The sequence below is a fragment of the Oncorhynchus mykiss genome, chromosome 22 (genome assembly GCF_057628025.1).
Source record: "Oncorhynchus mykiss isolate SJ-2025 chromosome 22, ASM5762802v1, whole genome shotgun sequence".
NCBI lineage: Eukaryota > Metazoa > Chordata > Actinopteri > Salmoniformes > Salmonidae > Oncorhynchus > Oncorhynchus mykiss.
Window position 1 is genome coordinate 18,331,882 of NC_143043.1, and position 144,179 is coordinate 18,476,060.

At 41.8% G+C, this 144,179-nt stretch overlaps 2 protein-coding genes and 1 long non-coding RNA gene across 11 annotated transcripts in view; all 3 read left to right on the forward strand.

Annotated features, from left to right (window-relative positions):
• The window catches only part of LOC149972818 (uncharacterized), a 4,110-nt gene extending 4,087 nt beyond the window's left edge, over window positions 1-23 (forward strand). The window contains exon 3 of the long non-coding RNA XR_016490549.1: window positions 1-23. This exon is cut by the window's left edge and continues 1,768 nt beyond it. This is a non-coding gene — a long non-coding RNA (uncharacterized LOC149972818).
• A 4,380-nt stretch (window positions 24-4,403) lies between these two features.
• Window positions 4,404-41,377, forward strand: cobll1b (cordon-bleu WH2 repeat protein like 1b). Of its 4 annotated transcripts, none has more exons than XM_036958865.2 (13): window positions 4,404-4,587; window positions 5,442-5,525; window positions 28,722-28,919; window positions 31,004-31,211; window positions 31,364-31,589; window positions 31,803-31,862; window positions 32,054-32,148; window positions 32,326-32,568; window positions 32,766-32,883; window positions 37,484-37,745; window positions 37,843-37,928; window positions 38,068-39,422; window positions 40,842-41,377. In XM_036958865.2, the coding sequence occupies exons 2-13, from the start codon at window positions 5,464-5,466 to the stop codon at window positions 40,896-40,898; spliced, it is 2,970 nt and encodes a 989-aa protein (XP_036814760.2). In that variant the 5' UTR covers window positions 4,404-4,587; window positions 5,442-5,463; the 3' UTR covers window positions 40,899-41,377. The 4 variants fall into 4 exon arrangements, with proteins under 4 accessions (XP_036814760.2, XP_036814759.2, XP_090071751.1 ...); XM_036958864.2 differs by having other exon boundaries at window positions 4,476-5,210; XM_090215625.1 differs by lacking the exons at window positions 4,404-4,587; window positions 5,442-5,525 and adding an exon at window positions 23,220-23,920.
• Window positions 41,378-41,636: 259 nt separating this feature from the next.
• On the forward strand, window positions 41,637-105,408 carry LOC110501496 (growth factor receptor-bound protein 14). 6 transcript variants are annotated; one of them, XM_021579095.3, is made up of 15 exons: window positions 41,637-41,745; window positions 53,095-53,309; window positions 54,821-54,953; window positions 84,978-85,134; window positions 96,782-96,903; window positions 97,063-97,137; window positions 97,372-97,509; window positions 100,581-100,691; window positions 100,855-100,950; window positions 101,042-101,101; window positions 102,206-102,322; window positions 102,457-102,526; window positions 103,118-103,205; window positions 103,414-103,507; window positions 103,588-105,408. In XM_021579095.3, the coding sequence occupies exons 2-15, from the start codon at window positions 53,131-53,133 to the stop codon at window positions 103,732-103,734; spliced, it is 1,587 nt and encodes a 528-aa protein (XP_021434770.1). In that variant the 5' UTR covers window positions 41,637-41,745; window positions 53,095-53,130; the 3' UTR covers window positions 103,735-105,408. The 6 variants fall into 6 exon arrangements, with proteins under 6 accessions (XP_021434770.1, XP_021434772.1, XP_021434771.1 ...); XM_021579097.3 differs by lacking the exon at window positions 53,095-53,309 and having other exon boundaries at window positions 41,638-41,745; XM_021579096.3 differs by lacking the exon at window positions 41,637-41,745 and having other exon boundaries at window positions 52,538-53,309.
• Window positions 105,409-144,179: the final 38,771 nt, after the last annotated feature.

Genomic DNA, 144,179 nt, shown 5'->3' on the forward strand with positions numbered 1-144,179 from the left:
ATCTATATTATGCGAGTCCCCAAATTAGCTAGCTAGTTACAAGTATCTTTGTTTATATCAACATACTAATGTTAGCTGTCTACTAGCTAGTCAATATTGCTATTGTGGTGTACAGCAAACTCTCACACCTGGTGTAGCTAGCAGTCTAGCATGGTAGATAGGGAACTTAGATACCGAGCATTCTGAAAATATTCAGAACCCTTGACTCTTTCCCCTCATCAATCTACACACAGTACTCCATCATTTGCAAAGTGAAAACCGTTTTTTAAAAATTTGTGCAAAAAATATATATGCACTGCTCAAAAAAATAAAGGGAACACTAAAATAACACATCCTAGATCTGAATGAATGAAATATTCTTATTAAATACTTTTTTCTTTACATAGTTGAATGTGCTGACAACAAAATCACACTAAAATTATCAATGGAAATCAAATTTATCAACCCATGGAGGTCTGGATTTGGAGTCACACTCAAAATTAAAGTGGAAAACCACACTACAGGCTGATCCAACTTTGATGTAATGTCCTTAAAACAAGTCAAAATGAGGCTCAGTAGTGTGTGTGGCCTCCACGTGCCTGTATGACCTCGCTACAACGCCTGGGCATGCTCCTGATGAGGTGGCGGATGGTCTCGTGAGGCATCTCCTCCCAGACCTGGATTAAAGCATCCGCCAACTCCTGGACAGTCTGTGGTGCAACGTGGCGTTGGTGGATGGAGCGAGACATGATGTCCCAGATGTGCTCAATTGGATTCAGGTCTGGGGAACGGGCGGGCCAGTCCATAGCATCAATGCCTTCCACTTGTAGGAACTGCTGACACACTCCAGCCACATGAGGTATAGCATTGTCTTGCATTAGGAGGAACCCAGGGCCAACCGCACCAGCATATGGTCTCACAAGGGGCCTGAGGATCTCATCTCGGTATCTAATGGCAGTCAGGCTACCTCTGGCGAGCACATGGAGGGCTGTGCGGACCCCCAAAGAAATTCCACCCCACACCATGACTGACCCACCGCCAAACCGGTCATGCTGGAGGATGTTGCAGGCAGCAGAACGTTCTCCACGGCGTCTCCAGACTGTCACGTCTGTCACATGTGCTCAGTGTGAACCTGTTTTCATCTGTGAAGAGCACAGGGCGCCAGTGGCGAATTTGCCAATCTTGGTGTTCTCTGGCAAATGCCAAACGTCCTGCATGGTGTTGGGCTGTTAGCCCACCTGTGGACGTCGGGCCCTCATACCACCCTCATGGAGTCCGTTTCTGACCGTTTGAGCAGACACATGCACATTTGTGGCCTGCTGGAGGTCATTTTGCAGGGCTCTGGCAGTGCTACTCCTGCTCCTTCTTGCACAAAGGCGGAGGTAGCGGTCCTGCTGCTGGGTTGTTGCTCTCCTACGGCCTCCTCCACGTCTCCACATGTACTGGCCTGTCTCCTGGTAGCACCTCCATGCTCTGGACACTACGCTGACAGACACAGCAAAACTTCTTGCCACAGCTCGCATTGATGTGCTATCCTGGATGAGCTTCACTACCTGAGCCACTTGTGTGGGTTGTAGACTCCGTCTCATGCTACCACTAGAGTGAAAGCACCGCCAGCATTCAAAAGTGACCAAAACATCAGCCAGGAAGCATAGGAACTGAGAAGTGGTCTGTGGTTATCACCTGCAGAACCACTCCTTTATTGGGGGTGTCTTGCTAATTGCCTATAATTTCCACCTGTTGTCCAAACCATTTGCACAACAGCATGTGAAATGTATTGTCAATCAGTGTTGCTTCCTAAGTGGACAGTTTGATTTCACAGATATGTGATTGACTTGGAGTTACATTGTGTTGTTTAAGTGTTCCCTTTATTTTTTTGAGCAGTGTATATAACAAAAGAATACCTTATTTACATAAGTATTCAGACCCATAAGTATTCAGACCCTTTGCAATGAGCCTTGAAACTGAGCTCAGGTGCATCCTGTTTCCATTGATCATCTTTGAGATGTTTCTACAGCTTGATTGGAGTCCAACCTGTGATAAATGCAATTGATTGGACATGATTTGGAAAGGCCCACACCTGTCTAAATATGGTCCCACAGTTGACTGTGCATGTCAGAACAAAAACCAAGCCATGAGGTTGAAGGAATTGTCCGTAGAGCTCTGAGACAGGATTGTGTTGGTGCATAGATCTGGGGAAGGGTACCAAAACATTTCTGCAGCATTGAAGGTCCACAAGAACACAGTGGACTCCCTCATTCTTAAATGGAAGAAGTTTGGAACCACCAAGATTCTTCTTAGAGCTGGCCACCCGCCCAAACTGAGCAATCGGGGGAGAAGAGCCTTGGTCATGGAGGTGACCAAGAACCCGATGGTCACTCTGACAGAGCTTCAGAGTTCCTCTGTGGAGATGGGAGAACCTTCCAGAAGGACAACCATCTCTGCAGAACTCCACCAATCAGGCCTTTATGGTAGAGAGGCCAGACAGAAGCCACTCCTCAGTGAAAGGCACATGACAGCCTGCTTGGAGTTTGCCAAAAGGCTCCTAAAGACCACTCAGACCATGAGAACCAAGATTGAACTCTTTGGCCTGAATGCCAGGAAACCTGGCACCATCGCTTCGGTGACGCATGGTGGTGGCACCATCATGCCGTGGGGATGTTTTTCAGTGGTAGGGACTGGGAGACTAGTCAGGATCGAGGGAAAGATGAACAGAGCAAAGTCAGATATCCTTGATGAAAACCTGTTCCAGAGCGCTCAGGACCTCAGACTGGGGCGAAGGTTCACCTTCCATCAGGACAACGACCCTAAGCACACAGCCAAAGCAACACGGGAATGGCTTGAGGCCCAGCCAGAGCCCGGATTTGAACCAAATCTAACATCTCTGGAGAGACCTAAAAGTAGCTGTGCAGGGATGCTCCACATCCAACCTGACAGAGCTTGAGAGGATCTGCAGAGAAGAATGGAAGAAAGTCCACAAATATAGGTCTGCCAAGCTTGTAGCATCATACCGAAGAACACTCAAGGCTGTAATCGCTGCCAAAGGTTCTTCAACAAAGTACTGAGTAAATGGTCTGAATACTTATGTAAATGTTATATTTCAATGTTATTTTTTTCATATACATTTACACAAAAAAACAACAGTTTTTGCTTTGTCATTATGGGGTTATGTGTGTAAATTGATGAGAAAATCCATTTTTAGAAAAAGGCTGTAACGTAACAAAATGTGGAAAAAGTCTAGGGGTCTGAATACTTTGCGAATGCACTGTATGATTTTTCTGATAAAATGGCACTTCATAACTTCAGGCTCAGTGTTCATTCATTTGAATGCAAATCACGTACGAACAACAGTTCCCTATTCTCTGTTATGTCTGTCGGTAATATCCAATGTTTTTTATAATGGGTCTCTCAACAACCATGCCCATGTGGCTGTCACCTTGCTTATAGTTGCAGCGTTTACATTGCTATCCTTGGCCTACGACTGTCTGGGTATTGTTCTGGTGTTAAATGTAAGTCAGATGTCCTTAGAATTGTTGTGACTTATTTCCCTACTCTGGTACAACATGTAAGACTGCAGAAAAATGTATTATGAACTCTGCAATGAATGTGTGTGTCACAATTTACTATTTGACTATGATGTATGTGTGATAATACGCAATGCATTTATTAATTTGTATATCAAATTGTGAAACAGTGAAGTTCCACCTTGAATTTTGCATTTATTTACCTACCACATGGTGTCGCTATAAAATGAATAAAACAATCATAAAAAGGCTCCATTTGAAAACTAGGCTACCTACAGTATTGTCCTCTTGCCTTAATGTCATTATTCACCCTTCAATGATTAATATATATCCAGAGCTGTAGGTGTTTGTCCATTGGTAGTGTCCCCCTAAGAACAATGTCCAATTTCTGACACAATAAAGCTAAGTTTGGTAAAAAAATGTGGTATGTGGATGATGGTCATGCTTAGGCAAGAACTATAAATGGAAATAAGTAGCTACAGTTTACATTTTTTTGTTGTTATTTCATGAAATGTGTTTTTTAGAAAAGGGGTGTTTTTCCCAAGTACTGGGGTAACATGGGAAAAACATGTATCTAAAAAATAACTAACTAATTGAGGTACCACTGACTTGCATTGGATCACCTTTAATGTTACTGCTTTATTAAAAACTGATTACAATTTGTATATCTAAACAAGTGGTTATTTATCTTTAGGCTCTCCTAATGGTATATATAACTTTTTCTAAATGACAAAATATTAGATCAACTTAACTCAGAATTGTTTTGTTAGAGTGACAATTTTTTGTTTGTTGATGAGACAGATACCATTTTTAGTTGAGCAAGAGCATTGGCAGCCAGAGAAAGTGTTGGAAAAAAACGCGAATTGTTCACTTCAGATGTTGAAAATACCAATGAAAGTCATACGAATTGGCTCCTTCAATCAAGTTTCACATAGACTTAGTGAACAAAATATTGATGCACTTAAATATTTTGTCTTTCCCGTTCAGCCTCTGAATAGCACACATACACACTCGTTACCAAGGCTTAAACGTCCTTCTTTAACCTGTCCCCTCCACTTTATCTACACTGATTGAAGTGACATCAGTAAGTATCATAGCTTTTACATGGTCAGTCTTTCTTGGAAAGAGCAGGTTATCCGGTGTTCTTAAAGTTTTTTTTAGCACTCAGTGTACATATTTCCAATGCTGCTTTAAATGAATAAAAAAGCGAAACGTTTGTAGCCTTTTCCTTCTGGGATGGAGAGATGAAATCAATCACCGCTGGGAGGAAAACTAGGGCAGTAAGGTATTCGACGCCACACGAAAGCCTATTTGCACGCTGAGTCGTCGTCGTGCAAAGCATCTACAGTACCCATAGGCCTACGTTTGGACGCCGATTTATTTGTATTTTTTAGTTGTTGTGCATTCGACAGAGAACTTGGCATCCGTAGCATTGTGTCACAACTTTGATATGTTGACTGCTGGCTAAACGGGAAAGACTGGGTTGTGCTGGCGGCGTATTGGAACAGAGCAGTGACTGTTGTTTTGATCCAAGAGTTGGAGGTAAAAGTGGGAGTTCCAGAATTCACAAGAACGCAGAGTAGCCTAATGTATCACTGAACGAATGAAAAGTCTACGGTATATTTTGTACGGTATAAGTAATTTTTTGAATCCCTAATAAAGACTGATGAAAGTTGACAGCTGCTCGGAGGGGCAGGGCCATTCATGGTAAGAGATTACAGAAGTTACAGAATGATCTTAATGAAATTGTACTTTAATGTCTGTAACACTTTGTAAGTCTGGCAAAAGTTATCCGGCGAAACTATGACTTCATTGTTAATAGGGGCTCGCCCATCCGCAGCAGGCACTCGGTCGTTTGGGACAGCTCTAGATGTAAACCTGTGCATTTTTTTTGTTATGAAATATGAATAATTGTGTGTTTTTCTTGCCTTTCATTAGTCCGAGGGATTTAGTTAAACCTATGCAGCTAGACATGGAAGAAAATGGGTCCCAAGGAACTCGACGACGACTCTCTGGCTCTAGGTACAGTATGTGGATTCATTATGGGTACTAGGTCAGAGGGTTCCTGTGTGAGAACTGTCAGCTGTCAGTTTTTCTTAGCTGTAGTCTACTACATTATTGTTCACTTCAGGATAGAATTGTAACCATTACTTGGAGGTGTTCTAAAATGCTTAGATTGATGATGACACTTGATGACAAAAACGTGTATATTAGATCATTTATGGTGGAATTCAGGAGATGACATCAGCTGGAAAATATGGGACTTTTGTAGCACATGGTGTCTTATGTCATTCCAAACCCTTATTCAGTTCAAACCTTTTACAAAGCTTCACTGGGATTCCATCCCTTCAATGCCATTATCTACCCCCCCCCCCCCCCCCCCCACGCACACAAAGACAATGTTGCAATACATTTTCTAGACACATGTTGCAAGCAAATTGCAATTGAATGACATGATTGCATGTCTAAGACAAAAGGTTTGACTCATTTAATAGTCCACAACCAGAGGGGATATATCGGCTAGATTGAGTAAATGTAGTCAGTAACTGAAGTAACAGTTGTTGCAGACATTTCAGTAACCTTTGAACTCCACTCATTTCCTGCCTTCTGAGTTGTTCTGAGAAATTGCCTTGACCACATGTTGGGGTCATGGGAAGCATTTTGGAGGAAAACCAGTGTGCATCTCATGTGCATTATAATCAACATCTGGTTATTTATTGATATTCTGAAGTCTTAATTGTATGGATGGGATGATCTCATAGATATATCCTCATATTTCAGTCTCAATATGGAAAACTCCACATCTGTGGAGAAATGGAAACTTCACATGAATTGCTATTAAACCCTTAAATTCTGCATCTCAGTCCTAATTAAAATCACAATAAATCTGCAGGCCTGCGTTGCATGCCAAGGGAGTGAGCAGTGACTTTCTAAAAAACTTGCAAAGAACTTTGGAAAACTCACTCCCAAGTTTTTTTAAGAGCAAACGCCTCCGACCAACTGGAATACGGTCAGCTGACATCATCTTCAAGCAACCGGTCTTGAACCAAATAAATGGGAAATCCCACACGGTCGCAGACATAACACTTTTAAAGAGCTCCTCGTTGATTCTTGTTTATTTGATATTCAATATTAGGCAAAAGACACGTTTAGACCTCTCCTCATGGATCATTTTGTTTTACCACCAGTGGTAATTTTTTGGGATAGGTGCTTATCATGAACTCCACATAACCACACAGTAATCTATTGGATCAAGTGCTGTAGTTTCAGACCCTTTTGATATGTCATTGGAGAATTGTGTAATTTGGTAGCAGAGCCCATCTCTGGCTTTCTAGAGTAGCAGACTACCCAATTCAGTCTGTGGTTTGTCTGTTATTTGGAAATGAAAGCCACTCCATGAGCTGTTGTGTTGGGGGAGGGGGGGGGGGGGGGGGGGGGATACATGTGTGCCGGTTTTATTTGTGGCTTCTCATACTTTGAGCCACAACTGCTTCTGAAAATCCACCCCTCTTTTCAAGTGCAATGACTTGTGGAGACATCATGTGGCCCTTCACGCCATGCTACATTTTGTTATCTTGCTACAGACCCTTCCAAAACACAGGCCCTTGTCCAAGGGTGGCAGTTTGTAGTGCACACAAACATGCATAGCTCTATGAACACAGTGAAATTCACTTGAGGATTTTCCAAATTTAGATTCAACTAAATAATTGTATGTCTAGTTCTGCTTTGGCTGTTGGAAAAGTGACTTAATGTCTTCTAAAAGACTGCATCATTTTGCCACAGCAGCATCTGTTTGCAATGACATCTGGTCTCTCATTTTGAAATCCTTCGCTTGGCAACCTTGCGTTTCTGAGTAGAGCGGCACATGCAGTGCCTTCAGGAAGTAGTCATACCCCTTTTTCCACGTGGTGTTGTGTTACAGCCCAAATTCAATTCAATGAATTGATTCATTTGAGATGTTGCGTCACCGATAGCCCAAAATGTCAGCGGAATGATGTTTTTAGAAATGGATTAAAAATGAAAATCTGAAATGTCTTGAGTCAATAAGTATTCAACCCTTATGTTATGACGAGCCTAAATGTGTTCAGGAGTAAAAATGTGCTTAGCAAATCACGTAGGTTTCATGGACTCACTCTATTTGCAATAATAGTGTTTATTGCACATAGAGAGTGGGGTACATAGATGACTACTATCTCTGTACCCCACACATACAATTATCTGTGAGGTCCCTCAGTCGAGCAGTGAATTTCAAGCAGAGATTCAACCACAAAGACCATGGAGGTTTTCCTATGGTTTGTTGTTATGAAGGGCACTTATTGGCAGATGGGTAAAAGAAAGCAGGCACTTAATATCCCCTTTGAGCATGATGCGGTTATTATTGTTACACTTTGGATGGTGTATCAATACATCCAGTCACTACGAAGATACAGGCGCCCTTCCTAACTCCGTTGCCGTAGCGGAAGGAAAACGCTCAGGGATTTCACCATGAGGCCAATGTTGATTTTAAAACAGAGTTGAGTGGTTGTGATAGGAGAGAACTGAGGATGGATCAACAACATTGTAGTTAATCCACAATACTAACTTAGATGACAGAGCGAAAATAATTAAGGCTGTACAAAATACAAATATTCCAGAACATGCATCCTGTTGGCAATAAGGCACCAAGTGAATACTTCAAAAAATGTGGCAAAGAAGTTTAACTTTTTGTCCTGAATACAAAAGCATTATGTTTGGGGCAAATCCAACACAACACCTCACTGAGTACCACTTCATATTTTCAAGAACAGTGTTGGCTGCATAATGTTATATGTATGCCTGTCATCAACAAGGACTGGGGAGTTTTTTTTAGGATAAAGATAAATGGAATAGAGCTAAGCACAGGCAATATCCGAGAGGAAAACCTGGTTCAGTCTGCTTTCCTCCAGACACTGCAAGACAAATTCACCTTTCAGCAGGACAATAACCTAAAACACAAGGCCAAATGTGCACTAGAGTATGCACAAAATTGAAGGTTCCTGAGGAGCCGAGTTACAGTTTTGACTTAAATCTGTATAAAAATCTATGGCAAGACTTAATGACTGTCAAGCAATGATCAACAACCAATGTGACAGAGCATGACAATAAATATATATATATATATATATTGTATTGTACAAATACTGTACAATCCAGGTGTGCAAAGCTCTTAGACTTACCCAGAAAGACACAGCTGTAATTGCTGCCAAAGGTGATCCTAACATGTATTGACCCAGGGGGTTGAATACTTATCTAATCAAGATATATTAGTGTTTTATTTTTCTCCATTAATTACAATAATAAATAAAACGTTTCTTCCACTTTGACATGAAATAGTATTTTGTGCAGATTGTTGACAAAAAAAGCGACCAAATCCATTTTAATCCCACTTTGTAACACATCAAAATGTGGAGAAAGTCTAGGGGTTTGAATACTACCTGAAGGCTGTACAGGCCTATCCAAATGTAGGATCTTGATTTTTATCACCCTGTTGCAGGAGAACTTTCCTGAAATGCAGGAAATGTCAAACTTGTAGTGTAAAAAGGCTTCTGACGTTTTAATTTCCATTCGGACATTTCAAAGTTGAGTTTTCCTTTTCAAAAAATATATCCGCCCCTACAAAAATGTCCATTAGTTATAATGCACATAGTAATTCGCACTTCCTGTTGCTGCAGAATTGTTTTCCTGTTGTAGCAAACTGCTGTAGCAAAGATCCTACATCTGTACAGGAAAGGAGTGCAGAAGGAGGATGGATGGTTTATACATTTTCCTCCATGACAGCTGAGTGTTTTTCTTGGTGACATTCCTCTCCCTATCCTCCCAGCTATGTGAAGCCCGTGCTGATAATGAGAGACACCATTTTTTTTTTTTTTTTTTACCATGATCTCACATTGCAGGCTTCCCTCGGAGTGGAGCCGAGCGTGGAATTGGTATAGGTATTGTGAATCCCCGCAGCTGTTTCCAGACACTTTAGCAGTCCAAGGGCACAGCTGCATTTTAATTCAGTAGCTTTATTCCCATTTAACTGCATCCACTGAAGATATCGTAAGTCTCGACCCTGGCAAATGAGAACACTGTCACACATTGTAGATGCTCAACTATTTGGACGTTTCTATTTTAGTTCTTCTGTTCTGAGTTGAAACTTTGCAGGAGTATAAAAGGATTGGGTCTCTGCAAATATTTGGACAATTAATTAAGCTCACAGTAGCACTAATCAAAGTGGTTGAAAGCTATGGTGAGAGGGATGGGCTGAATTCTACAACATGTCAATATTAGGAAAATATAGCTGCAAGCTGAAATCATTGGGGTCAAAGTTACTGCCCTATAACCATATTTTGTGTTATACCGCCAGAATTTAGCATACTGGCAGCAGTACGCCCTTATAACGAGCTACTGCACACCCATGTTTTCCATGGTAGAAGTTATAGGTCTTCGAGGCTAACGTGTTCGCTGTGAGGAGAGGAACTTGTGAAACTAATACTGCAATTTCAAATCGAAATTTGCCATTTCAAACCACTTTGATTAGTGCTACTGTGAGCTTAATTAATTGTCCAAATATTTGCAGAGACCCAATCCTTTTATACTCCTGCAAAGTTTCAACTCAGAACAGAAGAAGACCTAAAACAGGAACATCCAAATAGTTGAGCCTCTACAAACAGAAGTGTTATAAGTCTAGACCTTGGCAAATGAGATCTTCACTGGATGTGTTAAAGGGTAATATAGCTACTAATGCAAGGTTATGATAGCATAGACAAAAACCCTCAGAGTTCTAGCATTTGCAACATTTTCCCCTTAAAACTTTCCTGAGGGGTAAAAGCCTCTGTTCAGCCAGGAAAATAGTTTCCAATTGGGCCAGGAACTACTGTAGGTTACAAATTAAACACAAAACACGGTCACAAAACTCTGAAAGCCAATAGAGGACAGCAGGTGTCATTCCCTCACTAAATGCGATGAACTTACATGAAAATGAACACATTTCGAAATAACTTTTCAATACAGAATAGTATATACTGCGTTTGATACAGCATTTGTGCGATTATTATTAGGCCTATACATTTGTACAATGTTGTTCATCACATTACAATACTGTTTGACAGATTCAATAGAGTAGATACAGATATCACACAGGCCTTGTTGTTTGTAGTTTCAGTGAAGAGGTCAGTGGCATTCCAGAGGCCACCCACACCACTCATAGCAACAGCATTAAATGTAAAGGAGAGAAAAAATCACTGAATTTGGCCAGTGGGAAAATGAAAACTACTTCTAACAAAAAATGTAATTGAGACCTTAAGACAAGCTTGTGTTTGCTAAGCCCGTCAGGTCTTGGGAATACAGAGGCTTTTATGTCTTGTGGATGGGATGCTTTATGCCTCAGAGAGCTAAAACAGACAGTGGCCATCATCCAGAGAACAGGGAATAATGGGTTGTCTTTGTTGTGCAGTTGAAGCCAACGCACTGACCGTAAATACCAATGAGCACTTATTCCTGGAGTTGTACTGTGTTAGTATACAAAATCAGTCAACTATATGTTAAAATTTCGCCAAATGAATTGGTAGGCTTGGCTATTGCAGGAATTAACGTGCTCGGTTTTAATACCAGAGAGAGCACGTATTCAACACAGATTCCACGCAATAGCTCTGTGCAAATGGCGTCATAGTGCCTGGACAATACCAATGGTCAATAGTGTGTATGAAGTCTTGGCCCGTGCTTTGTTTCTGTTGTGTACTCTTCCACCTACCATCCACCTTCATAACAGAGCCTTTTGTGTTAAAAAGGTCAGAGAAAAATAGAAGGACAGGGTTGAATAAAAGTACGTGAAGCAAATCTCTAGATGGCGCTATTCTTGCGCACATTATCATTTACCAGTTGTTCATTCGGTATATTCAATATGTCACAGAAGCAGACATTTCGCAGCTGCTAACCTGATGGTTACATATGTGAGAAATATGTATCTTTCATAACGAATGCTAGTTTATGGCACTGTGGCCCATGTGTCATTTTATTTTTGGATTTCCTCTGCGTCTTTTACATGGAAAACTGTAATCACAAAGCAAGATCATAGTTAACGTTCCCTCTTGGGCCTTTGACATTTTGTAAAGCTCCAGTGCATGTGATGAGCATCAGGGGAGACCGCAGAGCAACAGGCTAATGCTTCTTTGATAAACACTCCTGTATAGACAATGCAGCATTGTCTCATAAAAGAATGAATGCAGTCTGATTTATATATATTATAATTATGACTCGAAGGGGAAAAGCGCTCTCTTCTCCTGCATTTTTATGTAAATGTTGACCTCACAGAAAGGACAAACTTGTTCCTCTTTTTCAGTAGCGTACACGTTTTACATACACTCTTAGAAAAAAGGGTTCCAAAAAGGGTTCCAAAAGAGTTCTTCGACTATCCCCATAGGAGCCCCCTTTTTGGGACCAGATAAAACCGTGTTTGGTTCCAGGAAGAACTCTTGGGTCCCATGTAGATCCCTTTATGAAAATGGTCCTAAATGGAACCCCAAAAGGTTATGCCATGAACCAAAAAGGGTTCTCCTATGGGGACAGGCGAAAAAAAAACCTTTTTAGGTTCTAGATGGCACTTTTTTTTCCTAGGAGTGTAGGCAGCTGAAGCGTTATGTGTATTTGATGGGTTTACAGTGCATTCAGAAAATATTCAGACCCCTTGACTTTTTACACATTGTTACATTACAGCCTTATTCTAAAAATGATTTTAAATTGTGTTTTCCCACCTTATCAATCTACGCACAATACCCCATAATGAAAAAACAAAAAAAGGTTTTAAGATTGTTTTGCAAGTGTATAATTTTTTTTTTTTAAACATCACATAACATAATTATTATATAATATAATCATAATTATTCAGAACCTTTACTCAGTACTTTGTTGAAGCACCTTTCGAGTCTTCTTGGATATGACCCTAAAAGCTTGGCACACCTGTATTTGGGCAGTTTCTCTCAAGCTCTGTCAGGTTGGATGGGGAGTGTTGCTGCACAGCTATTTTCAGTTCCACCACAGGTGGACTCCAATTAAGTTGTAGAAACATCTCAGGGATGATCAATGGAAACCAGGATGCACCTGAGCTCAATTTTGAGTTTCATAGCAAATCGTGCGCCGAATACAACAGGTCCAATACAACAGAATAGTTACAGTGAAATGCTTACTTACAGACTCTAGCCAATAGTGCAAAAAAGGCGTTAGGTGAACAATAGGTAAGTAAAGAAATAAAACAACAGTAAAAAGACAGGCTATATACAGTAGTGAGGCTATAAAAGTAGCGAGGCTACATACAGACACCGGTTAGTCAGGCTATTTGAGGTAGTATGTACATGTAGATATGGTTAAAGTGACTATGCATATATGATGAACAGAGAGTAGCAGTAGCGTAAAGGTGGTGGGTGGCGGGACACAATGCAGATAGCCCGGTTAGCCAATGTGCGGGAGCACTGGTTGGTCGGCCCAATTGAGGTAGTATGTACATGAATGTATAGTTAAAGTGACTATGCATATATGATAAACAGAGAGTAGCAGCAGTGTAAAAAGAGGGGTTGGGGGGGGGTCACACAATACAAATAGTCCAGGTAGCCATTTGCTTAGCTGTTCAGGAGTCTTATTGCTTGGGGGTAAAAACTGTTGAGAAGCCTTTTTGTCCTAGACTTGGCACTCCAGTACCACTTGCCATGCGGTAGTAGAGTGAACGGTCTGTAGCTGGGGTCTTTGACAATTTTTAGGGCCTTCCTCTGACACCGCCTGGTGTAGAGGTCCTGGATGGCAGGCAGCTCAGCCCCAGGGATGTACTGGGCCGTACGCACTACCCTCTGTAGTGCCTTGCGGTCAGAGGCCGAGCAATTGCCGTACCAGGCAGTGATGCAACCAGTGCTCTCGACGTTGCAGGTGTAGAACCTTTTGAGGATCTCAGGACCCATGCCAAATCTTTTTAGTTTCCTTAGGGGGAATAGGCTTTGTTGTGCCCTCTTCACGACTGTCTTGGTGTGTTTGGACCATTCTAGTTTGTTGTTGATATGGACATCGAGGAACTTGAAGCTCTAAACCTGCTCCACTACAGCCCCGTCGATGAGAATGGGGGCGTGCTCAGTGCTCCTTTTCCTGTAGTCCACAATCATCTCCTTAGTCTTGGTTACGTTGAGGGATAGGTTGTTATTCTGGCACCACCCGGCCAGGTCTCTGACCTCCTCCCTATAGGCTGTCTCGTCGTTGTCGGTGATCAGGCCTACCACTGTTGTGTCATCTGCAAACTTAATGATGGTGTTGGAGTTGTGCCTGACCATGCAGTCGTGGGTGAACAGGGAGTACAGGAGGGGACTGAGCACGCACCCCTGGGGAGCTCCAGTGTTGCGAATCAGCGTGGCAGATGTGTTGCTACCTACCCTCACCACCTGGGGGCGGCCCATCAGGAAGAGCAGGATCCAGTTGCAGAGGGAGGTGTTTAGTCCCAGGTTCCTTAGCTTAGTGATGAGCATTGAGGGTACTATGGTGTTGAATGCTGAGCTGTAGTCAATGAATAGTATTCTCACATAAGTGTTCCTTTTGTCCAGGTGGGAAAAGGCAGTGTGAAGTGCAAAAGAGATTGCATCATCTGTGGATCTGTTTGGGCGGTATGCAAATTGGAGTGGGTCTAGGGTTTCTGGGATAATAGTGTTGATGTGAGCCATTACCAACCTTTCAAAGCATGGCTACGGACGTGAGTGCTACGGGTCGGTAGTCATTTAGCCAGGTTGCCTTAGTGTTCTTGGGCACAGGGACAATGGTGGTCTGCTTGAAACATGTTGGTATTACAGACTCAATCAGGGACATGTTGAAAATGTCAGTGAAGACACCTGCCAGTTGGTCAGCACATGCCCGGAGCACACGTCCTAGTAATCCATCTGGCCCCGCAGCCTTGTGTATGTTGGCCTGTTTAAAGGTCTTACTCACGTCGGCTACGGACTGTGATCACACAGTCACTCTGAACTGCTGATGCTCTCATGCATGCCTCAGTGTTGCTTGTCTCGACGCGAGCATATACAGTGCCTTGCGAAAGTATTCGGCCCCCTTGAACTTTGCGACCTTTTGCCACATTTCAGGCTTCAAACATAAAGATATAAAACTGTATTTTTTTTGTGAAGAATCAACAACAAGTGGGACACAATCATGAAGTGGAACGACATTTATTGGATATTTCAAACATTTTTAACAAATCAAAAACTGAAAAATTGTGCGTGCAAAATTATTCAGCCCCTTTACTTTCAGTGCAGCAAACTCTCTCCAGAAGTTCAGTGAGGATCTCTGAATGATCCAATGTTGACCTAAATGACTAATGATGAGAAATACAATCCACCTGTGTGTAATCAGGTCTCCGTATAAATGCACCTGCACTGTGATAGTCTCAGAGGTCCGTTAAAAGCGCAGAGAGCATCATGAAGAACAAGGAACACACCAGGCAGGTCCGAGATACTGTTGTGAAGAAGTTTAAAGCCGGATTTGGATACAAAAAGATTTCCCCAAGCTTTAAACATCCCAAGGAGCACTGTGCAAGCGATAATAATGAAATTGAAGGAGTATCAGACCACTGCAAATCTACCAAGACCTGGCCGTACCTCTAAACTTTCAGCTCATACAAGGAGAAGACTGATCAGAGATGCAGCCAAGAGGCCCATGATCACTCTGGATGAACTGCAGAGATCTACAGCTGAGGTGGGAGACTCTGTCCATAGGACAACAATCAGTCGTATATTGCACAAATCTGGCCTTTATGGAAGAGTGGCAAGAAGAAAGCCATTTCTTAAAGATATCCATAAAAAGTGTTGTTTAAAGTTTGCCACAAGCCACCTGGGAGACACACCAAACATGTGGAAGAAGGTGCTCTGGTCAGATGAAACCAAAATTGAACTTTTTGGCAACAATGCAAAACGTTATGTTTGGCGTAAAAGCAACACAGCTCATCACCCTGAACACACCATCCCCACTGTCAAACATGGTGGTGGCAGCATCATGGTTTGGGCCTGCTTTTCTTCAGCAGGGACAGGGAAGATGGTTAAAATTGATGGGAAGATGGATGGAGCCAAATACAGGACCATTCTGGAAGAAAACCTGATGGAGTCTGCAAAAGACCTGAGACTGGGACGGAAATTTGTCTTCCAACAAGACAATGATCCAAAACATAAAGCAAAATCTACAATGGAATGGTTCAAAAATAAACATATCCAGGTGTTTAGAATGGCCAAGTCAAAGTCCAGACCTGAATCCAATCGAGAATCTGTGGAAAGAACTGAAAACTGCTGTTCACAAATGCTCTCCATCCAACCTCACTGAGCTCAAGCTGTTTTGCAAGGAGGAATGGGAAAAAATGTCAGTCTCTCGATGTGCAAAACTGATAGAGACCTACCCCAAGCGACTTACAGCTGTAATCGCAGCAAAAGGTGGCGCTACAAAGTATTAACTTAAGGGGGCTGAATAATTTTGCACGCCCAATTTTTCAGTTTTTGATTTGTTAAAAAAGTTTGAAATATCCAATAAATGTCGTTCCACTTCATGATTGTGTCCCACTTGTTGTTGATTCTTCACAAAAAAAATACAGTTTTATATCTTTATGTTTGAAGCCTGAAATGTGGCAAAAGGTCACAAAGTTCAAGGGGGCCGAATACTTTCGCAAGGCACTGTAAGTGATTTAGCTCTTCTGGTCACTGGGCAGCTCGTGTTCGCAAGGCACTGTAAGTGATTTAGCTCTTCATGTCACTGGGCAGCTCGTGTCTGTTCTTTCCTTTGTAGTCTGTAATAGTTTGCAAGCCCTGCCTCATAAGACGAGTGTCGGAGCCGGTGTAGTATGACTCAGTCTTAGCCCTGTATTGGCTCTTTTCCTGTTTGATGGTTCGACGGAGGGCATAGCAGGATTTCTTGTAAGCTTCCGGGTTAAAGTCCCATACCTTGAAAGCGGCAACTCTACCCTTTAGCTCAGTGCGAATGTTGCCTGTAATCCATGGCTTCTGGTTGGGGTATGTACGTATAGTCACTGTGGGCGGGGGGGGGGGGGGGGGGGGGCATCCACGATGCACTTATTGATAAAGCCAGTGACTGATGTAATGTACTCCTCAATGCCATTGTATTTGTTCCAGTCTGTGATAGCATCTGCTTCATCTTACCACTTTTTTTTATAGACCGAGTCACTGGTGCTTCCTGCTTTAATTTTTGCTTGGAATCAGGAGGATAGAGTTGTGGTCGGATTTACCAAATGGTTGGCAAGGGAGAGCTTTGTACGCATCTCTGTGTGTGGAGTACAGGTGATCTAGAATTTTTTTTCTCCCTCTGGTTGCACATTTAACATGTTGATATAAATTAGGTAGAACTGATTTAAGTTTCCCTGCATTAAAGTCTCTGGCCACTAGGAGCGCCACCTCTGGGTGAGTGGTTTCCTCTTTGCTTATTTCCTTATACAGCTGACTGAGTGTGGTCTTAGTGCCAACATCTGTCTGTGGTGGTAAATAAATAAATAAATAAATAAATAAATAAACAGCCACGAAAAGTATAGCTGAAAACTCTCTAGGCAAGTAGTGTGGCCTGCAATTTATCACAATATAATCTACTTCAGGCGAGCAAAATCTAGAGACTTCCTTAGATTTCGTGCACCAACTGTTGTTTACAAATATGCACAGACCACCCCCCCCCCCCCCCCCTCCCATTAGCTGAATATCCATGTCATCATTCAGCCATGATTCCGTGAAACAGGATATAACGTTTTTGATGTCACGTTGGTAGGATATTCGTGATCGTACCTCGTCTAATTTATTGTCTAGTGATTGCACGTTGGCGAGTAGTATTGACGGTAATGGCAGCTTTCCCTTCTCTGGGTCCTGATCAGTCATCTTTGTCCTCTGTACCTGCGTCGCTTCCTCTTGCAGATAACGGGGATGTCGGCCCTGTGGGGTGTTTGGAGAATGTCTTGTGCGTCGGTCGTCCTTGTTGTAGAAAAATCTCGAATCCGAGGTGAGTGATCTGTGTCCTGATATCCAGAAGGTATTTTTTGCCGTAAGATACGGTAGCAGAAACATTATGTACAAAATAAATTACAAATAATGCAAAACACCCACATAATAGCACAATTGGTTGGGCGCCCATAAAGCTGCTTCCTGCACCGTTTTACAGGGCCTGAATACTTATGTAAATAAGGTAATTCATTTTTTATTTATTTTTTACTTGCAAAGATTTCCAAACTTGTTTTCTCTTTGTCATTTTGGGGTGTTTTCTGTAGATGGATGAGGATTAAAATTTTAAAAATCCATTGTAGAATAAGGCTGTAACGTAACAAAATGTGGAAAAAGGGAAGGGGTCTGAAATACTTTCTGAATGCACTGTAAATAGTTCCAGGCGCTAACTGCTCCTAATTTCAGCTCTTATCACTCCAAAAGCAATGGATTTAAACATACACATGGACAGGAACATATTACTTGTCGTTTTCTTATCTTAATGCTTGGCAGATGTTCACCCTGTCTTTACTGGGCCAAGTTACTTGCCTATACTGAGAGAGGTTCTGATAGAAGCATATTTGACCTCTGAAATAAGGTGTGGGGAGAGAACAGGTCAGACAACGTTGATCTCTTCTGTAACTTGCGTTGTGTAGTGTCATGGACATGGAATTCAAGGATCACCCAGAATGATCTGGAATCTCTTTGATTGACAGACTGGCTAACTAACTTACTACCAGCTGGAGTCCCAGTGGTATTAAGAAGGATATAATGTACTATAGTCTCATAAGGAACGGCTGGGTGCCGTTTATAGTACACTACTTTTTGACCAGTAGTGCACTATATAGGGAAATAGGGTGCCATTTGGGATGTGCCCAATGTTACTGAAGTGAAATAAGGCGATTCATAACAGAAGGTTATAACATACTGTATATTAATGCTAAGCCACTCTGAAGTTAATATTGCCCCCTGGATACAGTTGTCTAAATAAGGGTGTGAAAAGCCTGCATACGGACATGTTATGGGAAAATTGTTTTGTTTTGCCTAAAATAATAAGGTATACACATAGGAAGTGGGGAGTTCTCATAGTTTCTTTTTTTCCTTTTATTTTTTTTAATCTCCTGCCATCCGTCCCACACAGCTCCTGGAGTAATGGCCTTTCCAGACCTTCTCTAAACAGCTTGTGTTTACTGTGAGCAACCTCTCACCAAATGACCAGCTGTGTCCCTGGTCCTGTGTTTTGTCTTTCCACAGGGATTTCCCTTCTCTGCAACCCAACCCCCAATCCCTGTCGCTCCGATTCCCACCCACTAATGCCTCCAACCACAAGTCGTCCCTTATCGTCTGATAGGGCTTTTCTGTTGAATGAAGGACAAACTCTAAAGGCAAAAGAATATGTACAGAGGAAGTATACTAAGATCATGTGTTTCAGTAGAGATTCCTCTGTTTGTTACACTTGGAGCATGAACTGTGTGACACTTGATCATTGTATCGTATCAAGCACCTAGTTCTCTTATTTTAAGTGAAAGAACCAGGGAAGGGGACATCTATAGTACATAGTAGGGCAGAGGGTGCAGGAGAAGACTTTGATGTAGTTGAACCTATGTTGATCTGGCACTCTCATTGTAAGATGTAGGACATTTAGTTGAGTCCATTGTACGCTTACTACCCAAGGTCAAACTGTAGCTTCCTGCTTGTTTTTGTTGCATATTCAATGGGCAGACCTCTTGCGTAGATTGTTCCATTTACAACCACTATGATTTAGCAAACAAAATACAGCACAGGACTGTTCAAACTACTTTAAGTACTGTGTAATAGACGGCAAAAGGCAGCATCTCTGAGCCCTGAGTTTCAGGTCATGTTTCAACCTGCATGTCATTCCTGACATTATCAAGTAGTATGGAACTGAAAAATGTTGTTATAGATAATGTTCCTCTGTGAAAAAAAAAAAAAGAATCTAACACCAACCTGCATATTGGTGCTGTAAATCTTGACCTATTCCTCTGAGTTTAGCTTGCCTATTATTACCTTTCCTCATATACCTGTTGAATAGTCCAACATCTTATGTGCTGAGTAGCTGTTCGAGTAAAGCATTGGAAAGCAGGAGGCTATTAAATCGGGCCTTGGTAAGCCGCTGGGGTTAGTAATACGTAGGGTGAGAGTGGGTGAAAACACGCTTTGTTGATGACGTTTCACTTATCTTATGAAATACATTTTTCCAGGACAATTATGATTATGTTCTGAATCGGTCGGTGGGGGTCTGTCTCACGTGTCATTAACAGTAGGTCCAAAAAGTTGCACTTTGTAACCTAATACATCCGACAATAAGCACCTAGCTGTGTTGACAAAGCGGTGCAGGTTTCTCATAACAACTTTTGAGGATTTTACATTTTGTGGTCGCCGTCTTCAAAGTTGTTTCCTCGGGTTGCAAAATTAACATAACACGAGCTGAATGAAATGTAAAAAGGCTTTGAAAATAAAGGGCGTTGTTATACGCTCAGTGATCTGTTAACATTTCACAGAGACTCTCGTTTTTTAACAGATTATGATAGAGACATGAAGGTTTAGACCATTTGTTTTCTTAGAGGATTATCTACACAATTGAACATTTTTACCCGTTGGTAAAAAGATTTTGATTGGACACCCTATAATAAGTTCTGACAGATTCCATAGTTAACACTCACTATTTCATCACCGGCCTGTACAGTAGACCTAATCGGGCAGAATGCTCAGCTACATACAGATGTCAGATCTTAATTTGATCACTGTTTTGTCGCTGAAAAGTTCAGCATCAGGAAATTCAAATGAGCCTGAAAACCCAGAGTTCTTTTTTCTTTCCATGCGGGGCAGTTGAGTCATTCGGACCAGTGCCAGCTCTCGCTCTCTCAAACGTTAAAAGCACCAGACAAAATATCAATAAATATCCCACTGCTACTGTAGGCCTATAGGTCCAATTACTGCAACGTTTAAATACATTAAAAAAATAATAATAATCTGAGATGCATCAATACACATCAACAATCGTTGTTTTATATAGCTTAACACAAGATGGATTTTGGTCTCCACGACAACATACAACACGTGTCAAGTGTATCCGAAATGCAGCCGTACAATAAGCTAAACCTTAGGCTACAGTAGGCTATAAAAACTAATTCCACACAGGCCTATAATATCACAAAGACGAGATGAAATTGAGAATAGTGAGGTAGCCTACGGAATGGAGCATAATGTCGCATAAAAGAGCAACTGATTTTTAAAGCCAAAAAACGCAGCCCATGATTTTTACAGTGTGTGTGTATATAGTGAATACAGTATTCAGACCCCTTGACTTTTTCCACATTTTGTTATGGTACAGCCTTCTAAAATGGGATGTTTTTTTTCTCCATTAATCTACACACAATATCCCATAATAACAAAGCAAAAACGTATTTTTAATACATTTGCAAAAAATCTAAAAATAAGTATAAGTATACTTTTCTCAGTACTTTGTTGAAGCAACTTTGGCAGCGATTACAGCCTCGAGTCTTGGGTATTATGCTACAAGCTTGGAACATCTGTATTTGGAGTTTCTCCCATTCTTCTCTGCAGATCCTCTCAAGCTCTGTCAGGTTAGATGGGGAGCGTCGCTGCACAGCTGTTGTCAGGTGTCTCCAGAGATGTTTGATCGGGTTCAAGTCCGGGCCACTCAAGGACATTCAGAGACTTGTCCCGAAGCCACTCCTGCTTTGTCTTGGCTGTGTGCTTAGAGTCGTTGTCCTGTTGGAAGGTGAACCTTCACCCCAGTATGAGGTTGTGAGCGCTCTGGAGCAGGTTTACATCAAGGATCTCGCTGTACATTGCGCCGTTCATCTTTCCCTCGATCCTGACTATTCTCCCAGTTCCTGGCGCTGAAAAACATCCCCACAACATTATGCTGCCACCACCATGCTTCACTGTAGGGATGGTGCCAAGTTTCCTCCAGACATGACGCTTGGCATTCAGGCCAAAGAGTTCAATCTTGGTTTCATAAGACCAGATAATCTTGTTTCTCATGATCTGAGAGTCCTTTAGGTGCCTTTTGGCAAACTCCAAATGGGCTGTCATGTGCCTTATTCTAAGGAGTGGCTTCCGTCTGGCCACTTTACAATAAAGCCCTGATTGGTGGAGTGCTGCAGAGATCTTTGTCCTTCTGGAAGGTTCCTCCATCTCCACATAGGAACTCTGGAGCTCTTGGTCACCTCCCTGAACAAGGCTCTTCTCCCCCGATTGCTCAGTTTGTCTGGGCGGCCAGCTCTAGGAAGAGTCTTGGTGGTTCCAAACTTCTTCCATTTAAGAATGATGGAGGCCACTGTGTTCTTGGGGACCTTCAATGCAGCAGAAATGTTTTGGTACTCTTCCAGATCTGTGCATTGACACAATCCTGTCCCGGAGCTCTATGCACAATTTATTTGAGCTCATGGCTTGGTTTTTGCTCTTGACATGCACGGTCAACTATGGGATAATTTTATATTGACAGGTTTGTGCCTTTCCAAATCATGTCAATTAAATTTACCACCGGTGGACTCCAATCATGTTGTAGAAACATCTCAAGGATGATCAATGCAAACGGGATGTACCTGAGCTCAATTTCGAGTCTCATAGCAAAGAGTCTGAATGGTTATGTAAAGGAATTTGTTTATTTTTTTATACATTTACAAAAATATGGCTGTTTCATAAAGTGGAAAAAGGGAAGGGGTCTGAATACTTTCCGAATGCACTGTTGTTATGGTCTTGGGAGTGGATGGCCCTTACATAGGTGAAATTTCCATTGCTTAGCTGTTATGCACTGACTACAGTAGCGTAGGCCTACTGTACTTTTCAGTTTGATGCCGGCATTTGAAGTCATCCTGTATTGTGTCGCTTTAATATTTAATTTCATAAAGCTATCAAGATGTTTTATGCATTTAAGCTTATTAAAATATTATTTAATTGAGCTTGAGATTGGAACCCATGCCGACTCTGGCATATTTGTGAGGACACATCATTTATTCAGTCTATTTCTTGCCTTGAACACAAAAAAGTTATTGATCTCAAATTTTGTTTTTTTTCTCTTAACAAAAATACATCTATCCCCTACAAATATGTACATTTATTATAATCCACATAAGAATACAGCACTTCTCTTGTGAAGCCTGCACGTAGACTACATACAGTAGGCTACTTGAACTGGCGCCCTAGTGGACCTGCAGTCTAAGATACAATGTAGGTAGCTAAGGTACTGCATTGTATACAAACACCGCTTCAAGGTGCCCCCTGGCTGGGATTTCTAAATATTTCTTTAGATATTCAAATCCTCCTGCTGTAGGGTTTATTTTCCTACTGCGTCGAAATGGGTCAAATTAAGATCTGACATCTGTAGTAACCACTACTGTAATGAACAACGTCACTTAGATCACATCATTTGACCTAGCTTGCCAGGCACCCTGCAACAACCTCCTCTTTTCTGTTTTACGATTGACTTCTCTAATGCTATTTTACTATTTCACAGTGAAACCGATTTGAACCAAAACCAGACATGCTGGATTCATTTAAAGAAATGTTAATCAGACGTTGTAAACAATAGTGTATTCCGAATGGAGACTTGTGGATTCATCAGATGTATAATACTAAGGTAATGCTGCTACTGTAGTTATGTTATCTTAGATTAGGCTGATTTAATCATGTCAATCTCAACAGCCCTATGCAAATCAATACAAATCAGAGGCTTGAGGCAAAGTCTGTTGTCGTCTATAAGGATATGTTTATCAGTAGTCATCAGAAAGCAATCATCCAGAAGTGATTTATAAGATTAGCTTACAGGGAATCTGTTCCAAACCCCCGTCTCAGCAACTAGAGCACCCTAGAAACATCTGAGCAGGCGTGTAATCTCATTCGTTGGCAGGCTTGTTCATGGGAGTAAGATACACACAGAGTTGCTGATGTGATTTCAGAGTGAATCACCTCGAAGAAGCAGGGAGTGGTGGTGGGCTGTGTTTGGGATAATGAATAGCAAACACATACAAAGTAACACCTGATTGAATGAAGTGTTGGAAAAGCGTCCCAGGCATGCTATTGTAGCCAGGCTCAAGGAGGCGGACAGATCGCTAGCGGACACAGTGTGGTTTGGACTGGAGGATATGAGAGGAAGTTGATAAACTCGCTGTGAATGTGATGGATGGCAGGGCTGTGTTGTTTCACCGCCCTGCCCACAGGTTCACGGCTCTAGCGCAGTGTGCAGGGAGGTAAAGTAAAGCTGATTTAGCCCTTTGCTTATTACTGAAGGTGGGGGAGTTCACTCACTCACTGAACTGAAGCTCCACCGATACACCGGGCTTAAGAGATTTCTGCGACCGACTGACTGAGGGGGCCCACTGTGTGAAGGGATTTGAAGTACAGGAGACTACAGGTTTTCTGATGTCACCGCCTGGGCGGGGCATTAAGGTAGGCCCGGTCTCCTCTGCTCCAACAGTCCTAGCATAGCGGATTCTGTCTTTGAACGCAGTGGAGATGGCAGGTCTTTAAGAGGGGAGAATTCAACACGGAGGCCAAGAGGTAAGAAGGCGTTACAGGTTAATGATTGGAGGAGAGGATCTGTTTTAGGACGAATGTGTAATGTTTAAACCTGTTGCCAGCATTTGAAAATAAAGCACAGGTGGACTTGAAGCACTCTAGTTTTGCTCTACTTCCTAGAGCACCCTGTCTAACTTTTGTTGCGTTGTTTCTTTCCTAAGACAGTGTTGAAGGGGAACATGGTGGGTGTACGTGCCTTCAGTTTTAGGATTATGTACACTTGTGTATTACTGCTACGATTCTTGAAAGTACATGCCTGGGTAATGACTTCAGACAAGACCAATGTGGGCCATGTTGCTTGCACTGTCATACAAGAATGTTGTAAGACCCGTTGGTTTGAGTAGCTAGTTTACTGGTTGTAGTTTGCTTGGATTCAATGGTTTTGTGGGAGTGTACAGTAGAGTTTCTGTTAACCCTGTATGTGTGAGGGCCGGTACAGTAGATTACTCAGGCAAGGCAATATTTTTTAAATTTTTTTAAAGTGGTGTGGACGTTGGTGGTGGTATGCATTGTTGCACTCTCGCTTCTTAAAATACACAGGGTGTTGTCCAGAGCAGAGCAGGAAGGCTTGTTTGCATAGCCACTTTGTTTGTCGCTTTGTTCATGAACCTACCTTTCCCCAAGGGACCTTTTTTTAGGCTACACAGCCGGTAAGAGACTTCAACAGCGGGGAAGGCTTCCTAATCTTTATGCATCAACTCTCAGTAAAATAATTCCATGTATTCACTGAACATAACTTCAGCTTGGCAACTCCAAGAACACTCTTGTCAGTCAGAAGCATAAACAATCTGTTCCCCCCCCCCCCCCCCCCTCAAGTATTTACTTTTCCCCTCAGGGTTTCCCATTGATTATGAAAGAATTTCATGGAAGAGGCTGAAAATGTCTTTCACGGGAACATGCCTATGATCCAGCTGCAAACATGTCCATTGGAATGTAAGGAATTTAGACAGCCCTTGTGGTGATGTTATTTGTGCCTCCCTTATTGGTTCAAAACAAATATAAGAATGGCATGTCAGGATATTACTGGTTTAAAAATGGTAACAATCAAAACAGAATGTATTTAATACAGGTCAGCGAGTAGGCTTGAGCAGGTTGCCTGCTTCCCCTTCGGCTTATTCATTCAGAGGAGCGAGTAGCAGCCTCCCTGATGCCGGCGATTTGATATTGCAATACTTGTTTTATAGGTTAGTTAATTATGTTTGCCCTAACAAAGACCCGGAAGTAGCCATCAAAGGTACGACACTATAACAACATCTGTGGATTGATTTGGAGACACCATAGTCATTACTGTTGAACTTCTATGGACTGTTGTCTCGGTCTGTCTGTCTCTCTCTCTCTCTCTCATATGCACACACACAAAGGCATCTCAGGTATATGAAAGTCGGTAGCAGTATGTGGATATTATGCCTTTGAGCTGTAGTCCTATTTGTGCATCGTCAGACAATAATGGAAGGAACAGGCCACATGCCTTTGATGCTAATCTAACAGTAGGATTATGAAAATGCAATATGGCTTCTTGTGTGCCGTCTGGATGTATTTGGTTATTGTCTGCTTTAGGTAGACTGAATGCGGACCTTCCTGCAGCTGCGTTGCACATTTGCGCAGTACCAGGTGTGAGCAAAAACATCAGAGGCTGATTTCACTCTACATCTGTTTTCATATTTCACACTACTGTAGTGATTCATCAATTGTTGGTGCCAGACTAACAGTAACTGATGGCTGGCAATGGTACCCCAGAGTTCACACAACTATTGTGTGTGTTCTGATACAGTCTGGCAACTGGCAAGTCCATAAGTATAGTAGGCCTCTTTCGACTTGTTTACCAAGGTTACACTCTTAGAAAAGAAAGTTGCTATCTAGAACCTAAAAGGTTTTGCCGGATGTCACCCTCTGAAGAACCCTTTTTGGTTCCAGGTAGAACTCTTTCCACAGAGGGTGGAAACCAAAAACGGGAACCAAAAACGGTTCTCCTATGGGGACAGCCAAATAACCCTTTTGTGTACTTAGTGGTAATGAATCAAGCTATAGGCTGTATCTAACACTCTATACATCAGTGGAGGCTGGTGGGAGGAGCTATAGAAGGACAGGCTCATTGTAATGGCTGGAATAAAATACTAGACAGTATCAAACAAATGGAAACCACGTTTGCCTCCGTTCAATATTCCGTTCCAGCCATTACAATGAGCCTGTCCTCCTATAGTTCCTCCCACCAGCCGCCGCTGGTATACATACACAGGATACACTCTGGTACACAGGATCAGCTGTATCAAGCCTGTGATCAATAAAAGACACGGAAAACAAAGGCACAAGACTTGTCATTTCCTCCTGTCTATTGACCAATCAGCATGTTCCCCGGTTGCGAATGGGTTTGTTTATGCACACCAGACCTCCTATATGCAGGGAAACACTTAGGGGTAAATGTAGGCTTAGACGGGTCAAGCTGCAACATGTCTCTGTCTATCATCATTCACCAGTCACCTCACTGTCTGGCAGAGGCTGCTGCAGAAACATGGGCTTGGATGAGGAAAACAGTCCTTTTTGTCTCTGCCTTCTCTGGATACGGCTCCTGAGAAAAGCTAGGCTGTTTTATAAACCCAACAATATTCTGTTTGTCTTTTGAGGACTTTTGACTAGTATTTGTATTATTCTATTGGTTATATTGGCACTTGCCTTTTGTTTCCAGAGTCTATTAAAGTGTCATTGTTGTAATTTAGACATGCCACTTATGTTGTTTCCTCTCTGTGGAAAGTAAGTAAATCTTGGCATAATTTCGACGAATGGTATAACATTTACATAGGGAGAGTGTAGCTCATTCCCATAATCGCATTGCCAAACAAACTTTTAGAGCCATGAAATCTGGACTTTGTACCCTAGCCTGGTGTGGACCACAGTAGTCTGTCTGTTTTAGCTGGGGGCGTCTGTTGACATATTTAGTCACAAGGCTATTCATGGACATTTCTGGTGGTTCTAGACTAGTTTTGTCTGTGTGTTAAATATAACTATAATTTAACACTTTGTCTTCCCTGCCTAATGTCTGTTTCTGATGCTCTAGGCTTCTGGACGCATAAGTCCCACGCTTTGTTAAAATCTAAAGCAGTTCAATGACTTTTAATTGCATCATTGTGCAACTATTGTGAATGAAGGTGGGGGCTTACTGGTGTTATTTACATGATTAGAACCATGGAATATTTGAGAATAGAACCCCCCTGAAGGAACAAATATTATTTTCAAGTCGGGGTTTAGTGGGCCTGGGCCCATCAAGTTAAGACATTTGCAAAAATGTCTCTTTTTTTTTCAGAGTAAGTGGTGACCTCTGAAGAAATCACACACTACAGGTCACGCAGCTTAGTCAATTGTGTTACTCCCCATTTGAATAACACCTTGAATAATTAATGACAACTTGAATTTATAGATTGTTTTAGTGACACATCATGTATACTGAATTTCACTGCCAGTTTCTCATACTGTAATGTGCAGTATCCCTCTGAAGGACAAAGTGTCTGACATCTTATCAGGAGATTTGTCCGTTTAAAACGCGTGCATGTTTGCTTTGGCTGATGGGTCAGCTGTCGCAGTCAGGTCTGTCTGTACAGTGAGTGAGAAACATTTTCAATCCGACCTAAAGAAAAAGAAAAATCGGCCATATTTTTATTTATTTGACCTAACTAGGCAAGTCAGTTAAGAACAAATTCTTATTTTCAATGACGGCAGTGTGGCAGTGTGGATTAACTGCCTGTTCAGGGGCAGAACGACAACGTTGTACCTTGTCAGCTCGGGGGTTTGAACTTGCAACCTTCCGGTTACTAGTCCAACTCTCTAACCACTAGGCTACCCTGCCGCCCCATGATTCCACTCTCCCCAGTTAGGCCCAGTCAGTTATAATGATGATGGTGTAATTAGTATAAAAGTAAGGATTGGCCACACACGTCTTCTGACAGACGGTCCGACTTTTTTCTATCCAGTTGTACACACCACACAGCAGATGCCACTTTACTCTGTATCGTTGGGAAAAGGCTAGTCAGTAATACCTGTTGTATGCCTGTTGTATTCGGCGCATGTGACGAATACAATTTGATTTGATGGTAATATTGCTGATTCGGTGATTAAAGGGGAGACTGATGGGTTTTAAAAGACACCTGTAGAGAGAGACATTTTAGAGAACAGTTCAGAGGAACAGAGACTTTGATCACTGTGCTCCACCTTTTTTTGTTTCTGTTTCACATGGGTTAACCTTTCACCTCACTGTCCTCAGGCCCAATGGACAAATCACTGCACTTGTGTCTTGTGACTTGTTTGCAAATGGAGCCCCAAACGCTTTCATCTAATAGCTGCTTACTTTAAGTTGGGAAGAAAGGATTCCTTTCATGCTATATAATGCAGTGTTATGTGTAACCAGATTTGTTTTATGCAATAACAGAATCTTGTCTCATGAAATGTCGTTTTTTAGATCTATTGCGAACGGTTAGGATTATTTTCGTGACAAAAATTACCCAGAGTCCTTCTCTTTTTCTACTTGTTCAATGCTTCTTATTTCTATGGATACCATCAGGGAAAGATGTGTATTCATACCAGTGAAATACTACCATATTGTTTTTAGACTGTAACAGGCTGATAATATTGTGTTTTTAATATTATTGTGTGAGGCTCATCTTGTCCCTTTTCCTACTGACAGAGTGTCAACCAAAAGCAAGGCACCCTCTCCCCCAGTATCAGTGAAGGGCCTGGAAGGTGCAGGCCTCTCCCAGAGACACTCTGTATCAGGATATCCTCTGATGACCATGGACCAGAAGGAGAACCTACTTGAACAGGACCTGACTCTGGTTGTGGTTCTGCCAGGCGGAGTGGAGAAGACGGCCACTGTCCATGGCAGGTGAGACTTGGGCTTAAGTCCCACATGCCACCTATTTAGTGCCTATAGACCCTGGTCAAAAGTAGTGCGCTAAAGAAATAAAGGAAGTGTCCCACTCTGACTAAACACCAACCAAGTGCTCCCAACTTTCCCTCCTTGAAAATGACCTCCAAGATATCCCCATGATTCCAAGATGAAGCGTGATCTAAATGTATTTTGAGCGTCAGAACAAAAATATAAACGCAAGGCAACCATGTTTCATGTGCTGAAATAAAAAATCCCGGAGATGTTCTATACGCACAGAAAGCTTATTACTCTCAAGTTTTGTGAACAAATTTGTTTACAACCCTGTTAGTGACCATTTCTCCTTTTTGCTAAGATATTCCATCCACCTGACAGGCATATCAAGAACAGCATGATCATTACACAGGTGTGCCTTGTGCTGGGGAGAATAAAAGGCCACTCTAAAATGTGCAGTTTTGTCAACACAATGCCACAGATGTCTCAAGTTGAGAGGGAGCATGCAATTGGCATGCTGACTGCAGGAATGTCCAACAGAGCTGTTGCCAGAGAGTTGCATGTTCCTGTCTCTACCATAAGCCACCTCCCAATGTTGTTTTAGAGAATTTAGCAATACATCCAACCGGCCTCTCAACTGCAGGCCAGGTGTTACCATGCCAGGACCACCCATGGCTCTGCCCCTTCCCAGTGATGCAAAATCCATAGATGGTATATGAGTACAGCACATCCTACCATTACATCATCTTTCCAAGGCTCTAATGTAATGTCCTATCTCTCTGAGTCAGATATTGTAGGTGGTGCTGTAAAAGCTGTGGTTTTGGTTAACAGTACTTGCACCATTAATTGCAACAAAAAAAAAGTTTTATGATGTGGCTGATTCCTTTCCACTTGCTAAGGTTTAATAATGTTATTTACGTTTTAGGCCCAGTAATCACATTTTATAGTTTAAATATGTGTAAAAAAAAGTATATATATATATATATATATATATATATATATATATATATATATATATATATTTCCTGAACTTATATGTCCTATATATAGGACACATTTAAACCGTAGTTAAAAAATAAATCATAAGGAATGTCTCTTTTACCATTTATGAAAGTGTTGTTCAATGTGTTTCTATGGGATTTGGTTCTATTGGTGAAATTCTATATATGCAAAAATTCTAAATATATTTTCATTGATACCTAAAGGGTTCCTAAAATGAATTATCAAATAGCTAAACGATCCATGGTATGACTGTCTTAAAACAAATTCATGTCAGTTTCTAAAAGCCCCCCCCCCCCCATCTTAGACTTTAGAGAATTAGCTAAGATTAATACATGTAGACTGTGTAATTTGCTACAGGCCCCCTGCACACACATTTCATGAAAGTTAGTCTTATGAAGTCTGGATGATGAAACTCTCATCCACACCAATTCAGCTGAGACCAAAACTAATCAGACAAACATGAGATTAATATCTCACAGTCAAAGGGCTTTGTTGTTTTTCAGAACAAGGACTTTGTGTCCTGGTATGAAACTACAGGCCCACACTCTTCACTCGCCATCACTGAAGTTTACTCAAGATATCATTCTTCTATTTTTGCAAGACTCAAATACTCCATTGGTATATTGTGCCCCTTGCCCTCTCTAGCTTTAATCAAGACCAACTTTTAATATAAAAGGATTAAGCATCAAATTCTTAACCCTCTTTTATTTTACAGAGCACAGTGAACTCATTATGATAAGGATTAAACTTTTGGTATTATATTTCCAGAGACTGGAATTTGGAAACTGCTGCATAGCTTTGTGTGGATGCTGTTGCTAAATGGTTTTCCACATCACCAACAGTTGTGTGTGAAGCACAAACTGACAGCTCCTTGTGCAAAGCTTTATCACTGTGAAAAACTAGTGTAATAATGCATTACTATTACGTAGAGTGTAAAAGTCTTCTGTGATAGCATCTACTTTCGTGAGAGTAGTTTCTCCTTTGCATTTGCAATTTCCACACAAAAGTTCAGTGTTTTCTCGATACACACAGCCTTTGATCCTTAGCTTGGGCGATTATTACTACTAACCTTTTGTGTTTTTCAGCAAGCCTATGATGGATTTGTTAGTCATGCTTTGTGCCAAGTACCACCTGAACCCATCAGGCCACACTATAGAGCTCGTCACCACCAACAGAAACCACATCAAGTTCAAACCCAACGCTTTGATCGGGGCCCTAGAGGCAGAGAAGGTTTTGCTCAAGCCCAAAGGAATGGAGGAAAAGAGTAAGAAGCCTGGCCCTCAGATGCCAGAGGTACAGTTGAGACATCTGTGTTAGAAATGCCCTAGTTAAAATAATTGCTTTATCTTGTAATGTCTATATGAAATGATAGATCTATGTTTTTCTGGCAGTTTTTAATGAGGATAGTCATGAGGTCTGATAATCTAATTGCTTTGACTCTTCAGGCAACTGTCCGTCTGGTAATAAACTATAAAAAGACCCAGAAGACTATACTAAGAGTCAGCCCTCGAGTCCCCCTTGAAGACTTCTTACCAGCTATTTGTGAGAAATGTGAATTTGACCGACAGAGCACACTTTTATTGAGAGATGCCCAATCTGAGGATCCTTTGGATTTGACCTGTTCTCTCAATGATTTTGCAATAAGGGAGGTTTATGCAAGGGACACAAAAGGTAAGGGCTTCTCTTTAAAGCCATCAGCCTTTGAAATCTGAATAATTGCCATACATTCTGAACTAATCTCGGCCCCCAGAGCCAAATCTTGTGTGTTAAGTCTGTCAACAAGAGACTTATTCTGAATAAACACTATTCACCATTCATTCATTCATTTTACAATTACACAGGTGCATTTACTACCGCATATCATTTCCACCTTCTCTTCCATAGCTATGTACTCAGCAGATGTACCTGCCTCACCTACTACACCAACTCACCAAGGTCATCTAGGTAATGTAACATGATTTTACATGGGTTTTAGTTTTGCGATTTGTATTTACCAGTGACATTATGCATTTGAAGTTCATCAATACTTTTGACAGAGATTTAAGAAACGTTGTCAGTAAGATCAAATCAAAGTGTATTTGTCACGTGCGCCGACTACAACAGTGAAATGGCCGGGATCTGTATATTCCTAACAGATACCATTCCACCCAGCAAAGATAAAATCCAGAAGGAGAAAGAAAACAAGGGATTGTTCAGTCTATTCAGGAGAAGTAAGAAGAAACCTGAGCAGGTGTGTACTATGTTAAATTACAGGTCAGTTTTGGCTGATTTATGAGTTAAATGCGTGTGTGTGGGTGGGGCATGGGGATATTGTCACAGCCATGTGATTGGATAGTTTTCTCTTTGCTTACTGCAGAAAACAGGCCTTTGATCAGGATCTGATTGGATGTTTGTTTGCTCTTTGCAGGGAATGACTGCCAGTGCCCCGGCGTCCCCAGTCTTCCCTAGCAGGCCTCGACCTCTCAGCATGAGCTCACTCAGTGCCCACTCCTCCACATTCAACTGCAGCACCATGCCTTCTGACATGTCAAAGAAGAGACGGGCCCCTCTGCCACCAATGCTGGTGTCCCAGAGCCCCCCCTCTAACCTCAGCCATCGCCAGAGGTCCATCTCCGCCTCGGAGCCCGAAACCCAAACGGATGGTGACCAGGTGAGTGGGACTCAACCCGACTGGACCTGTGTTCTGGCTTTACCAGGTCTATTTGTAAAGGTAGTTATTAGTATGTCCAGAGAAATGGCTCATGATGCATTTTTAAAATTGAAATCCTAGACAAGTAAATCAATCATTTCAGGTAGGTTACTTCTTTGCATACTTCAACTAACTCGTTTTCCTCTTCTGTTGTGGAGATGACGACTGGTCTGAGTCGCAGAACAGAGTCTTCACTGAAGAGGACAAAGCGCAAGGCTCCTCCACCCCCCGCATCTCCTGGAGTGGTTGTCCAAGATGAAACTTTGCTAGATAGAGGTAGGAGAGGTTTCACTGAATTCATATGTACTGTATTGAATCGTCTTGTGCTCAAGCCCCTGTCTAGATACTGTATTTCAGGTGTAGTTTCTTACATTAGGGGGTTACCTGAAAAGTTTTTTGGATGTTGGTGATTTAGTTGCTCTTTCTTCTGGTGTGAGACCTTGAGTACATATATTGTACTTTGGTCTCTAAAGTCAACAACTGAGAATAGTAAATAAGACCAATGATTGATCAGTGGGAGTTGCAGTCATTGTATTTGACTCCAATGCCTCCTAGTGGTCAATATGAAACAGTTACAGAATGAAATAGCTACACTTGTGGAGCCTTCAGTACTCGAGAGTTTGAATACAATTCAGAAAAGCAAAACATTTTGTGATCTCATGGGAGAGATATATATATTATTATGTTCCTCCATAAGGGTAAACACCACGTTCTATCAGTACTTCCTCCCTCCTAAACTTGCAGCCAGCGAGTCACCAGATGAGGGTGCCCGAGGGAGATTCTGCGCTGGCGCAAGCTTCCTGTTGTCTCTCCTACCCACTCTGCTCTGCTGCCTCTTTCACCTCCTCCTCAAGCATCTCCTCTTCCTACGCTGGCCTGTTGCTTCTCCTTCCCACACGTTCCGTCGATCGGATGAACGTGTCCTGTTGATTTTCTTGCTGCGTGTTTTCACCTCAATATGATCAAATTGGTCAAACAAAACACACTCTTGAACACAACAATACAGACGTAAATACATGCATTACTTAGTTGCGATACATTGAACGACCGTTTCCAGACTTTTGATCCAATGCATGGATTTCTATGGGTTTATGATTATAAAGTGATGGAAATCAGACACACTGTTATTCAAGGGAAACCGGTCGGAAAGGACTATCCGGAAATCCACTACCTGCTATTGATTGAAAACCGGCTTTTGGTTACACCTGTTACTGACTAGCTTAGATTGGGTTGCATGCTTTCTGTGAGAGAGGAATGATCTTTAGTGATCTTTTTAAAGGTTAAATATACATGAAGTACGTTCTAATCACTCCCAGCCGTTCAGCAATACAGACAGCCCCGGGAGACTTTGCGTTGGATCTAGCCATCATCCTCTTGTTTATTCTGAATTGTGTTTTTGCATTTTCAAATGGCTCTTTTGATCCTTGTTTCCGCTCTGTTCCAGTCTTTTGTAACATGTTTAAAGTCTCCAGTTATGCTTTCCACACGTCAACTCCTTGTGTTGTCAGACCTGCGTGTATTTCATAGAAACTTAATTTGTACGTTCAGTATTTTGAATACTACACTAGCCAATTATCCCAGATCGTATGAATAAAAGATGTGACTGCTCTCTGCTTGTATTGCTACATCTTCAATCTGCCCTCTCTCCCCCGCTGGCTTCACATCATCGACTTTGCAGAGAAAGATCAAGCCCCGATTCTGGATGTCTCTCCCTGACGTCCCACGGCTGTTCATTTCAGTTCGACATCAGACTGCACAGTGAGGAGTCTCAGCTTTTGTATAACCAGCCTGCTGAGTATTCCTTCTGCTCTCTATTTCCCTGTGATGGCCTTGAAGTGCCGAGGGAAGAACTAGAGGGGAATATGAGGTACTAGATGTCTTCATTAAGCCCAATTCACTTGTCTGAAGTATCCCGAACACAATAATATTATGTTCGCTGTTGTGTGATTGTGAAAGTGACACTAGTAATTAGTGACATTTTTGGCCAATACCAATATTTTCCTTGCCAAAAAAAATACGATTTAACCAATATTTAACATTTTAGCGGCCTTTTATGCATTCTAGTACATTTTAAATAATCTACACACACACATGGACGCAGCGGTCTAAGGCACTGCATCTCAGTGCACAAGGCGTCACTACAGTCCCTGGTTCGAATCCAGACTGTATCACATCCAGCTGTGTTTGGGAGTCCCATAGGGCGGTGCACAATTGGCCCAGCGTCGTCCGGGTTTGACCGGGGTAGGCCTTCATTGTAATTAAGATTTTGTTCTTAACTGACTTGCCTAGTTAAATAAAGGTTACACACACCACACTGTCCAAAAAGTCATTTTGGGGGGGAATTTACTTATGTCCCCATTACCAGTAAAACATAATCAAAACCTATTTCTTTCACTTACTTACTGGCTGTGCTCTGTTTTGTTGTTTATTTGTTCAATCGTTTCATTCTCAACCAGGATTTCATCAAACATGCCAAGCAGTGAAGTTTCAGCTCTGTCTGTCCGCAGACTCTCTTCCTCTGTGCGCACTGTCACTGTGCCCATTTCCATCTTCTCCAGCTGTGTATGTAACATTTCACGTAAACCCTGTTTCTTGTCTGCATCGAAGTAGCGGTCTTGGTACATAGCATCGAGCATGGTGGTCACACAGTAAAGAGAGAATGCCACTGAATTGTTCACAGCCTGTGTCGGCAGTTTTGTTGAGCAGGCGTTTCGAATGGAGCACACTGGTGTGTTCATGTTTCAAACATGTCCTCAAATGCTATTGAAATGTCAGCAGAGGTATGACAACCAGCACATTCATGAGCATGCAATATGACCTTCCTCAGTATAAAATCCTCAACGACCCACTGTGCTGTCAGACTCGGCATGCTCGTGGGGCTGATATTGCTGGTCCAAATGTCAGTTGTGAAGCTAATACCAGTGACGCCACTACTGTGTAACTACGGTAGGGCAACATCTGAAAAATAGCTCACTTTATTGTGTGTACCGGTGCTCGACTAGTCGGCGAAAGCCAACATCACCCACGACACGACAGTTGATTGTCAAGTGCAATGAATTTCATTATCTTGGCGTTTTAGTTGTCTTTCTGAAATGTTCTTACTCTTTCAAATGACTGCTCGACTTGTTGACTGCTCGATCCACACAGCAGACATTGTGGGCTAGGTTAGGAATGCTGTGTTGTGCTAAATTTTCCATGGCGTCATTACGTCATGTGCATACCTAATATAACGTAGGTACGTCAGCTTTGACATCGGTTTTGCACATCTGCGTTAAACTAGACATCGGGCCGATGTCTAAATTTGCCTGACATGAGACCCATCTCGTCCAAAAAGTTGACTCAAGTTTGTTAAAAAAATCACCTGGAGCCACCTGGATGATCATCAAGACTCTTGGAAGAATGTTCTATGGACAGATGAGTCAAAAGTTACAACTTTTTGAACGACACGGGTCCCATTATGCCTGGTGAAAACACTGCATTCTACACTAAGAACCTCATACCAACGGTCAAGCATTGTAGTGGTAGTGTGATGGTTTGGTGATGCTTTGCTGTCTCAGGACCTGGACGACGTGCCTTAATAGGAGGAACCATGCATTCTGCTCTGTATCAGAGAATTCTACAGGAGAATGTCAGGCCATCTGTCTGTGAGCTGAAGCTGAAACGCAGCTGGGTCATGCAGCAAGACAATGATCCAAAACACAGAAGTCTACATGAAAATGGCTAAAAAAGCAAAAACAAAAATAGTTTTGGAATGGCCTAGTTAAAGTCCAGCCCTAATCCCAATTGAGATGATGTGGCAGGACTTGAAACGAGCAGCTCGTGCTTGAAAACCCACAAATGTTGCCGAGTTAAAGCAGTTCTGCATGGAAGAGTAGGCCGAAATTCTTCCACAGCGACATGAGACTGATCAACAACTACAGGAAGCGTTTGGTTGGAGTCATTGCAGCTAAAGGTGGCACAACCTGTTATTGAGTGGAAGGGGTAATTACTTTTTCAGACAGGGGCATTGGGTGTTGCATGACTTTGTTTATGAAATAATAAACAAAATTAGTATGTAATGTAATTGTAGCGTTATTTGTTCACTCAGGTTCCCTTTGTCTAATATTATATATTTTGGTGAAGATCTGATAACATTCAGTATCAAACATTTGCAAAGGTAGAGCATTTTAAATGGGGCAAATACTTTTTCACGGTACTGTAAGTATTCATACACCTGAGTCAATACTTTATAGAAGCACCTTTGGCAGCAATTACAGCTCTGAGTCTTTCTGGGTAAGTCTCTAAGAGCTTTCCACACCTGGATTGTGCAACATTTGCCCATTTATTATTTTCAAAATTCTTCAATCTCTGTCAAATTGGTTGTTGATCATTTCGAGGCAACAATTTGCAGGTCCACAGAGTATTATGTAGATTTAAGTCAAAACTGTGTCTCAGCCACTCAGGAACATTCACTGTCTTCTTGGTAAGCACCTCCAGTGTAGATTTGGCCTTGTTTTTCATTATTGTCCTGTTGAAAGGGAAATTCATCTCCCAGTGTCTGGTGGAAAGCAGACAAACAGGTTTTTTGTCTAAGATTTTGCCTGTGCTTAGCTCCATTCTGTTTCTTTTTAATCCTGAAACTCCCCAGTCCTTAACGATTACAAGCATACCCATAACCACTATGCTTGAAAATATGGAGAGTAGTAATGTGTTGTATTGGATTTGCCCCAAACATAACTTTGCGTTCAGGACAAAGTTAATTGCTTTGCCATATTTTTTTTCAGTATTACTTTAGTTCCTTGTTGCAAAGTGGATGCATGTTTTGGTATATTTTTTTATTCTGTACAGGCTTCCTTTTCACTCTGTCCTTTGTCATCTCCATCCTGTTGTGCTGCAGGTGGCCAACCTACTACACTGGAAGAGATCGTGGAGCAGGAGGAGACCACTGCCTCTGTGATCCTAGACTCTATGAGTGATGTCCAGGAGGACGACAGCAGCCTTAACCTGTCAACAGCAGACATCTCCGTGGACTCTGAGAGAACCGAGGGTCTCTCTCCATCCCCGGACGCCCCACATGCTGAGATGGAGACCTCCCCACTGTCTGAGAGCGAGTGCCCAGCGGGGGAAGATCAGTCTTGTGATCTGTCCTCAGATGGCAAGTACGAACTCTAGCAGTTAGTCCTACATTATGAATGAAGTAGTGCGTCTTTGACTTCGGTTTTTTGCATTGCTTTTCTTAACTCCTGTTTTTGACAGACTAGTCCACAGCATGGTGAACAACGCTGAGTGCACGGTTCCCATGCTGAGTGTGGGGATGGACACATCTGAAACAGAAGGTGCTGGTAGGTTTACAAGTAGTGATGAATTGAAATACATAAAGTTCCTAATGCGTTAACTATGGATGTAATGCTATAGCTTTAGAAGCAATGTGGCAAAATCCATGTCTACTTTGTACTAAATCATGTTTTTTATGTTCTCCAGAAAGCCCTCCATGCCAAGCAGAGGAAATAAGTGACCAGACAGGTTTGCCATGTGAAGATTCCACAACACAAGATGGGGCCAAAGGTGAATGTAGTACTGAGAGCTCTCCTACTATCAGCCCACCAGCAGCCCGGCCAGTGACACAGAGCACAGGAACACAGGCCTCCGATCAACTGGACACTGACCCCTCCTGTGATGAACCACCAGCGGCCACCAGCACCCCCTGTGTCCCTGCCAAAGCCTCTACCTCTGGAGCGGTGGTCCAGAAGAGGGACATGTCCACATCCACAGAGAAGCTGCTGACCACTGCTGAACCCATCACACCTGCCTTATCTCCTTCCTCAGCAGCCTGTCGGGACCAAACATCCACTCAAAGTGCCCCGGCCCCACCGAAGCCATCCAATGAGCTGACAAGGGACTACATCCCCAAGGTGGGGATGACTACGTACACTATCGTGCCACAGAAGACTCTGGAGAAACTGAGATACTTTGAGGTGGAGCTAACGTTGGAGTCCCCTTATGAGGCTCTAGAGAAGGAAGTAGATATTGGTTCACTTGAACTCAAAGAGGCTGAGCAGCTACAGGTCAGAACACAACAGACAGAGCTGCCGTCTACTGTACCTCGGGAAGACTATCAGTCTCAGCAAGTCCACAGCACTACTACTAGTGAGAGCACTGTAAATGGCAACCTGATCGAGTCTATTCACTCCCCCTCAACACCGACGACAATAATTCTTGCAAGAGATGACAAGATTCCATCCCCTGCTAGTGGTGGAGACCAAGCAGGCTCCATAGCAGAGGTCAAGGAGATGAGAATTCCACCCGCAACTAAACCCAAGCCTGGCTCTTTCCGCTTGCCACAGCACAAAAGAACACCTGGGTTTTACGTTACCTCGGCTGCAGTGAAATGTTTGAGTGCCAGTCCTGACGCTGGCCAGAGGGAGGCTCCAGGCAGTCTAGTGGCAACAGCAGCAGGGCAGGCCCTGCAGCCAGTAGGGGGCAGCTTACCCCCTCCTCCTCCTCCGGTGCAGTGGGACGAGGAGACATCAGAGGGCGTTGAGGTGGAGCTGAGGCCAAAGGAGGAAGAGAGCAGAAGTGTGCCCCCTCCACGGCCCAGTCCCGTCAGGGCGCCCCCTTCCCCAGGACTGAGCCTGGAGAAATTGAGGAGTTTTACTGCTCCCAAACCCTACTCTCCTACTACCCCCTCCCGCTTTGCCCAAGCTGTATCTTCGGCAGTCAAAAGGTCCCAGTCCTTATCCACTGGGTCCACCTCACCATCTCCTTGCTCGCCACCATTCTACCCAATCACAAGCAGCTTTTTTGTTAAAGATCCTAAAGGAACAGCTGGGGATAAGGTGAGTAGTTGCAGATGTTTTGTGTCATGTTCTTTCTATTAGAAGCCATCCAATGAGCTGACCACAGACTATTTATTATATTCTCTATATTAGAACATAGTGGGAATCTGGATATTTATCTAATTCAATGAATTTCTGAACGAGGATAGTGTATCTTCGCAGCTCAATGAAAGTTGCTTTTCCCTTAAAATTCAGAGGCTCAAATGTTGATTGCTTTGATACTTGAAGTTCTTTGAAGAAGTATTGAAGTTCAAAGCAAAGTACCTTTAAAAATACTTTGCAGTAGAATTGAATCTCTTCACGAGATGATTTAAAAGTGATCCATGTTTCACTGTCTGTGCTATCTTTAAACATTTGACTACCCTCAGATGAACTCTTCAGTCTGCTGTTTTCCCATGTCCTCTAGGGTCAGCTTTGAGACTTTTGAATAACACAGGAAAGGGGAGGTGTACTCCTCTGAGAATGTATATACAATTTTCTCTCAATGGAATTAGCACACTACAATGAGCTTTTGTTTCTAGGTTGGGTGTGTGTTTTTCCCCCCCCAGTGTGGCCTGGTAAACAATCCTAGCTGCTTATCCCACCTCTTAGACACCTTGACCTATGACACGTCCCCTCCATCAGAGACTGGGCCGGTGTGCCTGCGTGTCAATGATGTGCCTGTCCTTGGGGAGCCACACTTTGTATCTCCTTGTGAATAGCCTGAGCGCACGTCTTTTACCATAGTTATTCCTGAAGGACTCTCTGTACCAGGCCTATACCGTGGTGTACTGGTGGTTGATGTATCTAAAGCAGGTACAGCAGTGTCTTCTTTCGAGTTTCTCTGTATTGACTGGCACACTCAGTTCTGAGTCATGATTGATTGTGTACATTGTGTCTTCTCCGCTGAGCACAGGGCAGTGACAATAGCGATTGGGTGAAGGACAAAGGCTTGGAGCTCCAGGGAGTGGGGGACCCGTGCAGTGTCCCAGCCAATGACATAACTGTTCAGATGGCAGGCCAGAGTGACCCTGGGTGGCGCCTCAGTACGTGTGGAGAGGAGCTGAGAAGCAAAGGGTCAACAGAGACATCAACAGTAAGGACTAGACTGTCACATAACATGGTGTTAAGTGGGGAGGGACTGCGACAGTGTCATAGACTGCCTACTGTAATATGACACTCCCTCACCACTTAACACCATGTTATGTGACAGTCTAGTGCTTACTGTAGATGTCTCTAATGATCCTTTGCTTCTCGGCTCCTTTCCACACGTACTGAGGCGTTGCTCAGCGTCACTCTGGCCTGCCATCTGAACAGCCATGTCACTGGCTGTCCCCTTCCCTGAAGCTCCAAGCCTTTGTCCTTCTCAGACTACATGAATGTATGTATAATTGCGTTAAGTTTCAAGTTCCCTCTTCTTTTTTTTATTTTTATTTTCAGGAGCCTGATGTCCTGCCCTCGAGTCTGTCAGTGCCTGAGCCCAGGAAAGAGGAATAAAACTTTGTTTGATAGTTTTAAGACCTTGGTTGCTAGTCTTAACAACAACCTACACACTGTAGAAGACTACTTTTTCTGTTTTGTTATGAGATACAGTAATTTATGTCCTCCGCATATAATTTTGATGTTATGAAATAATTGTATGTATTATTCCCAATTGTGTTTGAAATTTGATTCATATTGGACTTTTCAGCTGTCTTATTTTGCCAACAAATATGTATATTATTAGTTTTAATAATGAGTTGTAATTTTCATTGAGAAAATACAGTAGCCTATTTAGTACTGTCTACCATTTTGAAGAGGTCAATAATTGGACTGACCTGAAAGTGGTACTTATAAATTCCTCAGTCCATTTTTTTATTTTCTGTTACTCATTTGGTTTTGATAAAGCTGTGCCCGGACATACACTGGTATGTAAAGTATTTCTCTGTTATGAATTAAAGTTACATTCACAGCATATTAAACTATTGACAATCAAAGAGTGTATCTCACTGACTATTTTCTGAACGACTTAAACACTAATTTGCAACCAAATCATATACACTAGACAATTAATGTTATTAAAAGTACAAAAGGTCCCGTAACTGAAACGAAGCATGCTTCAACTACAATTAAACGGTACAAAACAACATCCCATAAAAAGTAAGATGATTCTTCTCTCTACGGATCTCAGCGCCAGACCCCTCTCAGGTAAAACGTGAGGGCTGTGCATGACGTAACGCATACGTAAATATAAACACCTGTCTAGGGAGAACGCGTGGACTAGATGAGCAAACACCTCAAAGGCAGGGATGAAGACGAGAGAGGAAGCGATATGCAGTAACAGTGCCATTTCAGCCAGCGGCAGGTATTATGTTACAATAAACCATGTTCTAGGGAGCGCTGGCATAAGCTAATTGTTTGAGTTATACCGATAAAGAGTATAGCTAGCCCCTACTGTGTAATTATGTTAATGTCGATGATTACATGGTGTCCTCGACCTATCCATTGTGTTTTTAGATGTCCTTCGAATATGTTGACTCGTAATCTTATTTTCTGACAGACGATGTGTGTGATGCATGTTATTGTGACCGTAAAGGTAAAACACGTGCAGCCTACCTGTCTATGTCATAAGAGGCTGAGGTGAAATAATGTAGCCTTTTAAAAGCTACAATGTCACTTTTTGGCAACCGGACCAAATTAACATAGAAATTGAGTTATAGATCTATCATTATAATTGATAACAAGTCTAAGAATCTACAGTGTGCAACTGCAGCCCACAATTCGGACGTTCCTGCGTGTGGGCATTCCTGCAGCCCTCCCACCGCCCAGTATACTATTGTTTCCTTCATGACCCACCCCCTCCTTTAAAGTTTTTAGTTTTGGCGTCATTTACTTTCGGTTTTGTAAACCAGCATCAAACAGCTGAAAATATATTTTACATAACCGCTGTGATATACAATATTTTGGGTTTAGATGGTACAAGGATTATCTACACAATGACTGCTTGTTTTGGCACATAAACTGAATTTAGGCGGACAAATCGAATTTTAGCAACCAGTAAATGGCGAAGCGATTTCTGCATATCGCATCTTAAATGGAAATTGAACGGTTATGGGAAAATACAACTAAAGGCTGTAACCCTTCATTATACATTCACGATTCAAAACGTAATTTCAACAATTTTCAGCAAAAACAAACCGATAAAAAACTACAACTTTGTCATGATGAATATTACAAATAAGACTATTCTAGCTCTTTATTTCACACATACTACCGTAATATGTCACTTCAATACCATACTACTGCCATCTGGCTGTTGTTTGTATGAACCTACCGAGTCATGGCTCGACATTGAAATCCATATGGCCTAGCCTACTTGTCATTATTAGAGCACAAGGCCATATAGGGTGCAGTCACCTAACCGTCACTAAAGTAATAACAATAGTATCCTATTATAGCACTTAACTGACCATGACTAAATGTGTAAAATATTTATGTACAAATGTTAAATTATTTATAATGTATGACTTAAATATCAAGCTGTTATTGGTCAAATATAATAATTATTAAATAATAATGTCTTTGCTTTTGGTCTTGACGATAGTAAGTTTGATAGAGGCATGATCAAGTTGGTGCATAGCCGTTAGGAATTAAATAATGAAATATATTTTTTTATATTTTTTAACCATTTTGCTTCCAAACCCTGAATAGGTTTGAAATTCATTGCAGGTTATTGCCTCATATAAAATTCTTCAAGAATGGGTGTGTATTTTTAGTAGTTTGATAAGGAGACCTCTAAAATATCCACTTAGGGCCTATCTCCTGCAAAACACTCAGAGGCTAAAAGCTCTTCAGCCTAGAGCTTTTGTACACTCAGGGAACAGGCTATGCTGTACAGATTTAGCAAATGTTATCTACACGTGTTCAAGTATTTTCTCCTAGAGTTGCAAAGAGTGTGTGCTCGACAGATGCATGTTAATCTTTCATTATAATGAGCAGCGATATCTCTGAATATACAGTATTGAGAGTGGTTGAGGACACCAGGCAGTCTGAGTGTTTACAAGTGTACTATTGTAGGCTGTAAATTACAGCCGGTAATTTATTATGCTCTTGGGTATTTTTCCTGTCTTTTTGTATGCCTGAGTTCATGCAGTGGAATAAGAGGGCATGATGTGATAGTCCCCTGAAGTGGATCCAGCTGAACATTTTTATTTACTGAGAACAGTTTTTTTTCCCCTTCTTTACAGATGCCAGTTTGCTCAACTGATGGATTTAGCTAATTAAAATAATAATAATTTAACGGACTGTATCGCTAAATATTTGGCTTGGACCGGATACCGGGGTATTTTGAAATACTGACAATGATTTTTCAATTAGTGTCGTTTTTATTACATTTTTTATTCACAATAATTAAATTGAGCCAGTCACATGGTATGCTTGTTTACAAAGAGCGCATGGAGCAACATTATGTTTCGTGTTGAGCAGCACAAGAGAGGTGATCAAGTTACACTTGGAATTCACTACTAATGTTTGCCAGCTAAATATCTTATAACTAACTACAAGTTGACTATCTAAGTGCCAAATAGATTTTCTCCAGCTCAGGGCTCCAGCTATGCATTTGTTTCGCTAACTTGCTAGCAGTGGGTGGCTAGCTTTCAAGAGCAAGTTACCTTGGTTACAGCAGAGACCATCAATCCCCTCCAGGATTAAGTGTGGGTAGCCTTTTGAGATAGTTGTTTAACTTTATGTGCTTGGTTATCTGTCCTTGCATTTAATTTGTGTTTGCTTGCGTTTGTTAGCATTTACCTAGCGTCTGCTATGGGAAATAGCAAGTACTTGATAGCATAAAAAAAAGAAATGAGCTCCTCTTGTGTGCGCTGCCGGTAATACCATATACCCTGGTATGGTACAGGAACAGTATGAAGGCATGGCAATCTGGATACCGCCCAACCCTGCTAAATATGCGGTTCTGTTTACATTGATGTGCATACCAGTCAAATTTGTATTGTATAGTTACAGTGTCACACCTGTAACAGACAGAATGTGTACTTTTTGAAAACACCATTGAAATACTAATATTAATAATAATAATAATAATATTCAAGTCTATTCCACATGGATTATCCTTTTAAGAGTAGAATTACAGTTTTAAAGAAGAACCGTCTACATTGGTAAAAAAAAATAATGTTTTGCCTCTTTTGGCAAATCTGTTATCCATGCATGTCAGTAAATCCGGGATCAGTGAATTTAGCTGTCTTTTCCCTGTTTTCAGAAGGGATTTGTAAAGCAATTTAAGTTGCTTTTATACATTATTAGGTGCTATACTTAAAAATGTATCATATCAGTTATTATTGAGTGTTCTTCACTTTTAAGTGTCACTCTTTTCTGGTAATAGTAATAATCTACTGAGAAAATACTTTCAGGCCAAAGTCTTATCTACTAATTGGGGAGTATTTTCAGAACTTTGTGTAAAACTATATCTGGAAAAAAGACCATACTGAGTTATTCAATAGTAACGGTCAACTTTGGCAAATCACAGGTGTGGAGTGGTCCTGTTATTTAGATTATACCCAAGAAGCATGACAATATTCATGACATCATTGGTACTGAATGTGTTGTGCCAGATTTCTTTCTTTACGTCTTCATCTGCCACGACTCTGGATAGAATTCACCAGAGATGGACAAAAAGAAGCGGACAATCCCTCAAAAGTATTGGTGGTATTTGATATGTAAATTGCAGACAGTAATGTGTAGAGAATCTGATTCTCTCTTTCCTGCTCTCTCTTCCTCTCTCTCTTTGTGCCCCCTCCCAGTAGTTACATTACTTTACAGTAGTAATTTTAGTGTTGCCTACATACTGTAGACATGACAAATTTGGAAGTCGGTAACATTAGAGTATATCACATAATATTATATTTCACATTAAATTACTGTAATCTGCCTGTTGGATCGAGAATTGTATTCTTCTGCTTTTAGCTTTGGCACTTCTTGAGTTGGAGCAAAACAGCCAAGTTTCCTAAAACTTTTTTTTTGTCACAGGGTTTTGTCTATTGCTAGCATCTAGCAGCATGAGGTGTTTTGGCTGCTCAGTCATACACATAATGGCTCATACAACATTTCTCTCTAATCATCAAACCGGGACTCCAAGAAATGATAGATTGGGGTATTATAGCTTTCCTCATTTCTGCGTCAACAGAGGATGAAGCATTAGAAAGGTATTTGAATTCTACGAGTTCCTCCGTTAGAGCAGCTGATGTAGTGTAGCCAGCTGGGACTGGGGAGCGGGTGGGGTCAGACTGCTTAGTAAGTTGTGCTGTAAAAGTCAAATGGGGGTGAGAGTCTGTGTGTTACGTGCTGTTTTTCTAATGCGTAATTATGTTTCTACGTAACAGCCTAAGAATAGCTGTTTCTGCACTTTCCATAAGCACAGTACCACTTGCATGTGTGGAGTATGCTGCTCCAGAGACAAATAATTCATGATGATTATGAGGATAATGTTTGCTTATTTACTTCATATCCTAACGAGAACATAGTCTAGGGGCTAGATCATATGTTGACGTCAGTCACACTGTATGAGCCCAGACCCGTTCCTGTTTCTTCAGCTACAACGTAAACCACACCACCTTGATGAAAGACACCTAGGCTGTTTGTCTTTGTGAGCTTATATTTTCCCTACGAAATCATCTGTGATTTCCAACCTACGAATTGCAGCTCACCTGCTCTCCCCATGTAACTCATGAATATTAGGTGAGGGGGATGGGACTAGGATATTCAGTAAGAACAATCGACTAGGAAATGAGCAGCACTACTTGTATAATGTTGTTCTAACAAGGCCAGGCTAATGCTGTGGACAGTCTTCGTGTTGGATCGAGTCCTGAGAGGGGATCACTTTGTGGGGCTGCTGAATGTATGAGAATGCAAAATGACCTCTGGGAGACAGCACTAATATGGCTTTGTTTCCGTGCATGTACTGTGTGTGCAATGACGACAACAATTTAGATCCTAGGTTAAGGGACAAAACGGGTGCCACTGCTACACTATGATTGGCCTGTGATCTTTACGTTAATTTACAAGTGCTCAACATCTTACTCAACCATTACTCCTCATACATAATCCACACAGGCTAGAATGTACTTAGGATTTCACCAGCTATTGTTGTCCCCCACAATGAAATTGGAGAGGGGACTGTGAATCTGTCTCCGTCCATACATTTGTTCGTACGTTCGTTAGTCACTCGCGATATCTGACAGCACTGTCCCGATTTTGACAACTTGGGTGAATGATGCTCCTTGCCATAGAGATTTGGCTTTTACAAAATTACAATGATTGGTCAGATGGTGGCGCTATAAATACAAACTTTGAAATGTCCCGCCCCTCACCTCATTTGACTTAGTCATGAAATTCTGGACAAGGAACACATTTGCCTCAGGGACTGATGAGGTCTGCCATTTAGAATTTTGTGAAAAATACTTAAAATGCTACTCTTCTGGGCCCGATCTGCACAAAACTTGATATGTGGCAGCTATGGAAAAAAGTTCCTCAATGCAATATTTTCCAGACTAGTACCTAAAACAACATGGCTGCTTTTGACCAATAAACACTTGGGCGTGGTCTGGCACATAAATGCATATAAACCAAGGCTCCCGAGTAGCGCAGCAGTCTAAGGCACTACATCTCAGTGCTAGAGGTGTCACTGCAGACCGTGGTTCGATCCCGGGCTCTATCACAGCTGGCCGTGATCGGGAGTCCCATAGGGCGGTGCACAATTGGCCCAACGATGTCTGGGTTAGGGGAGGCCGGGGTAGGCCGTCATTGTAAATAAGAATTTGTTCATAACTGACTTGCCTAGTTAAGTAAAAGGATATTTGTATTGTAACACAATTTGGTCCACGTTGCAAGTACTATCAAGACTCGACATATGTAAGAACATTTAATATTGACCACACGGTGGTGCAATAATGGGCACATTTATTGATCTGTTTGACTCTGAGTGGTGACATTTGGTACACATGCTCAGGGATATGAGTCTAGCTAACCCATGCGATATCTCAGAAACCACTGGCCCGATTTTGACCAAATTTGGGTGAATGATGCGTCTTGCCATAGAGATCCGTCATTTACAAAATGCCACTGGGGGACAATTGGAAAGCAGTTGCATTGACTGATAGCCAAAGAATATGTTTCAGGCCAGGGTTATTTTTGGACAGCTCATTCTGCTCTGCCCTGTCCTTGTCTCAGACTTTGCTTTTGTAGGACCCCAGTTGGATTGTTTGACTAGTCTGTCTCTTACTGTCTTTTTGTCTTACTTTTCTGTCTGTCGCGCTCTCTCTGACACACACACACACACACACACACACTACCTCGCTAATTCACTATTGTGCCGCTAATGCAATAGACTTGCGTCCTGTCCAGGGGGTTTACTTGTACATCAAGCTGCTACACACTACAGAATCGGGAGGCTCCTGCCATTCCGGCTCGCAGAAGGCTTTTGCAAGGCTACTTACGTACTGCTTATGCATTGGATGAATAAGCATGGGACTGTTTACATTCACCTTTACAGAGACTTCAGCAGTAGCATGTCATTTATTTTATTGTTTCCTGTTGTTTTTTTTTGTGTGTGTCGTGCTTTGTCAGTGGTGCTCTCCAAAGAGGGGGCCTTTCTTATGATGGTGTGTCTAAAGTGAAAAGGTAACCTAAGCCAGGTGGAGCTGTGTTATTGTGACAGTGCTGTTAGCTCAGGCTCCTTTACACTGGGAGTGCATTACTGGAGGCACACAGCTCCCTTTCATACAGATCTGTCTGATTTTCCATTGAATTGCTAGGGGGCTGCTTAAACAACTGAGGACCCTGAGGGCTGTGGTCAAAAGTAGCGCACTATATAGGGACTAGGTTTCCATTTGGGAAGCACACTGAGACACAGGAGCCTCTTCAGGGTGAGACTGAAGCCATGTTATGGGAAAAGATGCTCAGTGTCCTTCTCAAGAAAAGCCTTTCGTGCTTGTTTTGTTAACTGTGAAAAGACACAGTGATGGGCCATTTGATGACTCTCGCCTTGACTTTGGAATCCTAGAATCGAGTGATAAGAAAAAGCAGAACATGACTTATATTTAATCAAAACAAGTGATATTCAGGTAGTGGGACATGTAACCAATCCCCCCCCCCCCCCCAAAAAAAAAAATCAGACGTGGCACTATGCAAATTTTATGCCATTTGCAGACTTGGAGAGTTATAAAATACATGAAAAAAAAAAAAACTGTTACTTTATCAGCAAAAATATTGTAATACTTCTAGGATTACTTTTACATTCATAATGTATGTTTGCAATGATTATTTGACTCCTGTTTTTTCAAATCAGCATTGAAAAAAAGGCACAAATGTAAGTTTGTCCCACCTTAGCGAATCTGACCACAAGTCAGAGACCACTGTGATGACACACCGAATGCCTTTTGAAGGATTGCGTGAAAAGAGTAGGCTTTTGTAGGCTACAGTCCAAGCTATTGTCTTCCAATGGCCTTGACTGCATCCAATGATTATCCAACTTGAATAAACTCTTGGAGGTAAGGACAACAGCAGTGGTGTAGCCTACGTGCGCTACGGATAACACTTATTATTGAAATCTACATACAGTAGCGCAGTGATGTGAATCACAGTGCTGCTCTCTCATTTAGCCATTTGCACCTTAGATTGTGGTTGTTGTGGATGGCTGTTCACAAATGTACACTGAGTGTACAAAACATTAAGAACACTTTAATATTGTGTTGGCTGGATGTCCTTTGGGTGGTGGACCATTCTTCATACACACGGGAACCTGTTGAGCTTTAAAAACCCAGCAGTGTTGCAGTTCTTGACACAAACCGGTGCACCTGGCACCTACTACCATACCCTGTTCAAAGGCACATAAATCTTTTATCTTGCCCATTCATCCTCTGAATGGCACGCATATACAATCCATGTCTCAATGCTTAAAAATCCTTCTTTTAACTGGTCTCCCCTTCATCTACACTGATTTGAAGTGGATTTAACAAGTTACCTCAATAAGAGATCATAGCTTTCACCTGGTCAATTTGTCATAGGAAGAGCAGGTGTCCTCAATATTTTGTACACTCAGTTTATATGTGTATTTTAACCCAAATGTTTTTCGACCAGTGGACAGCCAGTGAGAATTGTGCTCTTGCAACCACCACATAGTGCGGATAAAAGTTTGAGGGATTTCCTCCCTTCCTCTGTGGTATTGTGCTCCACATACTGTCAAAAACAAGTTTTAATTTATGAAGACCACAAGTCGGGCTTTTATTGCTCAATCTAGTTCGTGCTGATAAAAAAAAATATATTAAAACAGGCCTAACAGACACATGCTCAAACTCGCACAGACTTAACATAGACTTAAACATCTGCAAATTGTTGAGATATCAAGGTGACACCAACAAAAAAAGTTAATAGTCCTATAGAAAATGCAGCATACAGCATTCATCTTTCACATGCAAATAGCACTTATCGGTAGTGCTCAAAGCATGCAATTCCATGAGAGCAGCATTTATTTTTCAACACGACGCAATGATACCAATCAGTCCTCCATGACAACAAAATCATTAACAGAGTAGGCTAATGAGCTTTTAGTTTGAGATATGCTCAGGTAATTTTGGGCTAAGCTATATTTCAAAATCCTTTTCTTGAGGATCAAGGGGTATTAAATCAACTGGAATGACTGGAAATTTGACCGACGTTGGTGAAGATATAGCCTAATTGTATTAGTATCTGTAGTAGAAAAGAGTGGGATAGAAGAAGCCTACATAACCAACCCATAAAGTAAAATGCAACATACATTCATGGCCAGCTATGTAAACTCTAACATGGATTTATCCTGCAATAGATGTTGTTCAATATACATTTTTGTCTCCTCAAGGGGAAAGTAATAAAATAAAAGTAGCTGAAAGTAATCCAATTACGTTACTGAGCTTGGGTAATCCAAAAGTTATGTTACTGATTACAATTTTGGACATGTAACAGCAAGTAGCCTAGTGGTTAGAGCGTTGGGCCAGTAACCGAAAGGTTGCTGGATCGAATCCCCGAGCTGACAAAGTAAAAATCTGTCATTCTGCCCCTGAACAAGTCAGTTAACCCACTGTTCCTAGGCAGTTATTGAAAATATGAATTTGTTCTTAACTGACTTGCGTAGTTAAATAAAACATGAGTTACTGTAACGGATTACATTTAGAAAGTAACCTACCCTAGCCATTAGTAACCCTAACATGTAATCCATAGATTTGTATTTTTTACAAAATATTGAAAAGCATGTTAAAAATAAAAAATAAACTGTTATATTCTCGGTCACAATTGTGATGTGCTTATAATACAATGAACATACATTGACCCCAATTCCTCAGCCCCAATATCTATATACCACAGCCCACTTACCCACACAGTTGTACTTTAGTCCCAATATTCTTACAGACCAGGTGTATACCTGCACGTGTAACCCCCATTTAATGTTTTAACAGGTCTACTGCTACATGTCAGGCCCAATTGTAAAAAAATCGGTGTACTTCTCCATTTCAGCCCCAATATTTATACACACAAGGGTACACCTGCAATTCAGCTCCAATTTACATACCTACAAAGTCTGCACCTGTGCTTGAACCCCAATAGTCAACTAAGCCAGGTCTAAATATGTGCCAAAGCCTGGATACTCATAAACTGTAAACCAGGTCTAGCCCTGCACCTCAGTTCCAGTACTCCCGCAAACCAGGTCTACACCTTTGACTGAGTCCCAATATTAATATAAACCAGATCTGCACCTTTATATCTCAGCCCAAATACCCATACAAACCAGGTTGACACCTGTGGCTATGTCCCAATGCTCTGATAGCCAGGTCTTCCCTTGTGCAAGAGATGCCAAACAAACCTTACTGACATTCAATATTTGTTACATTATTACACTAATTCAGTTTATGGGTCTATACATGGCTAATTCCCCCCCTGAAATGACAAAATATGACTTTCTACAGTCAATCACTGATTTAAACATACAGCATGTAGAGGCTAATGGATTAACGTCTTTAAGATCATCTTGATGAAGTATATCCACAACCCAACCTTCAATCTACTGAAAAAAAATGAAGACTGTTTTTTTTTTTGGTACCTTTATTTAACTAGGCAAGTCAGTTAAGAACAAATTCTTATTTTCAATGATGGCCTAGGAACAGTGGGTTAACTGCCTGTTCAGGGGCAGAACGACAGATTTGTACCTTGTCAGCTCGGGGATTAGAATTTACAACCTTCCGGTTACGAGTCCAACACTCTAACCACTAGGCTACACTGCCGCTATGATGAATGAGTTAGAGACACTGTATTTTCCCATTGGTCACACCGCTAAGATATGGTCATATACCTCCAGCGTCATTGATTCAATGGATTGAAAATGGAAGGCACATTTGTAAACTAGACCGTTTTTTTAAACCAATTTACATAGAAAATATTTTTAAATTCCAACAATGTATTTGTTTTTTTAAGCTGTTGAATACAGACTTCTGGTGCCAATATGTCTGTAAATTTACACCTTGGAGATTAATGCTTGTGGTCTTGAGACCATTAGAGAAATCATATTAAACTTCTCTGAATCATACTAGACACCTTTTTACTCATGCATAATATATGACTAATTTGTTGATCTTCTCTAGAGCCAAACATTACAAACATTTCTTTCCACTATTGTGACCGATGGGATTAAATGGGTTAATAGCATTTTCCATAATTTTTTTGTTATTGCAATTTTAAGTAGCTTTTTGAAAAGTTGCTCCTATACAGATAATGGCCACTTTTCAGTTTTGAAGCACATAACATTATCACCCTCAGCAGCCATCAACAAGCCTACTTACTAATAAAGGAGAAATTGGAGTTAGAAACATTTTGCAATGGTTTGTATAGAATGAAGTTCTGCCGTCTAGATTTCAGCAAGCTAAGTAAACTGGTACTGCGACCGGATGTTACCATGATGACTGCCTGTGTGTGATTATCTACAGTAGCCTCTCAGCCTCAGCCCAATCTCTGTTACACGTTACCTTTCAGATAGATGTTATCACGTCAACAATCACCCCCCCCCCCCCCACACACACACAATACTTGGCTGGCTGTCACAGAATGACATAACCTACACAGCCCACTACATCATGGCTGGGATACTCTCCGCTTCCACATTCATCCAGTCCAGCACAGGGCTCAGTTTGAAAGTGCAGTCAGGACCTCGGTGCGAAGTCTGTGACAAAAGAAGCAGTTGGTATTACAGTCTGGTAGCCGCCCAGGACTCACGACTTCGCTAAGTTACAGACTTACAACCCTTTGCGTAGGTGTGCTTTCTGTGCAAGTCTGCTTTCCAGGGAGTGGGAGAGGGGGAAAAAAAAAAAGAATTAACAACTACAACCAAACCAGGGGGAGAAAACAAATCCCAGAGTTGGTGCATGCATTTTAATACACCACTGTGTCAAAGCCAGGGCTCATTTGCGAGTCATTGAGTTAAAAATAACTTTATTGTGGTGGATCATGTTTTGCCACACTGGGCCAGTCGCACGGGCAGCAGATGAGCCTTGCGAAGGGGCTTGTTGTGTGCTGTGAGCAGACAGAGGATCCCTTCCAGCTCTTGCTCCCTCTCACTGTGCTCTACTCTGCTACTTCCCCGTACACTCCATTCCAACAGCTCGTCTCTTTTCCTCTGCTCCAGATGATGCCTTGGATATAGCCGGCCCCCACGAGTGATATGAATAACACACTGGAAGACGTACACACCTCTGGCAGCCTCGGAGAGAAAGCAGAGGTTTCTGGGAGAGGGAAGGGTAATGTGAGTTGCTTTTCCAGCCCATCCCTCATCCCTTTACATGGTCCTTTACAACCACCAAATGCCCAGCTTTCCAGGAATGCTGTCTGCCAGGGGAATAGGTATTATTCATTTCTCCTTTGGAATGGCTGGTGTGTGAATGAATGTGATTTAGTGTCACATTTAGTCTTTTTAGTCATAGTTATGTTTTCAATGAACAGTCTAAAACACACACCTTGTGTTTGGTAATGTATATCACCCAGATTTCCTCAAAGTCTCAGCGTATCTAACTTTATACTGTAACTCGCGACTTGAAGTTAATATTTAACATATGTGATTAGTGCGCTCGTACAATGTGCTGTCCTACAGAGGAATAGTGCACCCTTTGTATTCACAACAGTAGGGCACAGAGGTCCCAGTTGAACAATTGCCGTAGACTTTGTACCGGTAAATGCACGACTGTCGGCGAGAGAATACAATTTTGAGAGTACGCTGAAAGAACTGGACTGAACTCCAACACCTGTTACTTTGATGCTTGTAATTAGTAACTTAGTAACTGCTGTGTGTTTATATAGCAGTAAGGACATGTCAATGTGAGCCACTTTTTACCATTCAAGGCCCTCAAATGTATTTGTCAAATGTGCTGAATTTCAACAGGTGTAGACTTTACCGTGAAATGCCTTCACATATATAAACCATGTGAAATCTCAATTTCATATCTTCTCATGATACTAATGGCAAATGTGGTGATGCTTTTGTCAGGCCTGTCTTTCCCACACGGACAGGGTTGCTTTTTCTGCTCGTTTTTGTATGAAATGATTAAACGGACACGCTGGCTGAGTTTTTGTGAAGTCAACAGCGTAGCGGCCATCGTGGCCTCTCCCTCACACAGACACAATCAGAAATCCATGTCAGATTATCATAAGGATCATAGGCCTGTATTTCCGTTGTGGATTCACTATGCGTGAACGGGGGTGATTCCGCTCTGCAGTGTGTAGCCTATAACGTATAGAGGGTAGCCAAACTCTGTCTTGAATGATGTCAAGTTCGAATGTTCTTTATGCAGACTTGGAGCGAGCTAGGCTCCAAGTGCTCTTTCTAAGCTGCGCACTGCTGCGGTGGAGGGTGCATTGTATTCTATCGTCTAGTCAAAATTCAGTTTGTCCCTCTGCTTGGTGTGTCTTCTGACTGGCGGGGGGGGGGGCGGACACACACACACAGTCGCAGACATGGCTAGTCTCACTGTCGGTCAGCCATGTCTGTGTCTGTCTGGGAGTATCAACTGTTCAGTCCTACTTATCCCCTCGAATGTACAGAAGAGACATTATTCACAGCAAAGGCACTAACAATAGCTAGGGGGTATACAGTAGAATCTGGCAATTAACATGCTTCAGTTTGGGTATTGACAGTGATATATGATGTCTCAGGTAGAGGCTAAGGAGATCCCATGACTCGCTGTAGGCTCCTAAAGCTCCAGGCATCTAACATCTGATATATCATTACCATGAATGCCTATCTCTCCTTATTCCAGATGGAAAGACTGACCGACAGACGGCATATTGTTTGTGTTAAGAGTCAAGCTCAGCGGTTGTCAGTATAATGTTTTATATACTTATTCTTTGTCTCTCTCCAGGAAAATTGAAGAGGGAGAGAAGTCTCTGCTGGCTGCTCCTGTTCCAAGCCTTTTCCCAGAACTCATTCCCTCAACCGTCTCATCCCTTGTCTCCGATTGTTTATTACCCTCGACCAAAAGTGGCGCAACTCAGGTGAGCAGATATTTTATTTTACACAGACAAATAGAAAATACAATGTCCCCCTGTAATGATTTCCAGTGGACGACCTCAGGCATTACATGTGATCCTAGAAGGGACGACACTGCCAGATTAAAAAAAAAAACAAGCCACAAGACACGTGTACGTTCAAATTCTCGCATGACTCGCTCATACTTGGCATGAGCTAAAAGTCTAGAACTGCAGGGCGTGAGGACGCAGAACCAGTTGTGTGAGTATGCAAAGCACACACGCTGCAGAGGAAATCCCAAAGAACATGTGACTGTGAGATCCTGACTTTGTACCTAGACTCTGCATCAGCAATAGCTGTTACAATGAACAGCGCACTTGTTCTAATGGCACAACATGTACAACCAAAGAGCTCAGACGAGGGTCGGTGACCCAGTATTTATGTAGGCCTACGTGGTGGTGTTGTGTCGCCACGCATGCTGTCCTTCACCCTGCCATGGGCTGCATCACAAATGGCATCCTATTCCCTATATAGTGCACTACTATTATTTATCACGAGAGGGCTAACAATCATCAAACTAAAAGCTAGACAGTCAGGGAGAATAGAAAAATGAATTTAGCAGTTTTTTATTTTGTTGTTGTGTTTGAGTAAAATAACAGCGTTTGTCATGGCAAAATGCATAGAACTGCAGAAACATTGCTTTAAAACGGCAAAATGTTCTCTCAGCTCCATGGAGAAATGTAGAATTGCAGGAAATTGGCACACTTGGGCAATCAGAGAAGGGGCAAATTTATTGTGGCCCTGGTGGCACAAAATAATCAAAAGGTCTGATGCTTTGGAAAATTTTGTGTGTGTGTGTGTGTGTAAGTAAGGGGGTGTATCTGACCGTCATCAGCTAGGACTTGACATTTGGTTAATCAAATCTCCCCATTCTTGCTCCATTTGACATGCCTTCTCAAACAGCTACAACTGTATATGCATTAGCACATCAAGTCTTCTCTTGAGTTGGGCTCGGGGATGGAACAACTGTTGAACATCTGATCTTGTGGTGTGTATGTATCCCACATCTGTTGCTATGGGGTAATAATGTTGGGGAAAATACAGGATTAATCACAATAATTGTTTGCCAAAATAATAATTACTTGCCAAAATTGTATTTTTGTAATGCCAATCCTGGTTATAGGTAACATTCCTTCATATGAACTGCTGACATTATTGAGCATCTTATTAGTTAATTGTGGAAATAATGTAAGATATGCAATATTTTATTTGAATATATATATATATATATATATATATATATTCAAATAAAATATTGAGGTGAGCGCATTGGAAATGCTTTTGTCAGTGAATCTGCTTCTGTTCTGTGGGTGGCACTGTGTGCTCTTTTTTAAAAATGATTGGTCCCAGTCTCTCAAAGGCCCTAGGATACATGTGGACAGGGGTGGTCTGACAGTTACTGGGACGACAGTCCAACTTGGGATGGGGGGAGGTTTTAGCAGGTGGAATAGTGGAGAACAATTGGAGGTTTACTTAGTCGCAGCGAGAATTCCATGGTATATGGACACAATCATTGTGGTGCTTTTTAATGGTAAGTTTACAAACATATATTTTGATAAATAGAATTGAAACGTGTATTTCATTATGGTGATATAAGTATAGCCAATTGTAATGGCTCAGCAGATAATGAGAACTGACGATCAGTATTTACCTGGCTAAAAGGAATATACAGTGCCTTCAGAAAGTATTCAGACCCCTTGACTTTTTCCACATTTTGTTAGGTTACAGCCTTATTCTAAAATTGATTAAATAGTCCCCCCCCCCCTCCCCCTCAATCTACAAACAATACACCATAATGAAGAAGCAAAAACAATTTTTAAAATAATTTATATTTTTGCTAGTTTATTAAAAAAAAAAAAAAAAATTAAGTTACATAAGTATTCCGACCCTTTACTCAGTACTTAGTTGAAGCACCTTTGGCAGCGATTCCAGCCTCGAGTCTTCTTGGGTATGACCCTACAAGCTTGGCACACCTGTATTTTGGGAGTTTGTCCCATTCTTCTCTGCAGATCCTCTCAAGCTCATGTTTGATGGGGAGCATTGCTGCACAAGTATTTTCAGGTCTCTCCAGAGATGTTCAAGTCTGGGCTCTGGCTGGGCCACTCAAGGACATTCAGAGACTTGTCCTTCGCCCCAGTCTGAGGTCCTGAGAGCTCTGGAACAGGTTTTCATCAAGGATCTCTCTGTACTTTGCTCCGTTCAGCGTTCCCTCGATCATGACTAGTCTCCCAGTCCCTGCTGTTGGAAAAAACTCCCCACAGTAAGATGCTGCCCCCACCATGATTCACTTTAGGGATGGTGTCAGGTTTCCTCCAGACGTGATGCTTGGCATTCAAGCAAAAGAGTTCAATTCTGTTTTCATCAGACCAGAGAATCTTGTTTCTCATGGTCTGAGAGTCCTTTAGGTGCCTTTTGTCAAACTCCAAGAAGGCTGTCATATGCCTTTTACTGAGGAGTGACTTCTGTCTGGCCACTCTACCATAAAGGCCTGATTGGTGAAGTGCTGCAAAGATGGTTGTCCTTCTGGAAGGTCCTCCCATCACCACAGATGAACTCTGGGCCCATCAGATTCTTGGTCACCTCCCTGACCAAGGCCCTTCAGTTTGGTTGGGTGGCCAGTTCTAGGAAGAGTCTTGGTGGTTCCAAACTTCTTCCATTTAAGAATGATGGTGGCCACTGTGTTCTTGGGGACCTTCAATGCTGCAGAAATGTTTTGGTACCCTTCCCCAGGTATGCGCCTTGACACTGTCTCTGAGCTCTACGGACAATTCCTTCGACCTCATGGTTTGGTTTTTGTTCTGACATGTACTGTCAACTGTGGGACCTTAAATAGACCTCTGTGTGACTTTCCAAATCATGTCCAATCAATTGAATTTAACAGAGGTGGGCTCCAATTAAGTTGTAGAAACATCTTTGTTCCCAAGGATGAACCAGACTTGTGGAGGTCTACAATTTTTTTTCTGAGGTCTTGGCTGATTTCTTTTGATTTTCCCATGATGTCAAGCAAAGAGGCCCTGAGTTTGAAGGTAGGCCTTGAAATACATCCACAGGTACACCTCCAATTGATTCAAATGATGTCACTTAGCCTATCAGAAGCTTCTAAAGCCATGACATAATTTTCTGGAATTTTTCAAGCGGTTTAAAGGCACAGTCAACTTTGTATTTTTAACTTCTGACCCACTGGAATTGTGATACAGTGAAATAATCCATCTGTAACAATTGTTGGAAAAATGAATTGTGTCATGCACAAAGTAGATGTCCTAACCGACTTGTCAAAACTATAGTTTGTTAACAAGAAATTTGTGGAGTGGTTGAAAAATGAGTTTTAATGACTCCAACCTAAGTGTATGTAAACTTCCGACTTCAACTGTACATGGCGGAGATTCAAACCAAGCTAGTTGTCTTGACTACTTATGTCATTCTCGCTGGCACTAAAAGTAAAATACGTTGTTGATGGGGACAGAATGCGGAATTTATAACTGACAGCAGTTCCCCTTAATGTATGGGACACTTTTAGATGAGCATTGAACTGCATTGCCTCTAAATATCTTTAAAACAAAAGTTTTTTTTTTATCATTAAGAAAGGAAATATTGGCGCAGAATCCGTTAGAGGAAAAACAAAAAGACATGGAGAAACCTTTTCAAGAAAAATCAAGTGTAATGGATTATAAAAAATAAAGCAAAATGGATAGAATATGGGGTAAAAATGCACTTTCTTTTAAATGTTATCTTCAACATAGACATTCTACCAAAAATAATTGACTGAAACTAGTTACAAATGACGGCGTCACCCATGATTCACCAAACAGTATTTTGAACAAGGAAGCAAAGTACTTTAAGCATCTGTTTTAGTTTGTCTCCTCCTCCATTTTCACATAACCAAAGTTAATTGGAAGTATATTTTCTATTAATAATGCACAATTAACAGCTGTACAGAAAGACTTATGTGAAGGCCGAATTACAGAGGAACTTCCTGACGCAATTAAAGTTAAGTCCGGGAAAACTCCAGGGCTGAATGGGCTACCAGTGGAGGACTGTTATTGGCATGTTTTAACCACTACTATAAAATTGGTAGATTATCACATACTCAACCAGGTCTGATTTCATTAATACTGAAACAGGACCCAAGTGGTAAATATAAAGGTCCATTTTAAAAAATGGAGGCCCCTTACACTATACTTACACTATACTTGAATTTAAAGGTATTGTTGGATATTATTCATCCTAAACAGACAGGTTTTTTACATGGATGATACATTGGAGATAATAGAAGACAAGTACTGAAAACAATATAACACTATGAAAAATCTGGAAAACCAGGGCTCTTCATCATATCTGACCTTTTTGAAAAGGCTTTGGATAAAGTACCACTGCAATTTATAAACTCAGCAAAAAAAAAAGAAACGTCCTCTCAATGTCAACTGCGTTTATTTTCAGCAAACTTAACGTGTAAATATTTGTATGAACATAAGATTCAACAACTGAGACATAAACTGAACACGTTTCACAGACATGTGACTAACAGAAATTGAATAATGTGTCCCTGAACAAAGGGGGGTCAAAAGTAACAGTCTGTATCTGGTGTGGCCACTAGCTGCATTAAGTACTGCAATGCATCTCCTCCTCATGGACTGCACCAGATTTGCCAGTTCCTACTGTGAGATGTTACCCCACTCTCCCCCCAGAAATGTCCGGAAACTTGCAGGTGCCTTGGTGGAAATGGCCCTAGCCCTCACTCTACGATCCAACAGGTCCCAGACGTGCTCAATGAGATTGAGATCCGGGCTATTCGCTGGCCATGGCAGAACACTGACATTCCTGTCTTGCAGGAAATCACACACAGAACAAGCAGTATGGCTGGTGGCATTATCATGCTGAAGGGTCATGTCAGGATGAGCCTGCAGGAAGGGTACCACATGAGGGAGGAGGATGTCTTCCCTGTAACGCACAGCGTTTAGATTGAGTTTTTTGTCATTACAGGCAGTCTGATGATTCTGTGACACACCGCCCCACACCATGACGGACCCTCTGCCTCCAAATCGATCCCGTTCCAGAGTACATGCCTCTAACACTGATTGCTTCGACGATAAACACGAATCCGACCAAAACCGCAACTCGTCAGTGACGAGCACTTTTTGCCAGTCCTGTCTGGTCCAGCGACAGTGGGTTTGTGCCTATAGGCGACGTTGCCGGTGATGTCTGGTGAGGTCCTGCCTTACAACAGGCCTACAAGCCCTCAGTCCTGCCTCTCAGCCTATTGCGGACAGTCTGAGCACTGATGGAGGGATTGTGCATTCCTGATGTAACTCGGGCAGTTGTTCTTGCCATCCTGTACCTGTCCCGCAGGTGTGATGTTCGGATATACCGATCCTGTGCAAGTGTTACACGTGGTCTGCCACTGCGAGGATAATCAACTGTCCATCCTGTCTCCCTGTAGCGCTGTCTTAGGCGTCTCACAGTACGGACATTGCAATTTATTGCCCTGGCCACATCTGCAGTCCTCATGCCTCCTTGCAGCATGCCTAAGGTACGTTCACGCAGATGAGCAGGGACCCTGGGTATCTTTTGTTGTTGTTGTGTTTTTCAGAGTCATTAGAAAGGCTTCTTTAGTGTCCCAAGTTTTCATAACTGTGACCTTAATTGCCTACCGTCTGTAATCTGTTAGTGTCTTAACGACTGTTCCACAGGTGCATGTTCATTAATTGTTTATGGCTCACTGAACAAGCATGGGAAACCGTGTTTAAACCCTTTATTTACAATGAAGATCTGTGTAGTTATTTTGATTTTTACGATTTATCTTTGAAAGACAGGGTCCTGAAGAAGGGATTTTTTGTTGTTGTTGCTGAGTTTATTCCTGCAACCGGTAGGATGTTACAGTATGAGTCAAAAGTTTGGACACAACTACTCATTCAATGTTTTTTATTTATTTGTACTATTTTCTACATTGTAGAATAATAGTGACTACGTCAAAATGATGAAATAACAAATATGAAATCATGTAGAAACCAAAACATTGTTAAACAAATCTAAATATATTTGTGGTTCTTCAAAGTGGCCACCTTTTGCCTTGATGACAGCTTTGCACACTCTTGACATTTTCTCAACCAGCTTCACCTGGAATGCTTTTCCAATCGTCTTTAAGGAGTTCCCACATATGCTGAGCACTTGTTGGCTGCTATTCCTTCACTCTGCGGTCCAACTAATCCCAAACCATCTCAATTGGGTTGAGGTTGGGTGATTGTGGAGGCCAGGTAATCTGATGCAGCACTCCATCACTCTCCTTCTTGGTCAAATATCCCTTATACACCCTGGAGGTGTTAGGTCATTGTCCTGTTGAAAAACGAATGACTGTCCCACTAAGCGCAAACCAGATGGGATGGCGTATCGCTGCAGAATGCTGTGGTAGCCATGCTAATTAAGTGTGCCTTGACTTCTAAATAAATTAGACCAAGACACCAGCGAAGCCGCTCCCACACCGTCTTGCCACCACCTCCATGCTTCACAGTGGGAACCACACCTGCAGCGATCATCCGGTGATGATGTTGTGATGTGTCTGTTACTTGAACTCTGTGAAGCATTTATTTGGGCTGCAGTCTGAGGTGCAGTTATCTCTACCTCTGTTGCAGAGGTAATTTACCTTTCCTGTGGCGGTCCTCATGAGAGCCAGTTTCATCATCGCGCTTGATGGTTTTTGCGACTGTACCTGAAGAAACTTTCAAAGTTCTTGAAATGTTCCAGATTGACTGACCTTTGTGTCTTAAAGTAATGATGTGCTGTTGTTTCTCTTTGCTTATTTGAGCTGTTCTTGCCGTAATATGGACTTGGGTCTTTTACCAAATAGGGCTGTCTTCTGTATACCACCACTACCTTGTCACAACACAACTGATTGGCTCAAACGCATTAAGGAAAGAAATTCCACAAATGAACTTTAACAAGGCACACCTGTTAATTAAAAAGCATTCCAGGTGACTACTGTACCTCATGAAGCTGGTTGAGAGAATGCCAAGGGTGTGCAAAGCTTTCATCAAGGCACAGGGTGGCTACTTTGACAAATATAAAATATAACACTTTTTTTGGTTACATGATTCCATATGTGTTATTTCATAGTTTTGGTGTATTCACTATTATTCTAATTATAGAAAATAGTAAAAATATAGAGAATCTCGAATGAGTCCAAACTTTTGACTGGTACTGTGCATATTTCCCCCCAAAATGTGGGTGATTGGAATTGATGCAGGCAATTGCTTTGATGGAAGCCCCCACCCCCCCAAAAATATATATTATTTGGCTTAAATATTTAAACATTTCTCTACACTGCCAAGAGGAATGGCCTCTGAAATCCAGCTTCCCCGATTGGCCGACCATGCCCCGCCCACCATCCATGGCCCTTTTTTTGGTCCAGAAAAAAAACATGCATATATTTTTAACGAAAGTAAGGGAATAGGGTTTTGAAATGATTGAAATATGATCATACTTAGTGACAGTACAAAATTTGCACCATTTCATATAAATGACAGAGCATTTTCTGCCCAGCATCCTCTGAGTGACGGACTCCATTCAAATGCCTGCTGACTTGTAATAACTTCAGCTTTAAGCATAAGGTTATTTCTTATTTCGCTCCCTATGCAAGTGGTGTGTCAGATTTCACATACTGCATCTCCGATGAGAGCAGAGAATGGCATGCGAAGTGGGACAACCAGACCTGTCACGGAGTGCACAGCAATTGATGTTTCGCCATTCAGAGTGCTCTGTACACACATTCAATTCAGGTAAAAACATTTTTTTAAATTTCAGCTTGCACTGCGGCAAAAAATACAACATGGTCACACAACTGTTTTTGCAGTTTGATCTACAGAAATTAATTTGGAATTAGTGAAGTAAAACCAAAACAAATCTAATTTTGATTTGAATCAAAACATCTTCCTTTTCTCATCGCAGGTCAGGTGCAATGCTATTTTTGTACTGCTCAGATTTAATTTGAGCCAATGTTTAATTTGTGAGGTATGATATATATACACGAGTTTACATTTGCTAAAATGGGAGCGCACTCATTATATTTCCAGCTAAAAAGTATGGTTATGCTTCAAGTTACGACTGAAAGTCAGAATGAAAAGTTTTGATAAAGATATACAGTGCCTTGCGAAAGTATTCGGCCCCCTTGAACTTTGCGACCTTTTGCCACATTTCAGGCTTCAAACAAAGATATAAAACTGTATTTTTTTGTGAAGAATCAACAACAAGTGGGACACAATCATGAAGTGGAACGACATTTATTGGATATTTCAAACTTTTTTAACAAATCAAAAACTGAAATTGGGCGTGCAAAATTATTCAGCCCCCTTAAGTTAATGCTTTGTAGCGCCACCTTTTGCTGCGATTACAGCTGTAAGTCGCTTGGGGTATGTCTCTATCAGTTTTGCACATCGAGAGACTGACATTTTTTCCCATTCCTCCTTGCAAAACAGCTCGAGCTCAGTGAGGTTGGATGGAGAGCATTTGTGAACAGCAGTTTTCAGTTCTTTCCACAGATTCTCGATTGGATTCAGGTCTGGACTTTGACTTGGCCATTCTAACACCTGGATATGTTTATTTTTGAACCATTCCATTGTAGATTTTGCTTTATGTTTTGGATCATTGTCTTGTTGGAAGACAAATCTCCGTCCCAGTCTCAGGTCTTTTGCAGACTCCATCAGGTTTTCTTCCAGAATGGTCCTGTATTTGGCTCCATCCATCTTCCCATCAATTTTAACCATCTTCCCTGTCCCTGCTGAAGAAAAGCAGGCCCAAACCATGATGCTGCCACCACCATGTTTGACAGTGGGGATGGTGTGTTCAGCTGTGTTGCTTTTACGCCAAACATAACGTTTTGCATTGTTGCCAAAAAGTTCAATTTTGGTTTCATCTGACCAGAGCACCTTCTTCCACATGTTTGGTGTGTCTCCCAGGTGGCTTGTGGCAAACTTTAAACAACACTTTTTATGGATATCTTTAAGAAATGGCTTTCTTCTTGCCACTCTTCCATAAAGGCCAGATTTGTGCAATATACGACTGATTGTTGTCCTATGGACAGAGTCTCCCACCTCAGCTGTAGATCTCTGCAGTTCATCCAGAGTGATCATGGGCCTCTTGGCTGCATCTCTGATCAGTCTTCTCCTTGTATGAGCTGAAAGTTTAGAGGGACGGCCAGGTCTTGGTAGATTTGCAGTGGTCTGATACTCCTTCCATTTCAATATTATCGCTTGCACAGTGCTCCTTGGGATGTTTAAAGCTTGGGAAATCTTTTTGTATCCAAATCCGGCTTTAAACTTCTCCACAACAGTATCTCGGACCTTCCTGGTGTGTTCCTTGTTCTTCATGATGCTCTCTGCGCTTTTAACGGACCTCTGAGACTATCACAGTGCAGGTGCATTTATACGGAGACTTGATTACACACAGGTGGATTGTATTTATCATCATTAGTCATTTAGGTCAACATTGGATCATTCAGAGATCCTCACTGAACTTCTGGAGAGAGTTTGCTGCACTGAAAGTAAAGGGGCTGAATAATTTTGCACGCCCAATTTTTCAGTTTTTGATTTGTTAAAAAAGTTTGAAATATCCAATAAATGTCGTTCCACTTCATGATTGTGTCCCACTTGTTGATTCTTCACAAAAAAATACAGTTTTATATCTTTATGTTTGAAGCCTGAAATGTGGCAAAAGGTCGCATAGTTCAAGGGGGCCGAATACTTTCGCAAGGCACTGTATATTATCCCAGAGACTGTCAAGTCAGACTGGCTGTGGCTTGTTCATTGACCAGATCACCCATTCCCTGGAGGTGATTGGCTCCCTGCAGGTGTTAATTACACTCACTAGGCATCTCTGGCTGGGGGAGGGGATGAGGCGAAGGGGGGGTTAGCCCAACTCAGACCTCTGACTCATGGTGAAGCCTGAAATTTCAGCGCTAACCCGAAGAACATCAGCTGCGTTAGACCTCGCTCCTCAGCTTTGAACGAGTTGCTTTCAGCATATATTTACCATTCTCCAGTTTGTTCCGGTGCCCAGCATTGTGCCATTTTTAGAATACGTTGTGATTGTTTGTTCTCCTGTAGATGCCTGTAGTGCTTGATTATCTTCCCCAAATAAACGAAGCTGTCACACTTTGCTTGATATGGCAGTCTCAAATGAGCCCTTTATACCCGATCCCCCTTTCCACTTGACCCAGGATTCACACTGGAAAATCAGATAGTGATTGCAATTCTCTAATGCACCCCTCGCTCTATTGTTTATAAAAGTCCAGGGGATTAGCATGGATTTGTCATTCTCTTTTGATTTTCGAGAGTACATTTTTTTTTCAATTTCTCACCAGTGAAGAAGTATAATGACACCTTGGTGACCTCAGGCTTGAACAGTGTGGCTCCTTGTTAGCCTGTCTCAATGTGCTCCTTATGTAACACCGTGATGAGGGCTGCATTCGCACCTGATTAGGCTGACAGGCTTTCACTCAGCCTTTTGAGCTTTGCCATTGTCAAGACAAAGGGACTATGTCAGACTGCCCAGCTGTTTATGTGTCACAATCCCCCAGTCGCAGGGTCACGACCCATCTTCACAAGCACTTGAGAAACCGGTGACATCACTGCCCTAGCCTCCCTATCCCCATAAATGAGTGTGCCAAGTCTGTCTTTTGAGTCCCCCAGTCCGTCTTTGAGGGTAGTCTGTTTCTAGGCAAAACTGCTTACTCTCAACATGTAAAGCTGCAGATTAGTGTCTATATGTCATCAGATTTCATGATAAAGTAATGGGAACGCTTTACTTGTTTTTGAAACACTTTGTCCCGCAAAAAAAGGTGGTGGTAGTGTTAAATGATAAAATATATAGGGACAGGGCTAGAGTTAGTAGTGGTGGTGTCTGCCTTGGTGCTAGTTGCCGTGGCAATTGGAGCAGCCAGTGTGCTTGTGCATGATTGGCCAGGTTTTGGTTTACTGTGGTTGGCCTGAATGCCTGTTCGGAATTATTTCCGAGGCCCTTTGCTTGACATGCCTTTGTTTTACATGGGCTTTAAAAGCTATTCCAGTCGTGAGAAAACAGTTTGCCTGAGCCCCTGTCAACCGTGCGTTTTCATAAGAAAGTCTATTGTGTATATCATTTGCCCTTGTCCATATCATTTTTGCTTCTCTGTCATATGTTTTATGCGAGGAACCGGTTTGGCCACACATTGTTTGAGTTCTATCATCATTGTCTACATTCAATATTAAAATGTTCTTCAAGCGAATTCATTAATATTGTATGACGTATTATTTAGATGCCGAATGCCTGTGGGGTTTTAAAGTTGTTTAAATTGTTTAAAAGGTGACATATAGTTGTGTTTGTGTAGGGTAGACACTTTAATCACTGATTTATTACAATCGAACACAGTATTTGATGTTTGGATATGTTACATACTGTGTAGTGACTGACAGTGTACATATGTTTAATCACAATTGTTCAATGATCATTTTCACCTTCAAGACGTGGGGGACATGAGCCAATGGCAGCCAGTGATTATGACGGCAGATGGGGTGATAAGGGGAGTAAGTGAACCACGATCTGTCCTATACTACTTCTGCTCCCTCAGCCATATCACAGGCACTTCTGTGACTGCCTTGTGAAATAGAATACTTATGCACTTTGGATCATAACCTCAAGTCGGATCCCATTGGCAATGCCACGGACATGGCTCCTACCATGTCTTTGCAGCACCAATGGCCCTCAATAAGCTAGCACAAATCCCTCTAATCCGTTCAAGGTTTTGCAAGGTACTGTAGGCGCTACGGTTGTTTGTGTGGTAGGGCACGCGGTTGTGCAGAGCCTACTTTTGGAAAATGAAACTCTACGTAAACCAAATTGTCCCATGACAGCTACTTGCAGGCCTGTCATGTGTTGGGATATTTTAGTTTTTTTGTGACACCTTATTTGTGAGATTGGTGGTTACGTTGCAATCAAATTGTTCAATTGCATAACAATCATAATAACATGCATATCATTCATATAGCCAATAGAAAGTGCATAATATTGATTTCAATCATTCTCAGACGCAAATTTCACACAATAACGGACACCATAGAATCTTAGTTTAGTGGATGTTCGTGCACATCTCTTGTGAGTCTTTTTAGATGTACCAAATTGGTAGAGTGGAAGGACTGGACACTCTGCTTGGCCTGTCATTGGACGGACGGACGGACAACCTGCTTCCAGACTTTTTTTTTTATATATATATTCAGTTGAAGTCGGAAGTTTACATGCACTGAGGTTGGAGTCATTAAAACTCGTTTTTCAACCACTACATACATTTCTTGTTAACAAACTATAGTTTTGGCAAGTCGATTAGGACATCTACTTTGTGCATTTTTCTAACAATTGTTTACAGATTGATTATTTCACTTAATTCACTGTATCACAATTCCAGTGGGTCAGAGGTTTACATACACTAAGTTGACTGTGCTTTTAAACAGCTTGGAAAGTTCCAGAAAATTATGTAATGGCTTTAGAAGCTTCTGATAGGCTAATTGACATCATTTGAGTCAATTGGAGGTGTACCTATGGATGTATTTCAAGGCCTACCTTCAAACTCGGGGCCTCTTTGCTTGACATCATGGGAAAATCAAAATAAATCAGCCAAGACCTCAGAAAAAAAATAGAACTGTTTGTCCATAATGCCCATCGTTATGTTTGGAGGAAAAATGGGGAGGCTTGCAAGCCAAAGAACACCATCCCAACCATGAAGCACGGGGATGGCAGCATCATGTTGTGGGGGTGCTTTTCTGCAAGAGGGATTGGTGCACTTCACAAAATAGATGGCATCATATGAGGAGGTAAAATTATGTGGATATATTGAAGCAACATCTTTAGACATCAGTCAGGAAGTTGAAGCTTGGTCGCAAATGGGTCTTCCAAATGGACAATGACCCCAAGCATACTTCCAAAGTTGTGGCAAAATGGCTTAAGGACAACAAAGTAAAGGTATTGGAGTGGCCATCACAAAGCCCTGACCTCAAGCCTATAGAACATTTGTGGGCAGAACTGAAAAAGTGTGTGCAAGCAAGGAGGCCTACAAACCTGATTCAGTTACACCAGCTCTGTCAGGAGGAATGAGCCAAAATTCACCCAACTTATTGTGGAAGGCTACCCAGCACGTTTGACCCAAGTTAAACAATTTAAAGACGATGCTACCAAATACGAATTGAGTGTATGTAAACTTCTGACCCACTGGGAATGTGATGAAAGTAATTAAAGCTGAAATAAATCATTCTCTCTGTTATTCTGGGAAATTTTACTAGGATTAAATGTCAGGAATTGTGAAACTCAGTTTAAATGTATTTGGCTAAGGTGTATGGAAACTTCCGACTTCAACTCTATATTTGTATCTACTGGAGGTCGACGGATTATGATTTTTCAACGCCAATACCGATTCATTGGAGGACCAAAAAAAAGCTGAAAATAAAATAAAAAATGATTTGTAATAATGACAATAACAACAATACTCAATGAACACTTTTATATGAACTTAATATAATAAATACATAAATTTAGTCTCAAATAAATAATGAAACGTGTTTAAATAATGCAAAAACGCAGTGTTGGAGAAGAAAGTAAAAGTGCAATATCTGCCATGTAAAAAAGCTAACGTTTAAGTTCCTTGCTCAGAACATATGAAAGCTGGTGGTTCAGCATTCCCAGTTCTTCAATATTCCCAGTTAAGAAGTTTTAGGTTGTAGTTATTATGGGAATTATGACGCATCGACTATTTCTCTCTGTACCATTTGACTATTGGATGTTCTTATAGGCACTTTAGTATTGCCAGCCTAATCTTGGGAGTTGATGGGCTTGAAGTCATAAACTGCACTGCGCTTCAAGCATTGCTAAGAGCTGCTGGCATACGCAGTAAAGTGCTGTTTGAATGAATGCTTATGAGCCTGCTGCTGCCTACCACCTCTCAGTCAGACTGTTCTATCAAATCAGACTTTAATTATAATATAATTAACACAAATGCAAGTGTTTGGTCATTAATATGGTCAATCCAGAAACTATCATTTCGAAAACAAAACGTTTATTTCAGTGAAATACGGAACCGTTCCGTATTTTATCGAATGGGTGCAACCTTAAGTCTAAATATTGCTGTTACATTGCACAACCCTCAATGTTATGTCATAATTATGTAAAATTATGGCAAATTAGTTCGCAACAAGCCAGGTGGCCCAAACTGTTGCATATACCCTGACTCTGTTTGCATTGAACGCAAGAGAAGTGACACAATTTCCCTAGTTAATATTGCCCGCAAACATGAATTTCTTTTAACTAAATATGCAGGTTTAAAAATATATACTTCTGTGTATTGATTTTAAGAAAGGCATTGATGTTTATGGTTAGGTACATTTGTGCAAAGATGGCTTTTTTCGGCAATGTGCTTTTGTTAAATCATCACCCGTTTTGGCGAAGTTGAAATAGGCTGTGATTCGATGATAAATGAACAATCCCCGCATTGATTATATGCAACGCAGGACAAGCTAGTGAACCTAGCAATATCATCAACCATGTGTAGCTAACCCTTTCACGCGTACCATCACACAGGTGTGATCGTTCTACAGTGGTCCCTGACACTTACGATCACACCCCTGGGATTTAGAAAGCTTATTTAGAACGGCCAGTTTCAAATGACGCATCATGAACATTTGAGCTGGCCACACTTTTTTTTCCCCCAGAAACGATTTATATAAACAGTCCTTACAAAGTTATGTCCAGAATGTGAGCAGTTTATTTTTGGATGCAATGTTCAGATAGTCGCTAGAAGTATCTATAGCATAACACATTCATCCAAACCGGAAAAATGTAGGCTAGATTTGTCCTAGCGCGAACTGAGGAAAGATTGACGCAACACAAGCGGTCATATTTTAGAACTCTCGGCTGACAAACTACTATGAATTGGCTAATAGCAATTGCTATTTATAATTAATCACATCACAGGTGATCAAAATACTTGAGTTAAACACTTTCTAGAAATCGAAAGTAATCCGACGTTAAGTTTCAGTGCGCTGCCATGCTTTTTTCCCTCACAGAAACCAAAGATAATAGAAGACAAGATGAGTTTGGTCTGTTTTCATGTTGAAGGAATGAGTCGTCTACCATTGTTAACATCCCACCATTCGCTTCCTGAAGTTCTCAAAATGAGTGAACCCTTACTCACCTCATTTTGTTATAGCATCTTTGGTCCCACAGACAATTACGTTAAACCCAGAATGCATTCTATATCAACAAACATGGTTCCACACATAGCTGGAATTAGCTTAGCTCATCATAATCACTAAAACCTTCAAAAAAGTATTTTACACACATAATATGTGCCCATTACAATCTATGCAAGAATTGAAATGCATGATATATCACCGGTACTTGGAAGACATAATTACCACACAAAACATTTTCTGATAGTGTTTTATTGACACAAATGGCGCGTGCAGGCAGTCAATCACGTAACCTCTCACTCCCACTCTGAGCCATTCAGTGTGGTTGCTTATGTATGTAGTTTGTGAGCTAAGCTGTAGCATTAGAAATGTCTTTCAAAAGGACACAACTCAAGAATGTGGAAATTCTGGAGATTTTTAAAAATTCTGACAAGGAGTCAGGAATCAGATTCTGACAGTGACAGTGAGGAGCTGATCCCCAGCCATTGAGATCCCTGACTCTGAGGACCCCTTGTCCACTGACAAAGTCCCAGTTCCCTTTGAAGATGCTGATGGTGATGGAGGCAGACCGACAGTGGATGAAGTACAGGAGTTCTGTGGTAGCTGGAAGGCTGCCAGCCATTTCACCCCTCCTGGCCCTGCTATTTGCTTTGATGAATCCCAGTCTGGAGTGCAACGCCCCTTGCCATTTCCATCTGAGGCAGTGCTTCAAGTTGTTTCTGACAGAGGAGCTGGTGGGAGACATAGCAGAGACCAATCGCTATGCATTGGAGCTACAGGAGAAGAGAGAGCCAGGAGTGGGGGGGACAACCACAATTAGTGAAATATATATACCTTCCTGGTGACAGTCCTTCTCACGCGGATAGTTAAGAAGAACTCCCTAAGAGAATACTGGAGCACAGATCCTGTTTGCAACTCCCTTCCTTGCCACCTTCTTTTCCCAAGACTGCTTCCTAGTTCTGCTGTGATGACTGCATTTCATCAACAATGCTACTGCCATCCTAAAATGACCCGTTATACAAAATAAGAAATGTCAACAGCTGGCAGTAAAGTGGCATGACAAACGAGACATCCATGTCCTCTCCACTGTCCATACAGCAATCATGTCGACCACAGGAAAGGTGGACCACCTGACGGGAGAGAGAAAAATCAAACCAGACTGCGTACTTGACTATAACCTCAAAATGGGGGCAGTGGATAGGGCGGACATGATAAACAGCTTCGTGGAATGCACTCCGAAAACAACCAAGTGGTATAAGGACATTTTTTTTCCATTTTTCCAGGGTAGCTTCAAAATACAACAAGCCAATACTTCTCTGACGCAATTAGCATTGTTTTACAGCGCTAATAGAATAATGTAGCTACATAAGCACGATTGTACACTGCTCAAAAAAATTAATGGAACACTAAAATAACACATCCTAGATCTGAATGAATTAAATATTATTAAATACTTTTTTCTTTACATAGTTGAATGTGCTGACAACAAAATCGCACATTATCAATGGAAATCAAATTTATCAACCCATGGAGGTCTGGATTTGGAGTCACACTCAACATTAAAGTGGAAAACCACACTACAGGCTGATCCAACTTTGATGTAATGTCCTTAAAACAAGTCAAAATGAGGCTCAGTAGTGTGTGTGGCCTCCACGTGCCTGTATGACCTCCCTACAACGCCTGAGCATGCTCCTGATGAGGTGGCGGATGGTCTCCTGAGGGATCTCCTCCCAGACCTGGACTAAAGCATCCGCCAACTCCTGGACAGTCTGTGGTGCAACGTGGCGTTGGTGGATGGAGCGAGACATGATGTCCCAGATGTGCTCAATTGGATTCAGGTCTGGGGAACGGGCGGGCCAGTCCATAGCATCAATGCCTTCCTCTTGCAGGAACTGCTGACACACTCCAGCCACATGAGGTCTAGCATTGTCTTGCATTAAGAGGAACCCAGGGCCAACCGCACCAGCATATGGTCTCACAAGGGGTCTGAGGATCTCATCTCGGTACCTAATGGCAGTCAGGCTACCTCTGGCGAGCACATGGAGGGCTGTGCCGCCCCCCAAAGAAATGCCACCCCACACCATGACTGACCCACCGCCATACCGGTCATGCTGGAGGATGTTGCATGCAGCAGAACGTTCTCCACGGCGTCTCCAGACTGTCACATCTGTTACGTGCTCAGTGTGAACCTGCTTTCATCTGTGAAGAGCACAGGGCACCAGTGGCAAATTTGCCAATCTTGGTGTTCTCTGGCAAATGCCAAACGTCCTGCATGGTGTTGGGCTGTAAGCACAACCCCCACCTGTGGACGTCAGGCCCTCATACCACCCTCATGGAGTCTGTTTCTGACCGTTTGAGCAGACACATGCACATTTGTGGCCTGCTGGAGGTCATTTTGCAGGCCTCTGGCAGTGCTACTCCTGCTCCTCCTTGCACAAAGGCGGAGGTAGCGGTCCTGCTGCTGGGTTGTTGCCCTCCTACGGCCTCCTCCACGTCTCCTGATGTACTGGCCTGTCTCCTGGTAGCGAGCGCCTCCATGCTCTGGACACTACGCTGACAGACACAGCAAACCTTCTTGCCACAGCTCGCATTGATGTGCCATCCTGGATGAGCTGCACTACCTGAGCCACTTGTGTGGGTTGTAAACTCCGTCTCATGCTACCACTAGAGTGAAAGCACCACAAGCATTCAAATGTGACCAAAACATCAGCCAGGAAGCATAGGAACTGAGAAGTGGTCTGTGGTTATCACCTGTAGAACCACTCCTTTATTAGGGGTGTCTTGCTAATTGCCTATAATTTCCACCTGTTGTCTATTCCATTTGCACAACAGCATGTGAAATGTATTGTCAATCAGTGTTGCTTCCTAAGTGGACAGTTTGATTTCACAGATATGTGATTGACTTGGAGTTACATTGTGTTGTTTAAGTGTTCCCTTTATTTTTTTGAGCAGTGTATATAACACCATAAAGGTTATGTAATGAGTAACGTTACCTCGCGTGTCTGTGGTTATAAGGAATATACACATATATTATGCCATACACACAGTGAGCTACAGTAGAAACATTATAACACGACATACAGAAACTATGTAATAAGGCACTTACTTTGATAGAAACGCAGTCTGGATTTGAACCTGGGTGTCTGTAGTGACGCTTCTAGCTCTGTGACAGCTGTGGCACTTGGGAGTCATAAGGCCAGGGTAGCTTCAAAATACAACACATGCTAATACTTCTCTGACGCAATTAGCATTGTTTTCCAGAGCTAATAGAGGAATGTAGCTAGCTACCTAAGCATTGAGTATAACACCATAAAGGTTATGAAATGAGTGAAGTTACCTCGCGTGTCCGTGGTTATAAGAAATATACACACAAATATTATGCTACAGTAGAAACGACGACACAACATGCAGAAACTATTATAACGTAATAAGGCACTTTGATAGAAATGCACACATTTCAAAGTTATTATTGGTCACAAAAACAACTGACTGCGATGCAGGCAACACGTGTGTGTGTGTGTGTGTGTGTGTGTGACGGGAGATGAGCAAATGTCTGCAGACTTGAACTGCAGAAACATTTGGGAAGTGTTTCGGGAATTTTGTTCGGGTCAGAAATGTCAAAAAAATTAATTGGTCCGCAAAAGTAAAAATGACTACTTTTATGTGAATGAATGAGGCAGAACACACCTCAATTCAAACTGTTCTTAGAAAATAATTTTGAAATTGACAAGTTGAAAACAGCCTAAAAATAAAAACATGCTGCGTGCCTTGGTTTGAGGGCAGCGCGGATTAAATGTACTGTTGCGTAACAATCACATTCTGGAATGGAGAGAACATTCTAACTAGAGGTCGACCGATCAACGCCGATACCGATTATTGGAGGACCATAAAAGCCGATGCTGATTAATCGGCCAATTTTTTTTATTATTTTTTTATTTAAAAAAAATGTTTTTATTTATTTGTAATAATGACAATTACAACAATACTGAATGAACACTTATTTTAACTTAATATATCAATAAAATCAATTTAGCCTCAAGTAAATAATGAAACATGTTCAATTTGGTTTAAATAATGCAAAAACAAAGTGTTGGAGAAGAAAGTAAAAGTGCAATATGTTCCATGTAAAATATGTGCCAGTAAATTTACCAGTAATCCCCAGTCTCATGTTTGTTTACAAGCAAACAACGAGGTGAGACCGGAGTTACTCACTGTTTTGTAGCACACGCCAGGTGATCTAGTGACGGTATTGAATTTAGCTAGATCTCTAATAACTCTTCAGTTTGTTTTGTACACTGCTGCTACTCGCTGTTTTATTATCTATGCCTAGTCACTTCACCCCTACCCCTAAATGACCTCTAACCTGTACCCCCGCACACCGACTCGGTACCGGTACCCCCTGTATATAGCCTCGTTATTGTGTTACTTTTTAATAATTTTTTACTTTATTTAGTAAATATTTTCTTAACTCTTCTTGAACTGCACTGTTGGTTAAGGGCTTGTAAGTAAGCATTTCACAGTAAGGTTTACACTTGTTGTATTCGGCGCATCTGATTTTTGATTTAAAAACTGTTCAGTTAACTGTCTAAAATGTGCTAAGTGATCTCTAGTTGTGCTTTTGGTGATGTCTACTTGATTGAGGACTGAGATATGTGGTTGTCCCATCTAGCTATCTTAAGATGAATGGTACTAACTGTAAGTCGCTCTGGATAAGTCTCTACTAAATGACTAAAATGTATATGTAAGTGGTTAGCTTCTTGCAATCAAGCCCCTCTTGGTAACACCAGAGGATCCCCTCCTGGATCAAGAGCCTTGCTGTGTGTGTGTGTGTGTGTGTGTGTGTGTGTGTGTGTGTGTGTGTGTGTGTGTGTGTGTGTGTGTGTGTGTGTGTGTGTGTGTGTGTGTGTGTGTGTGTGTGTGTGTGTGTGTGTGTGTGTGTGTAGAAAACTGCGAGGAGAATTTGAGTTACTTGCATGACTTTATGAGCTGGGAAGTCTGTCCTGCAAATAGTTTTGAAAATAGCTCCCCTTGTGTTCAGTGCCAGTATTACCGAATATCCTGGGATGGCACAAGGTCGGTATGACAATCTGGATACCGACAAAGCCTAGTGTATACATGTCTAGGGTGGATGATTTATTCTCTTATGATGTTAGGCCCGGCACAGTCAAGTCACGCACCAGTGAAGGAGGATATGAAAATGGGAATTACTTTTATGTAATAAAATAATATTAACCAGTGGTGTAAAGTAACTCATTAAAAAATCCTTTGAAGTACTAATTAAGTCGTTTTGGGCGGGTATCTGTACTCTATTATATATAATTTCGAAAAATTGTACTTCCTCCACTACAATCCTAAAGAACATATGTATGTTTTACTTCTGTACATTTTCCATTAAGTACTTGTTACATTTTGAATGCTCAGGCCGGACAGCAATATGGTCCAATTCACGCACCTATCAATATAACGTGTTGTGATCCCCTACTGCCTCTGATCTGGCAGACTCACTAAACACAAATACTGAGTTTCTAAATGTGTTGGCGTGTGCCCCTGGATGTTTAAAAACATAAATAAAAATTGTGCCGTCTGATTTGTTTAAGGAATTTGATGTATAGCTTTTACTTGTACTCATGTATGACAAATGAGTTATTTTTTGACCACTTTAAGGCGCTTCAGAGAAACGGATAGTAATTTAAGTGCGCAAAGAATGGAGTCATGAGCGCATTTCCTTCACAATGGAACAAACGGGCTCATTCTGTTCAGAACAAACCACTGTGTGATGTCGTCCTTGTAACTGTATGTCAAACATGGGGATCATAAACGTTTGTTATTGTAAATGACATGAATATTAGAATATGGAAATGTGAAGCGCATATTTGGACTCACGGGTGTGTGGTTTGCTTATATGACATCAAAGTTTGTAAAAGATAATTATTTTTCATAAATGCCTTATTTTGGAAATTTGAATTTATGCAATGAATATCTGTAAAATTTGGTTTACTCCTTGATGACAATTCAAGCAGCAGTTTCTGTAGTGTCGTGGTTTGCACGTTCACTTAAAATGCTAAAGGTCCCTGTTTCTAAACTGGGCAGAAACAGAGGTAATTGACACATGCAAAAGTTATCGTATTTGTAATAGAGAAATATTTTTCATAAATGCCTATTTATTATAATCCTCAACGTCTCAGCTTTCAAAATATATTGCCTACCATTTGATCTACAGCTTTCCCCACACACAAACAAAACATTTTTGTTAAAGGAGCCCAATTAGCGGGAGGGATGAGGGGACGAGTCTTCTCGTTGTGCTTGGCGCTCACATCTAGAACTGCTGTCAGTTGAATCCCATACAGCGCTGTAAAGTGGAGAACCTGAGCTCTGACATCGTGTATAGCATGTTACTGAACAGCCACTGCCGTTTTATCAGTGTTCAAATCTGCCATTTTTAACCTGTATACGGGTAGGTGTGTAAAGGTCTACGAGCAGATAATACACTCTGTTGTGATATGGATTGAGAATATCCATTTGAGTGGACTGACTGTACAGTGTACTGAAGGTACAGTTTAAAGAAAGGAGTACATTGATAGTGGTGGTTCTACTCCCATACCGCTCAACAAAGGCATTCATGCATAATTGTAGACCTGCATTTGCCAGAGTTTGTTTTATTTGCAGGCATGTGGGGTCAGAAACAGTTCCTCCTGCCCTGCTGTGTGTGTGATCCCTGCTCGGCTCTGACGGGGCCTGTGAAAGGATCTTGTTTGAATCGAGCCCTGGTCAAGGACAGAATGTCTGGAGCAGGCTTTGTTATGAGAGTTGCGGAGACTCCGTTATCAATTTGGCTCCATTAATCCAAATTCATTTGTTGCACTCTGATAACTAGCAGCGTCTGCTTGTCTGTGCGATTCACAACATGTTGTGCTGCGATTCCAGATAAACTGTGAGCTTGGGATGGACTCCTCCTCCGTACTCATGAGGGAAGCTGTATGACAGTCACCGCTGTGCTGCCTGCAACCCCCCCCCCCCCGGTCTGGTCTGGGAGGGAAGGAAGGAATGAAAGAGTATCAGGAGAGAGGAATCCTTCCACTGCTACAATGTGTCCAGATTTAGTCTAAACTACAGTACATGGTCTGATTCTGACTTGTATACTGTGTTAGTAAATTTCATGCACTTTTAATGACATTAATGTACGTAAAGCCGGATAATGTGTTTTCTTGTTGAATTCATTCAAATGTATGCCGTTATCTGCCCATAGAATGTTGTTGATTTAAATCATTTATCGGCCCTTCTGTAAAATATAATACTACTAAAAAAAGAACATCTGGTCTCGTTGTTTCTCTCATAATAAAGTCAGTGTAGTATTTCCTCAGCTGAAGTTGCCTCCTCTGCTTGACATTTTAAGATTAATAGGAGAGTTTTGGCTCAAATGTTGAGCTTTGCCCTGCACTTGGAAAGACAGAAATATGTAGCAGAGCGGTACTGACCTGTGCATGGTGTTGGTGTGTATCTAGCAATGCATTTCTGGTCCCTTTTCGACTGTGACCCATTATAGGGCCTAGAGCTAATTGTATAACTGCGTTTTATGAAAAGAGCTCTAGCACTGTCGGATGTTTCTAGTTTCGTGTGTCCAAGGACATGTTTCTGCTTTCATTTTTAATAAAACATAAGAAACACTTGAACACTCCAACAAAAACACCACTTATCATCATTATCAAATTCCCCCTTTTTTTTTTATCTCTTCCTTGAACTTTTTATCCAAGTTGAAGCTTATCAGCAGGAACATTTGGCAGAATAGCCAAGGGAGCTAATATAATTGTTTAGCGTTGTCAGAATTAAAATAGAGGTTTTGTCAGGGCCCAATCCTCTTTTACCATTGACAAAAAATGTATTGAAATACATCATCATATTTGCTGTGTAACTCGTCCTTATCAGACCATTGAGTGACTTTCATTATTACATCATAAACTCTTAATGCATACTGTGTGAGGCTGCTCATTTCAGAGACTTCTTTGTTCATCCTTACAGTAAAACAGATGTAGATGATGATGAATTGTGGCAATTGTCGCTGTGGGAACAACTTGGCGCAGAGCTATTTTGAAGCCCCCAATTCATACAGTCTCCCAAACTCCTCCTCGCGTCCCCATTCCTCTTTGCCAACCACATCTTTTCCTTGCTGTAGTGTCGTATAGATATGATATCAGCGATGCACTATTGTCCATTGCCTATAGCTGTACTTGACTTACACGCTTTTTACGATACGAAATGTGGAGAAATTTAAATTTGGAAATTCATGTCAAATATGATTTGCCAGATATTATTGTGGACATATTTGCAAATTACATTTATTCTTAAGTTGACAACATTTCTACACTTCACATTTGGATTTATTGCAGGAGATTGTAGTACAATGATATTGTTGAATAGACAAACACGTTCTGGTAAAGGGGGGGAGAGGTGTCAATTCTCCTCCTAAATTACTGGCCATCGACTACGTCACAGTTTTCCCTTTTCAGGCATTTTGTATTTTATTTCATGTTGCTTTTGTACCAATGGAAAGATTTTCTCTGAGCTGTTAGAAATGGGCAACTATATTACTATAAATAATACACCTACTCACTTTTGTGTCAGATGTTTAATCTTGATTTTTTTTCCCCGTCGTTTTTAGCTTTCTGGCTTTCTCTGAGCTTCTGCATTGTAAACTATAGTCAGTCTTGGAACTATTTCTTTATCAAGACTTGTTTGTGGCTTGATAAAGTGGCTTTCTTTAAAAAAATTTTTTTTTTTTTTTGATTTCCAAGGACAAAGGAGGAGTTTCTTGCACAGCGATGACTTCTCTGTCTCACACATTCATTGTGCACAACCTCAGTGTAGAGAGATATACGATACAATATACATTCTATAGCATACAGTAGAATCACTTAGAGAAGAGTCTTCTGCATGTTAAGGTAATATACTAAGTATGACATTGCATGTTTAGATTTTTCTGAAATCTATATAATACCAGTATTTACAACTTCGATATATGGATATGATTTATTTTAGTTGTTGTGTACTGAGGAAAGAAGCATGAACTTCCATGTGAGAAGAGTCACCTTGCCTGCCATTACTCCACTTTGTCTTCAGAAGCGGGTAGGAAACGTGCTTGTAATTTCCCCTTTGCCACACTGTGCATGACTTCTGCTTTCTTTAACTGTCCTAGTAGTGTGTCCATGTTAAATCGTACAATGGGATTCGACTAAACCACTGTGAAACTAGAAGTGGAAAAACAGTTTATTCATCCACTTTTCTGAACCAGTTTGGCCTGGAGTTCAGAAGAGAAAAACCCTCCAGTCCAGTGATACAGTAGTTTTTATTTCATCCTTTGGATTGCGCTTCAGTTTTTCTATCAGTTTCCCATCAGTCATCACATTTGCTTTTTTTTTAATTATTATTATTTTTTTTTACATTAAACTCATAGATTTGTCTTCAGTATGTTTTCCCCTTTACTGCTGAGGTACAGTATATGGCAGTCATTGCATTGGAGCAGCTATGCTTCTTCGGCGCTTAGCTAGCCTCCTCGCGTGTGTGTGTGTGTGTGTGTGTGTGTGTGTGTGTGTGTGTGTGTGTGTGTGTGTGTGTGTGTGAGACAAGCAGGCCTATATTTTTCACCATGCGCTTCCCTAGATCTTTCTCAGTAGCGTGTCTACAGTAGCAGCTGAATAGAAATGTGATACAATTTTGCAGTCGATGCAGTTATTAAAAAGTGAGAGGGAATAAACCCCCCCCCCCCATGGTTGAAGTTAAAACACAATTTTGTCCACGTATTTCAAAAGCCCCTGTGAACTCTGACTTGGACAGCCCAATGCCATGATGATATCACGCCAAGGATACATGTAGAAGTAATTTGGAATAGTTAACATCTGACCGGTTGAAATATGTGTCTGTAACGGTCTATAAAACCTGTTTGGCAAAAATGACACTAGAGTGAGCCATTTCAAGGTTCCATGTGAGCCTGTTGCCTGTTGAACCACTGAGGAGTTCCACTGTTAAATGTGTAAAATGTTTGACCTATGGTTATTTATGGTCCTCCAACATATTCTTGTTTTGGTGTTATGAGTACCCTTTTTAAAATGTGTTGTTAAAATACGTTTTTTTGCATTAATCATGAAATGAAAGGCTTGACATTACGTGGCAGAAACGCAGAATATGCAGCTGCACAATGGTCAACTGAAATGCCTCAAGATGAGAGCAGTAGGGCCAAGCGACTGCATCGGCACAAGTGAAGCACCTAGGACTGCTGTGTCCAGACGGGCACGGAGTTCAAGCATGTTTAGGTGTAGCATGGCTAACTGAGCTTATCTAGTGCTTTTGCTGTAGTGAAGGGCACTGTGGATGTATGGTTGTTACACACTGAGCCGAGCCCAGGGCTGAGGCCACTGCTGGCACTCACAGATAGAGCTGCAGCTGTGGGAGTGGAGTTCAAGGTAAAACTAGCACACGCAAATTAGCAAACCGGTGTCCGCAACCCTGTCCTTGAGATAACAAGGACTTTTATAGCGTTGTTAGCAAAGCATAGACAAATCTATATTTAGGCCAACCCTTTTGTCTGTCTGGATTTTCCCTCCCTTTTTTTGTCTCAATTGGAGACCATGTTCCTTTTCTCCCAGAGTGTCTGTACAATTTGTATGTGCAACCGCGTGGCCGTCGACGAGGAAGGCCGGGGCTAAACATTTGGGTTGCAGTTAGTACTGGTTCAAAGCTCGTAGCGCTGCTTAGCCCTGTCATCAACCTTATCACTGTTGGCCAACTCTTATCTTATTTCCCTCAGCACTCTCCCATGTCAGTCCCTGCACAGTGTATGTCATTGTGTTAAGTTCCCGCAGTTCCAGAACGACTGACTATCTGAACTTAAATCGCGAGCACACTTCACATTTACTTTTGGACTGAAATGCACTTTTGGTATTTAGTTGCACAGGCCAGGTCGCCTGCATGTGCTCTGGACTACTTTTTCACTTCAACTGAGGCATTAAGTAGTTCTTATGTGTTCACCCTCTTCGGATTTGTTGTCATATTTTAGTGTCGTCTTTGAACATGGTATAATGAAGAGAATATTTTGGTAGAAAACTGCAGGTTTTTAGACTTTATCTGTCTTTCTAGGAAAGCTTTTTGTAAAGCATCTACAGTAACTATATTAGTGTAATGACAATATAAAAATAAAAAGGGAATTTGGCAGACGGAAACGGAGCTGTGAAATTAAAGCAGGTGCAGGTGGGCACATGGCTTACCTGATGAACGCACCTCTTTGTGCTCATTGATACAGAACGCAGCAGTTCAGTGGCATTTTATCTGGCTTCGCCGTTCATTTGACTCCCCTTGGACCAAAGTGATTTATCATGGATACCGAGGCCTGTCATTTCAACCCTAGTTGAAACATCCCAGCATGCTCTGAACAATGATCGAATCGATATAGGCGAGAGACGGCGCATGTAGATGCTAGTGTGGGCTCAAGTCTGTTGAAGGACTCATTAGAATGCATTATGCACGTTTTTTTTGTTTGTTAGTTGTGAACTTTTTTGCTGTCTGCAATCTTGTATCTCCAGATAGGGAATGTAGGACACCGAATGAGGACCGACTCAGCAGATTTTTTTTATTGCAGAGTGTTGAATGCATTTTCAAGAACCTCACCAAATATTTGTCCAAAGCTCCCTGAAGTGGGTAAACGTAGATATTAGTCAAGAGATATGCACACAGATTATATCTAGCTTTGCGGAACACTCCAATAAGGACATACAGGCCAAATTTGTTTTATTGCTAAATATAAAGAGACCGAGTGCTACAGGGATTATTGCACAATGCCTCGATCACACCTACAGCGTCTTTTTGCTAAATGGTACGCAGCAGAATGTGGATATCTGTGCAACAAAAGTTCAACGTTCACCTTCTGCTACCATTTCGGTCAAGCCGTCTACGTATACAATTTTTATGCATACGTTCGATAAATCCAACGAATTCGCCACACAGATCGCACTGCAACTGCCTCTGCCATACAATGCTGTGGGGCAAATGCAGTGTTCCATTGAACATTTTAAAGTACTTCTGGTGTGCCAAAATGCAATGTCGGTGTGATCGGGGCGTAACACTACAGTACTTTTATAATACATGTGTAGCATTTTCATGAAGCAATATCTCAAAATGAATACTCATGTTTCCGTCATCATTCATTGTGGGTGTTTTATTGAAAAAGGTGCACTGTACTGGTAGTCATATAGAACAGTTTCCAATCAACAAAAATGTTGTAATTCGTGTTGTATTGCACTGGAACAAATGACGACAAACTATAATAAAAAATAAAAAAAGTTGTAATAGGATTCTGATTGGGGTGACAAAACCCTACAAGGCAAAAACCTATAGGATTACTTAAAGTAGTCCATTAAGGACTGATACAAAATATTTTAGGATTGCGAGAATCCTATAGGATCCAATATGATTACTTTTGATTTCCAATCGGGGGGGAAAAAGCAGTCTAATAGGATTCTGAAAGAGGTGGAACAAAATCTTATCAGATTGTGAAAACCCTACAGGATTCTATTGGAAAAATCGCAAATCCTTTATCATTTTTTTTTACTAGGGTTTTCCTGTACATATATTCAAATATCTTCCTGACACACAAATCCTAAACCTTGTGTAAGGTAGCATCGTGTCCAGTGTATTTGTGTGGAGGAACTAATGTCAACCCGTCATCTGCAGGAGTAACGCAGTAAAAGCTGTTTCACCCCCTGACAAACCCTGCCCTGTTCCTCCATGAAACACGATCCTTTGGAGATTTGATTTGGCAAATTCTCAGGAAGTGACTTCCACAGAGGGACACAACTAGATTCCTGCCTAGATGTTTTTTTCCACAGCCTGATTTAGAGGTTCCTTCACACAGTTTTCATCTTTTTTTGTGTGTTTTTGTGTTTGTTGCTTTTGTCATTTCTACCCCTGGAAATGCATTGGATGCAATGTAATGTTTTATACAGTAAGTGCTCTGGGCTTTGAGATTATCATCTTCGGCTTTCTACTTCAACCTCAGTGACTTCAGTGTTACTGCAATGTATGAGATGATTAGTGTGTCATTGTTAGCTTGTCCGTCTGTACTGTACAGACAACTCACCAAAAGGACATTAAATTAATCCCAGTAATGCAGTCCCTTGGCTTTTGTTAGGTACCCGCAAAGGGTACGTGTTACGTGTTTTTTGGATCTCGGCACTGACATTTTAAAAACAAGATTTTATTTTTTACTTCATTGAAGGGTGACGTCATAGTTGGTGGTTGTGATTCGCTGCGGGCTCCTTAAGGGCGCTGACCCCAGCTCGGCTGGAGCACTGTGGCCTCGTTTCACTCCACAAAAGAGGGCTGGTGCATCCTGCCCCACGATCCGCCTTAAACCAAGGCACAGAGACCCATGCACACAGAAAGAGGCAGCCAGTTGGTCTTTACTGTGACTCTCTTCCTCCCTTCTCCCCGCCCACCCCTGTCAACTTTAGACGGAGTTGACCCAACTAGCATTACATTTAACCAGCACCTTTGTAATGGCTTTAGAGCTCACGCAGGGCTTTATGCTAAGAACTCGAATTGCCATGGCTGTGTGAATAGGGAGGGGGAGCGAGCCTTTTGACTCTTTTCTCCTCCTCCTCCTGGGCTGTGTGGAGCAGAGCAGGCTGATCCTGGGCTCTTTTACTTGGGGGGGGGGGGGGGAAGGTAGCAGGTGATTGGGCCATAGCCCCAGTGACATATATCTGTGGAGTCAGGAAAACGCTGTGCTCAGAGGCAGCTCTTTCTAATTAGCTCATTTCTGCCCCACTGCAGTAAAGAGAGGAGAAAGAGAGGGAGAGCGGGCTCTACTTTCCGCTTCCCAGCTGATACCGACTCGCTACTCGGCTCTGTTCTGTTCGGCTCTGCACTGTCTGCCTGTCTGATGCATGTTTCCATGTTCCTCACTAAAAGCCCGGTTTACAATGCTGTGCACTCAGCCCTATATAGGCTGCAGAGTTAGCTCAAATTCACAGGTCTTGTCTCCCAACCGAAAGGTAAGTTGTGATGTCAGATGATTTGTTAGTAGCTTGTTTTGTGTTTTAAAATTGCATGACTGTTGAGATTCTCTGAGAGCTTTTTAATGCAGAGCTGTAATATACCTGCTGTGAAGAAGGAAAAAGAAGGACAAGGTAATTGGAACAATAGGCTACGCAGTAGGCACGTTGATGTTTGTCGTGTCTTGTCCTGGAGGCAGGACTGGTCGCTTTCCCATTTTAGATAGGCAGGCTGCAAATTCCAAAAATGTATGAAAACAAAAAATTGTTGGTCTTACGTTTAAGTTAGGGTTAGCAGTGTGGTTAGGGTTAGGTTTAAAATGTTCAGACTTTGTGGCTGTGCCAGCTAGTGCAGAGCTGTCTCCAGAACAAGATTTACGATGGAAAAACTCTAACCTGCACGCAGTAGGCTACTTTGTTAGGGATACATTTATCAACTTTTGGGAGAATTTGGTGCTCTTGTGTGTGGGTTGAATGATTATGGGGTAGAATTATTGTGGACTTTGACAAAGATGAGACATGCCTAATATCCTATAAAGCTCGGAGAACATTTTAAAAAATCGCATGTGTTTGAAATTTTCTGACCACTATTTCTTGCCTAGTTGGTTATTTGTAAAGTTTGATGTATATTTAATGTACATTTTTTTATTTAATGTACATATGTGGTATGTGTTTTAAATGTACATATGAAGCAAGCTCTGAACTTTTTCTGATACATATGTTGTTCAAGTCCATGTGTTTTGTTTCGCTGCAGGTAATCAAAGTGTATAATGAGGACAATACAAGTCGAACAGTAGAGGTTCCCACTGACATCACAGCCCGGGACATATGCCAGCTGTTTGTCCTGAAGAATCACTGCATTGACGACCACAGCTGGACTCTGTTTGAGCATCTCACCCATCTAAGCATAGGTAAGAATTCAATTCAAAACAACTTTATTTATCCCACCAGGGGCAATTAAGACAAAGCCGTTTTACAAGTACAGTATCAAATAGACACAAAATCCTTTACGTAAAAAAAGTGTATACAACCTTAGATTACTGCGTAATAGTGATGAGGATGTGCACAAGATTCGGTTTAGTGAGTGCATAACCCTAAACCAGATACAGTTTATTTTTAATTTTTTTTATTCTTTCTGTGGCACACTGCAGTGTGATTCTGCTCTTTGGAAAGATACCACCAAGTTGATCAGCAAGGAGTTAATCGTACAGCAACGGTGACTCCAATCTTCCTACAGGTGTAGCCTTACCATTTCTCAGCAGCTTACATTGCACAACTTATCCATCTGTTCTGTTCATTATTTCCTTGAGTCTTGAAAGCATTGAATTTGCTGGAAATGTGCTGTTATCATTCAGCCAGTTTAGTAAGGTGTGTCCTAAAGTCTGCAGTGTTGCAGTCTCTCCTTTTCTCCTTGACTGTAATGTGGAATTATATATTTTTTTAAGTGTTCATTTCAGATGAGCTTAACTGAACAAGAATATAAATGCAACATGTAAAGTGTTGGTCCCATGTTTCATGAGCTGATGTCAAAGATCCCAGAAGTGTTCCATGTACACAAAAAGCTTATTTCGGTCAAATTGTGTGCACAGATTTGTTTACTTCCCTGTTAGTGAGCATTTATCCTTTGCCAAGATAATTCATCCACCTGACTGGTGTCGCATATCAAGAAGCTGATTAAACTGCATGATTATTACACAGGTACACCTTGTGCTGGACATAAAAGGCCACTCTAAAATGTGAAATTTTGTCAGACAACACAGTGCTGCAGATGTCTCAAGTTTTGAGGGAGCGCGCAATTGGCATGCTGACTGCAGGAATGTCCAACAGAGCTTTTGCCAGAGAATTGAATATTTATTTCTCTACCATAAGCTTCCTCCAACGTCGTTTTAGAGAATTTACCAGTACGTCCAACTGGCCTCACAACCGCAGACCATGTGTAACAACACCAGGACCTCAACATCCGACTCGCATCCCCACCTGCGAGATTGTCTGAGACCAGGCTCCCGGACAGCTGATGAAACTGTGGGTTTGCACAATCAAAGAATCTCGGGAAGCTCATCTGCGTGGTTGTCGTCCTCACCAGGGTCTTGACCTGACTGCAGTTCGGCGTCGTAACCAACTTCAGTCAGCAACTGCTCACCTTTGATGGCCACTGGCACATAGGAGAAGTGTGCTCTTCACAGATAAATCCTGATTTTTAACTGTACCGGGCAGATGGCAGACGGCGTTTATGGCGTCGTGTGGGCGAGCGGTTTGCTGATTTCAATGTTGTGAACAGGTGGTGGGGTTATGGTATGGGCAGGCATAAGCTATGGACAACAAACACAATTGCATTTTATCGATGATATTTTGAAATCGCAGAGATACTGTGACGAGATCCTGAGGCCCATTGTCGTGCCATTCATCTGCTGCCATTATCTCATTCAGCATGATAATGCACGGCCCCATGTCGCAAGGGTCTGTACATAATTCCTGGAAGCTGAAAATGTCCCAGTTCTTACATGGCCTGCATACTCACCAGACATGTCACCCATTGAGGATGTTTGGGATGCTCTGGATCATCGTGTACGACAGCGCGTTCCAGTTTCCGCAATATCCAGCAACTTTCCAAAGGCCACAATCGACAGCCTTAAGTCAATATGAAGAAGATGTATCGCGCTGTATGAGGCAAATGGTGGCTACACCAGATACTGACTGGTTTTCTGATCCACGCCCCTATGTCTTTTTTTTTTAGGCATCTGTATTCCCAGAAATCCATAGATTAGGCCCTTATGAATTTGTTTCAATTGACTGATTTCCTTATTTGAACTGTAACTCAGTAAAATCTTTGTTGCATTTATATTTTTTGTTCGGTGTATGCAGAAAAGACTCAATTAAACCCTAAATGCAAATGACCCTTTGGAAAAGAAGCTTGTGAAAAGAATGTCAGCTAAAACACAACCTTCTTTATTCCAATAGTCAAGTGTTTCCTGTTGATGAAACATTGAGCTAACAGGCTCCTAACTGTTGTCATTATAAAGAAGCCGTAAAACTATAAAGAACTAGGGTTCCAAGGTTCCCATGTTTTCTGGAAATCCCGGTGGTTGGATTCCTTGATTTCCTGCTTATTCACTCCTAAATCCAGGCATATTCTAACCTGGGTTTCTGGAAAACCTGGTAACTAGTATTTTGCAACCCTGTAAAGAACCTTACATATGACTACATTGCAAGGCATCTCAGCATCTTTTGTGCCATGTTATATCATACTGACATAAAATATTGCTTTTGTCCCCCAAATGGCACCCTATTCCCTAATATAGTGCACTACTTTTGACCAAAGCCCTATGTGCCATTTGGGATAGACTAATTAGTTCCTCTTGACCTTTTAGAGCCCTTTGAACCTCTAACAATCTCTGGCCTGATTCACTCATCTTGGTCAAGCCAAATAAAGCTTGCACTTCAAACTACTTCTATAACAGAAGCACATCTGCTTTCACTGAGTTTGTAATGAAGTGCTACTCGACTTAGATGTACAATTTTTGCATTATTCATTCTCTAAGCCCTTTCAGCGCTTAATGCAGTGCTTATGTGGCGATGAAATTATACCTTCTTTTTTTCTTCTCTAACGATACTAGACAGCCATTGCTTTATTGGCTGTAATAGACCCTGACTAGGATTTGGTTCTGATGACCATGCGGCAGCCCGCCTTGCCCCGGCTGTGGTTATACTATGGGAATTACTCAGCCTCAAATGGCTGTGCAGCATTCCAGATGACTGCCTGAAAAACCGCTGCTTTCCATTGGAACGATGAATATGCATTTGAGGTTCAAAGGATGAGTAAAGTTTGATTACTTGAAATAATAAATATAGCGGTGATCAACAATGAACGGGGTTCACAGGATGACCGAAGTTGCACATAATCCGTTGGATAACAAAGTTCCTACATGAGAGATTGCTATCTTCCTTAATGTACAATCAGCATGACCATGTTTCTCTCAATACCACAAGGATGACACAAGTGACGTTAAGTCTAGTGCTGTAGGTTGCATCTTTGAATGCAGCAGGTCATTATTTTTAAGTGCATTACTTAATGTATTGAGTTTACACGTGTGTGTGTGTGTGTCTATATATCTCGACCGATTATGATTTTTCAACGCCGATACCGATTTATTGGAGGACCAAAAAAAAGCAGATGCCGATTTTTTTTTTAAACATTTTTTTAAAAAACGTTTAAAAAAACGTATTTGTTGTAATGACAATTACAACAATACTGAATGAACACTTATTTTAACTTAATATAATACATCAATAAAATCAATTTAGCCTCAAATAAATAATGAAACATGTTCAATTTGGTTTAAATAATGCAAAAACAGTGTTGGAGAAGAAAGTAAAAGTGCAATATGTGACATGTAAGAAAGCTAACGTTTAAGTTCCTTGCTCAGAACATGAGAACATATGAAAGCTGATGGTTCCTTTTAACATGAGTCTTCAATATTCCCAGGTAAGAGGTTTTAGGTTGTAGGACTATTTCTCTCTATACCATTTGTATTTCATATACCTTTGAATATTGGGTGTTCTTATAGGCAGTTTAGTATTGCCAGTGTAACAGTATAGCTTCCGTCCCTCTCCTCGCTCCTACCTGGGCTCGAACCAGGAACACATCGACAACAGCCACCCTCTAAGCAGCGTTACCCATGCAGAGCAAGGGGAACAACCACTCCAAGTCTCAGAGCGAGTGACGTTTGAAACGCTATTAGCGCGCACCCCGCTAACTAGCTAGCCATTTCACATCGGTTACACCAGCCTAATCTTGGGAGTTGATAGGCTTGAAGTCATAAACAGCGCAATGCTTGAAGCATTGCGAAGAGCTGCTGGCAAAATGCACAAAAGTGCTGTTTGAATGAATGCTTACGAGCCTGCTGGTGCCTACCATTGCTCAGTCAGACTGCTTTATCAAATCATAGACTTAATTATAACATCATAACACTCAGAAATACGAGCCTTAGGCCGTTAATATGGTCGAATCCGGAAACGATCTCGAAAACAAAACGTTTATTATTTCAGTGAAATACGGAACCGTTCCGTATTTTATCTAACGGGTGGCATCCATAAGTCTAAATATTCCTGTTACATTGCACAACCTTCAATGTTATGTCATAATTACGTAAAATTCTGGCAAATTAGTTTGCAATGAGCCAGGCGGCCCAAACTGTTGCATATACCCTGACTCTGCGTGCAATGAACGCAAGAGAAGTGACACACTTTCACCTGGTTAATATTGCCTGCTAACCTGCATTTCTTTTGCCTAAATATGCAGGTTTAAAAATGTATACTTCTGTGTATTGATTTTAAGAAAGGCATTGATGTTTATGGTTAGGTACACATTGGAACAACGACAGTCCTTTTTAGGACACGCTAGATAAACTAGTAATATCATCAACCATGTGATTATGATTGATTGTTTTTTATAAGATAAGTTTAATGCTAGCTAGCAACTTACCTTGGCTTCTTACTGCATTCGCGTAACAGGCAGGCTCCTCGTGAGGCAGGTGGTTAGAGCGTTGGACTAGTTAACCGTAAGGTTGCAAGATTGAATCCCTGAGCTGACAAGGTAAAAATCTGTCGTTCTGCCCCTGGACAAGGCAGTTAACCCACCGTTCCTAGGCCGTCATTGAAATTAAGAGTAGCGGAACTCCTCGCCAACGAAATTGCAGGGCAACAAATACAAATCAACAGAAATCTCATAAATCAAATTTCTCAAACATATACAAGTATTAGGCACTATTTTAAAGATATCTTTCTCATTAATCCAGCCACAGTGTCTGATTTCAAAAATGCTTTACAGCGAAAGCTCCACAAATGATTATATTAGGTCACCACCAACTCACAGAAAAACCCAGCCATTTTCCTGCCAAAGAAAGGAGTCACAAAAAGCACAAATAGAGAAAATTAATCACTATCCTTTGATGATCTTCATTAGATGGCACTCATAGGACTTCATGTTACACAATACATGTATGTTTTGTTCGATAAAGTGCATATTTGTATAAAAAAAATCAAATTTTACATTGGCGCGTTACGTTCAGTAGTTCTAAAACATGTGGTGATTGCAGAAAGCCACATGAATTCACAGAAATACTCATTATAAATTTTGATAAATTCTAGTGCTATGCATGGAACTTTAGATACACTTCTCCTTAATGCAACCGCTGTGTCAGATTTCAAAAAAACGTTACGGATAAAGCATAATCTGAGAACAGCGCTCGGAGCCCAAACCAGCCAGAGAAATATCCACCATGTTGGGTAGTCAACATTATTCATAAATAGCATTATAAATATTCACTTACCTTTGATGATCTTCATCAGAATGCACTCCCAGGAATCACAGTCCCACAATAAATGCTTGTTTTGTTCGATAATATCCATTTATGGACATTTATGTCCAATAGCTTCTTTTGTTAGGGCGTTTGGTAAACAAATCCAAAAGAGCGATCTGGTCCAGTCGGACGAAACGTTCAAAAAGTTATATTACAGGTCGAAGAAACTTGTCAAACTAAGTATAGAATCAATCTTTAGGATGTTTTTATCGTAAAAGTTCAATAATGTTCCAACAGGAGAATTCCATTGTCTGTAGAAAAGCCATGGAACGAGCTAACTCTCTCGTGACTGCGCGTCATGAGGCTGTGACACTCTGCCAGACCACTGACTCAAAGAGCTCTCATCCGGTCTCACTTCACAGTAAAGCCTCATTCAAGTTTCTAAAGACGGTTGACATCTAGTGGAAGCCTTAGGAAGTGCATCTTGACCCATATCCCACTGTATTCGATAGGCCTGAGTTCAAAAACAACAAACCTCAGATTTCCCACTTCCTGTTTGGATTTTTTTCTCAGGTTTTTGCCTGCCATATGAGTTATGTTATGCTCACAGACATCATTCAAACAGTTTTAGAAAATTCTGAGTGTTTTCTATCCAATACTAATAATAATATACATATATTAGCATCTGGGACTGAGTAGGAGGCAGTTCACTCTGGGCACGCTATTCATCCAAAAGTGAAAATGCTACCCCCTATCCCAATTAACTGACTTGCCTAGTTAAATAAAGGTGTAAAAAATTAAAGGTGTGTGTATGTATATATGAGGCTGTGACACTATGTATATATATGTGTGTGTGTGTATGTATGTATGTATGTATGTATGTATGTATGTATGTATGTATGTATGTATGTATGTATGTGTGTGTGTGTGTGTGTGTGTGTGTGTGTGTGTGTGTGTGTGTGTGTGTGTGTGTGTGTAATATATATATATATTCCGGTTTCAAATATCCCCTTTCCACTACGTTCAGACCATTATAATGGAGCAACAATAAATTATATACTAATCACAATGTTTTAATTAACAGATTTTGAGCATTAGTGTTACATATGCAAATAATACGGTCTTTTTTTTGTGCATATTTTAGCGCATGCTAATATTTATCTACTGGTATAGTGTGGCCATCCTTTGAATGCATCAACGTTTGGAGTGAATCTGATTATTTTTTTTATAGAATGGGTGGTTTGGAATTCCCATTGTTAGTCTCATGCCCATGACATACTAGAACAAAAATTGTACACTGAGTGTACAAAACATTAAGAACTCTTTCCATGACAGACTGACCAGTTGAAGACCGGTGAAAGCCATGATCCCTTATTGATGTCACTTGTTAAATCCACTTCAATGAGTGTAGATAAAGGGGAGGAGACAGGTTAAAGAAGGATTTTTAAGCCTTGAGACAATTGAGACATGGATTGTGTACGTGCCATTGAGGTTGAATAGGCAAGACAAAATATTTAAGTGCCTTTGAACGGGATATGCTAATAGGTGCCAGGCGCACTGGTTTGAGTGTGTCAAGAACTGCAACGCTGCAGGGTTTTTCACGCTCAACAGTTTCTCGTGTGTATCAAGAATGGTCCACCACCCAAATTACATCCAGCCAACTTGACACAACTGTAGGAAGCAATGGAGTCAAGATGGGCCAACATCCCTGTGGAATGCTTTCGTCACCTTCTACAGAGTCCTTGCCCCAATGAGTTGAGGCTGTTCTGAGGGCAAAGGGGGAGGGGGAAACATACACATGGCCACATTCATAAAAAGTGCCATTGTTTGTCGTTACCTAGCAATGCACTACTACTTTTACAGATCCACTGTCCCATCTGCCCAGCCATGCAACTTATAAACTTGATCTCCACTGTAAAAGCATCTAGGCGTTCTCTCCGACATTTCAAATATTGAAATGAGATCTCCACTGTGTCCCATAATAATGTTGTCAGGACAAGATAGACAGGCAGCTTTCCTCAGCCAGTAGAAATTATGAATATGCATCATTTTATGGATATATATAAATTAAATGTCAATAGAGAAACAGGCCAAATGAAATGCAGCTAGTTTGCGGTCTTTCTAACTGAAGTGATTGTGTTAGCCGTGTAATTGGCTTGCTAGCAAAGGGGAGGGGGAAGAGCCTCCAAAGCAACCATTTTTGTTTGCCATGGCAACCTGCAAAGTTATGAAACTATCAACCAGCGCTTGGGTAGTTTTTGACAGTCAATTTGAATAGAACTAGTGACCAGAGAAGCCCAAAAAATTGCACTTGACTACCAGTGTTAGTGAATGTAGCATCACGCTCTGTTGAAGTATGTGGTTTGAGAAAGAATCGTGCTTATTAATCCTGGCAACCCATTGCATAACCACAATAATACACTCGAGTCCATGTGTTATACATTTTTTATCATGGCTGTGGTCTAAGTCACTCAGCGAAAAATGCCATAACACATGGCCTCGTATTATTGCTTAATTAGTCTTTGAGAATAATTTGTATGATTTATTTGAAGCATTAGTGCCATATTGTCAAAGTGAATTCTTGTTAGTCTCCTTAGTTTTAAAGTTATCCATGCCAAACTTAAACCATCTTATCAGGGTAATGTCTTTGATAACCCTAAAACCATTCAAGTTGATAGGTCATTGTGGATTGGATTTACAGTGGATTTTTAAATGGATATGTAAAATCCCGATTTCCTGATTCATCAAGAACTCAGCTGTCTCTTAACCAATCCCTTAGCTTTTGTCAAACTAATTTAAGAGATGTACCATGGGTCTACATTGGCGTTATTTGAACTTATGGTTCATGAGAATACGTCTTCAAAGGTTTTCAAAAACGTCTAAGATGGAGGAAAATCTCTCCCAATTTACCTTATGGGTCCTTGAGGCAAATTTGTTCAGCATGAGGAAAGACGCCTACATACAAATTTCGACTTCTCTAGGTCAAACGAGGCGATGGATATGAGGGTTTTAAGTAAGACTGCTTATAACAATAGGTGCCTTTAAAAAAATAAAAATAATACGAAGTTACTCATGGCCTCTTGTTTTGGTGTGCCAAATTAGAAAAAAAGTGACCAATCTATGCTTGAGTTATTTGAACATGTCAAGGGGAGAAAAAAAAGCTAAATTCAGACAATAATGTGTTTGTTGTCTTTGCTGTGAACTTCTAATAACACCCACAGGGCCAGGACTCGTACTGTAACTCCCACCTTAGATTAATAAATAACTTATCTCTTGATAAAGTGTTAATAATCAATCTTCACTGTGTAACATTTTAATAGGTAGAAAAACACATGTCCTGCTGTGACACAGGTCTGATTTGTACTGGGCACTAAATGTGTTTTATATTGCTGTTATGATTAATTATGAACAAATAACCACTAATGTACTGTATGTGTAACGTTTTTAATTATGTTTCCACTTGCCACTGCATAAATGTGTATTTTAATGTTTTGTGTATTCTAATTGGTTGGTTTAAGTTAGATTGTCAATAAGAGGTAATGTCATTGGCTACGCTTGCAGATGGGGGGAGATTGCAAACATCAATTATTCCCAGTCTGATATTGGACATGCAGGTCACATTCTGAAATACTGTATTATATTTAAGCAATTAGGCCCAAGAGGGTGTGGTACAGTGCATTGGGGGAAAGTATTCAGACCCCTTGACTTTTCCACATTCTGTTACGTTGCAGCCTTATTCTAAAATTGATTAAATCATTTTTTTTCTCATCAATCTACACACAATACACCATAATGACAAAGCAAAAACAGGTTTGTAGAAATTTTTGCACTTTATCAACAAAAATGGAAATATGACATTTACATAGGTATTCAGATCCTTTACTTAGTACTTTGTTGAAGCACCTTTGGCAACGATACAGCCTCGACTCTTCTTGGGTATGATGCTACAAGCTTGGCACACCTGTATTTGGGGAGTTTCTCCCATTTTATTCTCTGTAGATCCTCTCAAGCTCTGTCAGTTTAGATGGGGAGCATCGCTGCACAGATATTTTCAAGTCTTTCGGTGTTCAGAATGATGGAGGCCACTGTGTTTTTGGGGACCTTCAATGCTGCAGAAATGTTTTTGTGCCTTGACACAATCCTGTCTCTGAGCTCTACAGAGAATTCCTTTGACCTCATGGCTTTGTTTTTGTTCTGACATGCACTGTCAACTATGGGAGCTTTTATATACAGTACCAGTCAAACGATTGGACACACCTACTCATTAAAGTTTTGGTATTTTTTTTGTACTATTTTCATTCTAGACAAACTATGAAATAACACATGGAATCATGTAGTAACCAAAAAAGTGTTAAACAAATCAAAATATATTTGAGATTCTTCAAAGTAGCCACCCTTTGCCTTGACAGCTTTGCACACCCTTGTCATTCTCTCAACCAGCTTCAACTGGAATGCTTTTCGAACAGTCTTGAAGGATTTCCCACATATACTGAGCACTTGTTGGCTGCTTTTCCTTCACTTTGCGGTCCAACTCATCCCAAACCATCTCAACTGGGTTGAGGTTGGGTGATTGTGGAGGCTAGGTCATCTGATGCTGCACTCCATCACTCTCCTTGTTGGTCAAATAGCCCTTACCCAGCCTGGAGGTGTGTTGGGTCATTGTCCTGTTGAAAAACAAATGATAGTCACACTCAGCACAAACCAGATGGGATGGCATATCGCTGCCGAATGCTTTTGACTGATACTGTAGACAAGTGTGTGCCTTTCCAAATCATATCCCATGAATTGAATTTACCACAGGTGGACTCCAATCAAGTTGTAGAACCATCTGAAGGATGATCGATGGAAACAGGAGGCACCTGAGCTCAATTTCAGGTCTAATAGCAAAAGGTCTGAATTCTTATGTAAATAAGTTATGTTTGTGCACGTTCAAGACCGAAAAAACATTTATGGTACGGAGAACAGTAGAAACATTGTGGAGCAATGGATGGTCCCATTCAAAGTTATCAATCCCTCACCGAAGCCAGTAACAGTGAGACGCAATGCCAAGATAGCTGAGGTTTTTCCCTGTATGGCATTGGAGGACTTTGCCACTGACTACTTGGATTGTTTGTAGTGTGCAAGTGGAATTCGGCAGAGGAGAATGTAACGTGGTTAATTATGTTTCCATTTGCCACTGCAGAAATGTGTATTTCAATGTTTTTGTATTCTAATGGGTTGGTTTAACTCAGATGTCAATACGAGGTAAAGTCATTGGCTACGCTTGCACATAGGGGGAGATTGCGAACGTACATTCCTCTGTCTGTTATTGATATGCAAGCAGTAGGTCACGTTCTGAAATACTGTATTTTAATTTAACTGGGTGATTTGAGCCCTGACAGCCGTGGTATATCAGACCGTATACCACAAAATATTTATTTTAACTGCTCTAATTACGTTGGTAACCAGGTTATAATAGCAATAAGGCACTCCGGAGGGTTGTGTGATATGGCCAATATACCACGGCTAAGGGCTGTGTCCAGGAGAACAGCCCTTAGCCGTGGTATATTGGCCATATACCACACCGCCTCAAGCCTTATTGCTTAAATGTACAATGTGTACGAGTTCACTATGTACATGTCCTGATGTTGGGGGCTTCCTGGATGTGCTTTTGTATGTTATTAAGAGTAAGAGCGCGTTAGCTTCCATGCTCTAAATGTAATGGTCACATTAGCCCCTGCTAAGTCACTTATTTCCATGCTAACAGGCTAATCACGAATCTATAGCCATCGACATTCTGTTGTCCTGCACGTCTGCACATCTGATGCGCTTCCTTATGTCTATCATCTGGAACTTATATTTATTGTATTTTGTACTATTTTCGCAATTGTTATATTTGATTTAAAAAATGTAACAAAATTCCCAGTCTGATATTGACATTCAAGCGAGTAAACACCAATCAACTGGGATTGCTGGCTGGACAGTCCTTTCTTTCAAAACACAACGCAAGAGTTACGAAGTACGATCACATCTGTTAACACTGGTGCCGAGACCAGTCGTGCTTGTGCTCGCTGGACAGCTGTTACATGTGATCACAACTATATGTTTGAGCGGATAACCTTACTTTGAACCTTGATGATGCATTATGGTATTGTGACAAGGAACATGGACGGATGCTGTAGGTTTGACTAACTTGACCTTTCTCACTTTCCCCTCTGTCCATGTCTTTGTCTTTTTGTGGTCTCTACATTTTGACATTTCTTTCTCCTGTATCCACCAGAAAGAATCATAGAAGACCATGAATCTGTTATGGAGGTGCTGTCTGGTTGGGCCATGGACACAGACAGTCGGTTATATTTCCGGAAGAACTATGCCAAATATGAATTCTTCAATAAACCGCTGGTAAGATTGAGGGTGTGATATTAGCAAAGAAAATGGTGTACTCATGTAAACATTATCCCGCCTGTTATCTTAATGCACTCAGCCGAACCAGTAGGTATTAATTAGTTGATATAAAGAGCATGTGTGTTGTTATGACTGATGTTGTTTTCATGTTGATAGGATTTTTTCCCAGATCACATGGTGTCCATATCAAGTGAAACCAACGGGATGATGAACCACTCTCAGCTAATACAGGTATCCTTCAAGCTACATTCTACATGTACATTATCTTCACTTTAAAAGGGACAGAGTTTTGGGAGCCAGTTTCCTGGACACGGATTAAGCCAAGTCCTGGACTGACAAGCCCTTTTCAAAGGAGATTCTTCAGCTGGTTTGCTTGCAAGTCCAAGACCAGGCTTAATCTGTGTCCAGGAAACAGCCCTTCAGTGGTGCTGCTAAAGTATTTACGGACTGCTTTCTGTCCAACAGACTTTTCTCAACTCGAGCACTTGTCCAGAGATCCATGGGCACCTCCATGCCAAAGAACAAGGCAGGAAGTCTTGGAAGAAGTTCTACTTTGTCTTGAGGAGGTCAGGTCTCTACTTCTCCAACAAGGGGACATCAAAGGTCCGTCAATGTCATTGATACATTAGTGTGCATTCAGATGTTTCCTAAGTAGCTGTCAAGTTTTCCAGATTTCAATAAAACATGAATTCATTACAATATGAATGGAATAGATTTCCTTCCCAAAATAATGTTAAAAAGTATGTTTTTGCAAAAAGCAACTAGATTTCAGGAGATAATTGAACTTTTTTGCTGGCTGCTCTATGGGATCATTTGATAACTCTGTGTCAATGTGCCAGAGTGGTGTGGTGTACAGTAGGGGACTAGCTCGCTCTTGTCTCCTGGCTGCTTTGTGTAACTGGTTGAGCTAGATTTCCCTTAGCTCAGCTGGCATGCCACTGCCAGGGACTGAGCCCTCAACACCCACCGCTGACAGGTGAGGCTTAGACCTGCCCAGCGCTGTGTCAAGCCAACCACTTCTCCCTCTCCCAACAACAGAAGACACTAGAACACAAAAAGACTTCGGTTTGCTTTCTCAAATACAGGTGACGAAATTAGAGAAGTAAGATCTGACTTTGTTTCTTTTGGTTTGATTTGAAGGGATTTACAGTGCCTTGCGAAAGTATTCGGCCCCCTTGAACTTTGCGACCTTTTGCCACATTTCAGGCTTCAAACATAAAGATATAAAACTGTATTTTTTTGTGAAGAATCAACAACAAGTGGGACACAATCATGAAGTGGAACGACATTTTTTAACAAATCAAAAACTGAAAAATTGGGCGTGCAAAATTATTCAGCCCCTTTACTTTCAGTGCAGCAAACTCTCTCCAGAAGTTCAGTGAGGATCTCTGAATGATCCAATGTTGACCTAAATGACTAATGATGATAAATACAATCCACCTGTGTGTAATCAAGTCTCCGTATAAATGCACCTGCACTGTGATAGTCTCAGAGGTCCGTTAAAAGCGCAGAGAGCATCACGAAGAACAAGGAACACACCAGGCAGGTCCGAGATACTGTTGTGAAGAAGTTTAAAGCCGGATTTGGATACAAAAATATTTCCCAAGCTTTAAACATCCCAAGGAGCACTGTGCAAGCGATAATATTGAAATGGAAGGAGTATCAGACCACTGCAAATCTACCAAGACCTGGCCGTCCCTCTAAACTTTCAGCTCATACAAGGAGAAGACTGATCAGAGATGCAGCCAAGAGGCCCATGATCACTCTGGATGAACTGCAGAGATCTACAGCTGAGGTGGGAGACTCTGTCCATAGGACAACAATCAGTTGTATATTGCACAAATCTGGCCTTTATGGAAGAGTGGCAAGAAGAAAGCCATTTCTTAAAGATATCCATAAAAAGTGTCGTTTAAAGTTTGCCACAAGCCACCTGGGAGACACACCAAACGTGGAAGAAGGTGCTCTGGTCAGATGAAACCAAAATTGAACTTTTTGGCAACAATGCAAAACGTTATGTTTGGCGTAAAAGCAACACAGCTGAACACACCATCCCCACTGTCAAACATGGTGGTGGCAGCATCATGGTTTGGGCCTGCTTTTCTTCAGCAGGGACAGGGAAGATGGTTAAAATTGATGGGAAGATGGATGGAGCCAAATACAGGACCATTCTGGAAGAAAACCTGATGGAGTCTGCAAAAGACCTGAGACTGGGACGGAGATTTGTCTTCCAACAAGACAATGATCCAAAACATAAAGCAAAATCTACAATGGAATGGTTCAAAAATAAACATATCCAGGTGTTAGAATGGCCAAGTCAAAGTCCAGACCTGAATCCAATCGAGAATCTGTGGAAAGAACTGAAAACTGCTGTTCACAAATGCTCTCCATCCAACCTCACTGAGCTCGAGCTGTTTTGCAAGGAGGAATGGGAAAAAATGTCAGTCTCTCCATGTGCAAAACTGATAGAGACATACCCCAAGTGACTTACAGCTGTAATCGCAGCTAAAGGTGGCGCTACAAAGTATTAACTTAAGGGGGCTGAATAATTTTGCACGCCCAATTTTTCAGTTTTTGATTTGTTAAAAAAGTTTGAAATATCCAATAAATGTCGTTCCACTTCATGATTGTGTCCCACTTGTTGTTGATTCTTCACCAAAAAAATACAGTTTTATGTCTTTGTATTTGAAGCCTGAAATGTGGCAAAAGGTCGCAAAGTTCAAGGGGGCCGAATTCTTTCGCAAGGCACTGTATAATGTGTAAATTGGTTTTGGCCCTACACATTGCCAGTCAATCAGTCAACACAAACACAGACAACTATAGCTACCCGTTCTTTACACTGTGCCACAGAAGTGAGAATGTTGTGTCGCAGTCCCACCAGGTTTGAACAATGGTTTGCTTTGTGCTTCTCTGCTTGGTAAATCTCCTTTGCCTTGGCTCCCTGACAGTGTTCTTATTGTATAAATAGAGCTCTTATCACTTTGTCACATATTTGGTCCTATGTCAAACACTAGCCACACCTACAGTGTAATGGATAGGCCAGTATTATTTGCTTGACTATGTTGAAGTGTTTCAACCTCGTCCCACCTCTCCATTTTTAAGGAGTCTGCAGCAAAAACAACAATCTCTTTTTATTCTGTGATCACAATGGACCAGGTTGATGGGAATCTTTGTCCCAAATGGCTCCCTACTCCCTATCCAGTGCTCTTGGACTCATAGGGCTCTTGTCAAAAGTAGTTTGCTGTAAAGGGAGTAGAGTGCCATTTGCGATGCAGACAAAAACTCCAAGCTACTCCCTCTTTACTATTGTCACAGTGACCAACATACTTCAGACTGGCATTATACCACATGCCTCAACTGCTAGCTTTTCCTTACGTTGACCCGGCCCACTAAGCTCACACAGATTTACGTCTGTGTGTACATAATGGCCAAGAATTATGACATTGCAGTCTTTATTTGCTTAGCATCTGTCTTCACACTGGGCAGCCCTGCATTGTTCACATTTCTGCCCTGATCCCTCACATAGTTAGATTTGGTAATGGAACTTGAGTCTACTCTACAGTGGAATGCAAGAACCAACCCCTCGTTGCAATGGAGCATGGTCGGGGGGGTGTTCCGTAAAGGGGACACTGAAAGGCATGTGGGGATTTGAGACATTTGTTGTTTTCTATTCACAGGAACCAAGACATCTCCAGTTCATCGCCGAGTTCAGTGACGGCGACGTCTACACGTTACTATCAGCGAGAAAGATACACGGAGCGCCTACGGACTATGGCTTCTGTGTCAAGGTACTTTATTACTTTCTGTCTATTAACCTATATTTGGTGTTTTATCATGTTAACTTATTCAAGTCTAACTTTATTTATCCCATCAGGGACAATTTAAGAAAGTCAAGTCATTTCCAAGTTATGTTTGGTAAATTCATGCTTTCTCTTCATGATGATCCTCCAGTCTACCAAGCGTGGCTCTCCACGGGACCTCAAGCTGTTATGTGCAGATGACGAGCAAACCAGAACCTGCTGGGTCACTGCCATGCGCCTCTTTAAGGTACAGTCTTCCACGCTGCCCCCCCCTCTGTCTAGTGTCTACACATCTAAAGGCTTGCCTTTTTGAAACGTGCTCATGTTTTGTGTTGCAGTATGGGATGCAGCTGTACCAAAACTTCATTCAACCACACCAGAAACAGAAAACACCTATGGTAAGTGATGTGTAGATGCAATGTGCTGATACACTGTTTAACAGCACATGACACAGGACACACAGTCAGTATTCATCCTTGGATTGATTTTCCAGAATATTCTGAAATGTGCGTATTCTCCCCCTCAAATAAGAGTATTCTGTATGAGTAAACACCTGTTCTATTTTGGGCACTGGAACATGTTCCAGCCTGTCTGCTCTAAAAATAACCTTTAGATCAGCTGCTCTCAGACTTACCAACTCATCACCCCTGCTTTGCTGTCAGAAGAACGCAAAGAGTGGCCAGGCATGGGGCTTCGACCCTGAGCTCAGCGCTGCACAGGGAGGGGCTAGGATGCATCTCAAATGGTGTACTTTTTCAACCAGGGCCCTATGAGATACCCTATGGTCCCTGGTGAAAAGTAGTGCACTATATAGGAAATAGGGTACCGTTAGGGACACACTTAGACTAACCCTCTGGGAACACCCTGGCATACAGCTGTTACAGCCTCGAGCACGACGTGCCGTTCGACTACGGACAGAGAATCAAATCACAATGAAACCAATCCAACGAAAGGAGCAATCAGTTTGTTTGCACAATGATGCCTGGGAGCCCCAGAATGATCTTTGCATCGCCTGAATAGACCCAGACCGGGGCGGAGAGTCTTAGAAGGATTGGAATGTTTCTATCCTTAGAGTAAACAGTCGTCACTTTGTGCCCTTAAGGATCCCGAGGTTAGGGCTGATAGAGGGGCAAACCATGGCAATTTTAAAGGCTTCTCACTAATCCTGATAACTATTTTCTTTTGTGTGTGATTTATTTAGAACCGGTGACTACGACAGCTTAAGGGACCATAATCAATTCTATGTGCCCATGTGTCATTTTATTCACATCCCGTCTAATCCCCAGTCACTGGAGGACATTCTGCTCGGAATCATCTAGAAATTATACTGTCAAACTTCTCCGACACTAGATGGCAGCACAATGCCACACACAAAAGCATGAATGTGCTTCTCCTATAACCTGTCACTCACTTATCTATCTAATTTTTTCAAACGTTAAAACCCTGTTACACTGTATACTCATAATAATGTATACCACCTCAAACACAATGTATATTTCCAGAGAAGTATCTCCGAGAACTCCTTGGTGGCCATGGACTTCTCAGGACACAAGAGCCGGGTGATCGAGAACCCCTCGGAGGCGCTGTCCGTAGCCGTGGAGGAGGGGCTCTCATGGAGGGTAGGCCATTGGTTCTCTCTCTGAAGTCATTTCTCTCTACTCAGCGAGTATAAGGTATGAAATGATGGTGCAGCCATGTGAAAATAGTCCTAGCATGTGACACTTGAAATGCTCTTCTCTCTCTCTCCCTTTAGAGGAAAAGCTGCCACCGTCTGAGCTCCCATGGAAGCCCGTCCACCTCTCAGAGTCCCATGTCAAACATAGGTTAGTAGAAGGCCACTTTCAACATCCAAGCAGCAGCTTCCATCGATACAGCCACATGACTCTCTTGACCAGATACACTGTGCTTAATGACTCAGCCACCAGTGTCGTGTCCTCTCCCTCCCTTTGACACATGGGTCGTATTCATTAGTGCACACCGTAGCAATACGATTTTGGCGGCAGGTAAACTAGCGGTTAGAGCGTTTGGCTGCTATCCGAAAGGTCGCTAGTATCCCTGAGTCGACATGGTGAAAAATCTGCCTGTGCCCTTGTTCGAGGCGCTTAACCCTGATTGCTCCAGGGTTGCCGTAGATACTGGCAGAGCCTGGCACTGACCCCACTCTTCAAAGGTGTCTCAAGGAGAGTTGGCATATCCCCAAAAAACATTTCCATTTCACATATGCATATTAATACACACTTGTACGTGTATGAAATAGGACAAATATAAGCACCCGCCAAATGTATTATTTTGCAACGGATAACTGAAACGAGCGTTTCTTATTGGACAAGTTCAGCTAGTCACTCAGTTTCTGCATGTTTCCTTCCGTTTGGTGCCTAATGAACATCACCATGGTTGTCCTGTGTGTTTTGTAGCTCTCCATATGGCCCAGCCCTGGTTCCACAGCAAACTGTCCAGAGATGAGGCACACCGCTTAATCACTCAACAGGGTCTGATTGATGGGTGAGCAGCATCAGGCACTTTTCTATGCGTTGTTTGACACTGCAAGCTAAAGAGTTTACCTATGGATTTTATTGTAGAGTAATTTACTCTCTTATTTTTTTCCAGACAGAAATTTGTAAAAAAAAAAACGACAACAAAAAATGAAAAGTTGTTCTTGATGAAACCGAGAGACTTTGTTACTTTGAACTTTGAAACTCTTTGTTTTCAGAGTATTTCTTCTAAGGGACAGCCAAAGCAACCCCAATACATTTGTACTGTCACTGTGTCACACACAGAGAATCAAACACTTTCAGATCTTACTGGTGAGTATAACCTTTTTGTCTTGGTATGTTCTCTACTCTTTCAGACAACATCTTGTTCAAGTTTGTGTTTTGTGTGCCAGGTGGATGAAGAGGGGGAATTGTTCTACAGCCTAGATGACGGTCACACGCGCTTCACTGATCTGATCCAGCTAGTGGAGTTCTACCAGCTCAACCGAGGAGTGCTGCCCTGCAAACTCAAACACCACTGTGCCAGGATCACCCTCTGAGGGGGAAGGGGTCTCCAAGGGCCCCATACATACCTTTAATCACAGCCAATATCCCTCTGGAGAACCAACCACCCACGCATCCCTCCTTCCCTCCCATGCCATGGCAAAGGAGACACCGAGAACACCTCCAGACATAAACAAACTGAAACCACTTATCACCTTCTAGAATCCATTCTCTTGGAGAAAACCGTGGTGATCCAATATTTTGTAATGACTTGTGTTTTTCACTAAACTATGAAATGGGTGTTATGGTGAAAAAAATAGATGACGACATTGTGTCATACGTGACCATAGGTGTTGAGAAACATGGCGTTGGAAAAAAGTGAATCTACTGTAGAATTGATGTGACTGAGAGGGCTCTATTGCGAGCCCATTGGTTGGCCCTGTATGTTAGCCCAGGTGTGGTGACGAATCACAAACACCACGGGGACTGTGTCGAGTCCAAACTTCCGTTAATATACTGTATACACAATGCAAGCATGATCCACATTGTATCGGCTCACTTTACTACACTCTATGGGAATAAACATTTACTGTAGCCAACGGTTGAAACCGTAGAGCGAGAGCTGATATTTGACAGTGTGTGTTCACACCTCGAGAGTAGAATGACCAGTGTGGTATAGCCATCAATGTGCATTATCGGCACAGTTAAGCTGAACCTGGTAATTAGTCAGTAGAAGGGGATCACTGCTACCAGACAAGACGAGGCATGATGGGAAATGTAGTATGTTGACTCTAGAGGAGGCTGGTGGGAAGAGCTATAGGATGAAGGGCTCATTTGTAATTGCTGGAATGGATTAAATTAAACTGGGGGTGAACATGTGGTTTCCATAAGTTTGATACCGTTCCATTAATTCCATTCCAGCCGTTACAATAAGCCCATCCTCCTACAGCTCCTCCCACTAGCCTCCTCTGGTAGGCTACAGTGGTCCTCTGGCCTTGGTCATCTCCTGGGTAAGCGAAGCTGTTTTATCAAATCTCAAGGAATTCCGGTGTATTTCTAAAAAAAATTAAAAAATGTAAAAGATTGTTTATTTTCTATTTTCGAGGTATGAGTAGCCGAGGAGAATTCAAAGTGGTTTCATGTTGTTTAAGCTGGACATTGACCGCTGTAGGGAGAGCATGCACAACAACATGCTTTTACTAGCCTGCACTGTACATTTATTGGCAATGTATTGGTTGCATTTGAATCAATAAACGGAAGGCTGCTCCCTTTTTGTTCTCGCAAGAGCAGCAGAATATATTTTTGACTGATTTGAGATTCAAAGATAGAAATACAGTATAATATTGTGATTTTTTTTTTATTGATCAAAATCTGAATTGTTGTACATTGAAATGAATGTTTTATAGTATTTTTTTTTCTTTCTCCAAGATTCAGGTAAAGCATGTGCAGCACCTGAAATGGTTACATTTTGACGTAAAGAACCATGACTTATATCATGTACTGTTTTGTTGCTTCATTTTGGAAACGGTACTGTAATCATGCAGCAATTTATACAGACAGGTTTCACCAGTACAATATAATAAAACAAGGTGTAACTTACTTTGATACAAGTGACAAGCAAGACATGTTAACAATGCACTTCACACAATATTTCGTTTTAACATAAAGAACAGTGCATTTAAACAGTAATGATGTCATGGACTGCAATGTTTTATAAAGGAAACAAAATCAATGTCTACTTGCAATGTATGATTTCAGTTTTATAATTATGTATTGAGAGCAAGCCACAAGGTAAACAAACACACAGTAGCTAGGTTTCTATACAATTGGCAGCAGATTGTCATATGAATATTCTCAAATCTGCATAAAAACCTTGTCGGCATTTTCATCAAACTGACTTACATCATCATGCACCGAATTTGATGAAATGCACATAAAAGTAACTTATGTCGTTAAAATTCCTATGTACTGAATAAAACATTTAAGTTAAGTGGGACTCTCTCAGAAACGTTCCGAGAACGTTAAGAAACAACATTCTGTGCGAATGTCAGTACTTCAGCATAATGCTTTCTGCAGGTTTCCTCATAGTTCAATTTAGTCATGTTCTCAAATTGTTTAGAGAATGTTAAGAAACAACGTTCTTCTGTGGGAATTCAAGTACTTCAGCATAACGGTTTCCTTGGGGCTATATTTTAGTCGTTCTCAGAACATTAAGAAAACGTTTTAAGAATGTTATTTAAAAACACATTCTGTTCTCAGCATTAACAAAACTCTATCTTGTTAAGTGTGTTGGCCGCACCCACTAATTGGCCACACCTGATTTATAAAAAGTGCTTGTTTTCTTTAAAATAGGGTCTGTTTGAATAGACTAAAATGAACTGCGTTGTAAAACAGCATGGTATGGTAGCGCCATCCTGGTGTACTAATTGGTGGACTTATTCCATGGATAAAGAGCAGGAGATCATAGGTTTAAATCTCACTGAAGCCATGCCACAATAAAAAAACAAATGTGCTAGCTGGGGGGTTACACAGACTGTTAAAGGGCAACTGCACTTCCTGATTTAGCCTTGTTTTAGATTTGGTTCATTAAGAAATGCTAGTGACCATGACGGAATTCAAACGCGAGTTGGTTTCATGCGGGTGTCGTGTGTATTCACAGTTGGGAACAGTTAGCCAATTAGCTTCAGCCGGCTGGTGTGCAACCGACCGTGGCAGAGTGGGGCGGCAGGTAGTCTAGTGGTTAGAGTGTTGGACTAGTAACCGAAAGGTTGCAAGATCGAGTCCCCGAGTTGACAAGGTATATGTCGTTCTGCCCCTGAACAAGGCAGTTAACCCACTGTTCCAAGGCCGTCATTGAAAATAAAAATGTGTTCTTAACTGACTTGCCTAGTTAAATAAAGGTAAAAACTTTGGATAGCCTATCACTGGGGCTAGTTAGTTATTTTTAGGCTAGGAATTAGGAATTTTCAGGCTACATTGTGTATTTTTTACGATGGTCCCTAACTAGTCCCATAAGTCAACCCAAATTTACCACAAGTATTAGGATCGGGGCTTATGCAGCTGCACTCCGAATTGATGATTACTTGTGTCCTGCCAGCTGTGGGCATGTGGGCAGGATTGAAACAAACCCGACCTTAATTTAGATTGTGATGCAGTCACGACCAGTGCAGTGACTTTATGACCAAAATTACCCCATTTAAACTCTGTACTCAATATTGACAGTAGAATACATGTTTCTGACTCATACTCAAAGCCACATAGGCTGTTCTCTAAATGAGAAGTTGTTTTTTTAGGGTCAGTTTCTCTTTAAGAGCAGTTAGCTGCTTTCTTTTTATACCACAGGAGGGTGGGGGCACCTTAATTGGGGAGAGCGGGCTTGTGTTAGTAACTGGAGTGGAATTATTTAATGGTTTCCAGGTGTTTGATCATCATTCCATTTGGTCCATTCCGGCCATTATTATAAGCCATTCTCCCCTCAGCACCCTCCTGTGTTTTATACAGACCTAAATAGCCCAGTATCTACATGATCTGAAATGACAATGTACATATCATTTGTCTTCTATAAAGCTTTCTCTGTGTTCACTATTTCTCTGCATCTGTCATCAACAGTCACCCATTGTCCTCTTTGGTCACATTTACGGTTGTCGCTAGTTACCACGGCCACAAAGTCATAAACCTGGCCTAGTCATCGGTGGCACGGTTGTACATGTTATAACCACTAGATGGCAATAAACGGCTTCTCTTAATCTCCTCACCTTTACTGGTGGGTGTGATGAGATCCCTCCATTGAAGTCCATGGATCTCTCTGTGGCTTGCATAGACCTGTAATTGCCACTATTTGAATAGGCTAATCAGTCATTTACTTAATACATGGATTAGCATTCTGTATATTGCAGTCAGATGGCTGAGCTTTTTGACTTGAGGCGCTTCTTGCACACAACACGAGTAACACAAACACAGTCTCTAGTGAGATGAACAAATCACCCCGCCACATCCTGACCACAGCTATTTCAATGTCTCACTTTGAAAATGTGCTCACGTCCAGGGTTGAGATGTGCACAGTGAAGTCTTAAATGCACCCCTGCTTCCAAGGTCTTCAGCTAAATGCTGCTCTGGGATGTATTCCTGCCATTGATCCATGTCTGGCTGCAGGGCTAGAGATTAGGGAGAGATGGCAGCTGGGGGGGGGGGGGGGGGGGGGGGGGGGACACACGACACACGACACTCTGCTTCCCTTAATGAATTCATCCAGCTAGACAACAGCCCAAACAGCCTGTGGATAACTTCTCCTCCCAGGCAGACTGGGGCTCACTGTCTGGGCCCACATGAGAACAAGAACAACTCCTCTTCTCTACTGGACCTGACCAGAAGGAGAGCAGCAACCGGGCCTGTATTGAGGCTATGTGAGGGTAGGTTTGGACTATAAGGGGAGTTGCTGTGCGCTACTGTATCTGTACTGTCCATGACCCAACAATGTGTCAGCAGGAAGCTGGCTCCCCCAGCAGGGCAGCTCTACTGCCCTGATGCCACTGTGGCCCGAAAGGAACAGCACGGTCACTAAGGTGAATGGGCAAAATCTGAATATCACTGTCCTTTTGTTTTTTTTCAGCCTTTTTTTCCTTTTGTCCTTGTACTATCTAAACAGCAATAAAAAAAATGTGTTTATATAGTACAGACGTGTGCAAGAAATAATATTCAATATAAAATCAACTTAGGGCTCTTAACGGGAACGTTGCCTTTTTTAAAGCTGAAGAATCTAATATTTCAGCTTTACAGACTGAATAGAGCCCTGGATTAAGGTACGGTGTATCTATTGTTTGCATTGCAGCAAGATGTATTGTATAAGAACGCATTACCACAATGCCATACCTCAGAACATATCATTCTTTTTTGTTGTTGCTCAAATGCTTTTACCCACTAAACAAATCCACGGCCATTTCCTCATTGCAACACGTTTTTGCAGAGTATTTCCATCCACCGAGTGATACACACACAGACACACATACGGTAGTTTAAAATGAGTGATACATTATTAACGAGCATCCTGATTGAGCCGCTGATTTCTCCTGGCAAATGACAATCATATCTGTCCATTTATTTAGAGATGTAATTGCTATTATACACTGAGTTGAACAACAGGTGTAGAAAACAAATAGCATTAGCTCAACAAAAAGCTATATTAAGACGGTGGGTTGTAATTCAGAGTTAAAGCACATTGATGATGAGAGTATGTGATATTGTGTAACATCTCAAGTCAACATTTTAGTTGTTTAGCAGACACTTCTCCAGAGCAACTAGGGTACATTGACAGATTTTTCACCAAGTCAGCTCAGGGATTCAACCCAGCAACCTTGCAGTTACTGGCCTAACGCTTAAGCACTAGGCTACCTGCCAGTACTGAGGTAAAGATTGGATTTTGTGCTTGTATCATCCTTAAAAAAATATATACAATTATTGCACTTCCAGATAAAGTAAGGACATAATTGAATAAAGATACATTTCTTCATGTGTATTTAAAAGGTCTAGTTTGGTAGTAAGATGAATAATGGACAGCTATATTTGCATGTCCTTTATGCTTAAATTATCTCATTTTACTAGACTTTTTCTAAAGGTGGTTTTCACCTCATATTTTTCTGATATATTGTGTCACGGCTAATTGCACAGTTTCAATGTTGGCTTCCTAGTCTGCCTGCTAACCCCACATATATTTTTTTTTCCGGAGGTCTTGGTACTGGAGAACGCCAAGTATCCAGGTTTGTTAATTACAAGGATAGCACATTCAGTCGTCAAATAATGGATGTGGTTTGCAATTTCAAGTTTTAATAATCAATTACTGGGAGTAATTCTCTGTGGAGTCACAGGAGAGTCATTAACTCATAAAACATATGTAATGTAGCTTTTTCTAAAGCCCTATTTTTAAATACATAAGGGAACAGGTTCCACTTCAATTCTACGCATGTCCTTCCCTTATTACAATCTAAAGTAGCTCAATTAGACCTGGACTATTCAGTTTCTACACCACACTACTATATACTTTATCCATCTAGGTAATGAATGCTAAAATACAAATATAATGCAAGATGTTCAACACTCTTGGTTAATATTGTACATCAAACGTATTGTTCTAAGCAATACATTAGAAACACAACCGATGATACCATGAGCCTTTGTCTCTGATGTGAAGGTTAACACACGAGGTTCAGGATGTCTTTGGTTGTTTAGCTTAGTAAAGCCTCCTCAAACTTTGTAAACCAGTGGCATTGTCTTTGTCATTGTTTTCCACACCAGCAGTACAGTTGTGCTTGTCTTCTCGGAACACATTCAAAGCAGCAGCGTTATAGAGTGATTTCTGACCTTGAGAAATTAACATGTGAAGAGTGGCTCTGCTCTGAGGCAGCCTGGCGAGATGCCCCCCCCCCCCCCCCCTTCCAATGAAAGGCATACCTTTATATTGCTCGAAGGAGATAAAGAAATCACAGCAAGCCAAGTGTTTGTGTGATACAAACTGACGCGTAAGTAATGCTTGTGCGATTACAGCAAGGAAGGGGATATTGCAAATATGTATAGGGCTCTAAGTAAGATCACACGTTTAATCAATGATGATAACAGAGCTGATTCCGAGGGTTATTGGCTATCCTTGTCTGTTGTCTGAGCTGGGCTGGATAGGTGCTCTGTGATGGAGAGAGAGAGAGGGAAGGCGATACAGAGAGAGATAGAGACTGGGGGGGGGGGGGTGGGGGGCGATAAGAGAATAAAAGAGAGAGCGAAGCTCCGGCAGCTCGAGCCTGGGTTGACTAACAGTGCAGGAGCTCCCTGTGTGGCTCAGTGGCTGACTGGCTGACCACCGACTGAGCAACATTAAGGCAGTGCTGCATGTAAAACCTTCTCACTCCTCACAGAAACACTTGAGTTTGGCAAGCAGGCCGTGGCCCAGCGGGGAGGTGGGCACACTGGGAGGCAGAGAGAAAGAGCTGTGGACAGACAGCAGGGAGACAGCTTATAGAGGAGATGGACTGATGTTTTAGGTGATCAAAAGGATGGATAAGAAAGGGAAAATAACAGGGGGGGAAACAGGAGGGGGTCTCGCAGAGAAAACATTTGGATTTTTACAGGTATAAAAGAGCACAAAAACTTGAAAGCCATAGCAAAGTTGAGATTTTTTTTTTTTACAGCAGCATAGGCCTACTGAGAAACATATTACATAGTTCGTATTCAACTACAAAGTCATACATTAGACATGCTGTAAAAGGAATACATCAATAATGCACATTAAACAAGTTGTACAGAAATCTCATTTTATCTAGCATCAATGTTTAATATTCAGTTAACTCAAATTTGCATTAATTTTCAGTGTGAAGAACAAAAATGGCTATATATTATTACAGTACCAGTCAAAAGTTTGGACACACCTACTCATTCCAGGGTTTTTCTTTATTCTTACTATTTTTTACATTGTAGAATAGTAGTGAAGACATCAGCACTATGAAATAACAAATATGGAATCATGTAGTAACCAAAAAAGTGTTAAACAAATCAAATATATTTTAGATTTGAGATTCTTCAAAGTAGCCACCCTTTGCCTTGATGACAGCTTTGCACACTCTTGGCATTCTCTCAACCAGCTTCATGAGGTGGTCACATGGAATACATTTCAATGAATAGGTAGGTGTGCCTTGTTAAAAGTTCATTTGTGGAATTTATTTCCTTCTTAAAGCGTTTGAGCCAATCAGTTGTGTTGTGACAAGGTATGGGTGGTATACAGAAGATTGCCATATTTGTTAAAAGAGTCCATATTATGGCAAGAACAGCTCCAATAAGTAAAGAGAAATGACAGTCCATCATTACATTAAGACATGAAGGTCAGTCAATCCGGAACATTTCAAGAACTTTCAACGTTTCTTCACGTGCAGTCGCAAAAACCATCAAGCGCTGTGATGAAACTGGCTCTCATGAGGACCGCCACAAGAAAGGAAGACCCAGAGTTACCTATGTTGCAGAGGATAAGTTATTTTGAGTTACCAGCCTCAGAAATTGCAGCCCAAATAAATACTTTACAGAGTTCAAGTAACAGACATCTTAACATCAACTGCTCAAAGGAGACTGTGTGAATCAGGCCTTCATTGTTGAGTTGCTTCAAAGAAAGAGTGAAGGAAAAGTAGCCAACAAGTGCTCAGCATATGTGGGAACTCCTTAAAGACTGTTGTAAAAGCATTCCAGGTGAAACTGGTTGAGAGAATGCCAAGAGTGCGCAAAGCTGTCATCAAGGCAAAGGCTGGCTGCTTTGAAGAATCTCATCTCAAATATATTTTGATTTGTTTAACACTTTTTTGATTACTACATGATTCCATGTGTGTTATTTCATCGTTTTGACGTCTTCACTATTATTCTACAAAGAAAAACCCTTGAATGAGTAGGTGTGTCCAAACTTTTGACTGGTACTGTATATTATGCAAACAAGCATTTTTAAATCAATGACTTTGAAATGCTTCAAGAAACAGCATGCACTCTTTAACAAAATAATATTTGTGGCATCACTGAAAATAGGGAGTAATGTACGTAGTGACACACATAGTCTTGGTGTTTATAGAGAGCAGAGCGGCTGACACACGACATTGAATCTATTTACATTTCTACCTCATTTTATCTCTCATTTCAATGGTGTGCAAGTGACTCCTGAACTGGGCAGGAAGCCTCGTGGAAGAGCTAGGAAATTGACAATATCTCGGAATGCTGAGCAGTGGAAGCAGAGCAGCATATGTTGGGATTTAAATAGCCAATCGATGAATAACCCAAAGCAGTGTTTTTCTGGACGGACTGGTAGAACATTGCTCCGCGTTTGGGGGGGGGGGGGTCATCCTTCCCCAAGGTACCAGGCAGTAGTAGAAAATATTTGCAATGCCAGGAGGTATTTTGAAAGATATTTGGAAAAAAATCTAGAGCTGACCTTTCACAGGGCATTTGGCGAACGCTCACTCCTCCTATCTCCCCTGTTTCTGAGGCAGAGGAATCATTGCACCACTTACACTGATTCTCTACTAAGAATATTCACATACTCTTTCTGGTGTTTCATTTAGTTAACGTTTTTGTCAAGAACAAAACATTTATTGACTTTCCCAAGCCATCTTATCAAATGGCATGATTTTCAAGATGATTTGAACTGAATCCAAGTTTACTGTGTTTTAATATTGAGAGGTTTGCTGTGTTAAATTATTAACTTGATTACAATGTCTTCTTACATACAGTATTGCACTTACAATGAAGACTATAATAATACATTATTATTATACATTATCACATCTGTGGGATGCATCTACATGTTTGTTCATCGAATCTTCATATGTGACAGTGATCCCCCCCCCCAACAAAACACAGTTACAGACACAACATGCAAACAATGAACTTCCCTGCTAGTCTTTACCTTAAGATAACAAATTACATTTTACAATTCTATCCTGGTGAACTTACAGTTTGGCAGATAACAGAAACTCTTCTGCCCGTCCATCCGTGCCGTACTAAGTTAGACCACCACTAGAGGGCAGAAAGTGCCCAACAAGCAGGTCACATTAGAACAACCTCCAACTCCTTTCACTTTGTATTACTAAACACAAAGTCACATAATAACAGATAGTATTGTACTCTAAACTATATTATACTCTACTACTATACCATAATATACACAGTATATTACACTTTTTATTTTATTTTTGCCTATAATGTTCCAATCCTATTTAGAACCACGTACTGAAACTGAAGAAATGCATGTAAAATGCAGACAGTACATCTTGTGCGGTGAAGAAACAAAGAACACTGGTATCATCAAAAAACCTACTGTATAATATTCCATTGGAAAGATCTGAAAACAATTGACCCTTTATTTGATAAATGACTGTTTGTGACCCCCATCTTGCCATGCTGCTTGGTGGTTGCAGCCTATTTTAAGATGTTTTCACTGGAACAGATTGCTAGAGAGGAACAGATGTCAAGATCACAGGCTCACAACGTTTAATGGTTCTTAAGGGGATGGAGAGACTTTAGTTTGAACAAACAGCTTTATACAGAACATAATAGTAATAGTGGTACATTGTTTAGATAGATATACAGTACCATTATGCAGGGAGAATGCATGTAAGTACTTGTGTAATGTGTAATGAATGGTTGTGATTTTGAATAAGTATATTTTCTATGAGTTTGAAAATAAAACAGTGGAGGATTTGTGCATTTGTCCTAATCTGTATCTAAAGCCTTCAAGGAAATGAGTAGGTAACATGCTGACCACACCGCTCATGTTATGTGCACGAGCGTTGCAAAATAAATGACGAGCGTCTGCGTAGCCAGGCGCTAAAATAGAACTTGGTTCTATTTGTGATACTTGACGCCCTGGAAGTCCCAGCTCTCCCATCTCTTCACTGGTTTTAGGAGCATATACTACGTGGGTGATTGAAAGATGAGCTGAGGTCCATACTCCGGTCCAGTTGGTGGTGGTAATATGGTTGCTAACCACCATATAAAGTCCAAAGAAGAAGAAGAAGCCTGAAGGAGGAGAGATTCTAGAAACAAACTCGGTTTACCCTTTTTATCTGTGGATTAGTTGTCGGAGTAGAGGGAAGCCCAATGTTTATATCCCAGGACAAATTAGCTAGCTAGCTAAATTGCCATGCATGTTTAATGCATTTCGACCTGTCCCCAAGTTAATATTGGTTCAAAGTTCGTTTTGATATTTCAACCTGCGTGTCCTGAACGCGTCTGGTGTGGATGGACAAAATCATGCAACGCATGCGCGCGACCGGTCTAGTCAGCAGTAAGGCATATACAAGGGAAAGAGGATACAAAGTCAGTTGCACAGCTGAATGCATTAAATGACCCGATGTCATCGACTACGTTTACATATTGGAAATTACAGGGAGTTTAGTTTACTCAATTAGAAAGAGGAAACTCAAAGTGACACTAAGTATAGAGGCCGCACTACATTCCTCTACTTTTGGGCCATACAGTCTCAGTAAAGCTCCAGCCAATGGGGCTCCTCTTTGACAGAGCCTGACCATTCTGACAGATCACCCCCAATAGTGATCAATGTCCACTGGGGTGGATACTGTCCCTCAAGTGCTGGAGGAAAATGTAACTCATACATTACACTGGCCAATTGATTAGCTATTGTTTTCCTCCCAAAGACATGGTCTTGGACAACAGCCATCCATTGCCTGATCCATTGAATGGCTGTTAAGGGTGTTTTTGCTTGCTGCTACTTTTCTCTGTTGATGGTGCGCTGGAGGAGAGGGGCTTTGTTTCTGAGATTAGCAAAAGTGGTGGGTAATGTAGGAATGTTCTATAAAATGGACTAGATGGTTAAACAACGTCCTCTATATAGTGTGTGTAACACTGCTAATATGCATGATTTATATACTGTGAATATATAGCTAGAACAATAAAGGAAAAAATCTTACCCTCAACTTAAACATTTGTTTTTCCATTTTGGTTACTGTTATCATCCTACATTTTACAGTACTTCTACGGCTTCAAAACATGACAGGTGGCAGAACAACACGTCTAATGTATTCTGTAACTGCCTAGAGAAAGGGAAGGATTGTGAAATGTGCACTGAAGTGAAACATGGTTCCAGACAGCATCTGACACTGTCATTCAGCAACACAGATAAAACCCATTCGTCACCAAACTGCCTGCAACTTCTTTCTGTCCAACACGTACCACTTACACATGTCCAACTATTGAGAGTAGGCCAAATATCATCAAATATGTTATGTTTATACAGAAAATAGTGACTGCTGTGAGCTTTGTTGACATTGACTTAAACAAGCCCATATGATACTGTATCTGATTGCTGCTAGAAGTTGTTGACAATACCCCCTTCAGCCTTTCTCCACTCAAACACATTTCCTATTAGATTTTCCCCTCCATCAGATCCTGCGATGCAAGCTCAGGTTTGTCCTTCGTCCAGGAGATTTACAATATAGCTCGCAGACTTATTCAATTCATCAGACGGCCACAATGCATGCCCATCTCAGTGCTGATCCCTTGGACACTACTTAATCATTGTTGCCTTTGTACATTATTTTGCAATTCCAGAAAATATGGGGGTTGATTCCAGAAGAAAGTGGATTGGACTTGGACAGGGAATATTATTCGAGAGCATTCTATTTGTTTACTTAGCTCTTCTTTTCATGCTGGGTTGAATCAAGACTAACGTCAATCATACCTCTGGACCTCAGACTTGAATAGCTAACTACCTCACTTTTTCCCTTATTATCAGACAAGTTAATTGAATCTGAGTCCAATACGTCCCTCCAAATGCTCCTTTGTAAGGAGGCACAAAAGTGCTGGAGCAGGTGTAGCCACGTTAACACTTATTTCCATGGAAGATCAGTTCGCTCTGGTTAGGCATCTGAGAGATGGGTCTATTTGGCTTTGTCAATACCTTTCGTTTTGATCACACTGGGAAGTATTCCTATCATCCTCCCATTCAAAAGCGTCCACTTTGACCCACATCTAGCAATCTATTGATATAACTGAGAGAGAGAGGCCTCCGCCTCAATGTGCAGTGTTAGTACAGTGGGATGAGGACACAAACATTGTCTGCTAATGGGGATATGGGCAAAATGACCGTGACCTCAGAATCCACTGCATTTTAGGAGGAAAGAAATGTGTCTTTGCCAATAGCAGAGCGCTTAACAGAGGTCACAACAGATTTGTTTGCAGTGTCTTGCAGGGGTGGGAATTTCACAACATGTCAGTGATTGCAGTAACATTCCTTACCACTAAAGATGAGAATAGGACAATGTAATACAGTCCTCTGCAAAGGCATATGTTGACCATGGTATGCAGCAGGTAACCTAGCGGTTAAGAGCATTGGGCCGGTGACCAAACGGTTGCTGGTTTGAATCCCCGAGACGATTAGGTGAGCAATCTGCCGATGTGCCCTTGAGCAAGGCACTTAACCCTAATTGCTCCTGTCATGGTCTGCAAAATGATTATAATGTATAAGTTCTTATAATACGAATTGATCTTTCTTGACACGGCGGGTGCCCACACCATTTTGGGAAACCATAAATGCCTATTATAAACGGCTTGTATTAAAATGTCAAATGTTGACGAGACATTGAGTGGATCAGATCTGCTTACATACCCAGCTTACAAAAGATATTTGTAAAAAATGTGAAGACATCTTAAGATGTCTTGAAACTGCAACATCTTAAGTCAGTTTATGATCACTGTATTCTCAAGACATAGCATTATTTTGATGAGTATCTCAAGACACCATGAAATGTCTCTCAAGGCCAGAGGAGGCTGATGGAAGGATGTTAAATGTGTTTGATACCATTCCATTTATTCCATTCCAGCCATTACAGTGACCCCATCCTCCTATAGCTCCTACCACCAGCCTCCTCTGCTCAATACTTACACCATTGTTTCACCTCAGTTCCCAATAACCTAAAGTAATGTCAAGTTCACTTATTTAGTGTGTAGTAGAATATGATCCTAAAGTCATGGTGAGGTTCAACCTCAATTCCAATACTGCCAGAAATATGATGCACTTACGCAACGTTCATCATTACTTGTTTTATAGTCATTTTTGTTTATGGATGGACTACATTTCCAAGCTGCGGCCACTGACATGAATGAAGCACTGTGAATGATCCATAGCCCCCTAGCCAAAAGGTTATGCTGCTAGTACTTTCACCACACAGTGGTGTGGATCAGGACTTTTGTCAAAAGTCCTCATACTGGGTTTGACTTCCTCAAAATGTACTTTCACAAACATCCCGGTACGTGAGCTATTTTCACACAGGCAACCTTAGGCTTGAAGTGGAGTCACTCAATTCTGAGATCATTTATCAGTCGAGCATGAATTGAAAGATGGCTGGAGACTGTGCTTTATTCTTGAACATTTCAGACGTATGAGAGATGGCGGGATTAAGGAATGCACTCTCCCATACTGATCCCAACACAATGATAGTTCAGCTTCTGTTTTGACATATTTTTATTTACTTAACCAGGCAAGTCAGTTAAGAGCAAAATCTTATTTACAATGAAGGCCTACCCCGGCCAAACCCAGACAACGCTGGGCCAATTGTGTGCCACCCTATGGGACTCCCAATCACAGCCGGATGTGATACAGCCTGGAATCAAACCAGGGACTGTAGTGACGCCTCTTGCACTGAGATGCAGTGCCTTAGACCACAGCTTTTTCTGTTCTGTTTTGTTCTGGCCACCGTTTATCCGAAGTGTATTTCAACACATTTTGTGGGTCTTGGAGCTCTATCAAATTAAATAAAAAACCCTACACAATTACATTTGCTTGATTGACCCATTACCTAGATATCAAACCATCTTCCCTGGAGATTCCACAAAACACACATTTATACAATAACTTTACCTTGAAAGTTTATAAATCCAAATAAACTAATTGAATCCAGTTTTTCATATACTGTAAACTGTTTAGGATTGAACATGGACATACTCCATTGGATAGATATGTTGTGTCCCAATTAGTGCCAAACCAAAATACACTTTCCCCTTAACATCAAATGCTAAGATGATTTTTATTGACCGATCTTTCGTCCAGGAAATTAAAGACGACACTGTGTTGACGCTACAATGGAGAACCCTTAGGGTCAATAGATAGACTTACAGGGGCCAGGGAATGAAAGGGAACCATCCCAGTCTGAGAACTACCTCATGGAACTATATTCCACATCAGGTAACTGATGCACACAGAAGAATCAGATTTAAAAAAATACTGATAAAAATACACCTTATGAGAAACACACACAGGCACAGACACACACATACACATGATAACACACGCAACTCTACACACGTACACATGGATTTTCTATTGCAGATATGTGGTAGTAAAGTATTGGCCTGAGGGCACACACTTAATGTGTTGTAAAAAGTGTTAAGAAATGTAATATTATGCCATATTTTTGATTGTAAATACAGTGCATTCGGAAAGTACTGTATTCAGACCCTTTGACTTTTTCCACATTTTGTTACTTTACAGCCTTCTTCTAAAATTGATGTTTTTTAAAATGTACTCACCAATCTACACACATACCCAATAATGACAAAGCAAAAACATGTTTTTTTTTTTTTTTTTTTTTTAGATTTAAAAAACAGAAATACCTTATTTACATAAGTATTCTGATCCTTTGCCATTAAACTCAAAATTGAGCTCAGGTGCATCCTGTTTCTACTGATCATCCTTGAGACATTTCTATAACTTGATTGGAGTCCAGTATATTAAATTAATTGGACATGATTTGGAAAAGCACAAACCTGTCTATATGAGGTCCCACTGTTGACAGTGCATGTCAGAGCAAAAACCAAGCCATGATTGTGTCCAGGGACAGATCTGGGGAAGGGTACCAAAAAATGTGTGCAGCATTGAAGGTCCCCAAGAACACAGTGGTACTGTGTTTAGATTAATGAGAGGGGGGGGGGGGGGGGGGGGGGGCGGACATGTAATGCATTTTAGAACAGGGCTGCAATGTAACAAAATATGGAAAAGTAAAGGGGTCTGAATACTTTCCGAATACACTGTAACTGCCTTAATGTTGCTGGACCCCAGGAAGAGTAGCTGCTGTCTTGGCAGGAATTAGGGGGGATCCTTAATAAATACAAATACAAAAGTATGTACGGTTGCTTGAAGGACAAGACTATAGGAATGAATGGACTTATTCACTGAGTATCCAAAACATTAAGAATACCTGCTCTTCCCATGACATAGACCGACCAGGTGAATCCAGGTGAAAGCTATGATCCCTTATTGATGCCACTTGTTAAATCCACTTCAATCAGTGTAGATGAAGGGGAGGAGACAGGTTAAAGAAGCATTTTTAAGCCTTGAGACAATTGAGACATGGATTGTGTGTGTGCCATTCAGAGGTAAAGACAAATTATTTAAGTAACTTTGAACGGGGTATGGTAGTAGGTGCCAGGTGCACCGGTTTGTGTCAAGAACTGCAATGCTGCTGGGTTTTTCCACGCTCAACAGTTTCCCATGTGTATCAAGAACGGTCCACCACCCAAAGGACATCCAGCCAACTTGACACAACTGTGGGAAGCATTGGAGACAACATGGGCCAGCATCCCTGTGGAACGCTTTTGACACCTTGTAGTCCATGCCCCAATGAACGTTGGCTGTTCTGAGGACAAAAGGCGGTGCAACTGAATATTAGGAAGGTGTTCCTAATGTTTTTTACACTCAGTGTATGTATTCATAGTTAAAGAGGGATACACAGAGAGAGAGAGAGAGAGGGAAAGAGAGAGAGAAAGAGTGTAGGCATGCAAAAGCATGCACACGTGTCTCAGAGTTAACTGTAAAACCAAGAATAAAGCAGACAACATCTGAATACCATAACACTTCATCTTCCAACTGTGAGAATGAGCGCCCCCCAATGCTAGCTTCAATCAAGTCTGTAGCTATATGACTCCTTGCCCCTATTTTCCCAACCAATCTTTGTGGTCTATTAAGGGCCTTGTTTCAGAATTTGTAACAGATATTGGCTTTCATTAACTCTCATTCCCCTCGTGTAAGTATGGAACACTTTACCAAGAGCACCCTGTTCTCCAAAGACTGAAGAGCCTTGTTATTGGAAATGAAATTCCAAAACATTGATATCATTTCCACCGAATAGGACACTCCTCGGAAATGTGAAGCAGTACTCTAGGACAAGGATAGCATTCCAGCACAATTGATGGAGAACCATTTACTCCCGAAGTGCAAGCACATACTTCATCCCTCGCCAGCATCCTCAACTTTATGGAGAGTTGATTCATGGCACTTCATTGGCTTTTTGCTTTGTTGATTTGTTTAAAGATTCTTCATCAAGTCCCGGCACTCCAAGAGAATTTGAGGGGGAAACCCCAGTGATAGCTGAGACTCAAACGTAATGCAGACACTCTCTAGAGATCCAGGGGATCTGAGGTCTCCAGAGAATACTATGTGTGCGCGTTTGTGTGTTCTTGCGTGTGTGCATGTGTCTGTTATCTTCCCAAATAAAAACAATCACTTTTTACGGGCACATATTATAGTACAGAAAACGAGTCACTTAAAATGAATATATTGAATGGCCCATATTACTCAATAGTGGGACCATAAAAACATCCCATTTCCTTTTTGATATCCCTCATTCTGTACCCCTCACAATGCACAGTCCCTGGTGTACACCTGGCCAGATCCCTGATGTTGAGAGAATTGAAATACTAGACATCAAAATTCTAAGCATGAGGCATCCATGATATAAATTCAGCACCCTCCAGATGACTGAATAATAACAGTAATGCCATTTTTACATTGACTAAAAGTCAGAGTTCCCCCTTCATTCATTTTATAGTCACTCTCTGGGACTTGGAAATGCCTAGCCATAGCACAAGTCTCTTCGGTCTCATGTGTGTCAATTCTAGCCTTGCCACATCCATTGGAATTGTGAAATTGTAATTGCACCACAGAAGGTTGGTGGGACCTTAATTGGGGAGGATGGGCTCATGGTAACAGCTGGAGCAGCATTAGTGTAATGGTATCAAATATATCAAACACATGGAAACCATGTGTTTGATGCGATTCCATTTGCTCCATTCCAGCCATTATTATGAGCCGTCCTCCCCTCAGCAGCCTCCACTGAATTGCATACCTTTCAAAGGAAGGTTGAGTTCTCTTTCTTTCACATATTTTTGCTTACAAAGGTGCCATTCTTCCAGTACAAAAGGAATAGGAAATGTGATATGCTATCTATCTATTGAATCTGCGATCATATCAGGTATCTACAGTATGTGTGGGAGTACAGTAAATCAGAAGGCTTTACCGTTTCAGTACTGTATGCATAGGTGAACACTATCTTATCACAAAGGTCACATGTTTCAGGACTGTATGCATAGGTGAACACTATCTTATCACAAAGGTTACATGTTTCAGTAGTGTATGCATAGGTGAACACTATCTTATCACAAAGGTCACATGTTTCAGGACTGTATGCATAGGTGAACACTATCTTATCACAAAGGTCACATGTTTCAGGACTGTATGCATAGGTGAACACTATCTTATCACAAAGGTCACATGTTTCAGGACTGTTTAAGCTGTGCTAACATAATTGCAAAAGGTTTTCTAATGATCAATTAGCCTTTTAAAAGAATAAACTTGGATTAGCTAACACAACGTGCCATTGGAACACAGGAGTGATGGTCTGATAATGGGCCTCTGTATGCCTATGTATAGTTGAAGTCGGAAGTTTACATACACCTTAGCCAAATACATTTAAACTCAGTTTTTATAATTCCTGACATTTAATCCTAGTAAAAATGCACTGTCTTAGGTCAGTTAGGATCACCACTTTATTTTAAGAATGTGAAATGTCAGAATAATAGTAGAGAGAATTATTTATTTCAGCTTTTATTTCTTTCATCACATTCCCAGTGGGTCAGAAGTTTACAGACACTCAATTAGTATTTGAGAGCATTGGCTTTAAATTGTTTAACTTGGATCAAACGTTTCAGGTAGCCTTCCACAAGCTTCCCACAATATGTTGGGTGAATTTTGGTCCATTCTTCCTGACAGAGCTGGTGTAACTGGGTCAGGTTTGTAGGACTCCTCGCTCGCACATACTTTTTCAGTTCTACCCACAAATGTTCTATAGGATTGACGTCAGGGCTTTGTGATGGCCACTCCAATATCTTGACTTTGTTGTCCTCAAGCCATTTTGCCACAACTTTGGAAGTATGCTTGGGGTCATTGTCCATTTGGAAGACCCATTTGCTACCAAACTTTAACTTCCAGACTGATGTCTTGAGATGTTGTTTCAATATATCCATATAATTTTACTTCCTCGTGATGCCATTTATTTTGTGAAGTGCACCAGTCCCTCCTGCAGCAAAGCACCCCAAAATCATGATGCTGCCACCCCCGTGCTTCACGGTTGGGATGGTGTTCTTCAGCTTGCAAGCCTCCCCCTTGTTCCTCCAAACATAACGATGGGCATTATGGCCAAACAGTTCTATTTTTGTTTCATCAGACCAGAGGACATTTCTCCCAAAAGTACAATCTTTGTCCCCATGTGCAGTTGCAAACCGTAGCCTGGCTTTTTTACGGCGGTTTTGGAGCAGTGGCTTCTTCCTTGCTGAGCAGCCTTTCAGGTTATGTCGATATAGGACTTGTTTTACTGTGGATGTAGATACGTTTGTACCTGTTTCGTCCAGCATCTTCACAAGGTCCTTTGCTGTTGTTCTGGGATTGATTTGCACTTTTCGCACCAAAGTACGTTCATCTCTAGGAGACAGAACTTGTCTCCTTCCACACGGGACTGTTTCGGTTTAATTGCTTCACGTTTATTGTTTATTCAGTGTTCATTGCTTTATTAAAAAACATGAACACTTACCACGCTGCGCTTTGGTCCTCACCTTCTTCCACCACAGACGATCGTTACACCAAAACTATAGTTTGTTAACAAGACATTAGTGGAGTGGTTGAAAAACGAGTTTTAATGACTCCAACCTAAGTGTATTTAAACTTCCTTAGTTCAACTGTAGATATTCAATTTAAAAAATCTGCAGTTTCCAGCCACAATAGTCATTTGCAACATTAACAATGTCTACACTGTATTTCTGATCAATTTCAATTTATTTTAAGGGACCATTTCTTTTGCTTTTCTTTCAAAAACAAGGAAATGTTTTGGGGTTGGCGCCCCCCTTGGGTTGTGCCGTGGCGGAGATCTTTGTGGGCTATACTCGGCCTTGTCTCAGGATGGTAAGTTGGTGGTTGAAGATATCCCTCTAGTGGTGTGGGGTCTGTGCTTTGGAAAAGTGGGTGGGGTCATATCCTTCCTGTTTGGCCCTGCCCGGGGGTATCATAGAATGGGGCCACAGTGTTTCCTGACCCCTCCTGTCTCAGCCTCCAGTATTTATGCTGCAGTAGTTTATGTGTCGGGGGGCTAGGGTCAGTTTGTTATATCTGTAGTACTTCTCCTGTCTTATCCGGTGTCCTGTGTGAATTTAAGCATGCTCTCTCTAATTCTCTCTTTCTCTCTTTCTTTATCTCTCTCGGAGGACCTGAGCCCTAGGACAATGCCTCAGGACTACCTGGCATGATGACTCCTTGCTCTCCCCAGTCCACCTGGCCGTGCTGCTGCTCCAGTTTCAACTGTTCTGCCTGTGGCTATGGAATCCTGACCTGTTCACCGGACATGCTACCTGTCCCAGACCTGCTGTTTTCAACTCTCTAGAGACAGCAAGAGTGGTAGAGATACTTTTAATGATCGGCTATGAAAAGCCAACTGACATTTACTCCTGAGGTGCTGACTTTCTGCACCCTCGACAACTACTGTGATTATTATTATTTGACCATGCTGGTCATTTATGAACATTTGAACATTTTGGCCATGTTCTGTTATAATCTCCACCCGGCCCAGCCAGAAGAGGACTGGCCACCCCTTATAGCCTGGTTCCTCTCTAGGTTTCTTCCTAGGTTTTGGCCTTTCTAGGGAGTTTTTCCTAGTCAACGTGCTTCAACACCTGCATTGCTTGCTGTTTGGGGTTTTAGGCTGGGTTTCTGTACAGCACTTTGAGATATCAGCTGATGTAAGAAGGGCTATATAAATAAATCTGATTTGATTTCTAAGTGACCCCAAACTTTTGAACGGTAGTGTATATATACACAAACGCACACAGACTGTCATGTACTGTCATGTTGTGTCTTGTCTCTGTCCTTTCCCTTCACCCTGTCTCCCTCTGCTGGTCGTTGTTAGGTTACCTTTTCTCCCCCGCTTTCCCCCAGCTGTTCCTTGTCTCCTCTAACTACCCATTCACCCCGTTTCCCACCTGTTCCCTTTTTCCCTCTGATTAGGTCCCTATATCTCTCTCTGTTTCTGTTCCTGTCCTTGTCGGATTCTTGTTTGTTGTGTTTCATGCCTGAGCCAGACTATCGTCATGTTTGCTGTAACCTTGTCCTGTCCTGTCGGAATCTGCCGGTCTATCTGAGCCTACCTATGTTTGGTTATTAAAGAAGCTCTGTTTAAGTTAGTTCGCTTTTGGGTCCTCATTCACTCACCATAACAGAAGAATCCGACCAAGAATGGACCCAGCGACTTCGGATCCTCTCCACTCAGCCGTCGGGATCCAGGGAGCGATGCTAGGCAGACACGAGCAGGAAGTGTCTGCTGCTCGACATGCCGTTGAGACCCTGGCCACCCAAGTCTCCAACCTCACAGAACAGGTTCACCATCTCCGCCTCGATCCACCGGCCACTTCCAGGGCTTTCGAATCTCCGGAGCCCAGAATCAATAACCCGCCGTGTTACTCTGGGGAGCCCACTGAATGCCGCTCGTTCCTCACCCAGTGTGATATTGTGTTTTCTCTCCAGCCCAACACTTACTCCAGGAGCACTGCTCGTGTCGCCTACGTCATATCTCTCCTTATTGGACGGGCTCGTGAGTGGGGCACGGCAATCTGGGAGGCAAGGGCTGAGTGTACTAACCAGTATCAGGACTTTAAGGAGGAGATGATACGGGTTTTTGATCGATCTGTTTTTGGGGAGGAGGCTTCCAGGGCCCTGTCTTCCCTATGTCAAGGCAATCGATCCATAACAGACTACTCTATTGAGTTTCGCACTCTTGCTGTCTCCAGTGGCTGGAACGAGCCGGCCTTGCTCGCTCGTCTTCTGGAGGGTTTCCGCGCAGAGGTAAAGGATGAGATTCTCTCCCGGGAGGTTCCTTCCAGCGTGGATTCCTTGATTGAACTCGCTATTCGCATTGAGCGACGGGTTGATCTTCGTCACCGAGCTCGTGGAAAGGAGCTCGCGCTCTCCGTCGCCTCCCTCTCCGCATCACTACCATCTTCCTCTGCCGGCTCGGGTGCTGAGCCCATGCAGCTGGGAGGTATCCGCATCTCGACTAAGGAGAGGGAACGGAGAATCACCAACCGCCTCTGTCTCTATTGCGGTTCCGCTGGTCATTTTGTCACTTCATGTCCAGTAAAAGGCCAGAGCTCGTCAGTAAGCGGAGGGCTACTGGTGAGCGCTACTACTCCTGTCTCTCCTTCAAGATCCTGCACTACCTTGTCGGTCCATCTACGCTGGACCGGTTCGTCAGCTTCCTGCAGTGCCTTAATAGACTCTGGGGCGGAGGGCTGTTTTATGGACGAGACCTGGGCTCGGGAACATGACATTCCTCTCAGACAGTTAAAGGAGCCCACGGCCTTGTTCGCCCTGGATGGTAGTCCTCTCCCCAGGATTCAGCGTGAGACGCTACCTTTAACCCTCACTGTTTCTGGTAATCATAGCGAAACCATTTATTTTTTAATTTTTCGTTCACCTTTTACACCTGTTGTTTTGGGCCATCCCTGGCTAGTTTGTCATAATCCTTCCATTAATTGGTCTAGTAATTCTATCCTCTCCTGGAACGTCTCTTGTCATGTGAAATGTTTAATGTCTGCTATCCCTCCTGTTTCCTCTGTCTCTTCTTCACAGGAGGAGCCTGGTGATTTGACAGGGGTGCCGGAGGAATATCACGATCTGCGCACGGTGTTCAGTCGGTCCAGGGCCACCTCTCTTCCTCCACACCGGTCGTATGATTGTAGTATTGATCTCCTTCCGGGAACCACCCCCCCCCGGGGTAGACTATACTCTCTGTCGGCTCCCGAACGTAAGGCTCTCGAAGATTATTTGTCTGTAGCTCTTGACGCCGGTACCATTAGTCCCCTCCTCCTCTCCCGCCGGAGCGGGGTTTTTTTTTGTCAAGAAGAAGGACGGGTCTCTGCGCCCCTGCATAGATTATCGAGGGCTGAATGACATAACAGTGAAGAATCGTTATCCGCTTCCTCTTATGTCTTCAGCCTTCGAGATCCTGCAGGGAGCCAGGTTTTTCACTAAGTTGGACCTTCGTAACGCTTACCATCTCGTGCGCATCAGGGAGGGGGACGAGTGGAAGACGGCGTTTAACACTCCGTTAGGGCACTTTGAATACCGGGTTCTTCCTTTCGGCCTCGCTAACGCTCCAGCTGTCTTTCAGGCATTAGTCAATGATGTCCTGAGAGACATGCTGAACATCTTTGTTTTCGTTTACCTTGACGATATCCTGATTTTTTCACCGTCACTCCAGATTCATGTCCAGCACGTTCGACGTGTCCTCCAGCGCCTTTTAGAGAATTGTCTTTTTGTGAAGGCTGAGAAGTGCACTTTTCATGCCTCCTCCGTCACATTTCTCGGTTCTGTTATTTCCGCTGAAGGCATTAAGATGGATCCCGCTAAGGTCCAAGCTGTCATTGATTGGCCCGTCCCTAAGTCACGCGTCGAGCTGCAGCGCTTTCTCGGCTTCGCGAACTTCTATCGTCGTTTCATCCGTAATTTCGGTCAGGTGGCAGCTCCTCTCACAGCCCTTACTTCTGTCAAGACGTGCTTTAAGTGGTCCGTTTCCGCCCAGGGAGCTTTTGATCTCCTCAAGAATCGTTTTACATCCGCTCCTATCCTTGTTACACCTGACGTCTCTAGACAGTTCGTTGTCGAGGTTGACGCGTCAGAGGTGGGCGTGGGAGCCATCCTTTCTCAGCGCTCCCTCTCTGACGACAAGGTCCACCCATGCGCGTATTTTTCTCATCGCCTGTCGCCGTCGGAACGTAACTATGATGTGGGTAACCGCGAACTGCTCGCCATCCGGTTAGCCCTAGGCGAATGGCGACAGTGGTTGGAGGGGGCGACCGTTCCTTTTGTCGTTTGGACTGACCATAGGAACCTTGAGTACATCCGTTCTGCCAAACGACTTAATGCGCGTCAGGCGCGTTGGGCGCTGTTTTTCGCTCGTTTCGAGTTCGTGATTTCTTATCGTCCGGGCTCTAAGAACACCAAGCCTGATGCTTTGTCTCGTCTCTTCAGTTCTTCAGTAGCCTCCACTGACCCCGAGGGGATTCTCCCTGAGGGGCGTGTTGTCGGGTTGACTGTCTGGGGAATTGAGAGGCAGGTAAAACAAGCGCTCACTCACACTCCGTTGCCGCGCGCTTGTCCTAGGAACCTTCTTTTCGTTCCCGTTCCTACTCGTCTGGCCGTTCTTCAGTGGGCTCACTCTGCCAAGTTAGCCGGCCACCCTGGCGTTCGGGGTACGCTTGCTTCCATTCGCCAGCGTTTTTGGTGGCCCACCCGGGAGCATGACACGCGTCGTTTCGTGGCTGCTTGTTCGGTCTGCGCGCAGACTAAGTCCGGTAACTCTCCTCCTGCCGGCCGTCTCAGGCCGCTTCCTATTCCCTCTCGACCGTGGTCTCACATCGCCTTAGATTTTGTCACCGGACTGCCTTCGTCAGCGGGGAAGACTGTTATTCTTACGGTTGTCGATAGGTTCTCTAAGGCGGCTCATTTCATTCCCCTTGCTAAGCTTCCTTCTGCTAAAGAGACGGCACAAATCATCATCGAGAATGTTTTCAGAATTCATGGCCTTCCGTCAGACGTCGTTTCGGACAGAGGTCCGCAATTCACGTCTCAATTTTGGAGGGAGTTTTGCCGTTTGATTGGGGCTTCCGTCAGTCTCTCTTCCGGCTTTCACCCCCAGTCTAACGGTCAAGCAGAACGGGCCAATCAGACTATTGGTCGCATCTTACGCAGTCTTTCTTTTCGTAACCCTGCGTCTTGGTCAGAACAGCTCCCCTGGGCAGAATACGCCCACAACTCGCTTCCTTCGTCTGCGACCGGGCTATCTCCTTTTCAGAGTAGCCTCGGGTACCAGCCTCCGCTGTTCTCATCTCAGTTCGCCGAGTCCAGCGTCCCCTCCGCTCAGGCTTTTGTCCAACGTTGCGAGCGCACCTGGAAGAGGGTCAGGTCTGCACTTTGCCGTTATAGGACGCAGACTGTGAGGGCTGCTAATAAGCGTAGAACTCAGAGTCCTAGATATTGTCGCGGTCAGAGAGTTTGGCTCTCCACTCAGAACCTTCCCCTTAAGACGGCTTCTCGCAAGTTGACCCCGCGGTTCATTGGTCCGTTCCGTATTTCTCGGGTCATTAATCCTGTCGCAGTTCGACTTCTTCTTCCGCGATACCTTCGTCGCGTCCACCCGGTCTTCCATGTCTCCTGCATCAAGCCCGTCCTTCGCGCCCCCGCTCGTCTTCCCCCCCCCCCCCCCCATCCTTGTCGAGGGCGCACCCATCTACAGGGTCCGTAGAATTTTGGACATGCGTCCTCGGGGCCGTGGTCACCAGTACCTCGTAGATTGGGAGGGGTACGGTCCTGAGGAGAGGAGTTGGGTTCCCTCTCGGGACGTGCTGGACCGTGCGCTGATCGAGGATTTCCTCCGTTGCCGCCAGGTTTCCTCCTCGAGTGCGCCAGGAGGCGCTCGGTGAGTGGGGGGGTACTGTCATGTACTGTCATGTTGTGTCTTGTCTCTGTCCTTTCCCTTCACCCTGTCTCCCTCTGCTGGTCGTTGTTAGGTTACCTTTTCTCCCCCGCTTTCCCCCAGCTGTTCCTTGTCTCCTCTAACTACCCATTCACCCCGTTTCCCACCTGTTCCCTTTTTCCCTCTGATTAGGTCCCTATATCTCTCTCTGTTTCTGTTCCTGTCCTTGTCGGATTCTTGTTTGTTGTGTTTCATGCCTGAGCCAGACTATCGTCATGTTTGCTGTAACCTTGTCCTGTCCTGTCGGAATCTGCCGGTCTATCTGAGCCTACCTATGTTTGGTTATTAAAGAAGCTCTGTTTAAGTTAGTTCGCTTTTGGGTCCTCATTCACTCACCATAACACAGACACAGACACAGACACAGACACAGACACAGACACAGACACAGACACAGACACACACACACACACACACACACACACACATCTTCATGTTCTGGGTTTTGTTCTACAGGGCTGGCTTGATGAGAGCATTGCAATTGAAAACACATTTCTGCCTGGCATTGAATAAATATTGACTGGAAGTGGAATAGAGAACTAGACATATAGCCAGAGGATTTTCCCCTTTGTATCCGGCTGCCATTGATGTAATCGGAGGTGTGAGATACAACCAAAACAAGATGTTTGAATAGAAAGTTGATATACACAAAAGGTTAATCACTGCTATCAAACCAACAAAAAGAAAATCTATCCCTCATTCTCTACTGTATTTACACCCGATAAAATATGTGAATAGAAATTATAAGATATTTCCCTCAAAGAATACGCAGGATGATCTGCTTGCAGTAGGATATGTGAATATAAATTATATAAGCTATGTGAAAAACAAGATTCTCTGCTTGTCCATATAGGACACTGGGTTACTGTCCAGATGCCATATGTATCAAGCATCTAAGAGCAGGAGTGCTGATCTAGGACCAGATCCCCCTATCCACGTAATCTTATTAATTGTGATTTAAAAGACTAAACGAATCCTAACTCAGCACTCCTACTGCTTGATACAGTTGGCCCCAGAATAACTGCTCCTTGTACGACCATAAGACCATAAGATCTGCAATACGTCTAAAGCCTCCAAATGTTATTCTACAGAATGGCCTTATTCTCCCTGAAGGACTGGAGCTCAACCTGGGCAGTGGTGTAAAGTACTTAAGTAAAAATACTTAAGTCGTTTTTTGGGGTATCAGTACTTTATTTTACTATTTCTATTTTTGACTACTTTTACTTCACTACATTCCTAAAGAAAATAATGTACTTTTTACTCCATACATTTTCCCTGACACCCAAAAGTACTCATTACATTTTGAATGGCTAGCAGGACAGGAAGATGGTTAAATTCATGCATTTATCAAGAGAACATCCCTGGTCATCCCTATTACCTCTGATCTGGCGGACTCACTGAACACAAATGCATAGTTTATAAATTATGCCTGAGTGTGGGAGTGTGTCCCCTGGCTATCCTAAAAAAATAAATAAAAAGAAAGACAATTGTGCCGTCTGGTTTGCTTAATAAAGGCGATTTGAAATGATTTATATTGTGCTTTTGATACTTAAGTATAACTAAAACCAAACACATCTAGGCTATTACTCAAGTAGTATTTTACTGGGTGACTTTCACTTTTACTTGAGCAATTTTCTATTAAGGTATCTTTACTTTTACTCAAGAATGACATTTGGGTACTTTTCCCACCACTGAACCTAGGTCATATCTTGTTTAAATCAGCTTAGGGTCTCATATGCTGTGCTTATTTCCATGTAGGCCTTAGCATTCTATTAACAAGTGATTAACAAGTGACCACCTTCCACCGATGCCCCAAGGATTAAACAGGGCAGGCTGTCTCTCTCTGCGTAGCCTCACCTCCACCATTGTAGTCAATAAATGACTAACCAGAGAAGAATGAGGCGTTGGGAGAATCAATCTACAGGAAGCCTCCCCACAGTTTTCTCATCATTTCACGTGTCCTAGTTTGTGAGATTGTTTCTGTGCCGTTCAATGTTAGGAAAAGCTAGAGCGTGAAAGGGATTTTAATTTAGTGGAAGAATGGATGTTATGTTTTACTGACGGAGTTAAGTGGTGTGTGTAGCTACTGAGTTTCCCACTCAGATGAAAAGCAACGTTGTAAAATGATCATCAGAAATATAACATTCAGATGGACAGCTTTCATTGGACAATGTCATTTAGGTTTGTAGAGTGTACCAGTGAGTAAACACACAAGGTGTGTCCAGCTTCCAATCTGCTGAAGGGCAGATTGGATCGTGGGGACCACAACCCACTCAGCATTATTGCATTGTAATCAATAGTTGCGTTTAATGCTGACACTCCAAAGAGTTCTATAGTTCAGTAGTCAAATTCCATGCAACTATTGTAGCCTATTAACCCCTCTCACGTCACACAGGGCACTGAGGCATTCAAACAGGTTGTTCCCTTATTGTTTCCCTATCCAAATAGACATCTCCATGGTTACCTTTTCAACCGCAGGATCAATCCCATTCTATTTGCAGAAGAAAACATGTCACAAAATTTTGTCAGGAATTTTTTTACTTAACCAAAGGAATTAGATGTGCGTGACTGAATGAAAATAATATGCATATAGCGTGTTCTTATAAACTCAGTAAATAAACATTATTTTCAGAGGGTGAATGAGAAACTAATTTCTACACACAAAAAAAAATCCATGTCCTTGGAGCATCCTTTTCATAATGTTCAAGTGTGTTCCAATGGACACCTCCATGTCTATCCTTGTGTTACCATTATACACATGCTGATGAGAGTTTATCTTTCACTCCACTCCAGCTCATGGAAAAGCCTACCTCTTAAGTCTTCTCACAAACAAAAGGGGAAAACATTCACTTAAAAAAAATGGTAGCCATGTATGGTATCGAGAGACCATGTCAGAGGGAAAATAATGAGATTCATAACTGACAGATACGAGACGTTCCTATTGCGCATTTTCCCATTCATTTGTTCATTTACAGATGACTTTCACAAAAAGGTATCCCCTCAAGATTGTTACTACTAATATGGCCAGAAAGCTCTTAAGACATAACATACAGTATGCACTTCTTAAATGGGACTTTGGCTGTCCCTTCCATCCAGTCTTCTTAAGCCCCCGGGGCTTTGAACGAGTAGATAAAGCCTGGGATGAAATGACTAAAACAGACAGCTTTCAGAGTCAAATGAAGTCTCTCAGAATTATTTTCCTTTTTTTATTCGCTGGAGATTCACTTGAAGTTTATATTCACTGCCATAAGATGATGTTTTAAAGTAAATGTCCAGCATGAAAAGATGAACGCGACAGACTGGTCATTCATGCTGAAAGAAAACGTCTTGGTCTCCGAGATCCTCACTTCCAGCACGATGTCTTTTTGCCTTCACTTCATCATTATAACTCCATGCCGCTTTTTTGATTCCACTCTTTAAGATTGTCATGTGTCAATGTGAACCCCAAAAAATGTATAAACTATTATTTCAGAGCCAAATGGCATTGAAGACCCATTAATCCTTTTCTGTATGTGAATGCTCTGTGGCTATTGCAGAGCAGTTAGTATGCTTCGTTCTAATCTAGAAACATTCTATATCAGGGGATGAAGCTGTCTGTTCGGGTGATTGAAACAAGCCCATATTAAGAGGTGGTTTTGGAAATTAGTCCGTGGAGACCCTCTGGAGCCGAGTAGGGGAAGGAGAGCCGTCTCCGAGAGGAGCCGTGCCTTTTGAACCCCACTCATTGGTATTCCAATGTGCGAGTGCCAAGCTGCTCTCTAAATGGCAGAGGCATCCAGCCTGGTACCCCCTCGACACGCTCTTGCGCAGACAGACCTTGTGGAGAGCTGCCAACATATGCAGTCCGGAATCGTCAAATTAAAATGGGCCCAATTAATAATCACATGGTTAGTTCATACTTCATACCTTACACAGAGCTCTGCGAAACAAAGTTTGCATCTGAAATTATGGAGTACTTTTTTCTTTTTTTTTTCATTCCCAAGCTTTACCTTAACATTTTGAACTTTCATGTTTTCCTCACCTCTGTATGCTTGGATGTCTGGGTTCGTTAACGCTGTGGTACTGTAGGTACGAGGCAGGCCATTCTTTACCCATACTTTTTATTCTCTAATATGGACAGATGATGTAATGGGATATCTTTGAGGAGGAATACGCTGCAAAAATATGAGATACATACCAGAGTGAAAAGTCATGTTCTCTGTAAGTGGCTCATCGGAGATGGCACGCCAAACATGGCATTTCAGATTTGCAGGATGATATATGTATTTTCTTACATCATGCTTGTCACCCTCCTCTGCAAGTATTGTTTAACCGTAAACAGTCATTCTTCATGTCCTACCTCTTGAAACAGCTCAATGTAGAAACCTATACAGTAGTCTTTCTGTTAACCTTAATGTTATTGAACGCGTAGGGCCTACATTAATATGTTCTCTTAATCCATTTAGTCACAGTAATTTGAAAAAATAATATATTCCCTTTGAAAATCTATTTTGATAAACTCAACTGTGTGTGTATTCCCATGCCATGTGACATTAATCAGACTGTTTATAGTTTTACTATCATCAGGCTCAGTGTTGAATTACTGTGTGATCTTATCACTGTCACTGATGAACATTTTACAGAAAAATAGTTGTTAATCAGATGTAAATATGCAAGGCATGTTCCCATGGGCTCTCTTTGAAATGCAAACAAAGGTGGGGTGGATGTAGTTCTAATGCAGCAGAATCACAGGGGTGTGTTACTCTTCATATCTCATTAAAATAGGAAAGACAGCAGTTCCCTCAGCCCTTCATTAATGGATTCATTGCAATTGGTTTTTTATTTGGCATTGAGGATTGACATTATCTCAGTCCATTTTGTCATGCATGCATCAATCATCAGTGTAGGGGGATTTTAATATGACATACACAAACACCGGTTGAAATGTTGAGTTAACAGTATATACTTCAGAATCTATTTTATATTGTTTTATTACACAATGAAGTTATATTTTTGAAATGACCGAAGGAGAATACCACTGTAAAATAATGGCACTTAGAAAAGTCCATGGGGCGTGCGGTACTAATCAACAGTTTGCACACATCTACTCATTCAAGGGTTTTTCTTCATTTTGACTATTTTCTACATTGTAGAATAATAGGGAATAATTCAAATCTATGTAATAACACATATGGAATCATGTAGTAACCAAAAAAGTGTTAAATTAAAATATATTTTAGATTCTTCAAAGAAGCCAGCTTCGCCTTGATGACAGCGTTGCACAGTCTTGGCATTCTCTCAACCAGCTTCACCTGGAATGCTTTTCCAACAGTCTTGAAGGAGTTCCCACATATGCTGAGCACTTTTTTGACTGCTTTTCCTTCACTCTACGGTCCAACTCATACCAAACTATCTCAATTTGTTTGAGGTTGGGTGATTGTGAAGGCCAGGTCATCTGATGCAGCACTCCATCACTCTCCTTCCTGGTCAAATAGCACTTAAGACAGCCTGAAGGTGTGTTTGGGGTCATTGTCCTGTTGAAAAACAAATGATAGTCCCACGAAGCGCGCATCGCTGAAGAATGCTGTGGTAGCCATGCTGGTTAATTGTGCCTTGAATTCTAAATAAATCACTGACAGTGTCACAAGAAAAGCACCCCCACACCATCACACCTCCTCTTCCATGCTTCACGGTGGGAGCCACACATGCAGAGAACCGTTCACCTACACTGCATCTCTTCTTTGGAACCAAATATCTCAAATTTGGACTCATCAGACCAAAGGACAGATTTCCACCGGTCTAATGTCCATTGATCATGTTTCTTGGCCCAAGCAAGTCTCTTCTTCTTATTGGTGTCCTTTAGTAGTAGTTTATTTGCAACAATTTGACAATGAAGGCCTGATTCATGCAGTCTCCTCTGAACAGTTGATGTTGAGATGTGTCTGTTAGGTGCAATCTGAGGTGCAGTTAATTGCCGATTTCTGAGGCTGGTAACTCTAATGAACTTATCCTCTGCAGCAGAGGTAACTCTGGGTCTTCCTTTCCTGTGACGGTCCTCATGTGAGCCAGTTTCATCATAGCGAATGTGGAAACAGTCGCTTGATGGTTTTTGCGACTGCACTTGAAGAAACTTTCAAAGTTCTTGACATTTTCCGGATTGACTGACCTTCATGTCTTAACGTAATAATGGACTGTTTCTCTTTGCTCATTTGATCTGTTCTTGCCATAATATGGTCGTGGTCTTTTAACAAATAGGGCTATCTTCTGTATACCACCCCTACCTTGTCATAACTGATTGGCTGAAATGTATTGTCATGATGCTAGCCCTTTCAGTGGATTGGCTAGCAGAGATTTGAACCCCTCCCCCCATTCAGAACGGAAGGGGGGAGCAGTTTTACAACTTTACAATCACGTTGTAAATTCCTTGCAGAGACACTTCTCTCCCTGACCATGCAGTATGGAGTGAGAGAATTTCACAGTAAGACAAAGGGACTGTCCCGCCCAATTCTACTACATCCCAGTATTGGAGAATTAAACATTATTCCTAATTTAGAGAATGTGGAAACAGTCCGTGGAGAAGTCAGCTACGACCCTGTCAGTTTTGTTTCATGTTTGTGACCTCATGAAAGACAATACAGCCACATTACCCTAACATTACCCTAACTACCCTAAGGTCCTCAATTATGAGGCTTGCGTCTAAAGGTTGGATAAAATGTTTGACTCAGTATAAGAATACTTTTGAAAAGATTACAATGTCTTCTAAAGTGAAAAGTGTTTGTTTTATGGTAACGTGTGCCCAGTCAGTGGCCCCACCCAAGTGAATAGACATTGGTTGGAAATGATGAACCAACCCCTTTTCCACTCTTGAATAAAAGCCTCCGTGACGAAAAGTCAACAACTTTTGGAACTTAGTTCCAAATAATAGGAAGACTTGTCCTCCACGTTGAAAAGGGCTCATTTCAACTATACAGGCCTGGAAATGTGAGAGCTTGCTCCACACGTGAAATAGTATGAACTCTGAACTCTGGATCATCTAAGGAAGAAGTGCATACTAAACTGGCATACATCAGACTGCAGCTGAACATATGCGCAAATCTAGTATGAGAAAACTGATCGACGAGGAAGCATTTCCAGAGTGAGATGAACCTTTTAGACCACATGAAACTTACACACCATGACCCGGCAGAATCTACAAAGGACAATGGCAACATTAACTGGGCAAACCAGAGCCTCACATCACCAGCTCAACTATCAAAGCCAGCTTCACGTAAATACAAAGCATTGCTTTTCAGAATGAGCGATCGTTAGTGGCATATGCATTAATGTGAGAATAGCTTCCCAGGTGCAGTAGAGACCCATGTTGTCACGTTCGTCATAACGAGGAGACCAAGGCGCAGCGTGATAAGAATATATTCTTCTTTATTTACACAAAGACCACTAAACAAACTAACAAAATAACAAAAACGACCGTGAAGCTATAAACACGAGTGCTGACATGCAACTACACATAGACGATAACCCACAAAACCAAAATGGAAAATGGCAACCTAAATAGGACCCCCAATCAGAGACAACGATAAACAGCTGGCTCTGATTGGGAACCAATTCAGGCCACCATAGACCTACATATACCTAGACATACTAAAACCCCATAGATAACAAAAACCCTAGACAGGACAAAAACACCTAGACAATAGAAAAACTAAACCAACCACCCTTGTCACACCCTGACCTAAACAAAATAATAAAGAAAACAAAGATAACTAATATCAGCGCGTGACACATGTTCCTTAGTCTTCCTTCCAAAACCCCCTTCTCTTCTCTCTGAATCTATCGTGTTATAACCAAACTGTTTTTGTTTAGTCCACTAGGGACGGTATTTACTGTGTAATGTTATTATGTATTGTATATTCTGTAATTGTTTAATTAGTTAGTAAGTAAATAATTGAGCCAATAATTGAGCCAATAATTGTGTGTGGATGATTCATAAGTAAAGGATGGGTTCGTGCAGATAACCAAGAATTTTACGACGTTTGGAATGAGGACTGATGTGGTAATAATTCATTAATAGAAGACTGTACTAGATAAGATATGAAAATATCTTTAGAGTCGATTCGGGAAATTGACTCAATAAACAGTTTCCCGTGAAAAACAGAGATAAACGTAAGTCAAAGAAAACTATTCACATTACACTAAGCACAAACATACCTTACGGCAACGGAAACTTCTACTTCTCACTGGCATTACATGGAGAAAAAATAATGACTACAAACGTCCAATTCCCACTTGTTGTAAGTGTATGTTGGTCTGGTCTGTCAACTGGACTAGCCACCAGGCCATCCACCAGTCCCTTGTATGAAACTGACTGACTTCATTGGCCTCACACCTTAATGTCCTCACATTTCCAATTTCAGCAGACAAATTGGGATTCCTGACTGCCCTCACAAGTGTCGGAAGCAACATTTTATGGCTCTATGGAGAGGAAAATAGGATTCAATTCCTGTTCAACACCTTTTCATTAACTAACCACTGAATGGCATCCAAGAAAAGGCTTGAATCAAAGAACAGTGATAATTGTATATCCCCCCTACATCTCAATTACGGTTTTGGAGAGGACATATGAATAAAATACATTTCCCTCATTATGTTGAGATCACAACTTACTAATCTCGTGATCACGACATAACAAAAGGGAAACTACTCTTTTACATGTCTTTCAAATGTTATTGTGTATGACAGTATTTATCCTTTATTTTGACAGGGAAGACATATTGGGACCTCTTTTCCAAATGAGCCCTGTATAATACAATATAAAATACACATTGAACACAACAATATTATATTTCAGTGCATTCGGAAAGTATTCGACCCCTTGACTTTTCCCACATTTTGTTAGGTTACAGCCTTATTCTAAAAAGGATGAAATATATTGTTTCCCTCAATCTACACACAATATCCCATAATGACAAAGCAAAAACAGTTTTTTAAATACATTTTTGCGGATTTATTTGAAATAAAAACAGAAGTTCCTGTTCATGATGACACAAGGCTTAGATTTTTGTATTCTCACATCTCTAACACAAACAACTGGGCAGGTTCACTAATGGCCTGGGGCGAAAACACCAGTAGAAACATATTTATCTTGTGTATTTGTTCAAATAAGATCAATCAGAGACGACTTTGAAGGATCTCTAGGGTGGGCCGTGTAGGCTTAGTCACCAGCTGGGTTAGGTTCAGATCATTACACATGTTGTTTCGATTGTCTGAACCCTGCATTTCGCAATCATAATTTAGGTCACCCAGGATAATAACTTCTGATTTAGTAAAATAAGACAACAAACTAGTTAACTCCTCGAGGTTCACAAAGGTTACCCAAGGGTGTACTGTTGTGGACATATTTTTCCCCAGACAAAGGTTTAAAGATAGTAGTTCAAATTTCATTGCAAGGGAAACGGATTTCAGTAAAGAGACAGAGAAATAACGTTTTATCAAAATGGACACTCCACCACCTCTACCCTGTCTGTCAGCTCTGAACACATGATAACCCTCAATATTAATGTACCCAGTGATCCAAGTTTCAGTAAATACCTGTTATCCGGATTTGTCTGCATAGCCCAGATCTGGATCTAATCCAGTTTAGGAAGTAAGATCCTAATGTTCAGATGCACCTAAGACCTTCAAGTCACATGGACACTCCATCTCAAACAAGCTACGTTCAATAGGCCCTGTCTGATGGTTGATATTGATATAGTTGGTAAAGGCTATGAGATTGCGTAGTACTGCACAATTTGGTCTGTCCCTATTAGTAATAGAGGAAGGAGAAAAAAATTGGAATTACTTTTCCAAGGTTAGCGCCACAGGGCCTGAGGCTGCAGCCAATGTCAATATGAGAAACTCTCAGAGTAACAAATTATGTTATAAACTGACTTACATGGGCTTCGGTTGCTATCGTTCAACAGCCCAAGCCCTCTACGTGATTTGAAAACAAAACCGAGGGGGGTTATTCAAGTTTATGGAATTCCCATTTGAACTAAAAGCACTGGGTGAGCAAACCACAGTGGGTTCCTCTTGTGATCTACATGTAACTATAGCAGATCTAAGAGTGGAATTCAAACAAATGGCTACAAGATTACAACTGACAACACCCCTGGCAGTATAGACCATAGTACAACGATAACACTTAGAGAGGAAGGGACGTATTATCTGAGCGGGGCTTGTTCTGTCTGAGTCAATATCTTAAAGCAGCCTCAAAATATGAAGAGAGGGTCCAGGCTCTTAAATGTTTTGGGTGGAGTCCATAATCCCTGTAGAGCATCTTTTGTTTCCAAAAGTGTTGAAATGATCAATAAAAGTTCGTCCAACAGAGAGGCAGTAGTCTTTACACCAGATATGAAGTGCTAAGAGCCTGCTGAACCTTTCACAGCTGCAACCCAGCGACAGCACGGGACCAGAGAAAATTGGATGCTTTTCAGAGCCTTTTAGGGAGCTGATCAACTCAACAAAATCCTGTTTGATTCACTCTTTTTGATGTCATTTGATACCACACGCACTACGACACCGGCAGCCCTTGGCTGCTGATGTAGGACGGATGGAAGATATCCTGTGATATCCTTCACCATAGCCCCCGGGTAGCACAAGGTCTTTGCTCCAGGAATCAAGAGGTGCCTCACCATGGAACTACCTATGATGATGGCTGGAGGAAGGTGAGTGGCCGTGGACTTCCAGCCTTTTCTGAGCTTCCTTGAGGACCGACAAGAGATGGGGGACAGAGGACCTACATCATCAATAGAAGCCCTTCGAGCAGGGGCTGGGGGCAAGAATCTCTGGAAGCAGGTGGGCAAAATTGTTGGTCAGCATGATGGGATCCCCCAAAGACATTTTTTTTTGCCACATCCACCAAAGATCGCTGCCTTGGGCTGGGCTTACAGTGTGTGACGGGCCTCCACTGGGATGCAAGATCGCTAACCGTGGCATCTACGAGCTCCTCATAAAGCGTCCTTGCTCATTTATTCTCCGGGGGGGGGGGGGGGTGAAGCAGTGGCACAACAACCAGGTTAAGGAGGAGAAAAGGGACAGGTCAGAGAGCAAAAACAGGTTTATAGAATGTTTTGCTAATACAAAATTAAATAAAACAGAAATATTCCATTTACATAGGTATTCAGACCCTTTACTCAGTACTTTGTTGAAACAACTTTGACAGAGATTACAGCCTCAAGTCTTGGCACACCTGTATTTGGGGAGTTTCTCCCGTTCTTCTCTGCAGATCCTCTCAAGCTCTGTCAGGTTGGATGGGCATTATTTCCGGGTCTCTCCAGATATGTTCGATCTGGTTCAAGTCCAGGGTCTGGCTGGACCACTCAAGGACATTCAGAGACTTCTCCTGAAGCCACTTCTGTTTTGTCTTGGCTGTGTGCTTAGGGTCATTGTCCTGTTGGAAGGTGAACCTTCGCCCCAGTCAGAGGTCCTGAGCAGGTTTTCATCAAGGATCTCTCTGTACTTTGCTGTGTTCATCTTTGCCTCGATCTTGACTAGTCTCCCAGTCCTTGCCGCTGAAAAACATCCCCACAGCATTATGTTGCCACAACCATGCTTCATTGCAGGGATGGTGCCAGGTTTCCTCCAGACGTGACACTTGGTATTCAGGCCAAAGAGTTTAATCTTGGTTTCGTCAGACCAGAGAATCTTGTTTCTCATGGTCTGAGAGTCTTTAGGTGCCTTTTGGCAAACTCCAAGCAGGCTGTCATATGCCTTTTACCGAGGAGTGGCTTCCATCTGGCCACTCTACCATAAAGGCCTGATTGGCGGAGTGCTGCAGTGATGGTTGTCCTTCTGGAAGGCTCTCTTATCTCCCCAGAGCAACTTTGGAGCTCTGTCAGAGTGACCATCGGGTTCTTGGTCACCTCACTGACCAAGGCCCTTCTAACCTGATTGCTCAGTTTAGCCTTGTGGCCAGCTCTAGGAAGAGTCTTCTTGATTACAAACTTTTTAAATTCTTCCATTTAAGAATGATAGAGGCCACTGTGTTCTTGGGAACATTCAATCCTACAGAAATGTTTCGGTACCCTTCGCCAGATCCGTGCCTCGACACAATCCTGTCTTGGAGCTCTACGGACAATTCCTTCGGCCTCATGGCTTGGTTTTTGCTCTGACATGAACTTTCAACTGTGGGACCGTATATAGACAGGTGTGTTCCTTTCCAAATCACGTACAATCAATTGAATTTACCACAGGTGTACTCCAATCAAGTTGTAGAAATACAGTGCCTTGCGAAAGTATTCGGCCCCTTTGAACTTTGCGACCTTTTGCCACATTCCAGGCTTCAAACATAAAGATATAAAACTGTATTTTTTTGTGAAGAATCAACAACAAGTGGGACACAATCATGAAGTGGAACGACATTTATTGGATATTTCAAACTTTTTTAACAAATCAAAAACTGAAAAATTGGGCGTGCAAAATTATTCAGCCCCTTTACTTTCAGTGCAGCAAACTCTCTCAAGAAGTTCAGTGAGGATCTCTGAATGATCAAATGTTGACCTAAATGACTAATGATGATAAATACAATCCACCTGTGTGTAATCAAGACTCCGTATAAATGCACCTGCACTGTGATAGTCTCAGAGGTCCGTTAAAAGCGCAGAGAGCATCATGAAGAACAAGGAACACACCAGGCATGTCTGAGATACTGTTGTGAAGAAGTTTAAAGCCGGATTTGGATACAAAAATATTTCCCAAGCTTTAAATATCCCAAGGAGCACTGTGCAAGTGATAATATTGAAATGGAAGGAGCATAAGACCACTGCAAATCTACCAAGACCTGGCCGTCCCTCTAAACCTTCAGCTCAGACAAGGAGAAGACTGATCAGAGATGCAGCCAAGAGGCCCATGATCACTCTGGATGAACTGCAGAGATCTACAGCTGAGGTGGGAGACTCTGTCCATAGGACAACAATCAGTCGTATATTGCACAAATCTGGCCTTTATGGAAGAGTGGCAAGAAGAAAGCCATTTCTTAAAGATATCCATAAAAAGTGTCGTTTAAAGTTTGCCACAAGCCACCTGGGAGACACACCAAACATGTGGAAGAAGGTGCTCTGGTCAGATGAAACCAAAATTGAACTTTTTGGCAACAATGCAAAACGTTATGTTTGGCGTAAAAGCAACACACCATCCCCACTGTCAAACATGGTGGTGGCAGCATCATTGTTTGGGCCTGCTTTTCTTCAGCAGGGACAGGGAAGATGGTTAAAATTGATGGGAAGATGGATGGAGCCAAATACAGGACCATTCTGGAAGAAAACCTGATGGAGTCTGCAAAAGACCTGAGACTGGGACGGAGATTTGTCTTCCAACAAGACAATGATCCAAAACATAAAGCAAAATCTACAATGGAATGGTTCAAAAATAAACATATCCAGGTGTTAGAATGGCCAAGTCAAAGTCCAGACCTGAATCCAATCGAGAATCTGTGGAAAGAACTGAAAACTGCTGTTCACAAATGCTCTCCATCCAACCTCACTGAGCTCGAGCTGTTTTGCAAGGAGGAATGGGAAAAAATGTCAGTCTCTCGATGTGCAAAACTGATAGAGACATACCCCAAGTGACTTACAGCTGTAATCGCAGCAAAAGGTGGCGCTACAAAATATTAACTTAAGGGGGCTGAATAATTTTGCACGCCCAATTTTTCAGTTTTTGATTTGTTAAAAAAGTTTGAAATATCCAATAAATGTCGTTCCACTTCATGATTGTGTCCCACTTGTTGTTGATTCTTCACAAAAAAATAAAGTTTTATATCTTTATGTTTAAAGCCTGAAATGTGGCAAAAGGTCGCAAAGTTCAAGGGGGCCGAATACTTTCGCAAGGCACTGTATCTCAAGGATGATCAATGGAAACAGGATGCACCTAAGTTCAATTTCACCGTAGTCACTGAAGGTGATCTGGAAAAAGTCTGTTTCCCATACAGTGTGATAGTTAGTTACAATGAATCACAGTTTGTTAGTTACATTGAATCACAGTTTGTAGGATCACCACAGTTTGTAGGATCACCACAGTTATATGCAGCAAGCCAGAACCCAACCACAGATTAATGACCATCCAGCACTAGGATCCACAATAAACACAACCAAGGCATAAAACTGGCCAACACAAGAACAGCAAGGAGAGAGCAGTGACTTACTCAATGTGATTAAATGCTGGGGCCCATCAAAACAGCACTGCAACGGAGGCCGTGTTACCAGGATGATAGCCAGGAGAGAAGCACCTTGGAGGGGATGTAGTTTCCAGTACTGGCCGGTGGAAAGTCGGGAGGGTCCAAAGTGGAGTTTAATTTTGGCAGTAGTCCAAAAACATCCAAGGCGCAATGTCAAGTGGAAGGATGAAAGCAACAGTAGGAAGGTGTCTGCTCAGATAATGCCCCAGTACAGGCCCCAGTACAGGCCCCAGTACAGGCCCCAGTGCAGGGTAGGGTGCCCAGGTATATCCAAGTAGGCCTCGATAGTTTCATAGACCTGTTTTGTATGTCTCTTTAAAAACGCTGTATGCAATATTGTCCAATGTGTTCACAGCAGACAGATGAAAAAAAAGGTAAATGGAGACAAAAAATCCACAAAAAACCTTTCAGCGACAAACACTGATCAGACAAGAAAGACGTGCTTTTGCTGCCATCTTGAAAAGTGGGAGTAAGCAGTGACAGACATAATGCAATTCATGCCTGGGTTCTGCCGCCTCAGCCATACTTTCAATCTATCATCAATAAATGCACTCCTATCTGTGGAGTTTATCTTTTGATCTCGACCAAACAACTTTTGTTATGTTGTGATCATGAGAAAATGATCTTATGATCTCGACAAAACTCTGGAATGTTTTTTTGGGGATTAATATGTCCTCTCTCTGTATTTTTTGTATATTTTGATGCAGTACGTGTTTTAGAAATTATACAATTGGCTAAGTTCAGCTTTAATAGAGCTCGGCTATCTAGCTCTGCTTTGTTGGAAGCGTTTGAGCCTGTCATAAAAAACAATGCAGCCCTGACCAATTCCTCGAGCGAGGCTTCACAGGCAGCTCTTGCTGCGTACATCCACTTAACCAGGCTCAGGGACATTAGCCACATATGACTTTACTGCCAATCCACATCCGACACCCACTGT

Coding starts and splice junctions, on each gene's coding strand:
- LOC110501496 (XM_021579095.3), top strand. CDS start 53,131: ATGAATAACACACTGGAAGACGTACACACCTCTGGCAGCCTCGGAGAG. Junction 53,310..54,820: donor GCTGTCTGCCAGGGGAATAG/GTATTATTCATT, acceptor GTCTCTCTCCAG/GAAAATTGAAGAGGGAGAGA. Junction 102,323..102,456: donor AGGAGGGGCTCTCATGGAGG/GTAGGCCATTGG, acceptor CTCTCCCTTTAG/AGGAAAAGCTGCCACCGTCT.
- cobll1b (XM_036958864.2), top strand. CDS start 5,170: ATGAAAGTTGACAGCTGCTCGGAGGGGCAGGGCCATTCATG. Junction 37,929..38,067: donor ATCTGAAACAGAAGGTGCTG/GTAGGTTTACAA, acceptor TATGTTCTCCAG/AAAGCCCTCCATGCCAAGCA. Junction 39,423..40,841: donor AAGGAACAGCTGGGGATAAG/GTGAGTAGTTGC, acceptor TTTTATTTTCAG/GAGCCTGATGTCCTGCCCTC.